Source organism: Callorhinchus milii, unplaced genomic scaffold, assembly GCF_018977255.1.
Source record: "Callorhinchus milii isolate IMCB2004 unplaced genomic scaffold, IMCB_Cmil_1.0 Scaffold7, whole genome shotgun sequence".
In the NCBI taxonomy this organism is placed as follows: Eukaryota; Metazoa; Chordata; class Chondrichthyes; order Chimaeriformes; family Callorhinchidae; genus Callorhinchus; species Callorhinchus milii.
Genome location: NW_024704748.1, coordinates 15,684,329 through 15,828,507, shown reverse-complemented (window position 1 = coordinate 15,828,507; position 144,179 = coordinate 15,684,329). Strand labels below are relative to the sequence as shown.

The following is a 144,179-nucleotide window of genomic DNA, read 5'->3' as shown; positions in this document are numbered from 1 at the left end:
CTATCATTATAGAAAAGGCTTCCACTTTATATTTCATAATTGCATTTATCTTTTGTTGGCCAAATGAGATCGCACTTCTCAGTTTGGTGCAATTTACATTAGTATTTCAGGGTCTGCAGTTATCCATCCCTGACGCTTAGTGAAAAGGCTGTGGACAGCATTAGTATTGTTCTCAGAAATATCTCTGAATTCTTCAACATAAAAGGATGTTATGTTCAAAGCACTTATCCACCCAAGATAGATTTGAAGCGAATTTTAGAAACCTCCTCAAAGTAGCTCATTACTATTCCAGAGCCTTCTCACTGTTCAAATGGCTATTTGGGAAAGTGGAGTTCACATTGATAGTATTACTAAAAACCTAAATTGTTTTATCCAATATAAACTGTACAGTACTGTTTCATATTAAGGACAGTGACTTCAAGAATTCTGGAGTCATGAGCTTTTTTATTTGATTCAACTGAGTTGCATCTTTTTGGAAATCTTGTTATTCCAGATGCCATTGCAATGCCTGCTAAGATTTCATTAACTGGCTCATATTTCTCTTAACCCACTTTCAGGACTGCCTGTCTGGACCACAATTTTATGAACGTTGTTTTGAATATTTGTTGATTCAGTGTTTTGCCTGGTTTTAAAAGCCAGGGGGACATTATATTAGAGTGACACCACTTACAATAGAATACAAATTTACTCAAAAGCTTTTCTTAAGTGAAATTAAATTATTTTCAAGAAGAGTAGAATGCTATAAATTCAAGTAATATGATTTAATTGGTGTTAAATTTAAGCCCCCTTGTTTGGGAAGGAAAAAGTAGCTACTAACATCTTAATCTGGCAAAAATAAAATTTCCTTTTCCTCCTCTAACAAAACCAACTTGTCCTGAACAGTATCACATGTTGCGTGAAGATGTCATCCTGAAGATGAGGTGTCATCTCGCAGTATTGCTCATTAGTGTCCTGTTCCTGGGCTTTAATTCAAGAATGGTGGAGTGTTGCTGTCTGGAAGATTTGTATTGATTTTGTTATGAATGATTCCAGCAAAAGGAAATCCATTCCTCTGCTTGTCTTTTAGTTCACAGTGACACAAGTCTTGCACATATGCAATGTTACTGTCTAGCAATGGTGATTGGTCTGTTTTAACTCTTAGTTAGCTCGTGAATTTCAGCTGTAGAACAAACATGATAAGATATAATAAGATATTTGATAAAGCGCCTTTCATGTCAGGAGGACATCTAAAACTCCTTCACGGAATATGCTCTAAGTCTTGTGACTGTGTATTTAGTTGGTGAATTTTGTACATGTATTACTTGCTCTAACCTCAGAGAACAAGTAAGTTCCTGGATGGTCTTGTGCATCTCCTAGCGGTTACATTTCAAACCAGCATTGGTGGAAATCAGGGATAGCCTTGGGTGAGGGTAATGCATAGGGATAAACTATCAGATCATGTATTTTTATGTCTGGAAGAAGGATTGGGAAAAGAGGCAATGTATATCATTATATTTGAAGACATCGACCTTTTATTGGAACAATTGACTAGATGGGTCGGACGCAGGTTAAATAAAAAACAATTTTGTTAAACAGGCACACAAAGAGATTAGCAGTGTTGTAGGATCTCCTCTTAACTCAGAGGGGGGCTGCTTCCCCTCACAGAACTGGTAGGTGCTCAGCCTATGAGACAGATTTTCAAAAGCATTGCCTCTGGCTGTTCTAAGCTGACAGACACCAACATGAAAAATGCATTTCTGCAGAGAATTTCAGAGGAAACAAATTCTTGTCACGATGCACATAACATGAAACACAACGGATCCCTTTCAGCATAGCGGGGAATTTCCAGAGGGCAATGAACAGAACCCCTTCTGAAGCTGCTTCAGTTAAAGAGCTGATTGCAGTCCTCACATTTAAATTACAAGTGCTTCTGCAAATCACTTTCATATCATGATTCATACGTGATGTATCATCTCAATCTAAAATCTGGCTGTGCAACAACTTAATCTGGTTCTTATTGGAATTCTGAGCAGAGCAGTAGTGAAAATTAATCTAATGAAACCATCCCATCATTATACTGTGTGTCAACAGTGAACAGTCAGTTAATCAAATAAGTTGAAGTGATGAGGTGTTTTTCAGTGAATTGAAATAAGAAGGTTGACCCAATTTAGAGAGGATCCTTGGTTATTTTATCGAATTATCTCACATGCCACTCAAAAACCTACATTGCAGCTCCTATTATAGTATGATTGCCGCTGAGATAAATTCAAGTTCTTGAGGAATCAAAGCAATATTCAACTTACTTAGTGACCAGGCATGATGGGCTGAATAGCCTCCATCTGTGCTGAATTTTTTTAATGTTTCCATATTTTAGATCAGACTAAAATAAAGCAATGGAGACCGTAAAATACTGAGGCCCTAAATACTCCCTATTCTTAGTAAAATTTACGATTATCGAAAATTCACAAGATTACTACCTCAGTAAAGATGAAGAAGATCCTTCAGCCCATCCAATCTCATCCTTCCAGAACACCCCTCTAACCCTCCCGATCACAGCATCAAGTTGCTTCTTAAATGTATCCTGGCAACCTGCTCATATCATGAATTATCCTCTGAGTAAAGAACCACTTGCTGGTATCTGTCCGGAAATACCTTTTACAACTCTAAACCTATATCCTCTTGTTCTACTGTCTTGGTTCATCATAAAGTATTCATCTGGGTTTACTTTTTCAATCCTACTGAAAATAGTACACCTCGATGAGGGCCCCTCCGAGTTGTCTTCTCTGTAGACTGAAGAGTCAAAGCTTTACTAAAATTCTTAAATTCAGTCTTCATTTGGAAGCTGGTTTCATTTAAAAACAAGCAGCTTCCAAATTAAGAATGAATTTAAGAATTTTCCACAATTTTAAGCGATTTTAAATTTTAAAACAAAATGGTCTGACAGGATAAGGCAATCTGTTGTTAGGAATGTACTTCTAAAGATGGGCATCTGATTCAGCTTTAGTTGGTATTCACTTGTACGGCTAAATTCCAATCTGGGCCTTGGCGTTTTGTGCACATGATGCTGAGAAACCAGGTCTCAGTTCATTAGAAACTCAGTCCTAAAGGAAGCTCAGTTTCACTCTCGTAGATTTGATTTTATCCACTTGCTGCCATGCCCTGAGGACATTATAACCAAACTATAACCATTCACATTAAGTACAGATCTGCTCAAGTGTTGAATATCAAAAGCTCAAGTGTCATTATCAGATTCTTTTAAGCATCCAATTCTGTTCCTAACTTATTGATGGTACACATTAATCCATTATACTGTAGTCACTTTCAAGTGCTGTGCTATCACAATGTACATTGCAAACTCGATTTTGCAAACTATACACCTGTCTGTCAGAAATTATGAAACACTAATTTAAGAAGTGCAAAGAATTATAACACATTTTCATCTCCTTTATTACATTTTGGATATTATATTTCCCAAGGCATCGTCTAATGATACTGTTAGAATTCATTACTTGAACACTTGTAAATTAAACTAAAGTTTAATCAGCAAGTGCTAATGAAATAATTGTGATACTGACACTGAACTTGATTTATCTGCGAGCTGTGTCTTTGCAAGTTTGCAAAACTAAAGAGTGGATAAACTTCTGCTAATCATTCCACCTTGAGAAATATGTTTTTTCCAGAAACAACAAGAAGATTACATTTGTATAGCGCCTTTCACGTCGGGAGGACATCCCAAGGCGCTGGACAGAATACAGCATTTCAGACCCGAGCTGGGGTCATGGGGAGAGAAGGGAGGGGAGGGGAAGGGAAGTGGCCGATGGCATGATCAAAAAGGAGGGTCTTGAGGCAGGACTTGAAGGAGGCTAAAGAGGGTGCGAGGCGGAGTGACTGGGGGATGGAATTCCAGAGGTTGCGGGCAGTGTGGCTGAAGGCTCTCACGCCAATGGTGGGACAAGTGGGTTGGGGACATGGAGCAGGCCAGAGTCGGCTGAGCAGAGGGAACGGGTGGGTTGGTAGGGAATTAGGAGGTCGTAGAGGTAGGGTGGGGCGAGGCCATGGAGAGCTTTGTATGTGAGGACTAGGATCTTGAACTGGATCCTCTGAAGGATAGGGAGCCAATGGAGTCGGGCGAGAGCGGGGGAGATGGGGTCACGGAGTTTAGTGCGGGAGAGGACACGGGCTGCAGAGTTCTGGATTATCTGCAGCCTGTGGAGGGAGGAGTTGGGAAGGCGAACAAGCTGGGCATTTGCATAATTGAGCCTGGAGATGATGAAGGCATGAACAAGTGTTTCAGTGGCCTGAGGGGTGAGGTAGTGGCAGAGACGGGCGATTTTACGGAGATGAGGGAAGGCAGAGAAACATTTAGGCATCTGAATTCCTGATATGTTGCATTCATACCGTACTTCATACATTCATGTTTTATACAAGCCTGACGTTGCTGGATTGGCACACTGCAAAATATGCTGGTAGTGTGTTCCATTCAGCTCTGGGACCATAGCTTTCTGTGCTGTTTTTTGTTCAGATTTGACCTGTTCTCATTCATCACTCTATCTCTCTGTTGTCACTACTTTTCCCCTTTTTGTCCATCTCTCTGAACTCAGGCTTGGTGGCCCTCCTTGACTTTCTCTCTGTAACTCTGGGGATAGCTTCTCCTCTTTGTCCCTCTTTCTGTCTCACTCAGGCTCTTCCATTCTACTCTTCACTGCTTCCTCTTTTTATCTCTGTGGTTTTCCCTTTTGACCGTCTCAGCCACTCTTGATTGAGTTTTAGGATGCTTCACATAGCAATACTATTTGCCGCATCACTGCCCCTGCTCTCATTAAAGAGCCTCATTGGTAACTATTCCTCAATTCAATGAATAAAGCTGCATAAAGATACATTTTAACATGAAGAAGTAGAAATTAAATGAATTGTTACAGTAGATAAACCACCGTTACGCATATGACTTGTGGTTTAATTTGTCCCCATTATCTGTAGTCTCTCATTGTTATAATTTTGCAGTTCATTACTGCTGCCAGTGCAGACAAACAGGGAATTTGGATAGAACACTATGTATTTGCTGCCACCTAATGGAAGAAATAAATATGATATAAAGTTTAAAAAAGGCACAAATTATATTTCATGCACGAATTGGGTCACAGCCTAAACTGCCTGGGTAGAAATGAGGACATTGATACAATTGAAATAAGCAGAAGAGGAAGGAATTCCACCAAAATTTAAGAATTGTGGAAAAATCTTATCCTCAGCCTTAATTTGGAACCTTTTTTCTCAAAATCTACAGGGAAGCGGCTTCTAAATTAAGTCTGATTTTAAGTATTTTCCATAATTTTGCACTCTTAAATTTTAAAGCAAAATTGTTACTCAAGCAAAAGCTCAATGAATTTCAGACCACAGTTCAGTTATTAGTTACCTTCTTTGAACTAACTAGATGGAATGCCATCACAAACCCACACGTTATATTGGGCCTGGAGACAGCGGCATCTTAGTTTCTTTCTCTTTCCTCCCCCCACCCCCCAGAATTTCAAGGCCTGCTTCCTATTAGGTATATCCTTGCCATATCATCGCCAGAGGTGCCTTGCAACCTTAACCTGGCTCCTTCCTCGTTTGATTTCTTTGAGTCTTTTCCAGATCTTTTATGAAGGGACCCTGGTTGGAACATCACAGCGTGAACTTGCGTCTGAAGCATTGGCACCAGTTCCGCACTAATTATTATTCTGTTTCAACAGTCTGGAACCTGGACAGAACTCTTCATAGAAGTGCACACAATCTTTCCAAGGCTTGCTTTTCAATTCATTTTGAAGTTTATGCTGAGAAGGCAGTGATTTTGTGCAGAATTATAACAAACTACCCCCATATTAACTGATATTCTTTTTGAAAACTAGCACAAAGCCAACATAACTCAGGACATTGGAATAGGACTGTCTTGTGTTTGGAGAGCCTATAGGTCTGTACCCATGCCATTTCTATTGTGGAATGCCCAATAGTGTTTTAAGTTTTTATTAATCCCAAGGAGGTTGAAACTAAATACTCCAGCTGATCCAAAATGTTTCAGGTACGGTCATCGATCTGTACTGAATTAGCTGATCTCAGCTAAGGTGCAGTAATGACTCTACGTTCGACCTCAGTGATCCTATACAAAAGAAAGCCCCATATTTGTAGGTGCATTGCTGTGTGCTGGCATAACATCCAACATTCCACCCATTTATCATTATTGCTAAATTTAGCTTGATAAAGAATATTTCACCCTAATATCACCCTACCGCTTCCATCAATGCTATGACATTATGAAATAACCAGCTTTAATTACCTTTATGATACAATTGGCACAATGAATTATGAAGAGCACTCGTATAGCTAGACCCATTAACATCTCCCAAAAGTTCTGTACTACTAAGTACAACATAAATATTTCTAGATCTGTTCCATCAGGTACTGTCATTTAAGCATTACATTTATGGGACCATTTGTTTACATGCTAAGTTTTCGCTATTAACTTGATGAATCTGAAATCTAATATTTCAAAGAGAATGTTCTCAAATGTTTACTGGCAATGTAAAAATAACACTGTTCATAACTTCCACCATTTTCATATTATTTTGTTTCCTCCATTCTCTCACAGAACGGATTTAACAGCTATAATTTTCACTTTCCATGTCATACCAGCTGCATACATATCCTGAACGCATTGTATTTTTCCCAAACATACTTGCAAATTACGAGGTATTTTTCCACTTTTTTCTGTTGGTGCTGAATTATCATTTTAGTAACATTTGTTCTCCTGTGCTGCCTTAAAATCTTTTAAAATGTTTCTGTCTTACCTTCTGTATTTAATCATTTGGTTCTGGATTTGTACAGGAGTAAAATATATTTGCCCTCTCCACTTTTTCCTTGAAAAGCATTCCATTATTATCTGGCGTTCTATTATATTCCTGTCAGAGTTACCCCCTTCACAGATTTAAAATCCAATTTAATTCACACTAGCATATTGGTTATGTGATATTACCATGGTGCAGATGTGAATCTAACCTCTTTTACTGTGCTCTTTATCTCACTTTTTATCCTTGGGAAGTGGCATTTTCCCTGCTTTTACTTTAATATAAGATAAGCTGACCATTGTTACCATGCATGAGCTAAAATAAACTTTGTGCTTTTAAGCTTTGCTGTTAGTCCTTGAACCCGAGGGTCAAGTCATTACACTTATCCCAGCCTTTGCAATGAATCCTTGACATGATGCTTGACTTAGTGTGAACTGGAGTCTGCCATCTTTCATTGTGCTGTGTGATGAAGCATGTAATGAAAATCACTGTACAGTCCAGGTATAGTTATCAACGATGGATCCTCCAGAGTGGCCTGCCCCATGAAGTTGAGTCCATTTTAATAAAACCAGCTATGGCTAATGTCAGTTTATGTTGATAGAAATGCATGCAGACAATCTCACAACCTTAAACATGTCTATGTGCTGATATCTGTTTCTTACTCCACACGCCTCTGTTTACCTATCAGTATGTAGGAACAGTGTTGTTAGTCAATTGTTGGATCACTTTCTGGGGTAATAAACCCTCCAAAAAAATTATATATAGAATAATAATAATTTGGTCACAATTTTTTGTGCGATACTGCTGTGTGAAATTGGCTGCCTCGTTTAGCCCACAAAATATAGTCAATCCACTTTACAATACATTCTATGAAGTGCTTTGAGATGTCTCAATGAAATGGTAAGGCGCTATATTGAATACAAGGATTATTATTATAACCTACATTTGGATTAAAACACCAGGAATTATTGTACATCAATTGAAATGTAATTCAGTTATTTGAGAGTTATGTTTATGCAGTAAGTATTTTTTTTAATTTTATGCTGGATGAGAGTCCCAGGTCTTAGATGAGACTCAGGACTCTGTTGTGACTGATTTCATGTATCCAGATTTGGAAAAACATTAATTGGAAATTGCCTCTGTTTTCCCATGGAGTCTGCACTGCACTCCAGTCATGGAGTGTGACATTTACCGAACGTTTATCCCAATCTGGAGAAGCAATAACCTGCCCCCAGCTGGACACCAAATATAATCACTCAGCTGCTCTCGGAGCAACATGCAGAACAAACCCACTTTAAGCAGCCTTTTCAGAACCTCCAACATATTGCCTGTTTTGTAGTTTTGTTAAGCCACTACAATTGTTTTTTTACACTCATTTTTATTTTATATTTGTTGTGTCTTTCAGCTAACTGCCATTCTGATCGTGGATCAGTGGAACACAAGCAGCTGACCAAATTGGCGCTGTGCCACGCAGTGGGATATTGTTGTCTCCTGGTTCATATTTAAAACACCTTATGCACTGCTACTGATTTTCATTTTCCCTACCAAGAGCAATTATATGTCCAGCCACATTTTCAACACATGAGTTAAAGTTTCTATTTTTTCTGCATGGATGTGATAATCACATCACTTGGACTACGGTATATATTGAGGTGCAGCATATTAATGAACAATGAATAGATGTGTGTAGGTAATTTCAACTATGCAGAACTTTGTATGTGTGTGTGTATAGATACACACAGACACGATGAGTTGGCAGCACAGACACGATGGGCCGAATGGCCTCCTTCTGTGCTGTATAATTCTATGATATATATACATGTAAATGCAGTAAAACCTAACACAAAGCTCAGCATGGGACAAGCAAGTAAATGGCAATAGAAAATGGAAAGTGGGGTTCTCCAACAGCTCAGTGGTAAGAACACTGGAACTCAGCCATAGAGAACTATAAGGTTTCAGTCACAAAATCATGTTGAAACTGTGGGTTTAGTGGTGTATCAAAACAAAAAATTATTTGAAAGGAAATTGGATACTTGTTTGATAAACAACTCCAGCTTAAAGGAAATAGGGAGTGATCAGAGAAATGGATGGGTCGCATAGAGAAAATCACCAGCAGACAATTAAGGGGTTGAATGGTATATTTCTGCACTAAACATTTTATGATTTTCTATATATTTCTTTACACAGAGAATACCAGTTGGAATTGCCTTATTTTCTGACTACTCTATTGACTTCATACATAATCGGTGTTGAGGAGCTCTGAAAGGTGTGCTGGGTGTAAGTTGTTTCAAGATGCTGGCTCTCTAGTCAACAACAACAAGATTACACTTGTGTAGTGCCTTTCACATCGGGAGGACATCCCAAGGCGTCATCGAGCATAGTTCAAGCATAATGTTGTTATATTGGCTGTGCAATTCCATCATCTGATCAGATGACAAAAGAATCGCATTCAATCAGCACTGGTGTCTTTCCGCAACACTAGATGGTGCAACAGGACGAAACATTGCAACGCTAAAGAATGGCAGGAGGGAAAAGTGGGATTTACTTATCTGTGTGAGAAAAGGAGTTCAAGGGAAATTTAAAGAAAGAAAATCAAGCACAATATATAAAAATATGTTTTAACTGGGTTCAGTGGTGTATTGCAAACTGGCTGATCATGGATAAATGTAATTCTTTACTCATACTGTTAAACCCAAACTGTATTCTTCACCTGCATTAGAAGGCAAAATTACACGTCTTAAGGAGTGGTTAATACTGTTTATGCCCTGTGAGCCCTCTCTCCCTCATTGAAAAGATAATGCACACATAGTTACTGACAATTCCTCTATGTTTGATAATCGTGTTTTGTAAAGGGATACACATTTGGCTAGTAAGAGGGCTATACAAGTGTAATTCTGCACAGTGGCTGTGCTCTCCACTGTATTGGATGCCAACTAAGAGTCCACTGATATTTTACATTCAGGATTCATCTGTTTCCATTCTAGAGAGGAAGTGAACGACTCAGAGGGTGAGGCACGTGGGCTGCTTCCGGTCACCTTGTTTTGGTCAGTTCAAGAATATCACTGGTAAAGACCAAGAAACAGGTTGTTCGTTTTCAGGTGGGTGGCATCTTGTCCCAAAATGGAGAGAAAATAAATCTACAAAGTACAATGGAAGAATACAAATACCTTATACAAATTCCTTAGATTAACTGAAGCGTTGTAAATCCAGGCAAATGTCTCTATTTGCTGACATTGCTAGCATCTGTTTTTTTCTCCATTCTGTCTCTTTGTTCAGATATGCTGAGGCAGCAGGACATGAGGGCACAGAATCAGGGCTCTGACAGGCAGTTTTAGGACAGACAGAAAAAAGAGAATTTTAGTTTTACCACAAGGGTAAACAGCAGCTGGAATCGGTTTCTAGGAGGGTGGTAGTTGCCAAGATGCTGGACTCATTTAAGAAATGCTTGATGGTGTCATGGGAAAACAGTAGGATTATTAGTCTGGAAGGATGAGATCAAATACTACTAGTAATGATACTTGCATTTCATATAGTGCACTTCATATCCAGAAGATGTCTCAGAGTGCTCAGAGGATTCACTGTAAAGTATGTCCTGAGCTTAGTGATTAGAACACTCTCCTCATAATCGAGAGGACCTGGGTTAGATTCCTGGCAGGGCGAAACGTTAGGCAAGTTTCCTTACTCCACATGCCTCTGTTTACCTAGCATTAACTGGGAACCTGGATGTCAGTCGATTGGCAGATCACTTTTCCGGGGGTAATAATCCCTTCAAAAATAATAATAATAATAATAATTTGGTCACTCAATCCATGCTTGTTTATGGGACACTGCTGTGTGCAATTGGCTGCTGCACTTCGCCCACAAAATATAGTCAATTCACTTTACAGCGTATTCTGTGAAGTGCTTTGAGACGTCTCGAAGACGTGATAAGACATTATGTCAAATGCAAGGATTATTATTATCAGAACTGTGTATTTGGTAAGCCAAAGCGGCAACAAATTTGTGCACAGCAATGCCCCACAAAAAGAGTTATAAAGACTTCCTTTATCCAAATGTTGCCTATGATTTTGTCTATCTGTTACATTAGTGGGTTCATTTCAATTCATATCAGAGAGGGGGGAAGACTTCTGATGTATTTGTGTATTCAGGAAGCTGCAGATTAAGACCAATGCTCAGGCTGATCGATAAACACAGATCACGGATGAATCTTCCCGCCACCAACCCCCCACCACCACAATTAAGTGCCAGAGATAAGGTTTGTAATGGACATTATCACCTCCCTCCATTTCACCCCTTAGAAACTAATACAAGGACCTTTGTTGGCAAATCCTAATTACAATGTATTTGTTCACTTTCAAATTAATACTCTGGCATGGACCATTCTTCTGTGAGTTTTAGCTCTGTGTTTAGTTACTCAAGATAATTTCTGACTGAGCAACTCCCATCTCTTGTTCCAAATCAACTTGATGCCACATTGGCTAATTATCTCTCTATCTATCTATGTGCTGCCTTCCCCGGATTCAGACACGTAGGGATATTTTAATTGGACTCTAGTTCCAAAATTCACTGAAAGTAAATCGTTTTTAAGTATCAGTGGCAGAATCACAATATTGCTATTTCTACCGTAAACAGAAATGTAATCCTATCTTCTCCCTCCCCCCATAAGTAGTTGTTTACTCAAAATATTGTTCACAATTTACTGTTCTTTCTCTGCATTCTCTGCATTTTAGAATAAGTAAACAATCCTGAACCCATCAAGAGAATCGGAGAAGGTGAAAGTATAGTTGTACAAAAATTCTGTTTCCAAGGGAACATGTAGGTTTCCAAAGTTAGTATTGCCCTCTTATGATTTACACACAGAACCATAGCACATCCATGCAGTTCGTTTTGGATACTCTTAAGCATGGTGATGGATGGGTATCCGCATATTTCAGACCCTTGGCTGACCAAAAAAAAACATTAAACTCCATGGAAATGTGCCGAAAAAGTAGGAACTAACTATGATGTAATCCTTTTCAAATTGTATAGAAGAAAATAAGTGGCATTTCAGTGTGATGGATGTGCAATGACCTGAACACTTTCTTCATACATCGATCCAAAATTCAGCATTTTGTTCAGGATTAAACTGTGAGAATTTTTGTGAATTTGAAAAGGATGCAGTTTCCATTAAATGTTGTTTTCCAGTCTTTCCAAAATTCTTCCTTTCACACAGCCTACAGACTCCGTACAAAGTTGGTTTGTCATGTGTGACAAAGTAGGACAAAGTTCCTACTTTGTGATTTAATTGGAGGAAAGAGTAGATGTGGGGTTAGTCTGTGAAAAAAAATAATTGGTGTATTAATCCCTTTCATTTAGTTTGCCCTGGCCACAAAACATAACCCAGCTGAGAAACATGGGCAGACAGCCTGCTCCCAGGACTCTGGAAATGACTCTTCTGCAACCTCTGGGAGGCAGTGAGAGTTACCTTGGTTAAATTGCCCAAATCTGCATACTCTTGGTAAATGACCTAATCTTATTTCTGGCTGGAACCCATTTCCAACCCTTCATGGTGCACAAATGACAAGGATTTGTACTGGTTAACAGCAGTATTGCACGAAATCGCTGTCTATATATTTGGTGGGGATGGAGGGGGGCTCAAAATTGGTTCAGGGATCCTTATGGCAGAGAGACTGGGCTAAATGAAACTTGTAGGACTGTCAATGCTTATTATGACAATGTAAAACATGAGATTCATTGGGTCTGATGTTGCAAAGCTGATAATCTTGGAGCCTTACATTATGTGGCTAGTCTGCACCAATTGTTTTATGTAGCAAACTCCTGACTTACATTCCTTTGCTGACACTGGAAAGTTGCACTTACAGTAAGTGCTGACACCTTGTGTATGTGGTGATCAGTAACAATTTTATTCATCTTATTGCCAATAATCTGGAAGAATTGTGTTTAACTCTTACTGGCCCGAAGATCTGATCTATGGGACAAAGCGATCCTTCGATCAAATTGAAAGTGATCAATGTAAAGGGAAATTCCAGCAAGTGGTACATGCGATTGGCTGACTATTGTATCTGTCTCTGGAAATGGCTGTAATCCTGTGTTCTACATGAGGCACCAGGTTCCTCTTTCTACAGATTCAGACACAGACTAAAGTGGAGCACAGCATTCCTAATTCTGCAATGTCAACCCCCCAAATGGTGCTACTTCAAATCATCTGTCAGCTTCTATTGCCAGCACTATGGTAATTGAAGCATTGACGTTAGCAGAAGCAATAAACACACATATAGACTTTGTTTGAGAGGCTCTTACCCACTCCAATCTGCTTTTAGTAAAATATAAGTCCTGTTTATACTTTTCCGTCTGTCAGTCTGCCTGTCTATATATGGCTTAATTTCAGTCACCACTTGAGAAATTCTCCTTTAATCCTGAGGTTAGCTTGCTTGGTGTCTTCTTATAACTTCCTCGGTAATTAGCAGGAGTGCCAGATGTCAGGGGAGGGAGAAATGGAATAATTATAGGACTCATCTACTAATGTTCTCAGAACCATATGTGTCTAAATAGATGCTATTTATACACGTGCTGGTGGAGGGTATCATTAATTAGATAAATTATTGAGGTTTTATTCAATTTATTGCTTCTGTCACTGTGTGATCATAAAACAGTAATACGTTTCCACAAGACATTAGAAAATGTTTTTCTGTCGTTCCTGTCACATAGTTTCCCACAATGGGTAATAAAATAAGAGCCAGGGCTGCGCAAGTGAGATTCTAGGGTGTGATGATGACTGAGAATGGCAGTGATGGGTTAGCCAGCAGGGGGGTTTAAAGAGTAGAAATTCTGTGCTTTCAAATTCCAGGGAAAATTCAAACCACGTGCAAAGAGCCAGAAAATACAAGGGGCAGCAAATGAGCAAAACAAAAAAAAAAGACATTGGACCAAGAGAAAGCAAAAACAATAAAATATGTGTTAAAAGGGTGACGAGGAAATCAGTGCTGGAAACGAATGCTTTGAAAACATAATCAAGTGAATGAACTATGGTTACACGTGCGAGTGAGAATTGTGTTTGATTATGTTTTGTTCAAGACAAGCTGGAGGCAGCGAAAAAAGATCAGGACACAGGATGGTTACATGTGCGAGTGAGAATTGTGTTTGATTATGTTTTGTTCAAGACAAGCTGGAGGCAGTGACAGAATGTCACTCAAAAGCAACAACAATTCTTCAATTTGGTACAAAAGAAATCCCCTGTTTCCATATTCTCTTGAAATTAATTGAATTAGTATTCTGTCCCCCTTATCAATCCCGATGTTGACAGCTCTGCAAAACTGCCATGGTTTATGATACTGATAAGGAACCCTTACGAGACCTGGATCTGTTGGCATTTCACATTTTGTTTTGAAACACTGTATTTCATCTTGATGCTTTAAGGATTTTTTTTAGTGAACGTGTATAGTAGTATCTTTATACACTGTTTTGGTGCATAAAACATCGGTTAAAAGAAGATGTTCATGCTTCTACATTAGAGAGCACACAGTATCCTCAGCAAGCATTCGTAAATCTGAGCACTATTGACTAAACCATGACACTATGTATGCAGTTATCGGGTGAGATAAATATCAGGCTCAGCTGTCATGTTTCCTGTGGTCAAGCGCCCTCCTGACACTCGCAACCACTGTTTTCAGGTGTTTTATCTAAAGGGTGAAAATCTCTCTTTTTAAAAGGTAATTTTCTTATCACCATTTCTTGGTCCCACAATATTATGTGTATCTCTGTTCTGTAGTGGCCAACAGTTCCCGCAGATGAAACTGGTAACCGTTGTTTGTGAGATATTTCAGTGAGCAAATAGTGACTGCTGTATTGGCCTGCAAAATACACATTATCTACTATTTACTGTGAATCCTGTGAAACACTTCGAGGTGTCATCTTGCATATTACTATCTTAATAGCTATTTCGGAACATTAATGGTTAAATGGTCACTTGTGAATTTCTTGCAAGATACATCCAGCAGCAACCGCAAGAAATTCACAAGTGCAACACCTCTCTGCTGCCATCACGATCTGTCAGGCAGGCAATTTGTTGGTCTCCCAACACACAGAGCACTTGTTCTTATTCATCTGCTGTTATTCAGGTTTCGATTGTGTGTCTATTTCTTTACTGGGGCTCACAAAGGGAGTCCCGCTGGACTGTGACCAGAACATTTAACACTGACCAATAATGCTGTGAGCATGACTGGTCTGATAGACAAGGGAACACATTTCCAGCTCTGCTGCATGCCCACTCCATTGTACTTAAGACTGTTGGGGGGAAGGGGAGTGTATTATGCAGGATATCTTTGCATATTTTCTCTGACAGACCCAGTGAATATCGTTGTTGGGCCCAAAGCTTATTTTTTCTCTCTCCCCTGTGAACAGTCAATTTCCACAGCGATTTGAACCCACTATCTTGAGAGCTGCAGCCTCTAATTTTCAGCTCTCTTGGGTTGATGCAGGATCGCTCCAGCTTTGTGGTCGATTCCTGTGGTGCCTTGTTGTTTGGCTGCATATTTTCTGACGCTGCTAAATTAATTGTGCATTTAATCAGAAGGCTGGCAGGCTTCAGCATAATTGAAATCAGAAGAGGGGATCACGTGCAGTGGAGCTGCACTCTGAGATCCCCTATGGACCATCTGTAATCTACACGACTGTCAGAGGATATCTACTGTAAAGGGCACTGAGCGTGCTCAGTGCACATCCTGCATCAATGTACAGTAGATGTAGGATTTCTCTATAGCCCTGGACCTCTTTAGCACTAAAGCTGGAGTAACCAAGGCCTGAGGTAGTCCAAGACCATTCAGCAGTGCATTGTAAGCTCTCTCCAGGCTGTGGAGAGCTGACACCAGGCGCACTCAGTACATTAGTGTGGTGGAGGGGGTGATCTGTGTGATCCAAAGCTGCTGTCTCTGCACTTGGCCTTGGAAGCTGCTATTGTTCCTCTCACACAGGTAATGTGCAGCGTTGTTTGTTCTATTCTGGAACATATTTTTTAAAAAAACAGAATACATCTTTTTATTTTATTTGCGGTGAACATCAAACAGCAGTCATTGTTTTTAACCTTATTTAGAATTTGGGTGCATTTTTTAAAAAAATGTTCTCCCCGCCAGCCTGTGTTCAAAATCATGGTTTAAATTGAGTTGTTTAATTCTGTTACATATGATGTACACGTGGCCAGAAAATAATTTTGCATTGCTTGTCTGTGTGGAGAAGGAGGAAGGAAGTCTTGCTGGCACTGGGTTCCTGTTCTGTACTGCAACGGTGTGTAATAAATCATCTCCAGCTGATTTTTCCGATTTTTCTGAGTTTTTTTGTGTATAAGGATCAGTCTGTGCTTCATTATCCTCCCATGGTGGCATCCTTATTATCTGGACAGTTTGGCAGGTAAGGAGCTTTAGATCTAGTTTTGACAACAAGGTAAATTTTCAGAATGTATTGTGATGAGGTTTTCCTTTGGGTGTCGACACAGCAGAATATGTAATGCAGTTGGGGATATGAATAACTCCAAAATTATTGGTGACCAGTATATTTTTTATACATAACAATTTTCTCCTTCCCTTCTCTTGCCTGAAGGCATTTAATTTATTTTCGTTTGCCCTGGGCTGTGGTTCTCTGGGTGCTGGGATCTCTCTGGTACCCATGTGATTGTTTTTCCCTTGCGAACCTCCACAGTGAGTCTCAATAGAATATTCACAATAATAATTATAAACCTTGGATTTGAAACAGCGCTTTTCACGTCTTCTAGACATCTTAAAGCGCTTCACAGAATATATTGTAAAGTGAATTGAATTGAAGTGAAACTGTATATTTGTGGGAGACATGCGGCAGCCAATTGCACGCAGCAGTGTCCCACAAACAGCCGTGGATTGAAGTGACCAATTTATTATTGTTTTTTTCTCTTAAGGGATTATTATCAGGCGTGTGGAGTAAGGAAACTCGCCCAAGGTTTAAGCACAGAATTGGTCAGGGCAGGCCCAAAATTCTGTTGTTATTTGTAACTGGCTTCCAACTTAGGTCAGACTTGAGACATCTAGAAAACGTGAAAAGCGCTTCATCAAATGCAAGGATTATTGTTATTATAGACTTTAAGACTTTTTTCCAAGATTGTGCGCAATCTAAGTTTTATGACTAGGCTCTCAAGACTAAGACCATGCAAAATTACAGACCCCTGGTGTCCCCACATATGTATTTCCTCCAGCGAGGATCAATGGATAGTAATCAGGAATGGGACTCTTGGCACATTTTGCACTTTCTACTCCAGGACTCCAAAGTAATTGTAGTGATCCAAATGTTACCCCAGCTGAGATCAGCCAACTCAGCACTTTAATACCGGAACATCTATTATCCGTACATCTCACCACCTCAGCATGTGGTGCATTTATCCACTGAGTCATTGAGAGAGGCTGCTTGTGACTTTTGTATTCAATCCTTTCAGTCAGTTGTAATTGGAGTGTTTGGACAAGATTACAAGTTACTGAAGGCCACCAAATGCTATTCACAGTCTAAAGGAACAAAAACAGGTCAATGATAACTTTGTAATAAAAATGAGCATTTCAGAAAACGTAAAATGCATAAAAAATTCAGAATGTGTAAAGGAACATTCAACATTCTAGAGATTGTCCTGAGTTTGATTGGTAGCTTTCAACGCTTCAGATTTTGGTTGGTAGCATTCTAACTGTGTTGCATCTCATTCTTTTATTCCTTCCTGATTCCCTTATCAATGCATCTGGAGCCACCAAAACTAAGATTGATGGAGGAAGGGGTATGAATGTCTCAACTATGGACCTAGACCAAAACCAGCAGTACAGTGAGTCCATGGGGGAGAAAGAGAGCTGTGCCTCATTTAGTGTAACAAAGTTGGGTTGGGTGATTTGCATTGGTAGTGGAGCCAATTGCTTTATAATTACAGAGAGTTTACCTGAATCAGGGCTTGACAGGTTTATGTTACCTGGGAGATTAATGTGTGCGTGATAGAAGTAATTGTAATGTATTGCTAGTTAGCATGTTAAACTGGCTTTGCTAACAATGTTATTTCTCAGGTATTGTCGTTTTCTGATTTATTTATCTGAATTTATCTGGATATTATAGATACCTTGGGGGCAGGGAGTCGACCCACTTAGCTCCTGTTAGCCCTGCAAGCTAAAGCCCTAACAGATAGGGTGGTCCTCGCTGGACAAGCAGCGGGAAAACTTGCCATACAGGAATATCAATGGCAAGTATGTTGTTTTAGCTGGTTAGACCCGAGCAGTACCTCAACGCACACTCTGTGATCCCCAAGCCTTGGCTCTTGCCAACCTGTGCCTAATAATTTCTGGAATTAGGTAAGCAGGGTGCATCCCTCCAGGGAGAGAGTGTCTCCAATCCAACAATCTATCTCTGGAAATTCCATGCGTAGGTGGGATGCATTGGAAATCTCAGCTTAGTTTGGATACTCTTAAGCATGATGATGGGTTTCCGCATGTGTCAGGCTGCCAACTGAGCAAAATAAAAATTCTGGATACCTTCTAATTGTGTTGTTAACTTTTTCCTACTATGACCATTATGCCTACTTGAGATTTGACATGAGGCCTTGTATTGTGTTTCTGAGAGAGTGTGTTTGTGAAAATAATACTGACTCAGGGCTATAATTGTGCTACATGGCAGAGTGTTTCACTGAAAGAAATCCTACTGTGTAACAGGCCTGTTTGTGGGGTTGTAAATTTATTTAATGAAATTCAGAATAACTCTATAAAACAGAGCCAGCAGCAAGGAGAAGAATCATGCTTGCTGATTTCATTTAGGTATTTCCCCTTAAACGCACTTCAAACCATTCACACGATTTGCTAGTTGTTATGCATCAGTCATTCTTGCCCTAATTCTAATTGTGTTCATTATTGTTCCCATTTACTCTTGTCATCACTCCCTCAACCAACCTTCCTTCGGCTTCTCTGACGGCCCAATTCCATTTCTCAGATTTGTCTTCTTCCTCCTTTCTTTGAGCTATGCTATTTGCTTGACTCAGCACTCAACATCAATCAGCTTTCTAGGAGGACGTTTCTGGTTGGGCCAAAGGATTTTTGTTCTAAATTACATAAAAACAGCTAATTTGGGAACTGTTCTCCATGCAGTGCTCATAACAACCATCCCACATTACAGTTCACACAAGATTCACCTGCTCCACCCATATAATATACGGTGAAACAGATGACCATGTGCAAAGGAGAAAGAATGGAATAACTAGTATCAAACATTTGAACAAAAACGCAGCAAAGATCATTTGCCCCACCGGTTGAGCTCTCAGTACTTTGGTTGGATCAGTGCTAGTTTTGTCTTAATTGAAAAGTACAACAATAGTGCACTAATGAAATACCTCCTCCCGGGGCCTGGTTGCATTGCTTATATCATTGAGAGCGTGTAAATATTAGTGATATGATTTTTATAATGCATCGCTACACACATTCCATTAATTAACAAGTGTATGTGAGGAGACCTTAATATTGTTTATAACAGGTCCCTATGCACAGTCTCATCAAATTACAATAACCTGGGGTGAGAAGACACAAATATGATTTTTCAGCAATTCATCTGTAAAAGTATAATCTATATTTTGGTACAAACTATACATCGGCTTTTCTGACAGTTTAATGCTTTTGGCCGATGGTAGAATAGAAAATGTGTTATTTTTATGATAAAAAAACGACAATTAACAAACTGATTTTAGAACCAATTGTAGGGTGCAGGCAGAGGTATTAGAGGTATGTTATAGGTACTTTCCCATCTTTCTCTTTGCATCATTTCACAACCTGCCTTTGATGGACAACCCAACAACAACAATTTGTATTATATAGCACCTTTCATACGGGGTGGCGTCTCGGAGGTCTTAACAGTAACCTGACTCTGAGAGGCAGGAGGGAGTAGGTGATAGTAAGCACGGTCAAAGAGGAAAGTCTTTTGGGGTAATGGCACCAAATCAAGGCAACAGATGTCTGCAGTAATTCCTTGCACACGTTTCAAGTGGCTTTGCTTTGTGAGGCTCACTGACTGTTTCCATTCAGTCAATGGAGACCTGCCATAAATTTCTGCCAATTTGGAAAAAAAATTCCTTAGATTTAATATGGTACCATTTACGTTGGGAGAACATCTCAAAGCAAGTCACAGAATTTACTGTATATTGACTGTATATTTTGTCGGCAAACGTGGAAATCAATTTTTCACACAGCAGATTTGAAATACTATAAAAGATTTAATTTGCAATGCTGTGAGTTTTTGCATAGGCTTTAATGAGGCACTCAACAAAAAAAAATTGGTTGAATTTTTTTGCTCTTCTGGTAAAAATGTATTGCATATGAAATTATTTTGAGTCTATTCGGATCTCAATGTTCGCTAGCATTTGCATAAAATGTACATATCTGTCACTGGAACACTGGAAGCATCAGCTGAACCGTTGGGTGACATGATTTTCCTTTTAGTTTTAATGATGATTATTATCTTGTTACTAAAAGTGCTGGGAAATAGTTCTGGGTACAAGGAGCATGCCAATGGATACATATTCTCTAGATCAGACAGCATAAGTGGGTGGAAAAATGAGGATTATTTCCATATTGTTTACGCCAAAGGGTTATTCTTTCAAGGAAGTTTTCATGTACTTTAGGAACACCAACATCTCTATTTTAATCGATATTATTTTGGTTCAGAAAATCTCAGTAGCTTAATTGAAAAAAATATTTTTTAAAAGATAAGGAGCCTTAGGCCATTGGGATACTGGAGGATGGAGGATGTGGATCGGAACGGAATGCTTTCTTTTAGTATATTACGAATATGTATCTTGTATATAGATTCACCCTGTCGCTTTGAGATCTTACAAGCCTAAGTTTTAGGAAATGCAAAAGATAGATTGATGCATATTCCATCTGCATATTGCACTTACTGCTTTTAGTCACCAAATACTTTTGGTGAACTGGAGTTATTTGCCATCACAAGATGAGTGGCTAGTGCCAGGACTGCAAACGGAAGAGACTTAGGTTTAAATTCAAATTCCAATGTCTTGTGGGTGCATTGGGAATCTAATAATGTCAGGGTTGTGTCCTTTTGCCATGTTGTAATTTGTGGAATGATCACATGTGAGGAGGAGGCCAAGTCTGATTCCTGTCAGTGCAGAAGTAAGTAGTGTGTGTATTCCTGCGATTTACTTTACTATTTGCCTGCTCAAACCCTTTCATATTTTTTAATACTTCTATCAGAATGTATTCTTAGCTCTGGTAGATACATCCCCATCTTATTAAAGCCTTTCATCACAACCCCATCCTCTCCTTGCTGATACCACAGTGAATGGCTCTGATTTCTTTTCCATTATAGAGCATTGAAAGCCATACATTACTCTTTTTTTTGTACAAGATTCAAAATGATCTTACTTTGTGCTCAATCTACAAGCCTTCTATCCCATTTGGGTCTAGATGTTATTTATGAACATCTGCCAGTTTAAATCTTTAGCTTCCTCTGTAATGTCTAGCATATACACCGTATCTCTTATAATATATAATAGTAAAGAGTATAATTCTTGTGTTCTGCTTTAAAAACCTTTTGTTGGTTCAACATTTATATTATATACTAAACATCCGTATCACTATCTTCTCTTTTACTGCACTCGTGAATTTTCAAATAGTCTTTAACTGTGTGTTTGGAATAGTGGACTGATGCATCCCTTCATGATAAAGCATTAGATCCTAACAACATGCTCTCCCAAAGTCTTGACTATGTTTAAGAACTCATTCTGTGAAGAGTTGGGAGTGCAAACCCATGCTCTTCACATTTCAATACAAACCAAACTATATTATAAAGGTTAATACATTATCTAGCAATTAGGTTAAAGCAGTAATTTAATCTTGGGCTGGTAGGGCATGATTCTGTTGTTACAGTTTTCTTCATGTGTTTTTTATGATATAATTGGAAGCTGTCAATTCAAATTTCCGCTCTTGTAACTCCATCAGATGTTGTACCCCTTTGTTAATATCCTTTAATAATCACTTGGATTCAACAACCTCTCGTTTGGTTCATTTCTACCAAAACAAACACTGAAGTCTGCTTCTTGGGAACACATCATGTGGTGTGAAGGTTGGTGCTGCCTCCCTCTGCCACTGTCAATTACAATGTGGGTCACAGTGATGAATGCCAGCCCCTTTCATCCAAGCAGCACATTTCGTAAAGGTCACACACTATCGTTAATTTATGTCAGCTCTTCGAAGATCATTGTCTTTCCTAAATCTGGTAGGTTTCCCGGGATTCAATATTGTACAGATCTTTTCCACCTGATTGTAATTGTCACAAGTTTGTGTTTTTAAAAAACTCCCAAAGATGCGTCTCAGGTGTTTACTACTCCAGAGGCTATAAGTAAAGGATATATCTTTGCTGTTTATGTAAGGCATTGCATGGTTTTCTCAGTTTCAGTTCACATACCATGTGTTATGTGTGTCATACTTGTATTGTGTTACTCTGTATGTTTAACTCCCCACCTCCCCCCATCACCCATGTGAATGTGATGACCACATTAAAGTTAGAAAGGAACTCTAGTCCTTCACCCTGAATTAATTCTGGCACCGGGCCTTTGAGCTCTAACGTCCTGTTCCAAAAAATGATGATGAAATGGTAACTGTTCACACAGTCCAGTTGACATCTTTGATCCTCTGTGTGCTGAGTGTCTTATCTCAGTTGCATTGAGTTTCTTCTGACCTGAAAGGTGCTATATAAATTTGCCTTCTATTGTATTGTTGTGATGAACTTGTGTTACTTTTAAAAATGACTGTAAAATCCAGACATTATTCTATTTGATTGAAACTCTGGCAGTATTAACTTCATGTTGAAGCACATAAAGTATTTGCTTAACACTGTTACTGGGTTTCATTAGATGAAATTCACAAAGTTGACGATTAGAATAATGAACAAAAAAGGGAAGTTTATTAAGGTGATGAACTACAAATCCCTGTCTTAAATGTAACATGTGCACTTGGGTTTGGTCTAGGAAATGACCTTTAATCATCTTCACCGGGTTATCTGAGAGAGTGAGGAGAAACTAAGCTAAGGAATTCACTGTTTAAATTGTGCCGGCTATATTTGTTGATTTTTGCTTATGATTTCTGCAGCTTTACAATTGTAAGTGGATGTCACTTCTCAGATTGCTAGGGAATTGACTGCTTGATTATTTATCGGATATATTTGACTCTACAAATTACTCCGCCACTGTGAAGTACTCCAAGACATTATCGTACGTGAAGGACACTCTATAAATGCAAGCTGTTGTTGTGTTCTTTGTTTGTCTTGACACAGTTAGAACTTGCAATACCATCCAACATTGTAGTAGATATCAGAGTTTTAGGAACTGAGCCTTCCTCAAATGGCCCATTGAGCTGAACAATAGCTCTTTTCCAGCTGTAATTACCTCTACACAGAACCTTCAAGTTTAAAGAAAGAGGATCCACTCTTATAAGCCTAAGTAAGTATCTCCTGAATTGCAATTGCCCAGTATGATGTTAGACAATCCCTTGGGGGAATTGCAGATATGGCTTTACTGTAATTCTATGTGCAACAGTGAATTTCAGCAGCCTGCGACTGCTTGCTTGGAAGCATCATTGATTTATGGTAATGTTTTACATATTAAGTGCAATGAAATATTGATGTCACTGGAGACAAATGATCTATATCTCTTGCATGCGCAAAGCCCGTGAGCTTAGGAGAAACCTATATTTGTATTGTACTCCTCTCTGCAAATCATGTACTCTTTCCTGTTTCGTAGCAATCTCAGCCCACCTAGTCCAATTTTGGAATTTTATGTAAACTCAATGCAGGTGAGATGTGAAGAGAAAGCAATTTAAGCTATTTCAAAATGACAAGCTTCAGAGATGAACTGTTATTAACTTTATCAATTGAATGTGGCATTTTAATTGAATACTAAGGTTTGAATCTGCTTAATATTTCACTACAAGGATTTTTAGGTAGACATCGATTTTCAATGAAATGTGCAATTAAACATTTCCAATTAAAATTTAAATAAAAAGTGATCCAAATCTCACCAGATATACTAATCTTTAAGGAAATGGTTTATATTGCATAAAACAATATCTCTTATTCAAACTCATTTAGTGATCACACCAGTAATCATTTGTGATCCATATGCATCTGTTAGAGTAATAATAAATTTACAGCGTATTCCTATTTTACATTTTTATATCGACAGAAAAGTATTCATCAAGGCAGTAGCTTCTTGTTCATTTTTGTTAAAATCAATGTCTCTCTCTAGCAAACAGTTTCAGTTCTGCCCTCAAAAGAGCAGGACACCGTTTTTTTTGGACTTTATTTTAAAATATGACTGGAACCTTCCTGCCAGCAAGTATTCCACTCTTTCCTTCTGCACTGACAACTTTCACATTTCAGGCATTCAAATCCCATTGAAACTATTGTTCTCATCGGCAATTGTGGTTTTGACTATGATTATATTCCTGCCAGAGATAAACCCAAATTTTAAGAATTTGAGGATCCATTGATGTTTTTTACCATTCTAGGTTTTAAGGCACACACCCATTTTAGCCTCTTATCCAAATCACAATGCTCTTGTAAGAAAATGCAGTCAAGAAAGACCTGAATCCACTAACTCTTCAGCATCTCCCTAGGGAGGTGGCTGTTGTTTATCATTGAGACTTACCCAGTCATTGAGCTTTGACCAAAATAGATCCTTTTAGCAGATCTCTCGTGCAGAAGAAAAAACAATAATCAATTAATGATCAAGAAAAACATCACAAGAGAGGTACAGATGATAAAAGCCCATCAGCCATTTGATCTTTTCCCTGCAGAATTCCCACAGTTTCAATAACTTGTAAATATCACATCTCCAATATCAAGTTCCTACCACCAAAGCTTTGAACTCTGACCTTTTGTTATCACTCTGGGTAAGTCTGACAATGGTATAATGTGCATAGTAATTGGGAGGTGCAGTGGCTGAAATACAAAATGTTTTAATTATGGTGTGGCAAATGTAGAAACTAAAGTTTCAGAAGGTCATGAAAATGTGTAAATATGAGAAGTTGCTTTCAAAGGTAACTGAGCTGAACTGTTAAAAATACATGTATTTTTGCCAGGGGATAGGGTTGGATGCCTTACAGCTGGCCAACTGAAATAATGGTAATAATCCATGCATTTGATATAGTGCCTTTCATGCCAGACTTTGCAAAGTACTTTGCAGATTTTATTGTAAAGTGCAGTAGCTGTATTTTGTAGCCGAACGAGGCAGCCAATTTACACACAGCAACATCCCACAGCCATGAAGTGAATGACCAATTTTATTTGAGGGATATTTGGCCAGGAGGTCAGCCTAGTTTGTGAGCCTAAAACTAATATTTTCTTTCGTCACAAACAAAAAATTAATTTGTCTATAAATCCATTTTCAATATTTCTAAATGTATCATTTTGCAAACAGTGAACATTTCCAAATCATTGTAAAATGGTTAGCCTGGACTTTCCTCAACGATTAATGTTCCTGAATTGTTTTTGTAATGTATTGCATTTATTTGAATTCTACCGTCGAAAATAAATTTTCATCATCTGATCCACTCAATGAAATTGCTTTGTGCTCTGGGTTTGACTCATTATAATCATAACAATCCTTGCATGTGATGTTACAATAACAATCCTTGCATTTGACATAGTGCCTTTCACATTGAGCGGAAATCTCAAAGTGTTTCACAGGATTTACTGTAACAAAACAAAAAGACTGTGTATTTTGTAAGCGAATCTCTACAATGTGATGACAAGTGGAACAATATGGTTCTTACCAATGTTGAACTCATGTAAAGTTGTTGCTGATTATCCCTGCATGCCTTGGAAAATTTGACCCCAATTTATCTTATTGTAATACTCATTTACAGCTGCAGGCAATCCAGGTCAATACAAGCCCAAGATTCTGAAATACTTTGAAATGTAACACTGAGTTAGAAAATGGGCATATTTTGCTGCAAGAATAGATTACACTTTTTTTTAAAAGTCTCTCAAGTTCCAGTAAGAATGAAGGCCAAAAGATTTGCCTTAAACCTTGCTATTGCAGATGCTACAGAGTGCCTAGAAAAGCATACTCACATAGTTGCAAGAAAAGATAGCCAGGTGTTTATTTCCATATTAGTAGCTGTTGGAACCAAACCACCCACCCTCTGACTCCGCCTCAGGCTGACAAGATCACCAAGGATCTGATACGCCCATTAGAAATGTAAATATTACAATTAAAACACCTAACTTTTGGTGGGAGGTGCCGGCCCCAGCTCAGTGCTAATGGGAAGAGAGGATATGATGTGGGAATTGTTGCCTATCATATGCTTAGGAGTATTGTTTTCAAACACACATATCTGAAGTCAAAGTCATTTGAATAGAATTAAATTTGGCATTTGATCGTCATTTGAGTGCTATGGAATTAGGAATTCAGTTCATTCGTTAGTTTTCGATGATGATGGAAAATGAACAGAACATTAAGAAAAGACCTCAACATTTTTATAGTGTGCCTTGTTTCATTGTGTATTTGATTGTACTTGTGTGTGAGAGAAAGGAGGAAAACAGTGTTGAAAAACTATTATCCAACATGAAGTGCCAGCACTGAGATCCTGCAGGACACAAAGAGCATAATAATAATAATATTCCTTGCATTTGATATAGTGCTTTTCACATCTTCTAGACATCTCAAAGTGCTTCACAGAATATATTGTAAAGTGAATTGACTGTATATTTGTGGGCGAAACGCGGCAGTCAATTAGAGCCCTGATGTGACAGTGTGACAGGCCATTGACTTGTCACCCATATTCTCTTGAATGAATGCCATTTTTGCTGGGTTCAGCTTTGGATCTTCAGTGTTTTCCCTGCTGGTTTTATTTGCGAGACTGGATTCAGGGTTTATGCATTTGTGTGGTCCATGATATCCAGCTGAGTGGAACGATGCAGTAATTTGTACACCTGCCCCTTTTGTCCTCAAGCAAAGCCCATCAATTGAGCCGCTGATCTTGCTCACACAACCTATTTCGATGACCGCCTCCTCCAGCAACACTGATACCCTGACCATCTGTTAAACTTAATGTAACCTGGGAGGATGGACCTAAAATGTAGCCACAGTCCAGTGATTGGTTGTGATGAGGGAATGATTTGATTGACAGGGATAAGATTTGTCTGGTCTCTGAGGTTTTTCTCTCTGTAGAGAATGATGCTGTAGAAACAAGTGAATGGAAATCCTTGAAGAATGTGACTGGCTAGTTCTTAGCAGTGAACGCTGTAGGGTTTTGCCTTGAAGATAGTAATATAGGAGACAATAATTTAGCAGCAGTTCTCGTCAGCTTAAATTGTCAGACAGTTTCTCCTGCAGGTACTCTCGAAAGGACGCTCAGTAAACTGTCCTGTTTTAAACAGAATGCCTGGAGACAAGGTAAGAAATGGGCACCGAGTGTTAACTGCTTGATGCTGGGATCAAAGGGTAGTCCTCATTAGTCCCTGAGGAATAATGCTATAACTGATATTAATTTGGAGATTTCTCAGCAGGAATTTGCTAAGCCTTAAAAGTTCTTGCCAAGTAATTTGCAACAGAGAGAGCTAGTTACGATTAGAAAGCAGCATAAATCTGAGGAGAATCCCTCATTAGGCAGAATTGAGGAGCATAAGTGCACGAAGGGTGAAGTTTAAAACAAGTGCTAATTTGAAGTGTTCAATGAGATAGATTGTACATAGGTCCTCTGCTGCTTTAATTGATAGAGTTTCCAGTGAAACTCAGTACAAGAAGTCAAGGATTATAGTGGACCCTATAAAAAGATGGGAATATTTTTCTATGTTTATAATTGGAATGAAGTTTAGATTCAGAACCTTTTCTGCTTCCAAGGGCATGACATCATATTTTAGATTGTATCAGTGTATCTCCATCACTTCCTAATTAAAGCAAAGTAAGTATATGTTGTTAACTCCTTCGCTCCCCCCTCCTACAAAAGTGAATTGCGGGATTATTTTTCTGAAGACAGTAAGTAACCTATAATATGGTAATTCTTGCTTTTGATATAGTCTTATGTTGTTGAGACATCTCAAGTTGCTTCACAAGATATACTGTAATAAGGTTTTGACTGTTTATTTTGTGGACGAAACATGGGAACCAGTTTGTGCATGACAGTGTCCCACAAATAACCATGGGGCGAGTGATCAATTATATTTGTGGGATTGTTGGCCAGCACACCAGGAGAGAAACTCCCTTCTCTTTTCGAATAGGGATATTTAATATCCACCTGAACAGGCAGACAGGAACTCAGTTTAAAATGTCATCCAAAGGATGACACATTTGACAATGCAACACACCGCATCAATGCACCGAGTGTCATCCTTGACAGTGTGATAAAAAATCCCAACATGATCCCCTGTGTTGGAGGAATGAGCTATGATGAGCATTGATTAAACAAGATAGGGCTCTTTAGTCTTGATAGGGGACCTTATAAAGGTGTATGAAAATTGGATTGAAAGAGTAAACCCAAAACAATACTTTAGGATGCACCAAGATATGGGACATAGTTTAGAGTTGCAAAGAGCACTTTCAGAACAAACTCCAAGAAGTTTTACTTTACAGAGAAGGTGGTGAAGTTGCCAGGAAGACTGGTTGAGGCCAGGACACTGGACTCATTTAACAATTAGCTTGATGCAAAGGGGTTTGTTCTGGAAGGATGAGATCAAATGGGCAAAGGGTCTTCATCCAATCTGATTTTGTTATCCCATCTTACTGTAGATTGAAATGTTTCAACTCCAGCAGTTGCCCAATTGAAATGGGCAACTAATTACAGTTAAAACTAAATCTATAGGATGTAGGTTGGAAATAACAAGATTATATCATGAGATTTTTAATAATTTAAAATGAGAATAATTTTAATATAATGCTTGTGACTGTCAACTTGTCGGTATATGTGTGGTGCTGAGTCATTACCCTTAGATGCTAAAAGCTGGAGGAAGATTTCTGGGGGAAATTCTGTGTAAAGATCAGAACATGAAGACGTTTTGGGTCAGTTAGTTGTGGCAATTAATGTATTCTGAGAATTTAATATTGGTATAAAAAAATGTATTTGAAATGAGGGAAAAACCTATTTTGTTTCTGCAGTATTGTTACTTTGCTATTACCGATGAACTTAACTTCGTAGGATATATATTACACAGTAGAAGTTCATTCCATGATTGACTGTTATACCCCAGTCTGTGTCTCATTATATTTGTTGTATAAGGGCGACTGGCTACTGTATAAAGTAACCTTCCTCCTACTGATGCACACAAACTCCCTTCATTATCTGTGTGAAATTTGATAAAGTGAAATTGACTTGTTTGCTTATGTTACACAGCTGTAAATTCCTGTCTGTGTTGTGCTTTTATGCTTGGCCACACTGATGCCAGTTTTCCCATGTACAACTTGGCCACTGCCCAAAATATAGTCCCAGGACTCAAACACATTAACAATAGAGGGATGACCTGATAGAAGGGAGTTATTTATTCATATTGCTAAATATTTACTTGCTACTGTATTAGTTTTGGCTTTGGCTTACTATTTTCAAAGGTTCTGATTTATAATGAATGTTTTTGGCAAAGTCTGTCAGTACAGTGGAGTCGTGGGATTAGAATTGGCACTTAGTCTGTGTGAAGAGTATGTGAACAGAAGGCACATGTGGGTGAGTACAGTATTAGGTAGGTGGTGTAAATTAAAGCATTTGCATTTGAATGTAATATTAACTATCAGAATCATGTTCAGACTTTAGGCTCTGCTAGGCATTTCCCAATATTACAAGGGTGGGTCTGGCTTAAATGCTAGCATTCTTGCCTCTGGTCAGAAGATTCTAGGTTTGAGACCACTTTAGAACAGGAGCTTGTAGACTAGGCTGACAATCTTGTGAAATATTGAGGAGAGCTTCATTGGGAAAGGCGCTACTCTTTTGATGAGATGTTAAACCGAGGTCCCATCTACTATTAGATGGATGTTAATGATCTCATGACACTGTTGGAAAAGACAAGGGACTTTCTCCAGTGTCCTTGGCAAAAATCTTCCAGATGAATTGATCATTCACCTCATCACATGTGGCACTTTCGTGAGTGCAAAATAGCTGTTGTAGTTGCTGATGAAAACAGTAACTGTAAAATGCTTTCACATGATTTATGTTTCAGATATACCAACTGACTCCTAAAGACAATAGGAGTGAATCCAAGCATATATACCCATTCCCAGAACAGGACTATATTAATTCTAGTGGGTTGAATTTCATAATTGACTTTTATTTTGGTTTCAGCAACACAACAATGTGTTCTGTAAAATGTTTAATTATTTATTATTATATTATAATTATATTTAATTATTTATAACCATATTTGCTCTTTAATTATCAATCTGATTCTTAACCAGATAATTATTCAGTCCTATCTTATAAGACTTGATTGGTGCAACATGCAGTATCAGTCGGCATGTTTCACTGGGTCTGACTCTTACCTCTGGTTTATGGGGTTATAGTTTGAAACCTCAAAGCAAATTTGAGCTTGTAGTCCATAATCTATTGATGCATTGTCAAATGTGCTGTCCTTACAATGAGACATTAAAACTGAGGTTCTGTTTCATTGTGCAGGTGAACGTCATATTTGAAAAGAAAAGAGTTTCTCCAGATTAATTGGTCATTCACCACTCTTTGTGGATGGATACTTGTTGGCACAAATAGTTGTTGCATTTGCCTACAAAAATAGTCACTACACCTGATGATAATAACCTGTTTTATATGTTTCAATATAAAGCATTATAATAGTGCAAGTTCTTTCTTATGAATTGCTTTTGCTGGTGCTCTGTTCCATTTCCCTGGGTGTGGGTGTGTGAGGGTTCTCTCTAACCTTTACTCACATTATCAGCATTCCTCACAGGAATTGGCAGCATTTATTGAAATAAGTGCTGCTCAGTGAAATCAGCAGTATATTATTACAGTGATCAGCAGCCCTCACTGAAATGGAAAAGGTTTCCTGAGATAAGCTGCCGTAGCCAAAATTACAATTTCAATTTATTTTGAATTTGAGCTATAGAAATAGAAAGGAAAAACTGAAGAGCAAATTAATTTATGCCAGTCACATTTGTCTCCTATCCCACTGGTTATCAACCAATATAGGACCCAACAAGTCACCCTTTTTGGTGAAACATTTTTGAAGCCTTGGTGCATCTGACCAGATCTCCCACTTGGCAGGGGGAATGATGTTAGAATCTGGGGAGATAGGTATTTACAAAAAAAGTGAAGAAAGCTGAAGATGGGATGGAGAAATACTTTAATAACAAATAATATGAAATCACTACCACTACCTCTTTGACCTCCTGTAACCCTACTGCCTGGATGCTTCCTCTGCTCAGCTAACACCGGCCTGTTCCATATCCCCCGCCTCATCCACCCCACAATCAGTGGGTGAGCTTTCAGCCATTCAGCCTCCACTCTGTTCTGTTACTAACTTCATCCTGGAGTCCCTAAACCTTGCAAACCTCTCTCCCCACCTTTTAAAGCCCAATTTGATACCTACCTTTTTCACCACATTTTTTAGTACCTTTTGCGCCCCTCCCCAACTCAGGTTCACAGTCAATTGATTGAGTGCTTTGAGACATCCTCCCAACATGAAAGGTGTTATATAAATGTAAATTGCTGTAGTTGTAAATACTTTAAGGAGAAGGGTTTCGATTTGGCTAGCTTCGCCTCTTCCTATTAAAATTAACACAAAACTAGGTAAGCATGTCATACATTTCCATGCAGTGAATGAACCACTAATTGTTTTGCACAGACTCCGTGTAACAGAAGCTGCAGCTTTGTGTATGGCCATGAAGGAGTTACTGTAAGTTATGTAACGGCACTGAGTGTGAACACATTGTCCATTCAGGGGAGCAGCCATTTCCCGGTGCTGCATTCACATAGGTATGTGTGCTTTTCGTAAATCTATTCACTCATATATTGGCATAAAATGCCTTGGTTGCCTCATCTGCCTTCATTTGGCTTGCTGCATTTCACTATGGCAACAGTGGGGGGAAAAATAACCTATTTGTATTCTGACACTTCCAGTACTTGCAGTGCATTTATCAGTAGGAAGCAACTAAGCAAATGCCAGTGTATGAATCCATCAGGTCTGCGCCTTGGTAATGAGTGTAAATATTCATTTCTCCATTTTATTTTCTTCTCCTCACATGCAGGCCTGGAGCAGTGAGCACTCTGAAGCAAGGTAAGAGATCTTTTCTCTTCGTTAGTCCCCATCTGTCTCCTTAATAAATCCATCAGCCTATTCAAGGGTTATTAGATGTTTTCAGAAAAATAAAATGCATTTACAGTTCCTTTCTGGATTTTGCTGCACCACAATCTTTTATAATGCACATTGTTTATGGCTCTGACTTTGAAATTCATGTTAACTCTTTCTCCCCCCGTCCCCCCCTCTCTAAGTTCCTTGCATAAATGCTTAGTAAAGGCATTGTGATGAGGTACTGAACTGCATGTACTCATAAGTTTCTGTGTTGATTCCTTTACTGAGTTGGCTGATCTTGACCAAGACAGTGTTACAAGTGATGTATTTGGCCTTCATGTTCTGGAACTGGTGAGAGGGGACATAATTGGTCTGGGTTCATTTTGCTACTTTGAGTCGAGTGATTAACTGTTGAAAGTTCCTAAATGTTGATGTCAATTGAGGACAGAATAGGAGATTGATGGCAATGAATCCACATGTTCCTCCGTTTCCATCCCCACCCCCTACAAAAGTGGGCATTGGTGCTTTCTTTCAAATATCATGTGAAAAATAGCTGTTTCTATGATGTACTGAGAATCACCAGCACCTGTGAAGTTATACCTCAATAATGATGTGTACCTTCAGGATAGGAGGGATATAAGGAGTTTTGTTACATCTCCAGTCTACACTGTCTCATTGTACCTTTGTTCGACGTGCATTAAACTGTGAATGTATTTGTGGCTCCCTGTATCACAAAGAATCCCTGTAATAAATGGCTTATTTTAAATGCAATATAGCAGACGGTGAGATGTAGAATGTGCCAATTTTGAGTGGGTTTCCTCAATAACGGAATCCATTGGTGACTCCTTGCAATTATTATCAGCATGTCACTCTGACCTGAAGCACTGAAAACAGATCATGTGAAGCAGAGTTGTTGCGCAATCAGCTTAATGTACATCCTGTTTCTTTGTTGAGGAATTTCATTAGTAGTCATCTGTATGTTATACTCCCCACCAATTTTTTGTTATGATACTCTCCACAATGTAGAATTCACCATGCTTGTAATGCTTCTTGACATTTCCTGAACTCTTTAGTACATTAACCGTAATGCACGGCTCCCTTTCTAACAAGTGATTTGACCCCACCGATTGTTTGTTATGTGGCTTCCTACTGATAATCCAGTAGATAAAGACACCACCCAGTATAGCACCTGCCAACCAGAGGATAATAGGTTTGATTCCTTTTCCTTGATGGATTCCTGAGTTAGCTGGACAGCAGTTGTGGTTCTACAATTGCTCTAACGCCTTGGTCTGTGCGGGAGAAATATGAGCCAGGGTTCCCGTTTCCAATCTGTCCAGTGACTCTTATGTCTAAATGTATATATATAGATGTCAGGTGAGGATAGAATTGTACTTGGCTGTAAGCCCTCCTGGGCCATTGTCAAACAGCTTGTTGCTGCTCAACAAGGTCGAAGTAGTACTCACTGGGTTGGAATATGTGTATTAGGAGGAGAAGTAACAAGAGATCACGATTTTTCACAACCAGCAAAAAATCGACCACACTGACTGGTTCACACCTAAAGAACGCTCAAGGTACCATTCAGCTGCTGTTACTCATGGAACTCACAACAAAAATGCACAACTTCAAAAGAGGAGTAAAGCAAATGCCAAAAACAATTTGACATTCTATAGGCACTTTTGCTTTATTTTCCTTGATCACTTCCCTCTGTGTGGCTTGATGTAAGAATGTGGCATCTTGGAATAATCTTCTTGGATTGTGTAGGTTTCGAATCATTAATTTTTCTTTGTTGATTGTACACAGTATGTGTGCGCTAATGTAATCATAGTTTGACTGGGCTGTGGCCCCTCATTTGAATTTATTTGCAGCAGTTGATCTTTCTATTTACATATCTTTTACATTGTTCTTTCTTGGTCATATTGATGCTTTCAGGGTTCTGAATACAGTCGCCTTTCAGAAGAGGATTGCGAGGGTTCATCCCAGTGCAATCATATACCCTTCAACAAGAATCTGTCCGCCATTCCATCTCTGCCCTTGTCAAGTGGTGCAACTCAGGGATATTTATACAGTTTCATGCTACACTTCCAAGTTCTCTTTGAATAGGCGCTATACAAATGTAATGTTGTTGTTGTTGAATACTATTAAATAAAGTTACTAACTTCAGTTATAGAAAATCTAGTAAAATACAAAGAGAACAATGCTGTTTCACAGAATATATCGAATAAGTGTTATTGTCACTATCAGATAATTTAATCTTTCCTCAACTGTTTTGCTCTTAGTTTGAAAGTGTCTGTGCCAGGAACAAATTTAAGAAGTTTCAACTTTATTTCACTCAGGACCACACAATACGGTATATTTACTCAATGATCTGCTGCTGCTGGAAATTGAGAGGGTGTTTTAACTGAGAACCGTGTAGTCAGATGGTGTGAATAACTTGGTTTTACACTGAGCGTCGTAAATGCAGTAGGCGGAGAGTTTGTAAATTGGTTTATTTTTCTTGTGATCTGCATTTTACAAAGCAAAACCATCAAAATCGGTGAATAAAACCAGCCCAAAGTCTTAAGGATGACCATACTCTTAGTTCTCAGAGGATGTGAAAGGCGCTATACAAATGTAATCTTGTTGTTGTTGTTTGTTTATTTTGATTAGCTTTGAGAAACTTCTACCTGCTGTTTATTCACTTGTGTCTGTCTTCTCTGACGAGCTAATCCTTGCCGTGGCTCCTTGTGTTCCCAGGCTTTACAACCCTTCAGACAGTCTGTTGGAACAAATCAGGATTAGGTCAACTTCAATTTCAATTTATCCTCACAGACATAGTATAAACAGTCACGGGAGGGTGGAAGGAGGAGCAGACAATAATTTTAATTGGCCTTTCTCTAAATTTACATAGGATCCACATCCTGCGTATGACTTATGGAAACTGGTCACTGACCACAATGTGATGCATGGTACAGTTCCAGTTTCTATCAAACGTGTGTGAGTACATGTTCTGTTATTAACTTATACTTGCAGATTAGCTCAGATATTGTATTTAAATCCGTTTTAGTCTGTGCCAAATACCAGTGACCAGCTGCCAAGACCTCCATTAACCTTTGAGTTGTCAGTTCATTATTGCAATGCATTTACTACACTTTATGAAAAAAGCTGCTATCTCAAAACTTAGTTATTACAAGCAAGACCAAAAAAATTTAATCTTAAAGGGAAGATATCTCCACAGATGAATATGTGAATTCCACATGGTGATGACTCACAGGGACAGTACATCACCAGCATGTCTTTATTTATTAATTATTCTCTACATTCTTTACAGACGAAGCTCAATAAATAAAAATTATTTTGTTTGATACTTTGTGCGAGTTGAAACATAAGACTCATACTCCCCTAAAATGAAAAATAAGGATATTGTGATTTGGTTGTTTTGGTTTTGAAATGTGTACACCTCGAGTGAGAGACTTGATGTTGGTGAGAGGAACACTTTCACACTTTCGGCACTTCAGTATTAGCATTAAGCAGTCCCTGTGGGCATTTTGTGAGGGAAAACTGGAAGTCCTTGTTTTCTTTGAATATCAGAATTAAACAAAGGTCAGATGCTGTTGTATACATACTGTACTGTCACAGTGATTACAAAATACAGCAGCAGTTCATTTACTACAAACCTAAATCATCTGTACAGTAATTCTGTGCTTATCAGTTCATCACAGGAAGGAGATTCATGTGGAGAGGTAATTGCAAGCACCACAGGTTTTCTATGTAAGAATTACTAGTTTTAGAGCACGAGATGATGGCCACAGTTGTCTTTTTTCCTGAAGTAATTTCATAAATGCATCGGTCTTGGCTTTCTGTTTCAGCACGCACCATTCCTGGCTGAGAGAGCAAGCTTTGACCTGCTCCTAAACCTCTGCACTGTACAACAGGGCATGAGAAAGTATGTGTGATGTCTGGCTCTCCAGTTTTTGTATTGATCTCTCCAGCAAAATCTTTTACTCCTATCAGCCCTGCTGAGATCAATTACTCGACACGTGACCAAAGTATTACCAACCATCAAAACATGATTTAAATCAAAGTATTGATTTAAATGTATAAATAAAGCCATATTGTTTCTATTTCGCAAATTAACATTTACCCACAAATTACAGTCACTGCTATTTCAGTATACCCCATGAAGGAGTATTCATGTTATTACTCCAACTTCTTCCCTATCTTTCCTTGCTCTCCATTCAGTGTTCAACTTCATTGGGTTTCATCTCTAGGTCCTGACCAAGCACACTGCTTCAATGGTTAATCCAGTTCTCAGACTTTTGTTGGTAATTCCTCGCCCTGATACTGACATTCAGTTACCCTGTTGCATATATTACCAAGTACTTAACTGGTCAAGAACAGTTGTGTATTTCCAGTATTGGGAATTCCAAACCCTCTGCTTCCATTGTTGGAAATATTTCACTAAAGGTATGAACCTTGATCCTTCAACTGCAGCTTTGATCTGAACATTTAAGTTGTGTTTATTAATGATGTATTTATGTGATGTTGTGATTTCTCAGGTTGGAGACTGGATGTGCCTCAACATGGGAAGATGGTCCTATTCTCCCTGCTTCTGTTGGTTCCTGCTAGCTTGTGATTGGCTTGGCAATTTGAGGCTGTGTGCAGAATTGCACAAAATACAAGAGTCATGTCTCTCCATGTGGAGCTGAGAACAGGTTCTTCCAGTAGCTCTGCCAGCAGATCTCCAGAACGCCAGCATGTTGCAAGCCCCAATAAACTAAATCCTACACGATCTGATGTCACCATTAAATCACAGTGCCGACTTTCTCCCAACCCAATTGTTCGAAGATCCCACGTACAGAGACGCAGTTTGCCTTCAAATACAAAGATGGATTTCTTGGGTTTTCCTGACAGCAAAAAATCCACAGTTTCACTCATCCGCACACGCTCAGAGACCAACCCCCTTTGTGAAAAATTTCCTACCAGCCCAGGTAGGTCAACTGCCCCAACCTCGCCAGTGTGCATTAGGACAAAACCATTTTGCCCCCTCAATGTGAACAATACAAAAGCAGTGTCCGGATTTGGTCCTGAAGGAAAGAGCTCTGTTGTTACATTCAGTTACATTGAAAAAGCCAGAGTGAAAACTGTCAATCCATTCAGTGTGTCCGTCCTTCCTCAGCAAGCAAAGATTACTGCCTCAGGTCAGCATTCCTGCATTGGAAGAAAAAGCCCCCAAACTGGACCCAAAGTACAGCAGGGGGTTGCTACAAAGATAGTTCATACAAGGAGTTTGGACACAGAAACAAATTCAATGACTGCAACCACCTTGCATAGACCATCCAGTGACAATGGCTTAGCTTCCACACAAGGCTCCAATCCATCAGAAGGGAGGGAAATCTCAAAGAGCTTGTGCGATAAACAGGTAAAGTACTGACAAGGCATCATGTGCAGATTTCATGCAAGATTTCAAAGTTTGTAAATCGTTTCTCATCAATCTTCAAATTAAATAAATCAGTAGCGTTACAAGTAAAACACTGCGGTTGTGTGAGTGAGATAATCGATGAAAGAAACCAACCTGACTGATTACCATTTATGGTCCTCTCTGTCACCTGATGAGATTTATGGCTTTATGTGTCAGGTGTAGCTTTGTGTGTAGTTTCCCAACTTCGCAAGCACTAGAGGAAGAATCAATGGAAAATCTTCATTAAGTGCATTTGAGGTGCAAACACTGTTTGTGGGACACTGCTGTGTGTAATTGGCTGCCGCATTTCGCCCCAAAATATAGTCAATTGACTTTACAGTATATACTGTGAAGTGCTTTGAGATGTCTCGAAGACATGATAGGGCACTATATTAAATGCAAGGATTATTATTAATGGGATTGAATCCAGTCACCATGAGAGTCCAGTGTCCTATTGGAGTTTCTGGGTTGCTATCTAATTCTTTAACTGCTGGCAGCTCATTCCATGTATTACTCAAATTGCATTGTCCCAGTATTTTGATTATTAAAGCATTTTCCTTATATAATAATGAGAAGATGTGTGGGTGTGTGTTTGGCATATGGAAGCAGGTAGGATAATGCTGATGCCTGGCAGTTGTGTCCTGATCAGAAAGTAGATACAACCTTCAAGATAGTATCAAAGAAACTTTTTGTAGTAATAGGGACCACTGGAATTTTACATTTTTCAAGCCCCACACTCATCTTCAAATCCCATCCTGGCTCCTCCCTACCTCTCTGAAACTTCTTACTCCCCAACCTACTATCCGCTGCCACCACACGACTGGCTCCGGCTTCCAGCTTGTCCCTCATGCCCTCCATTCCACTATTGGTGGTCACACTTTCAGCCACAATGCCCTGAAACTCTTGAACACTCTTCCTCCACTGGCTCGGAGTTGTGCTCCACTACTGTTGAGCGCTTTGGGATGCTATCCTGCCTGAGGGCCGCTATATAAATGTTTTTGTTCATTAGGAATTATACTTGTTGCAAATTGAGGGAAGCTTTATTCCGTGATCCTTTTTACTATAAGTGAAGGTGCCATTTTATCTCCAGCCAGGATCCAGCATCCTGTATAAAACGTCTTCTCTGTACTTCTGACACAGGTTCTGCAATGAAATCATTTATACTTTGCATTCCTCCTTTATTCTGACCCTACCAGCTGTCTAGCCTCTTTGTCCCTGTCACGTCCCTTGCCATTTGTCTTCATTCCTGCACCCCTCCCCTTTGACAGTCTTCAGGTCTTTAAATGCTGCCATGTTTATGAAGCAGTTGTGAGTCGATGCGGAGGCACTGGAGCAACAACTTAGACTAAATTCTGCCCTAGAGACTTAAGACTCCTGTGAAATCCTGGAGAATTTGGCAGGTACATGTTATCACGCAGGGTCAAAAGGGAGGGGAATTGAATGCTGAGGTAATTGAAAAAGCTGTGCTGTGAAAGTCATGCTCTCTCTCTGCTTTTTGATTAGAAAGGTCTGATGTGAATAGTTGAACTTGAATTTCTTTGAGTAACGGAACTGACCTATAGTACTCTCACTGTGGAAAGGGTTGGTCTATGGCACTTGAAACTCTGACAGAACAAACCCATCTTTTACTTTGAATGTCGAGTATTGATTGACAACCACCAAAATGCTGCTCAAAGGTAGGACTATGCTTGGACTGGGGCTAAATGGGTGCTGTTCTTCAACTGCAAATAGTGGTTATTATAAACCTGTTGTAATCATGGCGGATTAAAAGTGTGAATAGTCCGAGGTTTTGTGATTACAGTTAAATATTACATTAGGATGAAATTCAATGTCCTGCACTTTACCTGTCAGGAATTCTGGAAGAGAGTGGCACTAAAGTCAGGTCTCTGATTGATCTCAGCAGACGTGAGTTAATGGCAGGAATGTAAAGGGTGTAATTTAGTCCAGGGCTTTCAATGTTCACGCATTCCATAAATGACACCAAACCCCCCCACCCCTTCCACGGATGGAATGGCACCAGTCTTTTACTTGCTGTCAGATTTTCAGTATCATTGACTTTGTGTTTGATTGCTCAGGCAGAATATAGCCTGCATTTACCTCTAGCCCAATGTTTTACTGTTTCGTTCTGGTTTGAAACTTCTGACACCATGTATTGATTGTTTTTTTTCTCCACGGCTGATGTAGAGATGGGAGAGAGGATATTCCAGTGGATTGTGACCTTTCACCTAAGAGTTGACTCTAGCATGTCACTCTGCTCTTGTTACAAGGCTGTACTTTTCACAGCTGGAGATAGGATTACATACAGTATAGAGAAAGCTGTTATATTCACTACGTCAATTCATCAACAATGCTTCATATGACTGTTTTCAAATTAAGTAGTGAAATTGTGACTGGTCATTGAAAGAGTTTATTCTATGAGCATCATTTATTGGGTTTGATTTGCTGGGTGAATATTTTAATTTGTTCCTTTTAGTCATTTTTTTGCTCTCTGCTGAGTTTGTATTAAAAAAAAAGTGAGATTTAGAGGTTTCATTGCAGGTAATTGCAAATCCAAACAGCCAAGTTAAGAGCATCCATGAACTGGGTGGAATTCTCCACTGTTACAATCTGAGGAGGAAATAACACCTGGTCCAGTCACATTCCCAGTCACACACGTTGGATGCTGATACCCTTACTCCCCAACCAGATAACAATCAAAATGCTTCCACCAACAGCATGTGCCTTGGTGCACAATATTTCATTGTGCGTTCAGCACTAAGCCTTCAGACAACACAGAAGAAAACTGTTGGTCTTTCTCTTTTTAGTTTTCTCATCTTTTAACTCTCCTAAGTCCTAAGATGTGTGAATGTTGTGCAGTTATTTTAGCATGAGGGACATGGTGCTCAAGCTCCACCTTGTTACATACAATTAATTTTCTGGATAACTATCAGAAGCCCTTGTTTGTCTCTGCAAATCAGAGTGTTGGTTTGAAATGCTGCTTTGTGTTCTCTTGTGCTGCCTCTCTCCCTTACAGACCTGCGATTCCATAACTTGGTTTGCAGCCAGTAACACTACGTTTGTGCTTTGAATTTTCACAAACCATTCAAAGATGGTATCCCTTTATTCATTGAACTTCAAGTTTAAGAACTTCAAAAAACTATTCAATTTGCAGAGAGAACGGCACTATAAATAATAATAATCCTTGCATTTGATATAGCGCTTTTCAAGTCTTCTACTCGTCCCAAAGCGCTTCACAGAATATACTGTAAAGTGAATTGACTATTTGTGGGCAAACAAATACACCAGTCTCATTCACACCTTGTTGTAAAAGAAACACTATTCCAAGTCAGTGATACAGCAGAGCTGGGCCTGACTACAGGCTGGCACTCGTCTAGTTTATTTGAAGAGTTATCAGGTCCTACAGAGATTGTATTAAATGTGGGAAATTAATGGGGATCTGCAAAGAGAGGCCACAATCTGAACCTGTGGATATTTATGGAATGAAAGAGAGGGATTTTAACTGTGGCCTGCACAGATGGTTCTCACCAATGAGAACTATAAACTAGTTTAGTTTATAGTATTTAGAATAGTGCAGGTTGAGTATGATTTGCAGAGAATGGGCCTCACTATGGAGAAGTCCTGATTCCAGTTTTTTTTTTATGCCAGATACCCAGCAAGTGGCAAAATGGCTGGAACATTTGACTGACATGCTGGGTGTTGGCAGGCAGCAGACCAAAGCAGTTCTTCATAATTGGTCTGGGAATTGTTCTGAGAAACTGATGAGGAATGCAAAGTACTGGTTTCTCAGAATGTGGTTGCCAGTTAAAATTGGTTTATTCCTTTTTGCTCCAGTGAACACCTCTACTGGATTATTATTTTTGTCTGTCTGTCATGGGATTCTTGCTTCTTCCAATTTAAACCAAGACAAGTCTAGAATGTACTGCATACCATAACTATGCTTTGCAATGTGTGAATATTGGATACTATTCTGAAGTTTAAAATAAAAACCGTGCTATTTGGTGGTACTCAAAGGGGTCCCACAGATACTTTACCACACAACGTTAAATACCTTTAAAGCTTATTGAATATTAATAACTGCTTTGTCACTACAGTGCAAATTCAAAGAGGGTATGAAACAAAAATAGATGTAAAGTACTATTTGCATGTATCTATCATTCTTTCTTCCCTCGCTCTCACAGTATGTGAGTTGTGTGTGAGCAGAGGGAGATATTGACTATCTTTATGACACTTACTCTCGGTTTGGTCATTTGTCTTAGTTTCTGAAGCGAGATTCTATACAGCTGGTAAAATTATTCATAAGTGATGAGCGAAAGGAACCAGGAAGTTGAGGTGTACAACTTGTAAATAGGATCAGGAGTTCTGATTATCCATTTCAGGAGCCTTATTCAATTGGTAATTCTATTTGAACAGCTCATCATTTGTTGACCCTTGAAGTTCGGGGCATGTCAACAGAAGATTTTTTTTACCCCAAGCAAAAATCTGAACACAGATCAGACTCAACCCTTAGTATAAAAAGGACAGTTCTCTAACTAACCTCAATGACCAAGCTCCAACAAAATTACTTACTAAGTTCAGTAATATTCAATATGAAGGACTTCATGGAAATTTCAGGATATCAATCCAAATATTCTGGATGTAAGGAAAGTAACATCTAAGTTGGTCAATGACCAACAGTCTCAGGTGGACTGTGAGGTTTTTAGGATTTAAGGTTATGTTTATGCCCAATTTTTTTCTGTATAACGTGAAAAGGAGATGGGAAGGTACATGAAGAGAGATTGCTATAATGTGGAAGGATATGGTTGACTTTTAGAGAGACTCCGTATATACAGCTTGCACTATTTTGCACAGCATTTAATTAACTTATTTGTAGTTCACTTTGCATTTTGAATTGTTCTTGACACGTTATGCCTCCAAATGACAATACCTGAACATTACCAAGGTCAATTGATTGCTTAAGGTAAACTCTGATACACTGAAAGATATTGGTGTTTCAGCTTGTTTTCGAATGACATGAATGGATAACCATCATTGTAATGGAATTACAAACCACTTATTGAGTGTTGTACCTTTTGTTTAGCTCATACATTATTGTGCTTCTTTTAGATCAATGAAAATTGGATTCTTCCAGTTAGAAATTGCTTAATTTGTGTAAACCTTGACTGATTCATAAAATTGATTGTTACTGTAGAACTGAATGAACACTCAGCAAGATAAAGTCTAGTCAGTCTCATTGGTGTTATGTGTGAAGCATCCAGTCAATTTCAAGTCAAGCTGTTATCAAACGGCTAGTGTTATGTGTGAAGCATTCAGTCTGTTTCAGGTCAGGCAGTTATTATAAAAAGGCTAATAATGCAGTCAATTACAGGCCTTTATAACAACAACAAGAAATCAGCCTGCAGCCTAACTTAAGTTCAGAGCAAGAATTCAGATATTTATGAATTCATAATTAAAAGAATGGCCTTAAGATCAAAAGGGGCATTCTCACCACTGTAAAAATGCTGCTTTAAGCCTAAATGGACAGTTCTTTAAACGAAACCGCACACTAATGTGAATTTATGAGCATGTTTTGGAGGACTTGCAATATATTAAATTAATTCCAACATGAAATGTGCTATGTCAAATGCAAGGATCATCATTATTGTTATTATATGCAATTACTTTCACCACTCATTTTTATATCATATAACAGGTTTACTTTCATTATTGATCTGTTATACAAAAAAATGGAAATAAAATGTTTTAAAGATAATTGTTAGAAACAGCATCTTGTATTCTGACTGAAGCGAATCTGAGAGAATGCTGGAACACTTGAAATATTATTAAATAGTTATTATACAGCTGTTTCCCATTTGCTCACAGGGCAGGAGGGAAGATCTGAGGAATACTGTGAATCATCCCCAGGCTACCCTTGGTACATGCCTCCATGTCAGTTCAGAACAACACTGAACATGCAGGTCATCTGAGGGACATGTGAATATTTCATGTCAACTTTGTTTGCCTTGTATTATGATTGTATTTTGTAATTTTTATTGGTTACAACAGTAGAATGGGAGAACATCAGCTTTGCAACACTACATTGGGCTAGACTGAGATTTTAAGCAAACGGCAACATCCCTAAAGTTGTGTTGTGAGGCATGGTGTTTTTTCAAAAAAAAACAGCTTTGATTTCAATGGAGAGATAGTGATCTATCTATCTATCATAGTTGGAAATGTCATTTTGCTTGAAAAGATTAAATAGTCTGCAGAGTCCCGGATAGGGATGTTTTTCAACTGATTTTTATTTGTTAATACATGGGATTTGTGTGCTTTTATTTTTAGGCTGACCCTTGTGTGTGGCTTGGAGAACACTCTGAGCTTGCTCAGCGCATTGCAAAAGCTAGACGGGAATTCTTTTATGGAATATTAGAACCACAATTCAAAGGTAAGAGTCCAAAGCAGGTAGCATTACCGACAAGAAATACATGTTTATGAACATGAACGTTGTAGGACACTTCTGCCAGCTGAAGTTCTACTGTAGGGCAACATGGCAATAGGGATGGAGGCAAATGGCAGATGCCACACATTGAACTCACGTTCTAGGCTGACACTCCAATGCAGCACTGCGTTGTTGGAGGTGCTGTCCTTTGGATGAGACATTAACCCGACATTCTATCTGCCTGTTCAGGTGAATATTAAAGATCACACAGCACTACTCAAAAAGAGAAAGGAGTTTCTCCTGGTATCTTGGCCAACAATCCCACAGATAAAATTGATTATTCACTTCATGCTGTTTGTTGGACCTCGCTTTGCGCAAACTGACTGCTGCATTTGCCTACAAAATACACAGTCATCACACTTTACAGTAAATCCACTGAAGCGCTTTGAGGCATGCTTCTGACATGAAATGTACTACATCAATGCAGGGATCATTATTATTATTATGTACGTTCATTTTCAACACTCATGTGTTATACCATATAACCTCAATTTAGCTTGATGTTTCACTTCCGAATATTCTTGCAGCTAATGCTAAAAATGAGCATTCACCAACTGATGTTGCAACCAATGAAACACGAGAGAACAATTTGAAGGTACATTCTACTGATGGACCTTCTGGGGAGCAGCAGCACAGTGTCAAAGAGAGCTCAACTGAGATTAGTGTTGTGAAAGCCACATCTTCTTCAAATGGGACTTCAAGAGAAAGTGAACCAAGAACCACAAGAGCGAATAAGTACTCGGAGACTGATCTGGATGCTGCACCAATCAGGTGTTATCAGGAAACCAACCTGGACGAAGTCATGGCAGAAGATAATGTAACGAGTCCAGAACTACCAGGACAAAGTAGCAGCATTCATCATTCAACAAATCCTGATGATAGTGCTCAGATTGATCGTGATGTTGATTTCGTCAGCCGCTTGCCAGCCGGAACTACCGGTAATCTGCATGAGTATGGAGACAAGCTGAATTCTGATGCTGCAGGAGATGAGGTGTTTTCACAACCTGAGTCTGCAACTGACAACAGGTAATCTAGCCTTTCAAGGTTTGGTCATGTTATTTGTGCTTGATGTTATGATTTATAAACAAAAGCACTGGGTTTATTTTGTTAAAATGTAAACTGTAGCATTGCCCTTTAAGCGTAAGTTTTTATTTCAGTGGATAAGCCAGAGGTAAAGCTTCTTACCTATGAGGAAAAAAATCATGTTGCAATTTTTAAGAGGTTCTGAAGGTTTGTGCTTTATGACGAAGCAGATTAGAATGTTTTGAGGTCTCAGTCCTGCTCCCCCCTCGCTCACCCTCCCTTCCTACCCCTGACTGCCTAGAATCAGAGGTGAGGAGTTACTGAGCTGCAAGAATATAAACCAGCATTCCCTGTTCAGGATCTCAGCTACTAAAATGTGATTATCGTCAAATTTAATCCTTTTATAAATGTGATCTATTGTCCCACAACTAAGCAGATTTTCCAATGCCCTTAAGTACAGAGAAAAGTGTTGCACTTCAATTTAATATGAAAACTTAAAGGTGTTCTACTAAATTGCCATCTGGTGTTGTCTGTGCACCTACAGGAATCTCACATTTTAACTGTTCCTGTATCTTATATTCTGAAACTGCTGGTCATCCTGAGAGCAGCCTGTTAGAATCAGCTACCCACTGATATCATTGAAGTTTCTGCATAATAATTTAGTAAATAGCGTGGATGGGCTGTCATGTCATAGCATGCACAGTTCATGACATTGCTCTCAGTCACTGAATTTCTGACATGGTATTTAGTCCTTTTATGCCCAAAATAAGAGCTTAACAAAGTTTCTGTTACGTGCAGTCACTGTATATTTGTAGGTGAATTTCTTTAACGTTAGCTTGCAAAATTCCCTGCAAGATGGGTTGGGAGGGATGGGGTTTAAGCAATATACAGTTTTATCCTTTGAAAACGTTTGACACAGAAAAATATTTGGATCTAGAACAGGCAATTCTGAATCAAGAAACATTCTCTACACTCTTGCCATTTGTATGCAGAATTTTTAATTTTTTTTAAGTTGTCCAATTTTTTCGCCTGCCTCTATTGAAGAGACTCTATCTTGCTGGACTTTACTTTCCACAGGCACTGGCTGCCTGAGACATCACTGATGCTTTCTTCATGTGTGATCCTAGACAAGCTGTTTGGCCATGATTACATGTCCACTTTCCAGCAGGGCTCTGCCTGTATAGTGATCAGGAATGGTATCTCTGGGATTTGTTTTCCTCTCCCTCTTCCTGGACGATGAGACCAATTATAGTGGTTCACCGCTGCTCTGGCAGAGATCAGTTAAACCCAGCATTCAAATGTCAGACTGTAAGGCTTTGTGCTACATCTTTAGCCACTGGGCATCATGGAGCATTAATTTCATACTGGGTTTTAGAATTTTGCAGTCTATACTAGTGGATAGAAGACTCTGAAATATTAAAGAAAGAAAGTAATTGCTTGCTGATTGGTCCTCTGCAAAATTGTCCTTGGAAGCATTGCAGCATTATTAAGAGCTACCTCTTGTTACTTTATTAGAAAATCCTGAAAAATGTAGCAGATAAGATCTATTTCATCTCTTTACCTTCGTCCCTCCCCCTCCAGATCACCAGACAGAGATGTCAAAAACATGCTTCCCTCTATTGCCTCAATTTATATTGTCCGTCGCTTGTCTGAGGATGGTACTGATACTTTCAGCAAACAGTTTGAACGCATCTTGGAGTCTCATCGTGCCAAAGGCACATCTTATACCAGCCTGGACTCAGTGGATGTTCTGTCATCTCCAGCTCGGAACCATGAGAATTATTTCACCTTTGACTTGCCAACTCTGACTCCAGCAATCCAGGAACAGATTAAAGAGAGTGCCCGACTAATTGAACAGAATTTTTTGCCGTGCGCTCATGCTCATGATGAATCATGTGCAACTTCTACCCATGGTTCTGACTGGCCAGGTAGCCCCAGGCGCAAAGAGATAAGAGCGCAGAGAAATCAAAATGTCAGTCCGATGGTGGTTTACAGTAAATCTGAGAACTTACTGACCAGGTGCCAGCTGTACAGAGAGGACAACTTTATCAAAGTGGAAATAGAAGATAACGATGAGCGAAAATCTGATTTCTCTTCCAGGTAGGTCAAATCATTCTGAATTGGACATCAATGTGAGTTATTAGGTGATAATGTTTGCAGAAGCAGCGGGGAGTGGGTTCATCTTACTGTTTCCTTTCATAATAGCAGATCTTGGGTTTCAAATCTCTTCCATGCCATGTTCTCCGGTGTAAATAAGATTGGGGACACTACACATGGTCAAAGAGAAAAAAAAGTTTGTTTTAAAATTTTCTACATCAATAAATATAATTGTATGCCATATTGTTCCAAAATCTTCTGATACATTTCACCAATAACTATGATGTTAGGTACATACACATTTCTCCATACTATATGGGTTCTTGTTTTGGGTTGAGAATGTTCCTCATGACTTCAGTAATGAAGTGAGTTCTTAGCTTTCACTGCATCATAAATATATGCTTCGCTGTCTACTGAGTATCTTGCTGCAGATATTTTGATCTATGGGCATTAGTTTGCATCGGTATGCTTCTTCAACACCACAGTTTAAATAAAAATGTACAGATGTCTGGAATCAGTACCTTCTTTTTTTACTTCATGTGAAATCGATTTTGAGGTGTGAGCTACTTCACTGTACGAAAAATACAAGAATGTTTTCCTCTCCTATATTGGATGTGTGCCTCACTCTCATCTGTTTGATGTGCTTTTCTGCCCCTAAAAGAAGAGCAATATCTTCCTAAGCACTATTGGTTTGGAGAAGAACCAGGTGTGCATGATTCCTTTCATCATAACCTCAGCCACAAGTGCTGTCACTGATGCTTAGACATGACTTACATCAATGTAGTGTGTGCTTAGCAACAAAGTATGCAAAAATACTGTGTAACATAGGTGGTTCCCTTTTATACTTTCATACCAGTTGCTTGACATTTCTGATCAGTCCATTTGTAGAAACAGTTTTGAACTTTAGCTGAAGCTTTATCTGAATTTTTCACAGGAAATTTAGAATAAAGAATGAATATTTCCCAGTGTGCCTTTCCAACATTCCAGAAGATTTGCCCCAATTATATTGCAAATATTTCAACAATGATCTGTTTCCAAGGAAGAATACTACAGAGGAACACATTCTACAAAACTCACCTGGAGTCACCATTTATTAGCATTTTATAATGGCATGCATGAATTTATGATCAGCTTTGAAACAACGTTGCATGCATAAGCCATAAGACAAAAATAATTAGTCGGGCCCTCACCCAACCCCAAGTGCCTTCCTCCGTAAAGACCACCCTCCGTAAAGAAACACCTTGATGTCTGCCCTAAATTTCTCTTCAGCCCCTTTTGCCCTCTTGTCCTGCTGCCTTAGCAAATCTTCTGGAGTGTTGGAGAGGGATGCTGGTAAATATTCATCGTTTTCAAAATTTCGTCATGAAAAATTCCAGCAATGCATAGATTTGAGATTTGAATGTTTTACTTTACGTCGAGCGCTCTTTTCTATCCCTTAAATTGGATTCTTGCCATAGTTATGCCATTATCTGATATTGGATAGCGATCTCTTCTGAAAGTACCATGTAGACTGCAAACTTCAACCAGTGATCAATCTATCTTCTCCATCACTATTCTAATCATTAATTAAGTATAAAATTCTAGGCATAGTTTAGGCCACTGAGTATAGTAACAGGATATTGACTGCCAAGAAATAACTAAATACAGTTAGAAATCTGGGGAGTGTGTTGTGTGCAGTGGGGTGGGGTGGGGGTGGGGGGTAGGTTTTTGCTGACTAAGACGCGATAGGTGGAAAGGGTCACTGGAATGAAAGACCAAAAACCAGAGCATGGAAATGATGGAAATTAATTATTGAACAAGTGAATTATTGAACAAGTGAATTATTGAACTCGTGAACCATTGAACTAGTGTACATTTGCATATCAGCTATTCATAGCATCTATCACAAAATAAAATGACATTAGACAGTTCAGCTCTGACCCACTTCACTGTACTGCTAAGGTATAAGATTTTGATTTATATCTTAATAATTCGTATGACTGATTATCACACTATTAACCACAGTGCTCCCATCAACAATTGGTTAATTTACCAGCAGGAGTGAAATGTCTCTGGAATTCCTATTTGCTTGTTCAAGCAACAAAGTCTGACACTTAGCATTGCTGTTCACAGCTTCTGGCTCCTGAGATGAAAGCATTTAGGTTGGAATGTAGTAAGAAGCACAGCAGTAATGGCCATATTAAGCCAACAGACATTTCCTTTCAGTTCATGAAAACCCTTGCCAATCTGTGAAATTAGAGCCAGTGAGTTCCTCAATCACCTGCTGTCTCAGGCATACAGTGTCATCTCCATTTGCTCTCTCCTCTACCTCCATAGTGCAGGTGTCCTAGAAACCGTTCTGTCTGAAAGGCTCATTTTGAGTTCTGTAGGGCTGCATTGTGCGAGGAAGATTACATTTTCACTTTCAACAACAATAACAACTTGCAGTTATATTGCGCCCTTCTTGCAGGGTAGTGTCCCAGAGTGCTTACTTTCAGTTATTTCAGTATGATGGAAGCAGTATTGATTGTGTTTCTGACAAATTAGAATATGGCAAATTTCTGATTGTTTTTGTGTGGAATGTCTGGAAATGGCACGCGATACCCATTTATACAGTGCAGATTTATACTGTTAACAGAGGACATTATATACGCTGGCAGAAAAGTGGGTAAGATAGAGAGAGTGAGGTGGATTGCTGCAGGCATTACAGAAACTGCCAGATATTCCCAAAATGTATCCGCATCGTCATATGTAACAAATGGGTGAAGGAAGACGATAGAAAGATACTGTCAATGTCAAGAGCTTGTTCAAAATGATCGTAACAAACAAGAGGAAGGTTCAGAATGGAACAGAAAGAAGACAGTGGAGCCTTTCAGCCTGGAAGCTGCAATAAGCCAGAACTCAGGTGGAACACAGCAGTACATCAGGCTCAGAGGAGGAGGCACTTGGGGTTGGGTAAGGGACCGACTACTTCTTTTTGCCTGATGGCTTATGCATGCAACGTTGTTTCAAAGCTGATCATAAATTCATGCATGCCATTATAAAATGCTAATAAATGGTGACTCCAGGTGAGTTTTGTAGAATGTGTTCCTCTATAGTATTCTTCCTTGGAAACAGATCATTGTTGAAATATTTGCAATACAAATTCTAGTTGCATGTTGCGTAGTCTATGATTTGGATGGAGATGGCCTGTTGCACACACTTACCCAGACCTTTCTCTCACTTTCAGCTGCTGCTGGGCTATCACCAGAGAGGGAAGAGGAAGTGACGATGGTGATTCCAGGTGAGAAATGATCTTCAGCTCACTGACCTGAGAACAACCACTGTCTCCCATTACCAGGCAGCAGGTTGTTGACCAGCGAGGTCAGGACATGTAATAAGAGCAACAGAAATAGGAAGAGCTAAGTGTTGGTGTGAAGAGTGGACCTGCAGACAACCATTCACACTGCAGTGATGTTGGCACTTTTCCTCCACAGTGACAAAGGCCTGATCTGTAAGATGATCCATAATAAGTGTTTATCAAAGATTTATTTCATCTCACTCGTCAAAAATAAATGCACAGTTCAGCTTGTGTGACCTCTCCCAGGATGTTGTTTCCCCAGTCAATTGGTTAAACCAGTCTATGAGGCCTTCATTACCCTTCCCAGTTCCTTCTGAATGGAAATGGCATGTCAGCCTTCACTCAATGAGGACAATCAACCAATCCACTCTAGCCACAAATCCAGAAGTCACTGGGAACACTCAGCAGGTCAAGCAGCATCTATGGAGAAAGGACAGTGAGTCAACATTTCGAGTCCACGATCCTTCGTCTAGCCACTATGTAACTATACACCAGTAAGAGTAAATGGACAGTAAACGTACGCATGTATCAGAGAATTAGAGATTTCCACACCAACATAATGTACTTATGCATTCACAGCCTGGTTCAAAACTGTTGAAAGTCATAATGTGAGATAAGAATGAGAGTGAGTGTAATGATGCGCAAACTGTGACAAAAAAATCTGACCAGGGGATACACACATACACCACAGTTAATCAAAGAATGAGATGTAATTGGAGAGAGAAGATAAATTGAGGCTCAGGCTGGGTAAAGAGGGACTAAATGAAATTAATTGTCTATTTGTAAAATTAATTACATAGAACCTTAAATCTAAATGAATCAGATCTGCCCTCAAATAATGAATTGGACCAGAGCTTTTGATCCATTGTTCTATGAATATCGTTCTGTTTCCTGGGAACTTTGTTTGGTGATAATATCGTGTTTCTAATTCTGAGGACCAGAATGAAAGGAGAGGCTATTATACAGAGAAAGTCCAGAGAAGAGTTACCTGGATAATTTTAGGATTTGAAATTCTGAGGATACACTAATAGAACTGGACTTATTCTTGTTGAAGATGCGAATACTATAGTGAGAAACCAGCCAAACCAGGAGGTTATCAATATGTTAGATTATTGGACAAAACCCGGTTATCCCCCAGTGCCTTCGCCTTGCTTCCTCCCTTTCCTCCTTCAAGGCCGGTCTCAAGACCTTTCTCTCTGACCGTGCCTTCAGCTCCCCTCTCGACTCCCTACCCCCTCCTCGCTCCCTCCCTTCCCTCCCCTCACCCTGACCATTTCCCCCTTGCTCGGGTCCTGACCCAACTGTCCAGCGCCTTGGGACGTCCTCCCAACATGAAAGGCGCTCTATAAATGGAATCTTGTTGATCTCATTTGAAGGCAAGAGGACATTTAAAACTAGCTTGAGAAATCAGCCATCAGAATGTTTTTTTTCAACATGATGTTGGATAATCTCATCAAAAGCAATAATGCTACGATAAATCGTTTAAAAGGGCAAATAACTGGTGAAAGTTCTTGGGTTAAGTATATTAACGCCTACCTTTATTGGAATTAAATTATAAAGAGTAAGTCCCAGATATCAGATCCACAAAGGTCCTTTAATTAGGTGATTGATGCTCCGATCTATATAGGAAGACAGAACAAAATGAAGAAAAGATCTTTGGTTTTAGTCTGCGGGAATCCTGGCTCCTTAATAGCATTAAATATTTCACCAGTCTTTTATGTGTACAGACAGGTTTGGAAATTCTCATTGATATTCTGCTGCTTAGAATGCTTATTTGCTTTTAGAAGCTGATATAAATGGCAGCTGTGAGTGGGTTTGAGTCGTTCATTAAATGTGTTCGGAAATTTATAAACACCCTGTATTAAAGGGAGGGGGAAAACCCATGACTTCAGTTCCTGGCATTCAGAACAAAACTCCTTAGAAACTAACAACTCTGACCTTGGAGGATGGGTACTGGAACATTGTGGCAGACTGGATGAAAGCAATAGTGGTGAGTTTGAGGCAGATTCAAATGAGTTTTTTTTAAAAATATTCAATTAGTAGCAATTTTCTTTCTATCATGAAAATTGCAGGTTTGGGATAAGTTAAAATTGTATCCTTCTGCGGGTTTTGTGAGGAAAATAGATGTAACCAAGGATATATTTGCAATTAAATAAATGTTGGTTCTGATTGGAATTGTAACATTTTAAATAATAAACCTCAAACATTGATAATGGGAGAAATAATTTGGGGGAAGGTTACGGTGTTGATGGGATGATGATCATTTCGCCTTTTGATCATATCGCGTTTATCATGGAGCTCCACAATTTTGTGTTTGATGTTGTGTAGTTTGAATTCTGGCTGAGGTTTAGGCTAGTGATGGAGGTGAAGGCCACAGAATTTCTGGTCTGCTGAGTTCTGCTGAGATAATCTGATGAAATTGGAATAAGTACTGGCTGGACAGAGTTTTTTTAAACTTATCCAACTCTGATTGAGTTCTGTTCCAATGAATTAATGAATGCAGGTTCTGGACTCAGTACTTGCCAAACTCCAGAAGGATCAAGGCATGAGGTGAGCTTATTATTTGGGAAAAGAAATTGAAAATAAGATTGGGTTACTTAAGAGGAGAATGGAAGCTTGGATAGGGCTTTAATGAGGAATGATTCTGAAGTATGTTTAACGGCAAATGAACAGCAGTGTTATTTCACAGTAATCCAGCGCAGAAACATCTTTGTGCTAGTGAAGCTGAAAGACATTTCAAGGTGACCCTATTAGAACACACCCTGGTTGGTTTACTTATAGTATGGATCCACTGTGGGCTTGCTCTACACTGCAAGCATGGTGCAGGAAGCACACTGACGTCATTTGAGAAAGAAATATGTCAGCACGGCCTCTTGTGTTTAGTTTGTAATGAGCAGTGAGAGACATCAGCGGCAACATGACCAACTGGAAGGAGGACTGGCAGCCATTTTTTTTAAGATTCCGTAATAATGTTTTGATCTGAGGCACTGCATTGATAATTGTATTGGTGTCTGCCATGAATTGTTAGGGTTAGTCTAGTGGCAGGTTAGACTGAGATAGTTAGCACTGTAGCGAGTTGGACTATGGGGTTGACTTAATGATGGGTTAGACTGTGGGAATTAGTTTAGTGGTGCTTTAGACTATGAGGAATTATTCAGTAGTGGGTTAGTCTATAAGAATACATTAGTGGTGAGTTAGTGTATGGGGGTTTAGTTGGGATTTTAGACTAAGGGGTTTAGTTAGTGATGCGAGAGGCTATGGAAATTGGTGTTAGGGTTTGTAGTACTAACATTACATCTTAAAGAGACATCTCAGAGGAGACTTTATAAGATTATAAATAGATTTGAGGAAACTAAATCCAGAACAATACTTTCTGGTGTTCCAAGAGAGCAGAACAAAAGGACATAGTTTTAGTGTTGAAAAAGGCAATTTCAGGACAACAACAACAACAAGATTCCATTTATAAAGCGCCCTTCACGTCAGGAGGACGTCCCAAGGCGCTGCACAGTTGGGTCATGACCCGAGCAGGGGGGAAATGGTCAGGGTGAGGGGAGGGAAGGGAGGGAGCGAGGAGGGGGGAAATGGTCAGGGTGAGGGGAGGGAAGGGAGGGAGCGAGGAGGGGGAAGAGAGTCGAGAGGGGAGCTGAAGGCTCGGTCAAAGAGAAAGGTTTTGAGACCGGCCTTGAAGGAGGAAAGGGAGGAAGCAAGGCGAAGGCACTGGGGGATAGAGTTCCAGAGCCTAGGGGCTGAGAGGCTGAAAGCCCGACCACCGATGCTAGGGCAATTGGGGCGGGGGACGTGGAGCAGACCGGAGCCAGAGGAACAGAGGGTACGGGCGGGTAGGTAGGGGGATAGTAGGTTGGAGAGGTAGGAGGGAGCAAGGCCGTGAATGGCCTTGTAGGTGAGGATGAGGATCTTGAAATCAATCCTCTGGGGGATGGGGAGCCAGTGGAGGCGAGCGAGGGTGGGAGTGATGTGGTCCCGAAGCCTGGTGCGGGACAGTACACGAGCTGCAGAGTTCTGAATGACCTGCAGCTTGTGGAGGGAGGTGGCGGGAAGGCCGGCGAGGAGAGAGTTCCCATAGTCCAGCCTTGAGGTGACAAAGGCGTGGACCAGGGTTTCAGCAGCGTGAGGGGTGAGGTAATGCCGTAGTCTGGCGATGTTCCGGAGGTGATGGAAGGCGGTGCCAGTTGTGGCGCGGATGTGAGGGAGAAAGGACAGCTCAGGGTCGAACAAAACGCCGAGGTTCCTGACTGGCTTTGAGAGGTGGAGAGTGCAGCCTTGGATGCTGATGGTGTCGGCGCCTGAGGTGCGGAGGCGCTGACGTGAGCCAATCAGGAGGGCCTCGGTTTTTGCACGTTGAGCTGAAGAAAGTTGTCTCTCGTCCAGGACTCGATGTCGGACAGGCAGGCTGTCAGGACATCGGTGGTCGTGGAGTTGAGAGTAGAGGAGGAAAGGTAGAGTTGGGTGTCATCCGCATACATGTGGAAGTTAACTCCATGTCTGCGGATGATGTCACCAAGGGGGAGCATATAGAGGGTGAAGAGGAGGGGACCGAGGACAGAGCCCTGAGGGACACCACATGAGACAGTACGGGGGGTGGAGGAGAAGCCATTCGTCGAGACAAAGTGAAGACGGTGAGAAAGGTACGACCTAAACCACTCAAGGACAGTGCCTTGAAGGTTGAGGTGGGAGGACAAGCGGTGGAGTAGGATAGCGTGGTCGACCGTATCGAATGCTGCCGATAGGTCGAGGAGGACGAGGAGGCAGAGGGAGCCCTGGTCACAGATGGTCAGGATATCATTGGTGACCTTGACCAGGGCAGTTTCTGTGCTATGGGCAGCACGGAAACCTGACTGAAGGGGTTCGAAAAGTGAATGGGTGGAAAGGAAAGAGCACAGTTGGGAGGCAACAACTCTTTCCAGGACCTTGGAGAGAAAGGGGAGGTTGGAGATGGGTCGGTAGCTTGATAGCTGCGACGCATCAAGGGAGGGTTTTTTCAGGGTGGGCGTGATGGTGGCAGTTTCTAAGGGACAGACACCAGGAAGTCTTTCTTTACCCAGAGGGTAATCAATGACTGGAATAAGTTACCAGGAAGGATGGCTATAATACTAGTGATATCACCAGTGGGTAATCAATGACTGGAATAAGTTACCAGGAAGGATGGCTATAATACTAGTGATATCACCAGTGGGTCAGATCAAATGAGCCAAAGGGTTTTCTTTAACCGAATCGATTTTGTAATTACACTAGGAGATTAAAAACCTATCTCATAGATTGTAATGTATCCATTGATTTATTTGCATATACAGTATACAGGTCTGAAGTATCAGGCCATGTGCTACCACCTTTTCCTTTGTTCTCCTCCATGTACTCAGGTGTGGTTCACACTGTTACAGAAAACCAGCTCCAGGCATATTTGCATTGAATGACTCATTGTTACTTGGATTGTTCAAGTAAACTCTATCCTAGTTGTGGTTAAACACTCTTTACTATCGCCAAGGCAGTTTTATATACAAGACATTTTTCCACTTTCAAGGCATTTTGTTTTTAATTCTTACTGACCTTCATCCGCATAAACCACATACATCTGTGTTTTTAGAATTATTCCTCATTTATTTTTAAGTGTCCTAACACCCTACAATTCACAGACAATTGAAGGAGTTAAGAAAAGACAGGGCTGCGAGCATGTCCTGTTACTTGTCAGTTTAGAAATCTTTATACTGTAATTAAATGCGCCACCATCTGTGCTAAAGTTTATTTCACAGGCCTATCACCCTGTTACTAAAACAAATCTGCACTTCCTATTCACTTTGGTTGCCCTTATTTTGAAGCTGTGATGTTTTGTGAAGTGAGAATGAAAGATAAATAGGGAACAATGTTACAATAGAGATATTTAGAGTAACCTGTGACAATTGGCTGCCACATTTCACCCACAAATTACATAGTCAATCTACTTTGCAGTATATCCTGTGAAACGCTTTGAATCGTCTCAATGATGTGATAAAGTCCTATCGCAAATGCAAGGATTATTATAACTCTTTTTAAAGGAACCTAGTTAACATCAAAGCCAAATGTTGACTGAATTCTGAAGGTTTCTGAATTCAAAGAAACAGCTGGGCCTTCAAGACATCTTTGAAAGATTAAGCACCCCTATGGGACTTATTTTAAACAGAAAAGTTATACTATAAGCATCCTATATAAACGAGAAGTATTTTCGTGTGAGTGCCTATCTTTAGGGAACCTCAGTCCAAACTCATGTGAAAGAGGGAATTTTGGAGCTAGGACCCTTTATAAAATAAAATAGTCATAAAAGAATTATCATTAACTTTGACATCTTAGGTTTTACTGCTATTTTTAAACCAAATTGAATTGTTTAGCATCATTGTGAGTTATTTAGATTTGAGGAGTAGGAGTATTACAGTGGTCTTGTGTTACAATAATCACTGTGCCCCTGTAATTCAATGGGCTGACACTGATAGGCTCAGGACATGCCAGTCTGTTCTGATCAACTCAACTTTCAAACAAAATTATTTCCCCAAATATCACATAAGATGTTTAGGAAAACACTGGAACTATTTCATTTTAGCATTTAGCATTTATTATTATTATTATTATTTAGCAGGAGTCCTGATGGTTGGACTTTTCCAATATGTGACAATGCCTCATTGATCTTGGTGTTGCATTCATTTGTTTACAACCAATCTTTGAAACCAAGGAACCCTCTAATGAACTGAAAAGTGTCAGGTCCCCTCATTGAGGTCATTTGAATGGAATGTTGAGTGCACTGCACACAGTTGATATTGATAACATCACTATAATGCTTTAAATTAAGAGAAAATTATACGTAGTAATATAGTGACGTCTAGTGGTAGAAAAAGGTAAACGAGTCATTCAAGCTGATTTTCCTTTTCACTACACAGCATCGCATGAGAGGTTTAAATGATAAAGACCTTTCAGCCCACTTTCTCTTATCCTTCCAGAATTCCTGTTCTATCATCATATTAAGGTGATGGTTCACATTGTTGTCTTTGTGAAACGCTTTTACTTTCATGAGTGTTAAGTGATGGACAGACAATATGATTTGTGATTCTTGTGTTGGGCCTGATGTATTCAACTTGGTTTTTGTGGGGGGGTGTGGGGGGAGGGGGTTAGACTACTATTGTTAGAAAAATCGATTTAGCAGCATATTTTAGCCACTGAAATGCATTCGTAGGCCATGTGGAGCTGATCATGTGATATTCATTGATGTCAGTATTAGCATAATAATTTGGAAGCTATTTATTTCTGCTTCTCATGTAGTCCAGCTGAGATAATGGATAATGATCTGATCCCAGGCTCTACCACACTTTAGTTGGTGGCTTGTGAGAGTTGCCGGAGTGATTTGCAGTTTGTACTCCCACCCTATGGGTGAACAAAAGAAGGAACTGTAATGTACATCTAGCCATGTGTGAAGACATTTACGGTAAAGTGTGTATCTTTGATAAATAACAAGAATAATCCTTGCATATGATATAGCACCTTTCACCTCAGGAGAACATACCAAAGCATTTTACAGGATAGAGTATAACGTGTAGTGACTGTGTAAATGTGTATTTTGTAAACTTTTGACGATAGTTCCTGCATCTTTCTTCAAGTGGTCTGCTGAGCTTGTGCTGGGGCCTCAACAAACAGCATACTGAGCCAACAGGGGAATCCTTCTGCTCCATTGATTTAAAAACTTTGTTTAGGATATGGATAACATTGCTTAGTTAAAGAGGTAAAATGTATCTACAGGCTATTAGGTTCATGGTATTGCTCACAAATTGTAGCAGCTTGTCAACTTGAAATTGGGGAATATCTGCTGTATGCATTACTTTATTTGTCTCAGCTATGCCAGTAAGAAACTGGCCAGACAGCCGGCACATGAGGATGAAAGTACATGTTATGCAACACAAGTATTCTTCGATATTATCCTCATTTTTTATTACTCTTTAACCTTGTCACCCATTTGCTCCAGTACAGGAATCAGAAGGTGGAAAATCAGTGTTGCAAAACCTCTTGGTTAATCTGTTAGGAATATTAACGTGTCTGGCAGTGAATTTCAGACAGAAACTTAACCTTCAACTTCTGGTGTTCACAAACTGTCTGAGTTTAACAATCGTGTTGTCAGAGGTTGTTGGTACTATTGCACTGAATTATTGCTTTACACTACATTGGCAATCAAACTTTATCATTTCTGTGACAACAATATGGATCCAATTACAGGAAGCTGAAATACAAACGGGTCCCTTTAGTTTCCTCCACTGAGCTGTCAGTCAGTTCAGAATGAACGTCTCCATGTAGTAATGGATCAATCCTGACAGCTCATCCCCATCTTATCTGTCCTTAAACCCCATTGAAGACTTAGCTCTTTAACTGCACCTGTAGTCACCTTTCTCTTCTCCCTTGCTCAGCATCTAACCCTGCCCCTGTACAGCTCTCCGAGATGCTGTTCTATGTGAAGGGCATTGTATAAATGCAAGCAGCTGTTGTTTTAGTTACTGTATATTTCTCAATCAGAACTGTATGAGAATGCAATACATGCACTATGATAGGCAATTGTGGCCAGCAAAATAATCATAGAAATAACACAATGTGTAGATTTATGCCATAAATCAAGAAATATTCAATCAAGAAACATTTATTTTGTTCAGCACATAACATTAGAGTAACTGCACACCATTTGCATAGAGGTCTTGCTCAGTATCTATACAAGATTGACGTGGAGTCCTGTAGCTCAGTGGTTAGAGCACTTGCTTTGTAAGCGAGAGACCTGTGTTCAATTCCAGGCAGGGCAAAACCTTGGGCAAGTTTCCTTACTCCACACGCCTAATAATAATCCCTCCAAAACTAAAAACAATATTAAATTGGTCATTTTCAATCTACGACTGTTTGTGGGACACTGCTGTGCGCAATTGGTTGCTGCGTTCGCCCACAAATATACAGTCAATTCACTTTACAGTGTGTTCTGTGAAGCGCTTTGGGACGTCCTCCTGACGTGAAAAGCGCTATATCAAATGCAAGGATTATTATTATTATTATTGTTAGCTTGCTACAGGATTTCCACCAGAAATCCTAAAGAAATCTCAGATCAGCAGTATTCTCAAATGCTAACTTTGACAGATAGTCTCACCCAGTTTATACTCTTACAGGTACAGGAGTTAGTGTTGAAATACACAGATAAGAATAATGACAAAGCATACCTAGTGCACAGCGTATGGTTATAACTAATGTTACCTTTCACCCAGTGTGTCCTGTACATGTACGGCAGCTGGTCATCAGTCAAGTAGCACAAACAGGAATAAATATTATTATTATTATTATAATTAATATGATAGCTACCTTATCTTTTTGAATAGTGCCATGAACGCTTTAACGTCTGTCTAAACAGGCAGAAAGGATCTTGGTTTAACGTCTCATCCAAAGGATAGCCCCTCCCATACTGCAGTGCTCAACCAGTACTGTATTAGAGTGTCAGCCTAGACTGTGCGTTCAAAGTTCTAGCATGGGGTTTGAACCCACAGTCTTCTAACTCAGAGGTAAGAGCGTTATCAACTAAGCCAGGCTGGCACCTCTTTTGTTTGAGGTGTATGTTGTTCCTGTCTGTTCTAGCAACTGAATTTGCTCAAAAGTGTGATTTTGCCCACTGTGTTAAATGGCTTTAAAAGGATAGACAGTATTTGATTCCACTAACCAGGGCTCACCTCCACTAGACTAATACTTCACACTATTGCCAAATTCTCCAATATTACTGTGAATGAGTCATTTGGAGTCATTTTCAATATGTTATGCCTCAAATAGCAACTTGCATTTATATAGCGCCCCTCTCGCAGGGTAGTGACACTGGCGGAGCCTCTGACGCTGAGCCACAGGGAGGGGGAGATGACCGTAGGCACAGTCGAAGAGGAAAGTCTTCTGGCGCGACCTGAAGATGGGGAAGGAAGTGATAAGACGGAGTGATAGAGGAAGAGTGTTCCAGAGTTTCGGGGCATAGCAGCTTTCCTCTTTTCCCTGGGACTCTCATTATGCCCTAAAACTTTGAAGAGTAAACTGTGATGAGCAGTAAATGACTTGTACTGTCAGTGTTTTACTGCCCTGCAACATTCTCTATGTTATGTCTATTGTAATACATTATTATTTTCATATTGTACCTTATTATCCCAATCCTCCCAATTCATGACAGTAGTTCAAGCTGTTCCATCAAAAAGTGCCTACACTATTGCATACTAATTTCTTCATGCTTGTTATAGTTCTGGCTTCCTAGCCATTATTATAAAATCCACGGCTTTTATCGCACAGTGCCTCTGATTATAGTCCCTCAACCCGAACCATATTGTACCATTGGCTGTCATTCTACTGGATAGAGCTTCCATAGGTGATGCGATTGGTATGTTAATTAATTTAAAAATTTAATTGAATCTGTGAACAAGACCACGGATAGAATTAGCTGCCAAGAAATGATTCTGTTGGCTTGACCATGATGCGTGGGAGGACTGATGGGTATTGCACTATCCTTTCTGACAGAGATGTTCAGAACATTGAGACCAAATACAACGAGAAACTGTTTCTTCAGCTTTGCCAAATCCCACCCACAATCCTTTCCGGAGGCAAACACAGCTTTAATTGATTCATGATCAGAACATCTGGAAATAGGTTATTTTTCATATTGTTATTTCTCTGTATTTTACTTTTCTTGCCTCTTGTTCCTTTATTAGGCATACACTCGTGCAATGCTAGTTAATCTGCCATGTTTAGTGCAGCCCAGCTAGAAGGGGCTGATTGAAAATGATTCCATTACATTTTAAACTAGTGTCTGTGTGGAACAGAAAGTGGAGTTTGAAATGAGTTATGAATATCAAAAATTGAACCTAAGAGAAAGAGAACTGCTCCAAACATAGAGATGTCAATTTAAGGAATAGATTATCTCCCAGTACAGGGTATGTAGATTTGGTTGAAATGTACTGAGATTCCTGATTCACCAGATGATATAAACTGAGTATCACAGCAAGGGAGGGCCCAGACATTCTTGAATCACAATGTAACATTAATTTGATACTATGCTTTCTAAAGCATCTTATAATTTTGCCCGAAGGCATCCAAAACTGAACTGATGTTTGAATTTGACTGGGCGTTTCCAGACAATTTTGTTCAATTGAAGTCAATGAGGTGCATTTGTGCTGGTAAGTCTTGTTAAGTCTGTTTAATGAAGAAGCATTCTTTATGTTCAGAAACGACATTTCTGATGTGCAGTGATGCAGTCTGACCTGATTGTATTGTTACTTCAACACAGAAAGGTCGGCTGAATACAAACCAGCAATACAGCTTCAAAATTAAAGTACTGAAACTATTTCTCAGTGTTAATATAAACAAAAGAAAGCATTGGCTTCACTGGATATAGCAATGACCAGACCAAATATGCAGCAGCCCTCCAACCTGCCAAGGATATAGCTTTAGGGTCAAATCCTTTTGGCTGAATCCAGTCTTGTGATTTGTATGTGCTTAAACTAAACATAATAAAGAACTTTAATTCAAGGGCTCGTGTAGTAGGTCATTATTACTGAATTTATTTGAAATAGTTTGAGGTTTTCCAGATATCAACTACAACTCCTAGCATACTTTTCTTTAGGCTACCAGTGGTCTGTGTGAACATCATATTATTATTATCATGGATGCAGTGTGAGTTGCTTCAATGGAAATACTGTGTTGCTAATCGTCTTACTTCAAAGTATTTGCAAATGTAGGAAAGTTAATGTTGAAGTTTCGGTGTAAGGGCAGGTATTCATTGAGGTTCTGTTAAGATAACTCGTGCTAATTTATTCACAATAATTTAATTGGTCCCCACCATGACCATCTTTCCATCACAGCAATTCAGTGTCCAGTGTCCAGGCCTCAACCACCCTTTCTGGAAAACTGTTCCCCTCGTTGATTACCCATTGGGTACAGAAATGCTTTCTGGTTGGTATTAATCCAACCATGTTATGACGCATTAAACACCAAGCATTGCACATAAAACAATTCTCAGTGACAAGAAAGTAAGAATTGCAATGGTTGTGTTGACCAATGATTGAACTTTGATAATAATAATAAGCCTTGCACATGATAGAGGGCCTTATCATGTCTTCTAGACGTCTCAAAATGCTTCACAGAATACACTGTAAAGTGAATTTACTATATTTGGGTGAAACGGCAAACAAAAACTTTATGACTCACTAAATGAAGATCCTTGGATAAGGCCTTTAGGGTATTATTTTCTATATTGTACTGCTTTTATTATACTAGTGGTTTTATATTTGTGAGTTCTGTGTTCATGTGACAATATACACTGCTTTATCTTCATATACTCATTTGAAAGACATGAATGTAATCGATGAATTGTTATGCTTTGTAATACGATACTTTGGTGCCTAGCCTCATCTGTGCCCTTGTAACACATTATAAATCGTTGCCAAGTTCCATGAACAGTACTCCAGTACACTTACAGCTGTCAGTTCATTTTTTGTTTCTAATTTAAAAAAGCTTTTGCACGTAATGGTGGATGTTCAACTCGTTGTTCAGGAGTAATTGCAGATATAAACATACCTGAGAACATGCAACATGTTCTCTTCACTTCCTTTACAAATGTTATCTGTGTGTTGCAATAGAGCACATTTAGATGCAAGAGAAACAATTATTAAAATCACTTGACAGCATCAAAGCCATTTCTTGTTCAAATGTGCTGCCATTCGCAGTGGTGTGGTGCACTGCTCACATTTGGTGGTGTTTAAATAACCCACCAAACATCTTGTGTTAAATATAAGTACTTGGATGTAAAAGTGCATCACGCAGTAGGAAGACAGTATTGTACAGGCCATGTTCACCACAGACATCAGTTATCATTAGTGCTGCCAGGACTTTCCCAGCAATTTAATACTAAACAAATTATCTGTGCTTACACATGTATGATATTCGTTGGCACTGGATATAATTACTTTTTGGGGGCTCCCAAAAATTTTGCCTTTTGCACAGCAGTCAGTGCCTTCTGAGTAGAGGAGATAACTGTAGTGCCTTAATTATTAATAGAAACTACGATTGAAATACTCCATATACAATACTGGAATGGAACAAGCTACACTCCACGTACAAGACTGGAATGAAACTGGATTCAGCGTGCTATGAAAATATTATCAAAATAATGTTCTCAGGATGTGGTTGTTCTGGGAAGTGAAAGAAACAGAAGTCCTTTATTCGCAGCTGACTTTATTCTGAAAGATAAGGTCAGATTGTAAGCACTTCTTTCATTGCCCTGGTCCATGGCATGCTACTGGGAGGAGCACAGTCATCTGCGTGCTGTTTTTGACAGCTGACCTACTGCCATGAATGAGTTGGAGGCTTATCAGGAGCGGTGAGGAACTAAGCAAACAGGTTTGTAAGGTATGAGGCCGACTGTACCCTGCACTTTGTGTTTACCACAGTGGTTTCGGTCACTGAGTGGAACCTAGGAATAATGTAGCAGAGAATGACTTTGTAATTTCAGCGAATTGGAAGTACTGTACTGTAGAACCTTGGGGCTATTTTAAAGCTTGCTTCCGGATAAAAATAGAACAATGCAGCCGGATCTCTGCCATTTAACCCAGGTTATACCTATATTCGTGTTCAAAGTTTTAAAGAGGTATTCACCAACATATGAACTCCAGAAATGCAGACCTGGGTAAGAGGCTGAGCAGGGGAAGCAAAAAGAGGGAGGAGATTAGACTGGGATCGATGAAGGAGCAGGAGAAGATTGGGCAACACTTTTATTTGAAGTAAAAGGACGAGAAACGTGATATAAACTAGATATCGAAACTTGTAAATTTTTATTATTATTATTATTGTAAATAGTTTCATAACGCAAATTAAATGGATTCAGAATTGTTAGAGGACGAGGTAATCTTGCAAGAATTGTTTTGGGAAGTTGGGTTGGGTTGGCTAGATTGACCAATGTCCGACTCTTGTTTAAAACTATCACTTTGGGGTGGACATTGTGTCATAATGTGATGTATTAATCAATCAGTTATCTCAACATTGAAAATTCCACCCTATTGATAACTAAAAACATTGGCAGGTGTGAGCTACCTCCTCTGTACTCCCCCTCCCTTCCTCTGCACTTGTGATACCCCTTCCATTGGGCTTGTTACAGCATCTCTTGTGCTGTCTGTTGTTTAATAATCAGATTGATTATAATTGTAATATTGATTATAATCAGTGCCTTGCGATGCCTTCCCAGCGTGAAAGGCGCTATACAAATGTAGTTTGATGTTGTTGTAAGACCAGTCATTTAATTACAAGAGTCTTCGATCACTTTGCCAGGTAGCTCCTTTAAAATGTATTACCTTTTGGAATAATGTTTTGAAGGTATCATTGTACAGCATAGTAGAGAATTGAGGATTGTCTAATAGATTGGCCCAGACAAAGGCCTTGTTAACAGGTGGACTTCTGTCTGTTCCCCACTACGCTATGTGTTACTTTATGTTTGGGATTTTTTAGCTGAGAAAGGAAAGCGTATTGTAGCTTAAATCTACATCAAGCAAATTTGATTCTTTTGACTGATTTGTGTCTTTTTCAGTGATGGTAATCTGAACCACCTGACCACGGACACAGAGTCTGAGATGGACAGCACAGAGCAACTGGCACTGGGAAGCACTGACACGCTGGCCAATGGCAACAAGAGCGATCTGGACGCTGCCAAACGGTTGGCAAGGCGACTCTATAACTTGGATGGATTTAAGAAATCAGATGTGGCTCGTCACCTGGGAAAGAAGTGAGTGAATGCTACAGGAAGCTCCACATTCTGTATCAAGTCAGAATGGGATTGTTTAGTCTGGCATGTTTGGTCTGGTTGTTGCTTTATTTGAGAAAGATGGGAACTGTTTCCCCATTCTCTACAAAAAAATCCCTTTAATAATAATCCTTATGTTTGAAATAGTGCCTTTCATGTCAGGAGGAATTCTCAAAATACATTACGTGACGTAATACAAAGTGTGATGACTGTGTGTAGGCAAATACAGCAGCCAAACAAACCATGACTCCAATGTCCAACTTTATCTGTGGCATTATTGGTCAGGACACGGAGAAACTCCCTTCGCGTTTCAAATAGTCCCACCTTGAGATGCGTTGAGATGTCTTAATGATGTGGTAAGGCACTGTACCAAATGCTTACCAAGAATACCAAGGATTACTATTATTACTATTGATGATGAACAAGAACTGAACGGTTCAGAAAACTATTCCTTACACTCCTGAACCATCAGAGGGTGCTGGTGTATACATGTTCGAAATAAATGTGAAATTCTTTTCATTCTTCTTCCCTTTGTTTCTCGCTAGCCTTTCTAATTTCTCATTCCTCTGTTGTGCGTTTTGTAAGGATTGATGTTGTTTTCATTATTCCGTTTTTGTTTTATTGTCTATTCTACTCTTTTCTAAAAATGTCTTCATTATCTTAGGTATCTTCCTCTGAATAGTTACCCTTTGATCAGAATCTGCACCTTACTGTCTTATTCTCTATACAGATTTCATTTCTCTCACATGTTGTCCTTGCTCTAATTTATTTTATGTTTCTTTCACTCCTTCGTATTGGTATTTCTCTTTCCATCTGTTTCCTTTTATTTCTCATTTTCCTCCATTTGTCTCATCCCTCAAACATTTCAATAATCTTGCCATTCCTTCCGCTTAACTCTGTTAGTCTGTTACTCATTCTCATTTTTTTTCACTGTGCCTTATTTCCTCTCATGGATTTTCTGTCCCTCATACTTTTTTCTGTCTACTGTCTCTGTATCTTACTCTGTTGTGTTGTCTCTTGTATTACTCTGTATTACTCTCTGTCCTTGCAGTAATGACTTCAGTAAGATGGTGGCAGAGGAATACCTGAGATTTTTCGACTTCACAGGAATGAGCTTGGATCAAGCCCTCCGGTAAGTAAGTAAAGTCACTGAGTTAACATTTCTGCTTTTTGACCTGACAGGTTCAATATGTAGTACGATTTTAGATATACTTATTAAAGTGCTATTGGTGCACTTAATGGAGAGCATGATTGTCACAAAAAATAAGTGTATCTAAAAATAGCAAGTGTATCAAATAAAATGTCTCCTTAAATCAAATAGAAGGGAAATGTCATTGGCAACTTCTTGAAGGAATACTGCGCCTTGGGACGTCCTCCTGACGTGAAAGCTGCTATTCAAATGTAATTTGTGTATTCTATAACTGAAAGCAATTATTATAATAATATAACAATAGTAAAAATAATAATAATCCTTGCATTTGATAAAGTGCCTTATCACATTGCTGAAGTAAATTGTGAGGAATGGAAGAAAATGGGACATTTAGAATCTTGACTCTAACTTGAATATTCATTTGTCAGTATTGGATACAAAAGGATGTGTGCATTATCAATACAGGTTTACTGTTGCTATTATGACAGCTTCTATTTGATTTATATGATTGTAAAGATAATCTATGACAATAGTAACAGTTTGATGTGATGGTGCTGATGTGATGGTGCATCAGCTGTGCCGTATTCTTTGCTGCACCTATTGTTTCAATGGTGACAATATATGCTCCTGTTTTTAAACCATATAGGAATATATAGTCCCAAGTAGCCAAGGTCAAGACCAGATCTTAAATAAGAGTAAGATATGGAATTTTTCTAATGTACTTTGGCCTAAGTGACAGTTGTTGTTGTTGTATCGTTGCAGGGCATTCCTAAAGGAGTTTGCACTTATGGGAGAAACACAGGAGAGGGAACGTGTGCTGATCCATTTTTCACATAGATATCACCAGTGCAATCCTGGTAAAATCTCTGCTGAGGGTAAGAACAACGCACATTCAGTCTGCAAGCAAAAGGTCTCCTCAGCAAACCAAACTCTTCAAATATTCAGTTTTAAAGTTTTTAAACTGTGTCCCCAAGGCAGCTCGGTTGAGGACCTAAAGTTTTCAAGAATTGAAAGTAGAAAAAGACCAAACCAGAGAAAAAAATAGTGGGTTTTAGTCAAGATAGAAATAGTTTATCAATCTTTAACAACAAATGTGATTTATAATTGATCTTAAGTATGACCTTAGTGGATTGCAGTATTTAATTTCAACATGTTTCCAAAGCGAGAGCTAATTTCCAAACAGGCTTTCATTGGGTTTATTTCCACAACACTCTTTTCTTTCTGCAGATGGTATACACACATTGACTTGTGCACTGATGCTACTGAACACAGACCTGCATGGACATGTAAGTATGAGCTCAGTCACAATAAAACATGCTGGCAATATAACAGCACAGTAGACAAATGCAGGTTTATTTTATGTTATCCTGACACAGCAGTGTGTTATTCTAAATGGAACCACTCTCTGAAATGTCCTAATTTATCAACTCGTTCATGAGTTTACCAAGTTAATAGAATTTAGGAGATTTGGGGCAGAAGCCTCCCTCCCCAGTGTGGGGGGAGTAATACTGCGGATGCCTATTAAATAAAATGTTTAATGCAACAGAGTGACCATTCCTTGAAAAGGTTATTACATCCTAAGATTAATCCTCCTCATAGGCACTGCCTAATGGTGCATGTACTGTGGGATGGATTTGAAGATAGTTATGGTTGACTGTAAAAAATGGTTTGGAACTCCCTGGAACATTCTGGAACTCCATCCCACGGTCCCTTTGCATCGCTTCCTCCCTTGCCTCCTTCAAGGTCGGTCTCAAGACCCTTCTCTTCGACTGTGCCTTTGGTCTCCCTCCCACCTCTCCGCCTTCCCTCACCCTTACACCTACCCTCCCCCTTGATCGGGCCCCAACACCTGACTGTTCAGCGCTTTGGGACGTCCTCCCGACTTGAAAGGCACTCTATAAATGTAACTTTGTTGTTGTTGTTTGTGGTTGAAAATTGCAAGGAAACTGCACTCAAATGAAATTGTAATAAAAAACACAACAATTACAGTTATTTATAACGTTTCTGCAAAGAAAGAGAATGCTGTGTCTCTTTAATTCTACTTTCTGATGATATGTACAATTAATAAAAATCATTCCCTCCCTGAATTGGAAAGTAGATGATAACAGCAGGTGCATTGAAACAGAAAGTGTGTACACTTTATATGAGAGCCAGACTATTATCAAGTCTTTCCTGGTACAATCCTGTACTGTTGGCACAGTGACTTTGCTGTATTGACTAAGTTGGGAGCAATTTTACTTCTGGGTCAGATGACTGTAGTTTCACATCCAAGGTCAGGATTTGAGCCCATTGTCTGGGTTAGGACCCTTCTGCAGTGCTGAGAGAGAGCATTGCATTGTTGGAGGTTCTGTTCTTCAGACGAGACGTTAAACTGAGGTTCAGTCTACCTTTCAGGTGATGTTAAAGATCTTACGGCACTATTTAAAATAAATATTATAATACTTACATTTGATATATCACCTTTCACTTCGGGAAGACATCTCAAAGTGCTTCAAAAGAAATACTGTAAAGTGTAATGACTATGTATATTGTAAGTAAATGTTGTATTTGTAAAGAGAAGAGTTTGATCCAGGTTGACAATCCTCCAGATTAGTTAGTTACATTATGCTGTTTATGGGGCTTTTGATGTGAGACATCTGGCTACTTGCAATTAGCTACAAAAACTAAACTTTTACAGTAATTGTCTGTTCAAAGCTTGAGACTTTCAATGTCTTAGGCACTATATCAAATACAAGAATTATTATATTGATTCTAAATAGAAGCATTCAGTTAAAGTCTGTGTATTGCTGTTTTGGGGACAACAGTCATAGTGTTTGTGTTACTGCAGATTGCAGTGATTCTGCACACAGCATTTTTGCACTGGTCCACACATATGATGAATGACTTAAAATTTGAATCTACATTTTTAAGTATCAAAAAACTTCCAAAAGTTTCTGTGCTTTTAATCACTGATATTGTCCACTTTCATTACAGAATATTGGAAAGCGAATGTCCTGTTCTGAATTCATTGGGAATCTGGAAGGATTGAATGATGGCAAAGATTTCCCAAAGGACCTACTGAAGGTAAAGTGTTCTGTGAAGTAATCTGTGCCGAGAGTTATCTGTGCCAAGTGTCTGTGGAGCAGGACCTTGTTGTAACTTTTCTCTTTTGTTAATTCTCCCATGAGTGTTTTTTAAAAAAACTCCAATTACCAACATACAGTAATGAAATCAGAAACCAAAAGCAAACTGAGTTGAGAGATTTGAACAGTGTTGTTGTTACCAATTGTAATGTCCGCCTCCAGCTCTTAGAGTATGTTATTAGACTGCTGATTTACCAGGTATTCCAGTCTGCTTTCCTGAATGCGTTGGTTCGAAATGGAAAGCTACAATTAGATCTTCTAAGCACTAGAAGCAAGCATAACATCAGCAGAGCCCTAGGAAAAGCTTATTATTAAGCGCTCTGAGACATCATCCAGCGTGAAGGGCACTATATAAATTCAAGTTGTTGCTGCTGTTGTTGTTATGCTCAGCCTGGCACCATATCCTGCCAACATCTTACCTTATAAGTATAATGTTCTAATGTCTTTTGTTACTTCTAACAATGTTTTGCGAGTTGCATTAAAGAAGTTGTTTTGTGGCAAAGCATTGTTAAATTGAAGCGCCCTTTCTGTTCTTGAGGACATATGTTGTAGGGAAGGTGGAGGGGGTGAATCATGTTGTTGCCAACCACATGTCATAGGTTTGTGTAATAGATAATTTGGACTACATCATGGCTGAGCTAATTATGATAATACAAAGAATTGCTGTCCGTTTAATTACCTTTTAGCAAACAAACGTTGGCCAAAAATAAATGAACAAATCCCATTTGTGCTCCCAGATGTATTACGTGCCCTCTAAACAAGATTGCTGTTTACAAGATGTGCCAGGTTCCCAGAGTACTTCCAGAGGACTGTTAGCGTGATGAAGAACAATATCATTAATCCATGTGTGTGTGTGTGTGTGTGACTTCTATATCATGGCATTGGTAGACTTCGGAGTTTAACATCTAAAATCTATTATGATTATATTATATAGAATTATGTTATGTAACAACAGGAAAATTCCATATCACCTCAGTAAGCAGTTGTGCAAATCAGTTGTCAGCAGAGAAGCACAAACCTTGATGGATGAGCTCCTAATAAGTCAGATAATTTTCCCCATTCCCGTGAGTTTGTAACAATGAGGTTTGACTTTGATTCAAGCATAACTAGTAGGATGGCGAACAGGATGGTCTCTCTAACTCTAATCCTATTTCTGAATACAGGCTATTTGTTTAGATAGACAGGCTTAGTCCTAATTCTACCACAAATAATCAATCTGAATTTGCCCTATATTCTGTTCAGTAAATTGTATGGGATTTCCTTTCCTTGAGGATTGCACTAGTTCTTATAATGATCTCTAAAGTCTTCAGACCCAAGAATCGTCTTTACATACAAAGACCAGTTAAGATGAAAATAATTATTTAATATTTTATTTTACATCATTCATTAAGTTCCAATAAATTATTGTGTAGACATTATTGTGCACCTGTAATAGGGAGAGTATCCAAGTGCTTCCAAACGTTATTCATTGTCCATCTTATTGGGGGAAGGGGAAGAAATCTAGTTGTGTAATGGCATCAGATAAAATGAACTAAAGCAATGTTGGAGGGAAGAGTTTATAATGATTGATTTTTGGGGCCACTGCTCATGGGAGGGATACCTCGTGATTGAACCATTCAACTCTTGTTCTCAAAATCCTTTCCACTAATGTAGACACTGACGTAACGTAAGCACGAATGCCTCTTACAGCAAGGGAACAGTGGCAGTAATCAAAGGGAGAACTCTGTCTGCTGTGCTGCGGGCTATCCCTTAAGGCTATGAGCTTGTTTATGTGCCATTGTGTAGTGAAGAAAACCAATAATAACACGTCCCTCTCGTCTTCTCCCATAGCTCTGCCCAGAGGTGGCCTTCTGCATGGGTACAGAGATGATTCATGCACTAATGGACAATAATCTAATCCCTGATGGGACTCATCTTTTCTTGTTTTGTAGACGTAGTATTTTACTTAAGATAAGAGCACACTCATGGGGTTGATGGTATAATCTGAGCAAAATAATAATAATAATAATCCTTGCATTTGATATAGCACTTTTCACGTCGGGAGGACGTCCCAAAGCGCTTCACAGAACACACTGTAAAGTGAATTGACTGTATATTTGTGGGCGAACGCGGCAGCCAATTGCGCACAGCAATGTCCCACAAACAGTCGTAGATTGAAAATGACCAATTTATTATTGTTTTTGGTTTTGGAGGGATTATTATTAGGCGTGTGGAGTAAGGAAACTTGCCTAAGGTTTTGCCCTCTGCCTGGAATTGAACTCAGGTCTCTCGCTTGCAAAGCGAGTGCTCTAACCACTGAGTTACAGGACTCCACAAAGTCAATAAATGAGCTTGAAAACTTCCTGTGTTATAAGTAGGAACAGGAGATATGTTTTTGTGACACATTTGAGTTTTATTCAGGACAACCAGAAATAGGGCAAATGATTATGCTGTTAGGCATGTTCCAGAGACCACTGTATATTGATGCTCACTCTCTGAGATGTCATGAAATAAGGTATGATTTTTCCAGAGCTAGTTTCTCACTCTATAGCTGGTCATAGTTTTATTGTGTCAACGATTAAGCCACATGCTATGGAAAACTACACTGTGCACAACAATGTTTCCATTGGGCGCACCCCTCTCCCCACCAGTTCCCTGAGATCATTTGCAATATCAACGCCTGTGAAGCTGTCTTGAATTTTGAATTAGTTTTGGGTCTGCTAAAACTGTTGGTCAACAAAATTCTCGGAGTAAAGCTGAAATCCCACTAAACAGCTGGAAGTCGAGTGCATGAGTTGACTTCACAGACATTGGCATTGTGATATTCATGTGATGCTTTTTGTAATAATAACTTTTACATATAACTTGATATAGCACCTTATCATACTCCTGAGGCACCTCAAAGAGCTTCACAGGATTTACTGAAAAAGATTTTTACTGTGTATTTTGTAGAAGGTCCTTTTCATCTTCCTTTCCAAACACTGCTGGCCTTCTGAGACAGATTGAGGCCCACAGGCCCACCTCAGGAATGCAGTGTTAAGGCCACAGCATCGCCTTATTTCTATTTCAGCACTGTCATTGAAGTCAAGGCTGGCTTTGGTGCAGTGGTTTGGTGAAAGCATGGCATATGGGTCTCTGTGCGGCACAAGTAACAACAACTTGTACAGTGCCCTTCACATGGGGTTACCGCCCCGGAGCGCTACCCAGAGTGAATAACAGAACTATATGGGGTTAATTGAGGTTTAGTGGTATATATCCCTATGCTTGTCTATGGCACACAGTGCTTTTGAGATCCTGGCAGTGTGTGAAGCACTGAAGCACAATTGACATTCATTTAATGTGACACCGCAACTTTAAAACCACAGCCACAAGTATCAGTGAGTAAAACCTAGCCGAGATTCAGCGCAGCCCAATGCAGCACTCACTGCTCTTCCCTGTTCAGAAGCAACAAGCTGCTCTGATGATTTGCTGAACTGGGAGAGCATGCTAATTGCATTCCTGTCGACATCACTGCAGCAGGTTGCTATTGGTTGTCACAAAGAATAAAGATGTTCGAGGCAGTGCCCCTCAGAGGGTGACTGGAGCGGAAGTGCTAGTATTGGTTTGTAGGGAGGGGGAGTCCGCAGAGAGCCAGTATTACGGAGGTGCAAACTGACCCATTCCTTGGTACCAGTGCAACACTGTTGGGCATTTTTTATCCTGTTAGCTCAGGAACTAGATTTGTCTTTTTAAGAGTCAGAAATTATTTTTTTCAAAAAAAACAAAGATGATTGGAGTGAACAGTGTGCACACCACTGGGCATTTGCGCTCACACTCCCGTTCAGTGTCGAGTGTCCGATACAGTGTGGATTCCATTCGATACGGCCTGCCACAACGACCAAGGACTCTGAGGCCAGTTGTAAAACTCCAGAATAAACGGAAGGTAAGATCTGGGGCAGAATAATAATTCTTGCATTTGATATAGCGCCATATCACGTCTTCGAGATGTCTCAAAGCGCTTCACAGAATATATTCTAAAGTGAACTGATTGTATATTTTGTGGGCAAAATATGCAAACCTCACGTACAGCTCTTCTGTTTCTTTATTTTCTTCATTTATGACCTGTCCAGTTCTCTTTGATTCTAAATCTATATTTGACAATCAAAACAGTCTCTTATTTCCTTTTCTTACCATGACTAGAATTTGAAAATGTAAACTGTATCATGCTGTGATCTTGATTTGAATTTGGTGCATTGCAGTATGAAGTTTGAATTATATTTTGTTTTTCTTTTTTCAATTGTAATAACTGCTAGAGAAATACCACCAAAGCAATAAAGGATGTGTTGAATGCAGGATTATGCCTGTCAGTTACAATGCTGTAATTTCATCATTGGTATTTAATCAATGGGTTCAGCTGATCTTGTGTGAAGGACTAGAGCAAAGCCCAGCAGTTTGGATGTTGTCTGAACTCTGGATTCAGTGCTGGTGACCAGTTCACTCCCAGCTCTATGTTGTTTACATCGGAGATTTGATCGGAAGTAAAACATCTTCCTCGGTACAGCATGCTCTAGTGTTCCTTCAGGAGCTGCAAAGTTAGGTTAGAATAACGTGAGTTAGTTAATGTGGATCAGATAACGTGAATCAGTACTGGTGATTGTAGCTGAGCATCTGAAGCTCACAAGGATCTAATGACTTTTTTTGCATGTGTATATGTCTGTATGTATATTCTATTTATATGTTAAAATATATAAAGGAAAGCTATACCCAGGATTGCGTTATGAGAGTGTAATTAAAAATGGAGATTCGCCCTGTGAAGTTCAGTAGGTTTATTATCATATGCGCCTTGCTGAAGTTTTCATTCTCCCCCTATCTCTACTGAACTGCTGACACACACTGAGGTATTGTCCTTCATAACCTGAGACAAAGTTTTATTTTCTTCAAAAAAAGGATTTGAAAATCTGTTAAAGATAAAACATCAAACAACACATTGTATTCACTGCTAATCAGATTCACAGCACAGTTGTTCTATGTGCCTTTGTGTAACAGTTGGGCAAGTCAGTCTGATCAATGAGTTGAGTGTGGGTGCAGAGGTCTGCACTTTCAGTCTGTGTGCCAGTGTTGCATCAATGGGCAGGGAATGTCATGCCGTCAGGGAACCTTCACATGCCCATCATTTCTGATGCCTGAAATCTGAAGCCAACCCCTGTCTAAATTCAGTATTCGCTGAGTACACGTGCAAAAAGGTGACATTCCCTATTTGGCAGAAGATAACAGTAACCAAACGATATTATGTACAAAATCCTGTTTTTTATTATCCACTTGCTGAATGATAATTTCTCTCTGTCTGTCTCTATGTAGGTTTTATACAGCTCCATTAAGAATGAAAAGTTGCAGTGGACAATGTAAGTATATGATTATATGCTGTTATGTATATAAAATGGTAAACCTTCCTATAATTAATTGATTTCTTAAGTCTTGTCACAATTCCCGTACATGTTCTAATTCTTATGTCAATGCCAGGAACCTTTCACAACATCTTGAAGCTCCTTCACTTGATGGAAAGTCAAGTATTGTTAACATTAAAATGTCAATAGGAGCACATTGATCAGACAGTGTAGCCTGGTCTCTGGTGGATACGCAGACACGGTGGTGTTCTAGTGTTCTACAATGAGACTCTTGAGTAGGTGGTAAGTAAAGGCCAGGTGGGATCTTCAATGCATCAATTTATTCCCTGATTCAAAAGCAGCATTGGCAGGTCCCTGGAGAAAATCTTGGTCAGGGAGCGGTGAAAGTGTGGGAAGACCCAAGGAGGAAAAGTGGATGTGATCGGACATTTATTACAATAGAACACTAACAATAATTATGTTGAAATATGATTTTTACTACATAAACCAGTTCTCCTAGTAAAGTGATGGCTAAGTGCTGACAGTTTATAAATAATAATAATGCTTGCATTTGATATGGCCCCTTTCACATCAAGAGGATGTTCACAGAATATATTGCTCCATGGATTGACTCTGTATTTTGTAAACAAAATTTTGCACGCAGCAATGTCCCACAAACAGCCATGAAGTGTGTGACCAATTTTTTTTTATATTTGGGGGTTTGTTGGCCAGGATACTGGGAGAAACTCTCTTCTCTTTTAGAATATTGCCATGGGATCTTTAACATCCACCTGCAAAGGCAGATTAGTTTAATATATAATCCGACGGACGGCACCTCCAAAAATACAACACCCACTACCCCCCCACCCAAAACACTGCATCAGAGTGTCATCTTAGACTATGTGATTCCAAATCCTGACATGGGGCTTGAACTCCTAACTTTCTAACTCAGAGATGAGAGTGCTCCCACTACACCAGGTTTACACAGCTTTATTATATAAAACTGAGTGATAATAGCTGAAAATATATATCAAGTAGACCAGAACTATACATAGTCATCCAAGGGACTAGTCATCCAGACAAGAGCACTGGACAGCTAAATTCATAACCTGCAAAGCTCCTTGTTAAGGATTTTAACTGCCTTTTTTAACTTCACAGCCTCGTCCCCCTCTCTTCTCCCTTGACCTGAAAGAGTTCCCTTAAGACACCTTAGTGCCTATCTCCTCCTTTCCATTTTGACCTAACTGCTCTTAGACTACCCACTGCTTTCTTCTCTTTAGCCAATTACTAATCCACATTTGTGCTCGTTAATTCATTTTATATCCATTATTTTTTGGAGTGTGCATATCTGATTAAAGCAAGCAAAAAGTGCCAGATCTTACTAATTGTCCTGGGCCTCCCTCCCTATCTTGGAATTGTTAACAGATTTAATAGCTTCAAATAATAGGGTTAATTTAGTAACGCCATACCAATTAAACGGATTAATGTTATTGCAAAATGGGACAAGAGCTTCGCTTCTTAAGGGCGAAACCTTGGGCAAGTTTCCTTACTCCGCACGTCTGATAATAATCCCTCAAAAAAAAATTGGTCACTTCAATCCATGACTGTTTGTGGGACACTGCTGTGTGCAATTGGCTACCGCATTTCGCCCACAAATATGCAGTCAATTCACAATACAGTCTATTCTGTGAAGCGCTTTAAGATGCCTAGAAGAGGTGAAAAGCGCTATGTCAATTACAAGGATTATTATTATATTATTATAAGTAATGTCTGAAAACAAATTTAAACTTACACAGATGTATTCTACATCATTTTTTTTTCTCTTGCATAAACATCAATGAAAATACTACATCAACAAAACAACAAATTACATTTGTATAGCGCATTTCATATCAGCAGGATGTCCCAGGTCAACGATTGCTCTTGAACAGATATTTGAAAAAAATGCAGTAAATGACAAAGTTCACTCTATTCGCCTTTTAAGCATGACATTGAGTTACAGCCCTTTTATCAAGTGTCGAGTCCAGATATTATTTTGTTTGGTGCTGGTTCCTTCCGCATTGGCTGGGGATGGGTTGTGCAGATTGTCTGTAAGGAAGCAGGTACCAGCACTTCAGCTACTTGGGCCTCGATCAAGAATCAGAAATGATTCTCGCATTATTTGAATCAGATTCACAGGATTCGGGAAGTATTGGATTTAGTTTGAAAATAAGCAATATTTGACAAATGCGCTGGCACTGCATGTAAAGTTTGTTCCATCAGAAGAGACTACCCAGCAGGGAACATACTCTGGGAAAAGTGATTTGTATACTTTCTACAAACATTGCAATGAAAAAATAGACCTCAATCATATAGGCACATGATTAACTAAACCTGTTTAAAGCTGGCTATCAGTGACATTCTGATACGAACAAGCACTATAAAAATGTACGTTCTTTGTATATCTTCCCATAGTCTTTCTCATTTTACATAATCCCATGAGGGATTTTTGTGTACAAATGATTCTGATTCTCCAAAGGTCAATGAGAAAACCTCCAGATATTCATTCATCTTTGCCTCTCCACTACTTGACTCTATTCTGTTCGTCACAGACAGCATTTGTGCATCGCAGCAATGTAGGATCAGCATGATCAGAGGATTACACCTACTGCAAGCAGTCTAATCATGTTCACAACCAGTTATTTGTGAAGGAACACTTTAATTTTGACCATATGAGGGGGAGGGAATCATTTTGATTGCTGCTGCTGGGCTTCACTTGAAGTTTGGTTGAATCAAGTTGTTTGTTGCTGGTGAGTAGAAGTTGTTGCATTCACAAGCTGTGAGCTCAGAATTTTAGTTGTAAATAAGGCTGAGTGCTTATGCTGCTCAATTTTAATTAGTGAATGAGGTCCCGTCCATTTTAATGGGCAGATGATCCGTTGATGCGTAGCTGATCTGATCTTCCTTCATTGTGCAGGTGAATAGGTAGGCATCACGCATGGTGTTCAGTCACTCTGCTTTATCATTCTTATAGGGAAATGAACATGTTAAACAAATTGTTTAACAAATCATCTGTTAGATAAAAAAACGAAGGTGGGTTTCCAGTTTTGATTCTTGACATTGTAAACCAGAAACTTTGGAGCTTGAATTTTAGTTTTTATTTTACCATCTGGTAAGTCATATTTCACCATGAAATCAGCAAACTCCCATGTGTCTGATGTGGTAACATGTGGAGACCATTCTGATTCCTGACTCCATTATCATTGTCAAGGCCCTGTAAATCTTACCTTCAAAATTACCCTTTACAATATCAATTGTTTCATTAACCTTCATTGCCTTCTTATGACAAATGTCCATTGGTCTCTGTGGCTGTTAATGCCTAATTATCTGGCAGCATTTTCAAGGTTGTCCTGGTGAAAGTTATATTTTCCAGGAGAACAAAAATTGCAGTGATGTAAATTGGAAACCAACCAAAATAAACCAAAGCAGTTATGTTACAAAGGGAGTCAGAAAGGCTACATTCACCAATTTACAACAAAAACAAAAGATATAGAAATGGGAATGTTTTCCATATCTTGGAGAGTGTTCCATTTCACAAACTTAACAACCTTCGGTAGGAGAGCACCAATAAAATCTCCTCGAGCAACCTAAGATTCACACAGTACTTGAGATGGGCATGTTTCATCCTTGTATAACACACTGGTGAATGTGCTGTATCCAAGAAACATAATGCCTGATGCCTATTATTGTGTACATAAATGAAAACTCTGATTCTCATTTTTGGTCATGAAGTATAGCAGCATCACACCCAGATATCTGGTTTCTTTCTCCAGCTCAGTTTTTGCAGTTCATACAGCATTTACACTTGCATGTCTTTTATGCTGAAGGAATTGTAATGATGCAGCAGTATTCAGGACCCAGCAGGAGCTTGTGCTGTCAAGGTGACTCTGAGCTGAATGCTGCAGACTTATTAACAGCTGCTGAGACAAGTGCATTAATGTGGAAAACTAGTGCCAGGAATGGCCTTATCGAGGCACTGCCATCATTAACAGCATGGCTGCTTATTATTCTGATGATTATATTAACAGTAGTTCTTCGCTCCTGGAACAATAGCTGATAGCATTCCAGCCACGGTCTGTTCTCTTTTGGCTGAATAACACTTCATGGTGCAATTAGACATCTTCTCCTGTGCACAATTACAAAAGCAGATGTGTCGCGAAACACTCAGTGGAATGTGTACTGGGTATTAAGTGAACACTCACAACCTGCGGGAGATGGAGGGTGTAGATTGTTTTTATTTTAAAGTGGAAATTATAATTACCAGTGCACGTAACTGGGAATAAGATGGAATCTCTAAAGTAGTGTGGGTGAGCCAAGTGCACACCTAAGGCAGCTTGTTTGCTAGATAATATTTGTTTTCTTTATTGTATCTCAGATCAACTTTGATTCCTGTTCTAGCCCCTGTCCCTTCCGCCCCAAACTTCCCAAAAATTAGCAAATATTGAATTTTTCACTGAGAGCTGATTAGCCCCAAGAGGGCTTTTAGCCAGATAACTACTTTAATCTCATGTCCTGGTAGATTCTAAGTATCAAACGCTGGCATGATTTAAGGTAATAGTTTAATCTGGTCCCTTTAGTACTGTGACCAACTCAAAACTATAAACATCATTCTCCTAATTGGCCTCAAGCCTGATATTGGAACCTTTGGAAACTCATCGGGAACTGGTTCAAATAGCCGTGATTCTGAGCTAGATCTAGATTGAGAGGATGGAAGCAGAATGAAAATAAACTAAATGAAAGCAAAAACTGTGTAAAATGAAATTTAGAATATTTGCAAAAGGAAGAATAGACACAAGGGAACGAAAAAGCAGAGAGAGGCAATGTGGAACTCAATTTTTATAAGCTTTTATTTGTATCTAAAATTGCCAGAAATATATTTTCTTAGCAAAAGTTAATGTTTCTTAGAGCTATGTCTGACATCTGAGTAGCTTTATTATGTAATTAAAAAGTGATTGTTTCAGCACCTTGGTGTGAGAGCTAGAAATTTAAAGCCAAGATCTGCTATATTTTGTAACAAATGAAGCATAGGAATAACTAAATACTATATCTAGCAGAGCATCAAAACTGTAAATTCTGCTCTGGAATAGACAGAAAGCTGATTAAAGCATGAAGTAATAGGAAAGGTGGTAAATAAGTATACACCACACTATTTGTGTGGGAACAGAAAGAACTATTTGTGCTGTTAAGGTAGCATCTATACCGTGTAAAAATATCAATACTGTATATCAATACTGTGTAATACGTTTCTGGAAGGTACTGACTCTTGACTCAGTAGATGGATAGCTGGCTGGCTGAAAGGAGATTAATCTGGTTGGGATTTGGTTCAGAATAGTCAACGAGGAGATTTGCCAAGATTTCTGTCTGGGCAAATCCATACAGATAAATATAGTATTCTATCATTGTAGAACAGTTCATTTGCTTGCATGTTCAAATAAAGATTATTTTAATGAGTAGTATAGTGGACTGTTTGCAGAATTAAGCCCTAGCAACCTGTACTGTCTCCTAATTGTGATGAAGCGGTCTTTTTCTGGCTGTTCACCACAAAATACACAGTCACTGCACTTTACAGTATATCCTGTGAGGAGCTTGGAGACTTCCTCATGATGTGAAAGGTGCCCTACGAACTGAAAGATTATTCTTATTACGTGGCAATGGATGGTATGAATCAGGAATCTTGGTTTGAAATGTGCTTATCTGAGGCTAGGCCCATACAAATACAGTCACTACACTTCACAGCAAATCTTGTGAAGCGCATTGAGATTTACTCCTGATGTGAAAAGTACTATATAAAATGCAAGGGTTATTACTCTGAATACAACATCCTCATGAAGTTTTTAATTGTAGACTCCTAAAAGTTATGAAATTATATAATGTCAAACACAATCTAAATGTCAGAAAATATTCTTTTATATAACAGATAATTGGAAAGTTAATCAGCCATTCAGTGGATTTTCTGATAAAAACTTCAGCTGGTGCTGAAATAGAAATATGTATCTTGAAAGGTTCAAAAAGCACATCTTTTAAATTAGATTTAAATTAGATACTGTTAATTGCATTGATCTCACAGCTAGTTCCCATGTGATAACTCTTTTCACATGTCTATGATTACCTGCTGGGAGGCTTCTTACAGCTGTGAATGCTGTGCAGGGCACTCTCTCTGAGTAAAACTTCTCTCGCCCGAGTAAGAATGAGCAATGTGACAGCCCAGCCTGGTGCCACATGTCCAGTAAGTGTGAGTGCCAATCTCAAGCCAAAATATGAAAGTTCCCTTAAACCTTGTTGTCGAATATACTATCCCGATACTTAGCAGAGTCAATAGCAGAGTACAGTGCAGATCATCGACTATGTGACTTGGTGGTAGCTTTGTGATACTGGACCACAGTACACTCACTCATTTAAAGGAAGCGTAGGAAGAGTAGTGATACTGTGTTTTACTGGTGAATAACAAACACTACTATACGTTACGTTATAATAAGCTTGTGCTACTTTGTATGCTCAGTGCATTATCAATAGATGAAACCATGTGATATTGCAGTAAGGATTCCCTGGTGAAATATCAAACGAAACCCATTAAAATAGATGTTCAAAACATAATTTTCAACAAAAATAGATAAAAACTTTGCTTCGCACTTTGCCTCCATATGCCCTCACTTGCTTTAAATTTTTTTAAAAATATTTTCTTGATTGTTTTCTCCCTCTGGATTAACCATTCTTTTGGAGTTTAGAAGAAATTTAAATAATAGATGGTTTCATTGACCTAAAACTGATTCCAAAGGCAGTTTCTTGAGTCAATCAATAGGTCAAACACAGAAGATGATCTGACCGCCTGATACGTACAGCGTTTTTACTTAGAATGATAGTGTAAAGGCTCCCCAAACTGGTCATGTTCAAATGAATACATTTGTCTGCTCCACATAAAGAATTGCATGTTGGGAAGATAGGATTGCCCCCAGTACAGTAGTTCTTTTGCACTACTTTGTAGCCAGTTCAAGATCAGCATTAACAAAGGTCTGATTATCATGTTGAACTCTGGCAAGAAATACATAGTAACACTGTCTTGCGCAGAAGAGATCACACTTTGCACCACCTTTCCCTATTTTAAATGGTTCTTATGACTATTGAACAACTGATGATCTTGTTGACAAAATATTTTTCTTCTCCTGCAGTAATGAAGAAGAATTGCGGAAATCCTTGTCTGAGCTGGCAGATGACAGGACAGATCCCAGCTTAAAAGCAATGAAAAGGATTAGCAGTGGCAGCAATCCCTTCCTGGATATCATGCAGGATCCTAATGCTGCCACGTACAAACATGGCTTTCTGGTGCGCAAGGTGCATGCAGATTCCGATGGGAAGAAGAGTGAGTGCTTGATTCATTAACTGTCTTGTTGAGTATTTTCAGGATTGAATGAAAATGAACAATGCACCTTCTGATTATAATGTTAAAGTAGAAAATATGCATGGTGAGAAGCACTGTGGTCTACGTTTCCATTTTTAACCCAACACTTTAGAGCATCCAGAATTGTAAAAATTCTTAAATACGTCCTTAATTTTGAAGCCAATTTTTGGTAAGTTCTGTTAAGAAATTCAGAAAAATGGCTTCAAAGTAAAGACTCAATTCAATAATTAACCAAATTCTGAGTTCTCTAAATTGCTATGTTAATTGAGTAAATCTAGTAATTGTATAGAATAATATAAATTTCAGCACAGAAAGAGGCCATTCAGCCTATTGAGTCTATGTTTGTGCCAGCTATTTCACTTAAGCTAATGACTCAAATCCCAATTCCCCTTGTCCCTTCTTATACCCTTCAATATTAAAATGTTTCAATTATGTATTAAATTGTTTTGTTTTCCTTCAGATTTGAATGTACTTCTAAAGTATTTTTAATTATATGCTTTGGCCAATGACTCTCTGAAGTCAACACTTGATTCAGGTTTTGCACAATTGGTGACTATTTTGGTCACAGTATATCCAAGAATTAAAGGTTGATGTCTTAACAAATCACACATTTGAAGCAGTAATTCAGACCAGTAGCTTGAATCTTGTTTTTTCCGCAGCTCCTCGAGGAAAGAGGGGCTGGAAAACCTTCTATGCCGTGCTGAAGGGAATGATCCTCTATTTACAAAAGGTGTGTTCCCTTAAAGCGCTCCGAGACGCCATCCATCGTGAAGGGTGCTATATAAATGCTTGTTGTTGTTATTGCTTCTCTGTCAGTGTGGTCAAACAGAGTAATTCTTAAGGCAGCAGATTAATGAGATCCTGTTTCTGGGCATCAATTTGTTCTACATACCCAGCTCTAGGTGAAAAGTGAGAAAGATGATCGAGTTTTGCCCACAGAATATACAAAATATACACTTTGCAGTATATTATATGAAGCACGGTAAGATGCCTCGAAGATGGGATAAGGTGCTATGTCCAGATGTGTGCCAATATTATTGTCTCACTATTCACAAGAGGTGTAAGCTTAGTTTGAAGTGTTATTTTTTTTTCTTACTCATTCCTTCATTTCCCATTGGGGATCCCCATGGCCTTTGCAAAACATGTTGCCCTAAAACAAGACCAAGATTGGGAACTCAATGCATATGGATTCATGGATGCAAAGCTAGCTTTGAAAAATGTTAAAATCTTCTGATAAATGATGGATCAGTGCACAGTATTTTACTGAGCAGGCATCTAATTGCTCACTTGCATCATATTTCCTCCCAAACCTTGATCTCTTACACCATTCCAGCCAAGTAGGTGGAACTACAAGCTGGGGTTAAGTAGTTATTGATTCTTTACTTCTCATCCTGTGGTTGTATCTGAACTCCACTGGGAATTTCTCTCTAACAATGCTGCTGAGATGGAAATTCATTTGGTGGAGACTTTAAAGGTACAAACCAATATATTATCGCTCTGCAATCATATAGAATAACAGAAACTTCTGCCTTCTTAACATTTCAGTGTTAAATCTTCAAGAGGTTCATTAATATCCTTGTTTGTTTTGTATCAGGATGAATATAAATCAGACAAACAATTGTCAGATGAAGATTTGAAGAATGCTATTAGTATTCATCATTCACTGGCAGAGCGAGCATCTGACTACAAGAAATCCAATGTCTTCTACTTAAAGACAGCTGACTGGCGAATATTCCTTTTCCAAGCTCCGTGAGTGTTTGTTCCTGGAAGTCTCCAAATTATTAATGACATAGTTTCTCAGAACATCTTTTAGCGGCTAAAGTACGAATAAATTGCATAAATTGTTGGCTTGAAAAATGCTGCATTTAAATCCTGGAATCTGGTCTTGTATTTGCTGTCGCAGTGAAACTAATGAAACATTTTTATAATCTGGCTAAATATAACAAACCTGCAAAAATCCATAAGAAATCACAGCATTACATTGGAGCATACTCGTTAGTATCATGAACTAGTAGGCATTCAGGAGCGCACAATCCAGAGCCTTAAATGTTTTAGGTTACACTGCAACCAGATTTCCATTAAACAGGAAACAAAAATATTTCCTTTGTTTGTCTGTTGCCAAGTTTGGAAAGCATGACTCCTGTTTCACCTAAATTCAGAACTGCCCCAATGTAACCTGTAGTTATAATATGAAATCAGAAACTGGTTTTGGGAATCAAGTACTGGATTTAAGGAGTTGAATGATTAAAATCTAAACAGATGTCTACTCAGCTTAGAATCACTTTTTTTTGACAAATGAAAAGTTGTACATGCACAGTGACTCTTGCAGTGGTGCCTTTTTGACACTTCACCAAGATTCTAAGCATATTTTTCTACATATTCTGATCCTTACATAGGCCCAAGGAAATAAAATCTAGAACAATAGCACCTTCCCTTTTTAAGACCATTGACGATTATTGGGAGACTTTATTGCTGCCACTATTTTGGGGTGGGGGCAGACTGTATTATCTTAGAATTCAATCAATGGGACACTACTTCCTGAGTCAATGCTTTGTTTTATTTTGACAGTGTGTTTGTCATTCAGAAATGCTCCTTTTTACTGTTAGGAGTCCTGAGATGATGCAGTCCTGGATCACGCGGATAAACCTAGTGACGGGCATGTTTTCTGCGCCGCCTTTTCCAGCAGCCATTGGTTCCCAGAAGAAGTTCAGTCGACCTCTTCTTCCAACAACAACAACCAGGCTTTCTCTGGTAGGCAGAAATATTTCTTAATAATTTCTATTTATCAATACATTTATCAACACAACAGTACCAGAAAGGTTAGTTGAGGCTAGGACGGACCCTGAATCCATTTAACAAATATTTAATCCATCATTGGGATGATGGTAGGGAGGGTTTTCTGGAAACATGGGATCAAATAGACTTGATGGGCCTCCTTCTCTTGTGATCTTGAGGTCGTGTTTTCCTATGATCCTATGCAGCATTTGATCTTATTGAATTATTTTTGAATCCTTTTGCAAATATAGCAATTTAGATTCTGCTTTCCCGCTATCCCATGCTTCACACTGTTATCGCTACTGCTCAGCTGTATACTCATATTTGCCATTGGATAATGTCTGTTTTTTTTAACCTGTATTCATTACTCATGTAACATCTACTCAAGTTCCTCTAAAACTATTTGCTGATGTAATAATCACTCGCCCTCTCTATATTAAATGCTGAATATCTGCTGGGCCTAATTGGCTGCCACGATTCGCCCACAAAAACATGCAGTCACTACACTTTACAGCATATCCTGTGACATGCTATGTCTCAACGGCGTGATAAGGCGCTATATCAAATGCAAGTATTATTAATATATGCTCTTTGGAATTTAACAATGCAACAGCATCTTCTGCTGGCCAAAACATTGCACCACAGGGGTGACTATCTTCATCCCTGTGAACCAAAGGGAAGCCTGACTTGTTGTTTTTCTTAAGAGTGCTGTAACTAAGGGCCTACAAAAATGTACCTTATTTTCATGTTTGTATTTTTTCAGGAAGAACAGGTGAAGGCTCACGAAGCCAGATTGAAATCGATGACTGTGGACCTGGCTGAGCATCACTCGTATCCTCCTGACAAGAAGGTGAAGGGCAAAGAGTTGGAGGAATATAGGCAGAAAGAGGACTACTTGGAGTTTGAGGTGAATTGACTAATCGGACACTTTTTGTCAGAAAGAACTTCTGATAATTGGAGTCTCCATTTAAAAGTAACATTCAGCAAGTGCTAATGCACCAGTTCATTTTAGTGCAATATTTATTTAATGCTATGGTACTGGGTAAAGTAATATTTTTTGATAGCATAGCTTGTTCTCCTGCTACAAGTTCTGATGATTTTGCTCAAGCAAGCTAGTTAATGCTGTCACCAATATAACAACAGAATTAGTTTACTTTGCATTCATACTAATAACTAAATGCATTGGCTAGAATCTGTTGGGTCCTGTGTAGACAGTCCAGACATAGTTTTCTGTATAAAGATCTTTCTCTGCTTGTGAACAAAGGTTACACACTGGGGCTGCAGAGACTGTAGTGAGGCTCTGAGATCTGTGCAGGGGTTGCATAATGAGTCTGATGGGATGCCTCTTACATTAGGTATCAATTAATCTTGCTTAATCTGCACACTGGTTAAACTGAGATATTCAACGTGATAAAATCCCAAATGTTGAGGGTTTTACTGCATTTTAAACTGATTTTTGTTCCTCTTCAATAGAAAGTAAGATTCAGTACGTATGTCCTGCTTCTCTGTGCGAAGCTGAAAGCAGGAACAGACGACCTGGACAAGTTTGAATCTACCCTGTTTGACACTGTGGAGAGTGAAGGGAACGGCTTGAAGAAGTCTCGCTCGAGCCCATCTCTGAACCCGGAGCAGCCGATCATCACCATCAGGGTCAAAAGAAACACCTCGGAGCGCAGAAGCTATCGACAGGCCATCAGCACGAAGCACAAGTTATAACAAACTGTTAGTTGAGCTTTGCATCGAGACTCGCTAGCTAGCTTGTGACATTCATTTAAAACTTATGAATTTAGAATAGTGCCAATGGTAGCTGCTCGTGTCAGTTGGAGCTTGTCTGGTTCAAGGCCTGCTCAGTGAATGGCAGGTGAGGTTTTCTCTTGAGAAGGATGTGCATGGTCTGCGTGACAGATACCAAGACCAGGACACTGTGATGGAAGGGAAGCCCTGGTTCAAAAGGTTCAATGATAGGCCTCTGGAATACCATCAGCTGCTGTGGATTTGAAGACTGCTGATGCTTATGCCCAGGTCTAGGAGAAGACTTGTCAAGGCTTCAACCAATTAAAATTTTATTTCTGATCCTTTATCAAAACTTTTTGGAAAGGTTCAGCTATTCTGGTTACAGCTCTTTGAGTGCTAGCGCCTTGAGAAGCTGCTGTATTTCTGTTGGCTCAATGATAGACCCTGTCTCTAACATGCCACTGAGACAGACTCAGATGTTCACTGATAAGCTTTGGTGGGGCGGCTACAATTTTAATGTGGGTGGGACTTGCTATGCCTTTGCAGCGCTTCTTGGATATTGCAGCAGACGTGACAGATTGAGCTTCGACTGCCTGTACTCCCATGTACTAACTACTGACAATCGCACTCACATCAGTGAAGATTCAATAGTCTTGTGGTGGAAAGTAATGATCTATTTATGTGTGCTTTGCTTTTGTTTTCCTCCCTCTTTCTCTTGCTACTAGAACCTGCAATTTTTTTCCCCTAAATGTTAAATTATTATGAATTAAAGGCACAGAGTCAACCTAAGCGCGTCTTTTCTAAAAACAAGATGAAAAAAGAATAGCGACACTATTTAAACAGCAGTTATAGAATGATTTTGATTTACATGAGACTTCTGTTCTGTTTAGTTAGGTTCATGGACTGTATACTAGATGATGCCAGTTCAGTCCTTGTCTTTTTATGTAATAAAGAGGTGCATTTTTAGATAATCTCGGTATAACACAGTGGTACAATTCTGTAGAGAGGGGCCAGTACTACATTGAAATGCCAACCAGTGTAGTGTTGCCAGTTCCCATTGCTTCTGGTAGTCTTTTTGGTAGAGCGGAAAATCTTTTGGATCTCGTGTATCTTCACTAAAATGTATGATGATTTCTAAAACATGTCCCAGCAGTTTAGTTGACTATTGTAATAACTCCTTCAGTTCCTTTGTCATAAATTTGAGGTGATCCCCAAGAATGCAATGGTGCTCATTCCATCACTCTGTTCTGCTACAATGGGCACAGTGTAACATTAACTGGTCCGTTTACAGTTTTATACTGGTACAAAAAAATAAATGTTTATTACTGCTAACAGCCCTACAAAAGCCTTCATAGAAAATCTCACTCTGTGAGATCTGTAGTGTGTTGAAGTTGGCCAGGGTGACATTTATTTGCTCACAGAAGGGCATTAAACTTTGTAATCTTAATGGCAAGATAGGATTACCTGCCTCTTTTTACCAGAATTTTAGGCCCCTTATAAAGGGCATACAAAGTAACAAAATAAAGTGAGCAAATTGAAAACACACTTTAAACCCAGGGCATAAACGGAATACTATCTTTCACAAGTAGGTAGACCTACACTTTTGTTATTTAGTGGTTCACATTACTTCCCCCTCACATTGAATTAATCTTTTATTTCTCTCTAGTTCAGCCACAAAACACAGTCAATTTGCAGAATACGTTGTGAAGCACTTAGAGATATCCTCCTGAAGTGAAAAGTGCGTTATCAAATGTAAAGTTTCTTATTACCATTAACATTTTATCTGTACCCTGGGTTTACGGCAGTTCTTTGTTGGAACAGATCAGATATAGAGGTCAGCCTGGAGAAAATACAATAAATTCAACAAAATAAAAACTCACCACCAGACGATTGATCAATTTTTACTTTAAATGTAACATTTGTTGATTGAGCAATATTTTGAGTTTTACAATAGCAGTCATCTTTAAATAACTATTGACACTTAAGGGTTTCCTCCTTTTTTTTGCTTAAAAACATCAGAAGATCCTATTACCCCTTAGTAATAGGATAATAGTTCGGGGTTGCTGGGGCTGGTTCTCGGAGTTGCTGGGGCTGGTTTGGGGTCGCAGAGGTAAGGTGGGGCGAGGCCATGGAGGGCTATGTAGGTGAGGATGAGTTACAGAACAGCACCGGCTCCTGGAAAACGTTTCCACAGCAACAGGGACCTCGAAAACTCTTCCCACATTGGGAACATTTATACAGTCTCTCTCCTGTGTGTATTCGTTGGTGATGGTCCTTGAACATGTGAAACTGGCTGGGTGGCTAAGCGTCTGGCTGGTGGGGGCTAAGCGTCCAGCTGGGGGGGGGCTAAGCTGATAAGTTAAATATCAACAACAAATTAAATGTCAGCAAACCTTTTCTGATTTATTGGTTGAAAAGTTGAGATCAAATACAGTAAAACATTCGAACAGCTCAAACTTGGACAGTTTGGGGAGAGAACACATTTCTGACAGATTAACCAGAGTCTTATTATTATAATTAGTATAAGATTTCCCAGAAGCCGACGTTAAGAGTTGACATGAGCCAAAATTAGTGAAAAATTAAAACACAAAGCGAGACAGAACCAAATTAAAATACTGAGGTAAAGTGGTTGTTGACAAGATAATAATCAGGAATGAAATGTCAGGTGAGATAAGGGAGGAGTCAGTCAGGTGAGATATGGGAAGGAGATATTGTAATACAAGGAACAATATAATCACAGGAAATGTGAGTAGCAGACAGGTCTATAAAATTGGAAGTAAAATGTCACCATCAGATTGTTCTCCAGCTCAACTGCATATAAAAAGTTGTATAAAGAGAATCCTTGCATTTGCAGCCAGCTTTCCTACACAGACAACAATAGCCTCTTGTGTGATGAGAAGCCAGTGGAGTCAGGCAAGGGTGATAGAGTCACAGAGGCTGGTGGGGGAGAGGACATAGGAGGCAGATGGTCTATATAAACCCATCTGAATTATCTAAACCAGCCAATAGCAAACAACACATGTGCTGATACTGATTGGTTCGAGCTGTGCAGAGAGGACCTTCAACTGGACCTTGTGAGGAATGGGATTCCCTCATTGGCCACATGACAGAACTGAACTTGTGGATATTTAACCCAGAGGTTGAGGTCAGTTATGGTTCAATCATCCAAGGAAGGAGTTGCCCCATTGGCCCACAGGGAGCAGGATGGTTGCTGCAGGCTTGTGGTTCAGAGCAGTGCAATGGTCAGTTTGCTTGTGGTGGGGCTTGGACTTGTCTATCAATGGACTGTATCAGGTAAGTCTGTATTTGTGAGAACCTTCAGGTGGACTGTGAATTGTCTGTAATGTTGATTCTCTTTTGTGATGTGGTGCAGGGAAAGTGTCCAAACCTTGGTTGTCTGTCCTGTGAGCTTCAAAGACATTATCACTGTCCACCTACCCTTGATGTAAATTGTGAACAATTCTTGGCCAGTTTAGCTTCTCCTTTTATTGTGTAACTTGTCTCAAAAAACATTGCTATTTCATTCTTATCTGGTGGTCTGTAGACAACTCCCACCAAAGTCGTGTTTCCTTTACTGTTTGTTAATTCTACCCATAGTGTTTCTGTGGCCTGATCACCTTTACTGAAGTCCTTTCTATCTACCACTGTACTTGAATGTTATCCATATTGCTCTTCCTCCTTTCCCAATTTACCTCCTTTCTAAAGATCTTACAGCCAGGAATATTTAGCTCTCAGTAATGCCCAGGTTGTTGCCAGGTCTCTGTAATGGCTACTACATAAGACTGTTTAAGCTGAATTTGTGTTTCTAATTTGTTTTATTCTTTTGTTATGTGTATTTGTGGACAGACACTTATTAGGCTAACTGTCATCACTTGCCTGTATGCACAAGTGTTTTTTTGTTTATTTTCAAAAATCATTTCTCTTTTTGGAGAAACTCAGTTATTTATCACTTTTTGTTTTCTAACCTTTGCTCTTCTCTGATTCTTTTGTTTCCTGTTGTTTCCACTTGAGTGCGAGGTTGTCCTGGAGTCGGTGCAGGTTTGTGTTACTCTTGAATGCTGGGCTAATGCTTGTTCATATCAGATGATCACTGGATCATCATACATCAATGAACTTCAGAGACCTTGTCCCTCTATTTGATGTAGTTTGTGACCAACTATTGACTAGTGTGGCTTTTCCTTTTATCGTGTAACCCATCTCTAGGATAGCGATGACAGAATAACTGTGTGGAATCTGTTTTGGAGTTGCATCTTAGCGTTAAATAGGGTTAATCTCAGTGTTAATTAACTAACCTGAACCATCATCTAAATTTTGGTTGAAGACGTCCAACTGGGAATCATTTGGAGACGAGGTACAGCTGAAACCCATGGGAGATGTACTGAGCTCAGTTATCACCTGAAGGTGAGACTGTATTAATGCGGACCCAAGCAGTGGAAACTGAAGTTCATGCCCTGTTTCTCACTCTAGCACCTTGAGACTTGTGGAGGATAAGGCAAGTCTGTACTAGTGGTAACCCTGTGATGATGGCAAAGGTGGTATCTCTTTCTCTCTTGCACCTTTCCACACTCCAGAAGTTTAGCAACACCATGTGAACTTCATGCAGGATGTCTGACATCGGAACACATATGAGCCAAACTCTGGTTCACACTGGAGGTTGAGATTAGAAGTCGTTAGTAACAAAGACTAGGGTTTGAGAAGGACAGGATGGGGAGATGTTGCTGGATTAATGTATTGAGTTGATAGTTTGGATTGAGGGTTTAATTCATCAACACAGATTGTAGGAATTGCAGAGACTGAGGTCAGACACTGTAGTTAAATGGTGTAAATCAGATTTGTTTGTAGATTTGATGGTATCTGTTATAATCTTCTAATTAGATAGTGAATTTGCCAGTTTGCTGGTGACTGGTGTTGTGTCGCTGCCGAGAGTCAGTTTCTGTCAGTGTTTGAGGATTGTGTTTCAGGGTCAAGCGGGAGTTTGTCAGGGTTGGTTTGGAGTTGTTCACAAGCCCAGTTTGACCAGTCCGGTTTTCCTTTTATCGTGTAATTCGTCTCACAGATGGTGATGATAGAATAACTGTGGAATTTTTTTTATATTGCAGTTAGTCTTTAAATCAGCTTGATCTAGATTTTGGTATCAAGATGTCCAACTAGGGAATTGTTTTGGAGACGAGGTGAAGCTGGAAACCGATGGAGATGTAAGTGCTTAATGCACTGAGCTCAGTTATCACCTGAAGGTCAGTCTGATAGTGGGGACCAGACAGTGACAACTGAAGCTCACGCCCTATTTTTTTCTCTAGCTCTTTGGGACTTGTGGATGATCAGCTAAGTCTGTATTTGTGGAAACCTTTAGGTGGGCTGCACCTAATTGCACCTAACCTAATTGCACCTCATTTTGATTCTGCTTTGTGAAGGGACAGAGTCCAGACCTTGGGTTTCAGGTGCCCTGAGGGATCGATCGGTGTTAGATTTACTGGTCTTTGTGAGATGATAACATTTATGGTTAAAGTTCTCACTCTCTGTCTACACTGTTATCATTCCAGGTTTTACGAGGCTCCTGTAAGTGTGTTGCTTTGCTGGGATTTCTTCAGCTATTTTGAGGTTGTCCTGGAGCCAATGCAGGTCTGTGACCAACATCATCTCAGTTGTCACCTGAACTAAAAGGAACGAAACGCTGACAACTGAACCTCACGCTGTGTTTCTCTCTAGCTCCTTGGGACTCGTGGAGGATAGCTAAGACTTTACCTGTGGGAACCCTGCAATGACGGCAAAGGTGGTATCTTTCTCTCCTGCACCTTTTGACTCTCCAGAGGTTTGGCAACATGACGTGGATATCATGCTGGATGTCTGACACCTGAACACATATGAGCCATATGGTTCACACTGGAGGTTGAGATTATAACAACAACAAGATTCCATTTATAAAGCGCCTTTCACGTCAGGAGGACGACCCAAGGCGCTGCACAGTTGGGTCATGACCCGAGCAGGGGGGAAATGGTCAGGGTGAGGGGAGGGAGCGAGGAGGGGGGAAATGGTCAGGGTGAGGGGAGGGATGGGAGGGAGTGAGAAGCGGGAAGAGAGTCGAGAGGGGAGCTGAAGGCTCGAGATTATAAGTCATTAGTAATAGAGGCTGAGGTTTGAGAGGGACAGGATGGGGAGATGTTGATGGATTAATACATTGAGTTCACAATTTGGGTTGAGGTATTAATTCATCGACACATTTTTGGAATTGTAATTACAGAGATTGAGGTTAGACATTGCAGTTGGTGTAAAATCAGATTTGATGGTATCTGATATCTTCTGAAGAGATAGTGATTTGCTTGGTTTTAGGTAACATAGAGTAGCTGTGTGAAGGTTGGTTCAGTTTGTTTACCCAGACCCAGTGTCTGTCCAGGTTGGTTCAGTTGAATGGCTGAGAGTCAGTTTATGCTGAGGATGGTTTGGAGCAGTTGTCGATCATTAGTTTGTATCCGAGTTGGTTCAGTGCTGATTGTGAGGTAGTAAAGGGCTAATAAAATAGGGTGAGTATTTGGGATCACTGAGAGGTGTCCCAGGTGTTCAAGATTAATTGGGTTAAAAAAATGTCGTGGGCACATTTGAGGTATAAAAGGGTGAGATGAACCAGAGTTGCTGAGGTTTGGAGTTTTTACTGACACTTGACTCTAACATTACTAATTATACAAACTCTGAATTTCAGGAACTGGCAAGAGGTTTGAGTTTGGGGTAAGGTTACTCTGTTGGTTACTGCCTCACAACCTGCAAAATTGAGAAGAGAAGGATCGCTCCTTCCAGAGTGCACTTAGCCACCATGTAATTCTCACCCAGAGTTAAGATACCGTGCGTGACAAGGTATAGAGTCGGTGTTTGTTGAGGTTGTTTCAGGGCAGTTGTGAAGAGTTAGTGTATGTCAGAGAATCCTGTGTTATTGATGCATTTTATCCTGAGATTGGTTCAGAATAGAGTTGGTTTGTGTCAGGCCTGGTTCAATATAGGTAAAGAGCCTGATAGTTTACAGCAATGTCTGACTTGGATATGTTGCACTACTTTGGACTATATGGTAAGTGAACGTTCCTGGAAACTTTAGGGTGATGGCTGAAGCTCACGCCCTGTTTCTATCTCTAGCACCTTGGGACTCGTGGAGGATAAGGTAATTCTGTACTAGTGGAAAAATTGTGATGACGGCAAAGGTTCTATCCTTTCTCGTGCCTTTGAACACAAGAGGTTTGGCAACATCATGCAGGATGTCTGACATCTGACCACATATGAGCCAAACTCTGGTTCACACTGGGGGTTCAGATTAGAAGAAGTCGTTAGTAACAGAGGCTGAGGTTTGAGAGGGACAGGATGGGGGAGATGCTGTTGGATTAATGTGGTGAGGTGACAGTTTGGGTCGAGGATACAATTAATTTGTACAGATGTAGGAATCGCAGAGATTGAAGTCAGACACTGTAGTTAGATTAGATTTGATAACATCTAATACAAGAGTTTGATCTGAGATCAGAATTAAGTTTATTGTTGGGTAATATAGAGTAGCTGTGTGAAGGTTAGTTTATTTGCCCAGAACCAGTGTCTGTCAAGGTTGGGTTTAGTGGCTCAGAGTCGGTTTGTGTGGGGGCTGGTTGTGGAGCATCAGTTTGTGTGAGAGTTGTTTCAGGGCAGGTGTAGAGTCAGTGACAGTTGAATACAGTTGTTGAGAGTCTTTCAGGCCTGGCTTAGGGTGACAACTAGAGTTCACGCCCTGTTTCTCTCTAGCTCCTTGGGACTTGTGGAGGGTAAGGTAAGTCTATACTAGTGGAAACTCTGTGATGACAACAAAGGTTGTATCTCCTTCTTTCTTGCACCTTTCCACACTCTGGAGGATTGGCAACACTATGTGGACTTCATGCAGGATGTCTGACATCCAAACACCTATGAGCCTTCACTCTGGTTTACATTGTAGGTTCAAATGAGAAGTTGTCAGTCAGATGGTGTAAGATTAGATGTATATTCAGATTTGATATTATCTATCTTCTGATTAGAGAGAATATTTTTGCTAGTTGGTGATACAGTGAAGTTAAGAGCTGACGTTTGAAGATTGTTCAAGAGTAGTTTCGAGAGTTGGTTTCTGTCAGTGTTTGAGTGTTTAGTTTATTTTGAGGAGAGTTAGCTTAATTCATGACTGAGTGTTGGGTTGATTCAGGGCAGCGAGTTGACATAGGGAGTTGGGTTGATTCAGGGTCGAAAGTAGGTTTCTTTCAGCGTTGTTTAAGGTTTCAGTTTATGTTGAATTGATTCAAGGTTGAGAGTTGGTTTCTGTCAGGGCTGCTTTGAAGCAGGGTCTCAAAGTCTGTTTTAGTGACTGGCTTTTTTGTATCTGCCGAGATCCAGTTTCTGTCAGTGTTTGAAGATTCAGTTTATTTTGAGTAGAGTACATTCAGAGCCAAGAGGTGGTTTCTGTCATGGCTGCTTTGAAGCAGGGTCTCAAAGTTGGGTCAAGTGGGTTGGGGTCATTTCCAAGTTATCAGCAGCACTCAAATCTTAAGGAGAACAGATTACACAGTTCTCAAAGTACAAATGCAGATCAAAAACTGGATAAAAGATGCAAATTGGTAATACTTTTTCACAAGAGCCTCCAACACACTGATTAATAATAATAATCCTTGCATTTGATGTAGCACCTTATCATGTCTTTGAGCCTTCTCAAAGCATTTCATAGAATATACTGTAAAGTGATTTGACAACATTTTGTGGGCGAAACACAGCAGCTGATTGCGCACAGCAAACAGTTGTGAAGTGACCAATTTTTTGAAGGATTTATTACCCCCTGGAAAGCGATCTGCCAATCAACTAACTGGGTTCCTACTTACTGCTGGATAAACAGAGGTGTGAAAAAACGCCCCAACATTTTGCCGTGCCTGGGATCAAACCCAGGTCTCTCGCTTGCTAGGCTAGCGCTATAACCACTGAGCTACAGGACTCCAAAACAGTAACTAATGAACAGTAAATAAGCCATCCTGTATCTTAAATTTATATTTAAAAAACGTGACTTTCATTTTGTCCTAGACACAAGATAGAGTTCACTGAAAGCATGCCAAACCAATCACTAAATGTACCAACATTTCTATATGGAAGATAAAGGAGGCTTTTGATAGGCAACTTGAAAAACAGAGACTAAACAGAACTCTATACTCATGCATATTTGGGAAAACTTCACACAGAAAGATTTGCAATTGCATACAGTAACACACAAGGCCAAAACAATAATCCACAAGTAGCTTCAGCACAAATCTTCAAGGTCTTCTACAGAGCTCAAAACAGTAATATCAACGAAGAAGAGAAAAGTCTCTGAATGCAATAGGTTTCTGAATTCTACTACAAAAGAGTTCACTCAGGAACACACAGCTACTGTTCCAAGGGAAAACTACAAGCTATCAAATCGAATGGTTTCAGAACATTAATAATGTGAATGTTAATAACAAGTTGTTCAGAATGGGTTTTACACTTAAAAAGCATAATTTCAATAAAATGACAATGTAACAAATTTATCCTAAATGTTTTTATTTTGCAAAACTATAGTTGAAGGAGGCTACTTTTGGGAAAAAAAAGAGCCCTGCACTTTGATTAAACACCTCATGGCCAGCCCTTAGTATTTTATTGCACAAGTTTTTTCTTTTGTTTACTCCAAAAGGAAGCAAGTGCTTCAATATCCAATTATTATGCATTATTAGCAGCAGTGAGATATGATTTATTATCAGCAATTGGGCTACCTGATAACCAATGAGTGAGTTTTATGATCACTGTCAAGTATGGAATTTAAATTGAATCCTGTAGGTATTAATGGAGTTTACTGTTTATTCCTTTAAAAAATAATTGGGTTCAAAAACAGGGAAATTTGATTGTGGTAACAGTTTAAAAGTAAAACTGTGTTTACAGGGCTTTGTTATTTAATTTGAGTGCACCTCAGAGTCACGTATGAATGTTTACATTCTGTCTTCAAAGGAAAAGTATACTCCTTTTTAATGGTAGTCACTTTCATCATGTGTGGTACAACAATATATTTTTGGAAGCAACTTGATGGTTTTATTAAAAGGTATGAACCACAAAGTAATGCTGAGCCTTTACTGGGGACCCTGTAGAGTGAGCAAGCTATAGAGGTGAGCTTCCTGGAATTATTTTGAAGGCATCAACACATGAATTTCCTTTTCATCAAAATGAGGTGCGACCAATTAATTTTTCTCCCCACTTGGTATATGCCTCTCTTGCCCCAGGTCTGGCTTACTCTAACTGTAGTAGAATTCCATGAGTCCTGGTTGCCTTCCAGGTGGCCATTGTACATATATGAGGCTTGGCAGTGCATGTCAGCAGCCACTCAACAGAGGTATGTCACAGCCAAGGCTAGCATCTGCCTGCCTGACTGCCACATACAGGCAGTAGAGGATGCTGTTGAGATATCAAAAGCAGTAACTCTGGATGTGTTTCCAACCCAATCCCTACCCCCCTGCTCAGGTCCAGATCCCTGACTGTCCAGAGCCTTGGGATGTCCTCCTGATGTGAAAGGCGCTATACAAATATAATTTTGTATTGTATTATAAGTTGTACAATGGGCCATTGTATAATTTCCCCCAACAGTGACAAACTCCGTATTGGGGGAAATTATAATTGTTAAATGCTTCTGGAAACTACCCTGCATAAATGACACAATATAAATCCTAGTTATTGCATCCATCAAGTGATTATGTACTGAAACTACAGCAAAAAAGCAGTTTAAGAAGTAAATGGACTCCAATTTGTTACTGTTGTGATGATGCAGTACATCTACTTCTCAGTGGGATAATACTTTCAGCTGCATCTTGATGATTACTGAATTTAAGAACTTGAAAACAGCATGCTGAATTATCACTCCAGGTGCAGTGTACAATGATGAAGGAAATGGGTGGATAACTACTTACAAAGATTAGGGTTTATAGCTTTGAATTATGTTCAATTGAACATTACTTTTTTGCTTGCATTTCAAAAAATAATAGTTTGCATGTTTTCCTGTAATCCTTTATAGGTGTACTATTAACTTCAGTAAAAATTCCTGGGATGTTACAACTTGGCTGATGGTGGCAGTGCTAGACTGTTCTCAAGACTACTATTTAGAGGCAATTAATGGTACTGCAACCTTATCACCCACAACTGTTTTATTTACTGTATTTATTTTGCAGGCTTTTCTTTAATGAATATCACAGGAATATGGTTGTGCAGTTCTCTCCTTCCAACCACCACCAATTATTCATTATTGCTATGTTGGGGTTCCAGAGGCTCTTCTGGTCTTGCAGTTCCTTGCTCAAGTGACTAATTTTCATGTGAATGTCAGCTGTCAACCATAGTTAGTAAGAGTGACTTCAACTACAATGCTGTCACCTGCTGCTTAATTATTTCATTAATTATTTCATTAATACTAGTTCAGTATATAAACAGCTTAATTAATGACTGGCCAGGTCCATATAAACCAATCATATGATCTAGTGTCAATGCCTGTAACTGTTGCGGTCTAATGATGTAACTTCGGGTAAAATAATTAGTCTTGCATGTTGAGTGTTGTACAGCCAGTTGATGTCTACGGTGTGTGTGTATATATATAATATATCTACATTACAGATCAGTTGATGCAAGAGGTAAATTAGTCAGTGTTGCTATCTGAAAAAGGGATTCCAAGGATTTGAAAAATGAGTTCATTCCCAAGAAAATAATACTTATACTCATAGTTCATCATTGACCACCCCTCTAAATAACTATTAAAGCTTTGCCATTAACTTTGAACGCACTGCTGTTTAGTTCTGANTTTTTTTAAAAATGGCAATCAGTTAAAAATCAAACTACTAAGAATTTGATAAGCTTGGTGTTTTTCATTCTTTGTTCTTTAAATCATGTTTTCATTTAAATGGGAAAGTAGCTATGATAATTCTTGCATTTGATGTAGTGCTTTATCACTTAATCAAAATGTCTTAAAGTGCTTCACAGGATTTATTGTAAAGTGTACGTACCAACTGTGCAATTGTAGGCTGACAGCATTGCCCCATGAAGTGAATGACCATTGTTGGCCAGAAAAATTCTCTCATGGTTGGAGGGAGTTGCTGAGCCTAGGAGTGTGAGGGAATAGCATACTGTACAAGTGACTGAAACATTCTGGTTTAGTGATGTTATCACCCAAAAGCAGATCTTGCTTAATCAATAAAATCAATGCATACCCAGTCAGCTCAACAGAAAAACAGATCTGAGATGATTATTAGGGTTAAAGAAAATGCCTTATAACCAATTGAGTTAAATAGGTGATGGTAACCATAGTTTTTTTAAGTTTAGAGAGGTAAGATTAACATTTCATGTTAATGAGAAACCTGATGGTTTGGGGATCCAGAAAGAGTTTCCAATTCTATGTCGAGAGTGGGTTCATTGGATTCAATAGCCCCCTATTAATCATGTGAAAAAAGTGTTGTATATCAGATGATATTGCCATTCAAAGTCAATAGTATTCACATCTGTCAACATGAAGTCAATAAATCTCCTTGACATTCTCATCAAATAGTTCTTAAAGAGTAAATCGAATTTCTCTGCAAAGGACTATCTTGTACAAAGGTGAAAATCGCAATCCCAGTTGACTTTTTTTGATGTACTGTTTTCTTGGTTATCTCACTAGATAGCCTTACTGATCAAAGTAGCTTTCCACCTTGCATTACCTTTCACTTTTCTGTCATCAAATTGAAGGAAAATGCCCTGCTTAGTCATGCTATTGAGCAAACCCATGAATAACATGTAGGTACAGTACTTTTGAAAAGAATGGCCATATTTTTATTGATTGTTTGGCCATCAGCAAGTATCCTGTGCTCCACAGAATATAACTAAAAAACTATCCTACCCAGACCTCTTGATAAAGTGCATGAAAGAAGTTGTTTTCTTGAGTTGCCATTATAATTAATTCCAGGGATCGATTGTCATGTAAATATGTTAGACTGTTTTGTGGGGATTGTCGATGTAATACTAGTTTTGATGTTTTAATCAGGCATAAGTCTGATTCCCTACTGGTCAGTAAATTTTTCAAATCTGTCAATGTGAGCTTCTAATGGGAAAAATCAAACTACTTCACATTCTCTCCAATATATAGAATTCCAATTTTCCAAACCACTTCTCTGACTTCATTGTCTGGAATCCCAACGGATCAAACCACTTCCCACTCTCTCCTAAAGTACAGAATTTCATTTGACCATAACAATTTCCAGGGTAGTCCATCCTGAAGCGTCAAAACTAAAGACAACATAGTCGTTTAGCTGCATACCTATAATCATCATGTGAAATTTAGCAATTTAGGGACATAGGAACAAGATTAGCCACTTTGTACTTTGCATACTGGAGAGTGTTGCCATTGATCTGTGTGCAATGAACCATAAAGCAACATTTTACCTGAGTGGATTACAAGCAAATCTGGCAAGTAGAACTGGATTAATAGATGATTTCTCTAAGATACCTTATCCATGTGTAATGAGTGCAGAAGCTTAGTGTCTGTAGTTTTGTGATCAATTTGTTGCAAATATTGAATTCATTTACATGTTGTCATTACTACTGTTTAGAATTTACAGGGACAGGGTTGGAAGGCATAATCAGGACACAGGAAGTGTAAATGGAGGTATTTATTGGTGAAACACAAATGAAACTGCAGTTATGATTTATTCAAAGATTAATATAGGATACTAAACATGTGAATATGTCTCTCGTGGATGTGGATATTCTCTCTGAAGATGTCAATTGGGACAGGTAGAGAAGCATAAATTCAAAAACTGAATAACTGCAGGAAAAAATCCATACTTGTGAATAAATGTGCTTTTACTTGACTTTTTTTACACATAATAGGAGTTGTTTTGGCTCATAACTGAGTTTGACCATTTGAATCTTGGTCAGCTTGTTGATACTTTGATACTGAACTGGAGCATGTATCCTTTCAGACGTCAGTTAAAATCTACACAAAAGTAAAACCTTTGATATTTTGATTGCTATTCATTCACGTGAAGTTTCTGTATTTGCTCCAGGCTTTCTTGCAATCGATTCAGTAACACAATGCTCCAGTTTGTCAAAATAAATTATATTCAGTTTCTGAATTTAGTCCTTTTTGTAACTGGAAGGCAATTCCATTGCACTGAATCAATGTAATGTCATGGATTTGACAGCAAATTACTCTGACTAACATCAAAGCTGCCAGGACAATCTATTGAAAATTGCCACTCATTGAATTTTATGCAGCTGATATGGATTGTAAGTCTCCAGCACCTCCAAACAACATAGAGAACTTGTCAATCATTCCCTCTATATCCCACAACACCCTCACATCACACTCACACAACACATGCTTGTACACACACATCAAGAAACAAAAATGACAAAAGCACACAGCCACTTGCGCCAGGCAGGTGCGAAAGCCAAGGTTTTGCCCAAGCACTGAACCGAGACCTTGCAAATCCACCACAAGTGTCACATCAGGAAGAAATATCCTGCTCTATCAAGTGTTGAAAGCACGAGAAGCTGTATGATCAATAAGTCACTGCCCTATTTCTGTCTGTTGAAATTCTGCCTGAGTGCCAAATATATAGAATTGTGGCTTTCTGGTGAAAGTTTGAAAAGAGGAATTTGTTGTTTCACATTCACTTCTTCCCAACTCTTGTAAAAATAGTCAGTCACATTGTCATTTTCTGTAAGTTTTTAAGATTATGGCCTGACAGCTTGCATTATGAGTCCCCTTGATTTCAATCATTTTAAAACTACCACTGTTTTCATATTTATGCTTTACCCAGGTCTATTATTATTTGATTCTCACTCTCCTGTGGCAGTGCTTGTGGAAGATGCATGTGTCGGTTGTGCTGCTCCTTTGTAACATATCATGGGACTGTGAATGAGATGAGACGGGGGACTTTCGGTTTGAGGGCAACTGATACTTATTAATTCTAATTTTTGATCCTATCAGCGCCAGTCGACTGGTTGGTTTGTTAAATTTAAGATTGAAAGACTAATATTCTATTTTGTTGCCATCAATATTGTTGTGTGCAAAATTGACTGATGCATTCTCCTATAAAATGTACAGTCAGCACACTTTACAGTAAATCTTGTGAAGCGCATTGAGCTGTCGTCCTGACATGAAACCATATGAAGTGCAAGTATTATTGTAAGGCAATACCTAGTTGCAGGCCAATTATGCAGATATATGATTTTGAATGGGGAGGATGGGTTCTATCATGAGAAAAGTAAGTACATTATTGAGTTATTCAGTGCTCCAAGATGCTATTTGGTGTGAAGGGAGCTATAAAGAGAAGTTGTTGTATTAAACCATGGTAATATGAAACATGAATTTTGTTTGTACTTTGCTTTATCAAGTTATTAATAAAACACAAATGTTTGTTTGTTGAAGTGTGTTACTTTTAAGTAATTTTTTTTGTAGTATTTCATAGTATTTGGTGTTTAAATCCCAAAAGTCATGTCAGGCACAGATGGCTTATTGGTTAAGGAACAAAATAATAATTACCTTAGTTCTTATTTCTCAAATGAAGAATCTTTAGTTTCAGAAATCATTTGTTTAGATGACATTATTGTAGTTTAAAGGGATGCTTGATTTAATGTTTTATTCCAAAGTAGAAATTAAAATGAAAAGAGAAAGGCAAGAAAGTATGTGCAACTATCTTGTAAAGTAACTGGATTATATTGGTTTTCAATAAAGTAAAAGTTCCTGTTCCTTTTAATTTCTAATTTAACAATTGACAGTGAATACAGCCTTTGTAACTGACTGGTCACACTTATAATTATTTAACTAGATCAGATGAGCGTGGATGGCAATGCAACATGTACAGTCACCTGACCACTTAGAAAATGCACTACAACAACCCAAAAAGGCTAGACTTGGCTTAGATGGTTCTAGCCTTATAGCTAAACACACTTAATAGATATCCAGTTACTAAAGCAACCTGATAGTCATTTATAAACAAATGGAAGTAAACTGACTGACAACAGTGATCGTGGATTTATTAAAATAAAAATTCTTGCATTCATAACAGAATTCCTGCTTATTCTTTCCCTTACACCAAGTGGAATAATTCCTTTATCTGAAGGATACTCCACACAACTAATTTTATAATGGCTGCCCTTCCCAACTTCCCAGATATCACTGATGATCATTTGCTCTTTACTGGCTGCATTTACTGTTCTACTGAAAGTTCTTGGAGATTTCTAGGTTGTTACGGGTCATTTTCCCAGTTTTCATGTTGTAATGACATTTTCTAATGTTCTTGTTGGGAGTAAGCAAGTCACTGAGCAATGTCCTAGTAAGGTCTTCAGTGTCTGAACCAGCGAATTCTCACATAGGAGGATCCGGGACTGAGCATAATGCAGATGGTACTGTGATGGTGATTTCATGAAATTTTAGCATGATGGCAACCCAGGCTGGTTCTATTACAGATGAAACATGCTCACCAATTCATATCTCTGAAGTGTGTGTAATGATGTTTGGTTAAGAAAAACAAGGATTATACTATATACTGCAGTGTAGTTATATCAGTAATACGTTGGAGAAAATTCAGGTGTGGCTCAATATCTTAACCAAAACCACCAAACTGTTGAGCATTTAAGAAGCTGCAGTTAGTCAATAGATGAAAGTGATTACAATGCAATGTTGTCTTCCTCATGTTAAGAGTGCTCAATGCTATCATTAAAATTGCTAAAAGATAAGTGATGTTAGTTGAAATCATCATATGAGCATGTTATGGTGAAATCTTGCATATGTTGATTATATGTACTTAAGCATCAGTGAGACATTTTCTGAACATAAAATCTGTTTTTATACGTTCTTACTACTAAATCACATTTAGTGCAAGAATTAATCACCAGAAAAAAAACATTACTGTCCAAATGGAAAATCAGCATTTAAAGCAATAATTAGGGAAGGAATGCACTAAATTAAGACTCATAATGATTTTGCATTCCATTTCTGCCACTCAACTTGTGCTATTAAGGCCCCTTTTAAAAATGTTTCATATCTACACTCTGAAAGAGAAGTGTTCAGTCATAAATGTGACAGTACTGTGATTTATAGAACTCTTGTAACTCATTGACTGTGACTATATAGCGCTGAGTGGTTTTAGGATTGCTAAACAATTCATTGATCGCCACAAAAAAGATAAAACAGTTTATGTACGGAAGGAATTATAACATTATTAAAATGAATTGACAGTTTGATAAGCAGAGTGGTTCTCAAACTGGGGAGTCACTAGTCTCCTGAAATTTCCATACAAGTTAAGTCTTGATTTTAAGGAACGCAAGTAAGTGATTGATGAAGGTCACATATCTAGCTTTAGCATCCAGTCTCATAAATGCCAGAAGGTAAGTATTTTAAGACCATGTTTCTCATTTCGTATAATGGAAGAAAAATGTATTATTGATGGATAGAGTGATAGCTGAATTCTTGTGTGATCAGTGAATAGAACAGTAGTCACTATTTCCCCCTTGATTGTTATAGGCTTATATTATGAGCTACTTCCTGCTATTTCAGAACCCATGGATATTTTATGCTGTCTCTGGATCTCTCTTAATGATTGAAATTGTATTAATTTTAGTTGCTCAGTTGCTGTAGACAAACAATTTCTTGACTCTGCTGTCTTTCATTTCAATAAATTGTTTCACCAAAATATCCACCTCTAAATCATGACATATTAATTACTCTCCATTTTTCTCTTGTAGGAATATCAACTCTCACTCTTTACCGAATGTTGGTCAATCCATCTGTCAGTAAGCCAACAAAATTGTGTTATTGGTCTTTTTTTCATTGGATGTCTTAAATTATTACAAATATATATCAAGATATGAAGTAAAATTGCCTGAAATGATTGCTAAGGTTGGATTGATCTCTTGTCCAAAACATTAGTTACATTTAGCAGAACAACAATAACATTTGTAAGGCACCTTTCATGTCGGGAGGATGTCCCAGGGCGCTGAATAAGGTGCAGAAAGCTAAATAAGTACCCACATAAAGCAGGAAAGAAGGCCATACAGCATAATGGAATATTGTAGAGAAATTATTGGGCTAGGCTGGTATGTCCTGCTGAAAATATCCTATGACTCCCTCTGTCTAGATATCACTTACCTCTGCTCTGTAACCAAAAGAAAATGCACACCTGATTTGCCAACATAGCTGCAAATATCTTACCAAGTGAAATAAACAGCATTTTATAATGTAGTTTGATTACCTGTTTTATTAAGTGTGTTTTGAAAAATACTCTGGATGTTTATAAGGCCAAATCATTTTAAGAGGGACAGTCAGTCATTCCAATGGCATTGACTACCAGTCACCTACAAAATACACAATTACTGCACTTCACAGTAAATCCTATGATATTTCCTTCCTTAAACATTAGATACACAGCTGCCAGGATCAACCATTTACAGAATTGGTTTGGATGACAAAAGCCCTTCGGCCATCTGATCTCATGATTTCAGAACACCCACCCGATCCCCCACCATCACAACACTAAGCTGCTTTCTAAATGAGTCAAGTGTCCTGGCCTCAACCACATTCCTGCTTCTATTGCCTCCATGTTGGGATCATAATATAACATTCTTTATCTCCTTACACAACCTGCCACACTGGCACCCGGTGTTCCATGGGAGCCCTGCTTCAGTGAGTTACCAAAAATTAATGCAAGTGTCTGACTATTAATGTGACAGAAGACCTATGCAAAGAGGGATATGACACCAGATTTCCACAGCCTCTTCCTTCAATGCGTAAGTCAGTGAACTTTGGATTAATTAATTGCAAGTTTGTTAATAATAAAACCAATTAACTGCTGGAGCCTGCATTTTTGGTTCTATTCACACAGGACCACCTCTATTCAATTCTAATATTAGCAATCACCGTTTGTTTTCCATTAAGCTAAAAGTCTTCATTTAGTTATAATGCAAGACGAGAACGCAATGGAAAATAATACAGACTAATGGAATGAAACATGAATAATTTATATAACCAACTGAACCATAATAATCGTATTAGACCCTTTAGCAAACTATCAGAAGTCTGTTGGTTAGACACTAGATGAAACTATACGATTTAAATTTGGGGAGTGTTTGCGATAATATTTAGGTGCAGTGAAGTAGCCAGTGCACTTTGCTGCTGTGCACATTCCTCCTAATGTGGCTTCTGTTGCGATTCTGATTTGGAGCTAAGCTTCGACAATTGCCTGGGTATATTTTACTATATGGCACAATGGGACAGTGAAACTACTTCCAGATTTGTTTATAATGGTAGTAACAAGGCAGTACCACCCCTAAGGTCTCTGGATAAAATGATTAAACCAAAGAGCAAAACTAAAATTGATTCTGACCCAAGAGTTTAATTTGGTTAAATAACACAATTCTGCTTTGATTTCTTTTGAAAAGTATATATTTTCTGTAGCTGCTCTTGCTCCCAGGCCTGGCTATAGGTTGCATCCTCCATTATCAAACTCCTCCCGCCCATGTTAATCACTGTTTACAGACAATTATATAGGGTTTACTGAACAGACTTTATTGGATAGATAGGTTCTTGACAGTTACTCCTCTTCATATAACAATTGTTCTGTAAGTGTTTTCTTTAAAAAGTATTTTTCGATAAATTCTCAGTGTATATTTCACATAGACCTGCTTAGCAAGATTTTTTTTTAAAACTCTACCACTATCAATGTTGCACACTAAGTAAAGAAAGTTAAAAACTTTATAGGCCTTTTTATCACTTGTGCAACTGAAGTTTTAAACTTCTATAATGTGTAAACGGATACACTGTTCTGGTGGGATGTAACAAGTCTCCTTCTGCCTTAGAAAAGATGAAATGGTAGCAGCACGTACACCTGCCAGATTGGTCTAGAAGAGATAACAATTGATGGATTTGCATTATAAAAAATTATACACTTGAAGGAACAGGCTCCTCATTGTAAGTACTTTCCAAATCAACTGTCTTTCTAACTTGAAGTTAATGCCAAATGTAACGGCCGTAAAAGAATACTTAGCTTAATGCAAACAAAAGGGAAAATTGTAGCAGAAAGATCTAAAATGAGAAGTTAAAAAGCATTAGGGCATGAAGGAGTTAATATGGGAAACTAAGATTGGCAAGTCCTATGGTTCAGCTTCTGCTTGATATTTATACAGTAACACGCCCCACTGAGAGTCCTGTGGTGTGGTACAGCGTGAAAAGGATATCCTAGGTTTTCAAGGATCTTCCGGAAAGGAAAAGGCTTAAGGGAGTTGCAACAGCCATTCATTGGAGTAACGGTCAAAAGGAGCTTCTGTTTGTGTGTGGGAAGAGAGTCATTAGTTAGTTTCTCAATCATTTTTGTTCTGTCACACACAGGGAGAGACCCCTGTTTCTCAGGGTCAGTGCCACACCTATCCCGCCCTGCTGCAGTGATGCAGGCAGTGATCACACAATGTTTAATCTCTGAAGAAGAATGGTAATCCTTTTAACCCTTTTTACAGGGAGATCTCATGCCCACCTTATAACGTAAACCACCGGTATAACTCAATATCTGAATTTTATACAAATCACTGGGTAAAATTGTTCTAGATTTACTCTATTTACATACATTAGAGTGTTCAGAATTGTCAAATTGTTGAATTCAGTCCTAAAGCCAGTTTTCTAAAGTTCTTAAAAGATCTGTATTTAAAATGTCAAATTCTGGATGCTCTTAAATGCCACATTAATAGAGTAAATTTGGACATTTGCTATGTTACCACTCACATTGTTAAATTCTCTGTATCAAACTTTCTCCCTCTCTCGATCTCTGGTAACTGAGATAAGACTAATACAATGTTCAGTCAATAGGCGATCCAGGCGTAGTGAGGAGAAACTTGCAATGAAAATAAAATGCAAATCCAGAATTCATATATTTTTGGTGGTCCAGTATATAATAAAATAAGATTTAAGTGGTCCCATAATTTCATTGCAATTCTAATAATTTTATTTGGGATCTTGTAGCTAGTGATCAGAGCACTCGCCTCACAAGCGAGAGACCTGGGTTCGATTCCTGGCTGGGCGAAATCTTGGGCAAGTTTCCTTATTCCACACCCCTGATAATAATCTCAAGAAAAACAACAATAATTTGGTCACTTCAATCCACGACTGTTTATGGGACACTGCTGTGCACAATTGGTTGCCACGTTTCACCCACAAAAATGCAGTCAATTCACTTTACAGTATATTCTGTGAAGTACTTTGAGACATCTAGAAGATGTGAAAAGGCTATATCAAATTCAAGGATCATTATTATTAATTCAAATCCATATCCATTTTTACATGGGGGAGAATGTCAACTCTTTCCAGCTCATAATATTCCTGCCGTAAAGTGTACTGTATGGATATTTATTGAAGGCCAGTTTGTTCTGCTGTTACCACTTTCCCAAGGAGTGAAGCAACCACTTGTGTTTAGTGACAAGTGAAGAATAGCCGCTTGGATAAGTTACATGAGGATTACCAATGTCCAATGAACTTTGTATCCTGTTGTGAGTCACCATCTTCAGGCAAGGAGTTAAGGAAATTGATGAGGTGGAGAAAGGGAAGATATTTTGATGTACGCCACTCTTAAGTTCAAATGTGTCCACGTGTTTAAATGGGCTTGTGATCTGTCTCATTATTTTTGTTCATAAATCTCAATTTGGACATCTCCTCAACGTTGCCATCAAATAGATCACAACAGTGGAAGGATCTAAAGCACCATTGCCATTACCAGTTTGTGAAAGAGATGAGTTTGGATCATAAATCTGTTTTTATGTTGTCCCAATACACTTTCTCTGTGACCCTGGTATAGCTCGTCTCCGCTGTGTAATTACTGTTCCTGCCACATCCCATCAGGTCCTGCAGAGCACAATGGCTAGCTTTGATGTGAAAAGTCTTCCCTGGGCTTTTGTGAGTTGGGGGTGGGGGGAAGGTTTAGAAGGAGGATCATGGTTATAAAAGAAGGAAAACCAATAGGTTGTGAGAAAGTTCAGTTGGGGGTCAGTGGTAGCCATTGTCTTTCTGTCGAGGAGCGAGGTAGTTCCCATCAATCATCCCTTGACAGCTTGCACAGTATATCACTGGCTCTATAGGCAATACATCACAAGTCTGTCTTGGAGTATTACTGTAGCATTTCAATGAGCAAGGCTGCCCTCATCCATGCACACAAGCTGGCTAGAAATAGTTTGATACAGTGTACTTACCCTTATCTGTTTTCACTAATAGTTTTTCATACTTATCCAAGATATGAGAAGAAAATATGTGTGGAATGAGGAGAGTTCAAAACCAAAACTGATTGGAAGTCTGCTAATTATTTTGTCTGAGTTTGAATAAGTGTTGATTATTGAGTTAATCTCATCTATTGAATTGAAGAAGTCAAATGATTAGCATTTGAAAAGGAATGCTTGTGACTGTCACTATCCAATACTGTACTTGCTATGTGTATGGACTGAGGAGCGATTCAGGGAAAGGAGTAGCATCATAATTGGGGGAGTTTTGGGGCAGGCTCAGGACCTGGGAGGAACATCCTTACTGCTGTTACTTTACAGCACTGCTCTGCCAAGAGCTCCAGCAGTGACAGCAGGGCTATCACGCTGCTGCCAACAGTGGGCTGAGCTTTCAGCCCTACACCCCGAAGCTTTGGAACTCTTTCCCCAATCCCCCTACCTTAGTCCCTCCTTCCCTTCTTTTAGATCACGACTTATGGTTACCTCCTCCCTCCCCCTGGCTTGGCCTCAGGCTCCACCACTGTTGAGCGCTCCAAGACGCTTCCCCAACAAAGGCTATATTAAATGTATGTTGTTGTTACTACCTCTAAAAGAGCCAAGAACGACCTGAAGAAATATTTTTCTTGGTGTCTTTGGAGAGTTTTTTTTCCTGGCTGAGGTTTTCCATTGGCTCGAACATGATATGCACATTGCAAGATTTGTGTATTTCTATCAATGCCATAGAATCTACCTCTGTGTAAATGGGAGGGATGTCACAACCCTGGGAACTCGGGAAGTTATAGACCTGCTTCAACAATGCTCTGTGATAATACTGGAGAACTTTACCAGCATTTATAGCCAAAGTGACAGGCTTTTATTAAAGATACAGGACTACAGACTCAATCGTGCTGTCCAATCTTGCTAGGAATATCAGAGAACGCAAGAAAGAAAATGGAAAAAAAACATTTCTGACAAAGTCCATCAGATCAGATTTGTGAGCTCGGTGGATACAATCTCTAACAGTCTGTGTAATCCTAGCATTTGTTACACAGTAAGGATGATGCGATAGATGCTAGGATTACATGGGAGCTCTAGGAAGGGTGAGGGGAGGGGAACAAGGGGAATTGGCTTCTAGCAATATCTGCTGGAAAATGAATGTGGAGGTTGGGTGAAGGTTTACCTGTAATTTTTCCACAGTTGAATACTTTGCCAGTGCTCATTGTTTAGACTTGCATGTGAATAGTGGCCACGTGGGCAAAGAGGCCAATGGAGAGAGGTGCTGGAGAGAGGCCAATGTCCATGAAAACACTTCCCAGAATGATTCTGTGGGTCCCAGGAGAAGAAGGAAAAAGGAAAAAGAGCTGTGATGTTCAGAAGAACACTTGGCACTAAAAGACTATTGTGACACTTTGGCCTGGAGTAAACCTAGTGATTGTTTTTTACTGAAAGACAGAAAAAATGACTGATTTCATAGGGAATACTCTCTTTGATGGTGGCCATTCCTTAATAAGCTGTTAAAAAGATTGAGGGATATATTTGTTTGTAAAGCAATGATGTCCCCAAATCATTTTTGCATTATTGCAGCAATTCTCCAGTGAGAATTCATGTATATTAAAACAATTTGTCTGGATTTTCATTACTGTTTGAAACGATTTCCCCACCCCCTCCAATCTGTTCTGGAGCTATTAACTGATTGGGAGCTTGCCTCTAGGCTCAACAGTGGGAATGATGATGTTTGCTTCAATATACAGATTCTGTTGAGGGGAAGGTGGTGGGTTTAGTGCCAGTGATGGCATGGTGTTATGTTTGATGAACAAACAAGGGTTAACTACATGCAGTTTAAAGATGTTAGGACATAATGTGGAACACTTAACATGTGTGATCAAGGCTATAAGTAAGGTAGAATACTTAATTTGCCTTTTGTTTTTCCTATAATTGTCCCTGGCTGCTTAACTATGTTGCTTCATTTTTTTTCTTTCAGAAAAGCAAGCATCTTTCTGATGGAATTATTTTGATATCACTATGACAACCATGTAGGCAATGGAAAGCAATACAATTATTTTATATGCATTATCTGCGTGTGGATAATAAACCAAAGTCTTTCAGGCAGAAGTGAGATAATAATCATAATATAATCTGTAAATTGCCCATCAGAAAATGGTATGAGAATATAGTTATCACATAAATCAGAAAGCATTTATGAAATGTGCTGAAAATCCAAATTGGCTTGAAAGAAATATCAGATGAGAAAAATATTAAAGAATCAAGTTACACATTTGGAGGAAGACAACATTTCTTCTGACTGGATCACTTAATTTATAGATTTTTTTTTTGCGTTCTGGCAACGTTAAGGTTCAAGCCTCATTCTGTAAAAGCTGATAACGTTTTCAATGCAGCGGAACAGTTTGCTTAGAGATCAGCTTGTTTCTCCCTTTCCCATGCTTTATTTTCAATGTTTCTGTTTATCTTCCCCTGAAACAAGCTGTTCGCTGCTGCACAGTCTCCTCCAAGCCTGCCAGGCTAACGGTTGCTCCCACCTTCCAAGCTGGACTGTGAGAGCTGGAAGAAAGTAGAAGAAATGTAATAAATTAAGTGTAGAGGTAGTGAACAAAAACTTGCAATTTGTTCATGGTTTTCATGTCAGGTGGATGTCCTAAAGTGCTTCACAGGATTCACTGTAAAGTGTAGTGACGGTATTTTTTAAAAAGTGGATCACGACTGCCGATATATGCACAACATTGCCTCACAGAATAAATGACCAATATTTGGGGGATTGTTGCATGTGGTTAACCCTTGTTTCTTCACCAGTTGTTTAGGGGGCACCAGAACTCCCTTTCAGAAAAGAAGAGACAATAGAATGAAACCGGGAAACTTGGCAAATACACAGCAAACATTGTTTAAAGAGGTTTTATGCGTACGTTTTAATTTGATTTTGTATTTATGTGAGAGGTTTAATATTACAGTAATGTATCTATTCCCGATGGTTGACTAGCATCATTATTAAGTTATTGTTTTCCTATGTCACACTGCTTGACATGAGATGTGCAGAACTGGGAGGCTCAGTAGTTTTGACAATGCTGTTCTCTAAGGATTGCAACATGTGTCAAATTTGGTGTGATTTTTATTGCATGAGGTGGGCCACTGCACCCCTCTGATGTTTTCACCTCCTCTCCTGAAGTTGCCTGGCTTTGCTCAGTGTGTTAAACTAATATATTTTACATGAAGGCATGATCCCAGCCCCTTCCAAATGTCAGGATGAGCTTCGTGCAAAACTCCCCAGGTCTGTTAACAAACTATCAACATCCATTCCATAGTTAAATCCTCCCCTACCTCCAGAGATCACAACCATTTTGCTGCACTTAATGAGGATACGATTCCTTTGGACTGAGTCCAACAATGTCAGGAGATTTCTGTCAGAACATACTACAGCTATTGAAGTAAAAGCTTTGATCTGAGCTGGTGGTCCACAAGCTAAAGCGCTGTTAAAGATTCACAGTGGAGTTGTCATTTTGACTCCTACAGTTCATATAGCCTTTGTACATTTCAACAGGATTGTTAAGCGCTTTGGGACATCCTCCCGACGTGAAAGCACTATATATATGTAAATTTGTATTGTATTGCATTGAACGCATCCCAAAAAGAGGCTTAAATGTTGCATGCTAAAGCACTAAACACAGCAACAGAGCCGAAGGTCCCTTCATTTAAATAATTTATGTCTACAGATTACAGGAACATTCTTGTACAATGTACTTTCTCACTTAATGAGTGTGTCGTTTTCATTTTGTATTCTTTTCAGCAGGAATCTTATGGAAACTCAAAACGTTTCATCTTCATAGCTACTAGTTACCCACCCAGTGAAAGCCAGAGCTCCTCCTGGTAGTTGTGTCTACCATGGCATACTGTGCACACCGACACAGATCAAAGATTTTCACAAGAGAAAAGAAAATACAAACACATGTTATCAGAGCTTTAATTATGCAGCTTTGGTATTATATTGTGTTTCAACTGAAAGGTTAATTATAACTTCATTCAAGAAAACAACCTAATGCTCTATAAACAATGTAACATTTCCATCTAGTTATATAATATTGGAAATTCCAATTGTTGTGCTATTAATTGAGTTGTGAGATTAAATGACCTCCATTGCCAAGAAATAAGCTTTCTTTCACTTTCATCACTTACTCCACGATCATTCCAGGTAAGATCAGGCAGTAGTACAGATCAATGCCCTTCCAGACACAGATCAATAGCAACTCGGCTCCACTGGCTCACCATCTCCCAGAGGATAGAGTTCAAAATCTTCGTCCTCTCTGCTCCCTACCTTTATGACTTGCTAACTTCATATCAATCTGTCCGGTTACTTTGCTTAGTGGGCTCTGGGCTATTCTATATCCCTGCCCTGCCCACCGCACCATCAGAGGTCGGGCCTTCAGCCTTTCTGCCCCCAGGCTTTAGAACTCCTTCCCACAATCCCTTCACCTTGCCTCCTTCAAGGCCCAATTCAACCTCCCCTCTTTGCTTCCCATCGCAATTTAAAAACAAATCGGTGATTTTTATTGTCAACAAACTTGAAGGAAAACCTACAACGCCCTCAGACTGGCAGACTGACTCTTGTAAGAGGAGTACCACTATCTTTAATCCTCACAGCATTCAGAGCTCAGATAGTAAAACAAAATCTGATACCCTGACAGTTGAGTCCTCTTGTCCTGATTTGCTACAACGTTTTGGCTTGACTTGCACAGCTAAGAGACATTCCTGTTTAGCCCTGTTTGAACTAATTATATTTCATGTCTGTGTTTCCCTTGTTAGCCATATTGAAGATGACACTTCAGTCGAATTAGGAGTGCTGGCCTTTGAATGCTCACCGAGATAGTAATTTGATATCTTAGTAATGATGTGACCTTTGTCACTCCGAGCCGGTGATGTGCCACTTTCCATTTCTGCACAGATATGTTTTAGGCACAAATCCAAATCAATGATCACATGTCGTTTGCATTTGTTTCTGTGTGTGCTGCTAATGTTCCACAACCGTATTGTTCTAGTTATAGTATCTTTCCATACGTAATATTATGTGCTACGAAGCCACCATTAACCATTTTGTCTGTTAATTGCTGACTACAGCTATTCAGACATCTCCGCAGGAAGGCAGTGCCAGATTACAGAGGCTCTGGGGACTGTTTAGCTCGGCAGCTGGAATGCTCTGGTCTTTCTAACCAACTTTACTGCTTTCTGGGAGGAAATATATAAAGAGAAGTGAACAAGGCTATTTTGTGATTCTTGTTCTCTTGGGAACAGATCAGTCCAGAGAAGTAACTGGAGGTAAATGGAATAAGGCAGGTGAAAAAGATTGAATATGTTATCCCGGCATTCACAAATGATCAGGCACCTCTAATGATCGTTTATCATTTAAGAGTAGATGCTCAAACATGCAGCTTTCAAATGCTCACATATTCTGTTTCAAGCCATGCTAAATGGACAGGGTTTTACTGAGATTTGATGAAACATGTTAACTTTGTAGAAGAACATCAGCCTTTAATGCCCCTTTATGCTGTTATTGTAAAGCATTGTGTTTTTCCAATTGGCAACTTCCAATGTAAAGAATGCCTGTGGACGATAGCCGATTCTCACAGTCCTGTGATTATTGATGCTTTACTTAGTTGATTTTGGCACAAAAACATTTAGTTCCAGATCCTCTATGCTGGGAGCCAGGAAAGTAGGGACATGAGATTCAAACTGCCCAAAGGGATCAAATACTTTGACATTGACTGACTGATCAGATGAGTATCCAAATAATGTCCTGTGTTCGTCAAGTGATTGTAGCAAACATTGGAATTAAGTAGTGTTAAAGAAAGACTTGCATTTGATATAGTGCCATTCATATCAGAAAGATGTCTCAAAGCAATTACAAGGATTTACTGTAAAATGTAGTAAATGTATATTTTATAGGCAAATGCAGCAGTCAATTTGCAGAGCAATATCCCACAAGCAGTCCCGTGGTGAATGACCAATTTCATCTTGGGGATTGTTGACCAATTTCATCTTCGGGAGAAACTCCCTTCTCTTTTTGAATAGTGTCATGGGATCTTTATCGTCCATCTGACAGGCAGATGGGACCTCAGCTTAACATCTAATCCGGAGGATGGCATTTCCAATAATGCAGTGCTCCCCCAGCATTGCATTGAATATCAGCCTAGACTGAGTTCAAAGTCCTGACTTTGGGCTTGAACCCACAACGTTCTGACTTAGATCTGAATTTGCTACCAACTGAGATAAATTGACACAATTCTTATGTAATTTTTTAAAAAATTTAAAAACTTATTGAGCAAGTCCTCTTTGAAAGCTGATTCCAGTCACGTCCCTGAGGATTGCCTGAGGGAAGAATGGGGAGCCTTTGACAGTTTTATTTCAGTACTTAAGTTTTTCACTGACTGCTTGACTCTCCCTAAGCAGCTCCTGAAATCTTGTTGGATCACTGAGAAGAGAGAGCACTAGACTCCCTGATGTGAGTTCAAGAGCTGTGTAGGGAAAAATTGAACAGATAATTAAACAACCAATTGTTGTGTGAAAACACTGAAAACATTTCAGTTTTAGTTGGGCATTGTACTCAGGATAAAATGTGCACTATTCCTAGTTGCAACCACACATTGACTTATCAAACTATAGGTTGTTTACTGCGATTTATTCTACTTGAGTGCTGGTAAAACTGATGAACATTGCCTAAAATCTTGTTTCATTAGACGGGTTGGTTATCTTATGCTTGCTCTTCTGCCCCTCCTTTATCAGGCCTCTTCTTTCATGTTAATTTACCATCTCAGAAGGATAGCATGGCTACTGCTGTTCTGGCTCATCTACTAGTTGTGTAAAGATAGCCCAGTGGGACTCATCCTCTGACTCTCTGAAAGGAGACAATTGAGTAGACTGGAAAGAAAATAACAACAACTTGCAATTATATAGCTCTCTTCAAGCGGGGTAGCATCTCGCAATGCTTAACATTGGCAGAATCTGATATCGAGCTGAGGGGAGTGGGGAGAACCATAAGTGTTTGATCAGGAAGGTCTTCAGGTGTGATCTGAAAAAGGGGAAGGAGGGGGCAAGGCGGAGGGAGTGAGGGAGAGTTCCAACATTTTGGGGTGTAGTGGCTGAAAGCAAGGTGCTGATGGTATAACAGAGGGACAAGGAAGGAGGAAAAATAGCCATATATATATACACATATAGAAAGTGGGGGGTTAAGTATTAAGCGTAAAGAATATATATCTGACATTTGGTGCCAGGCAATAATTTTTTTAATTGTCCTAAATCTACATGGAGTCCTGTGGCTCAGTGGTTAGAGCACTCGCTTTGCAAGTGAGAGACCTGAGTTCAATTCCAGACAGGGCGAAACCTTGGGCAAGTTTCCTTACTCCACACACCTAATAATAATCCCTCCAAAACCCAAAAAACAATAATAAATTGGTCATTTTCAATCTACGACTGTTTGTGGGACATTGCTGTGCGCAATTGGCTGCCGCGTTCGCCCACAGATATACAGTCAATTCACTTTACAGTGTGTTCTGTGAAGTGCTTTGGGACGTCCTCCCGACGTGAAAAGCGTTATATCAAATGCAAGGATTATTATTATTATAATATTGTTTCTTCTTACTGAACGAAGTCCAAAAGTGCATCGACCAAAATTTCAATCTGCTCAAACTTGAAACACAAGTGAATGAAGTTCTCTGCAGATAGGAGTAATTCCTACCTATCATGTTAACCTATTCAGCAGTGTGTGCCTTGCTGTTCTACAAACTGTAAAGGCAGTAGTGTACAAGAGAGGTTTCAATCTGGAAACCTTGGTTGAAGCGACAATGTGAGGTAAGAACTTGAGTATGGAAAGGTACACCCCACCCTTACAAAACTTTCAATTATAACCCTATCTTGGGTAACATGCCCTACCATCACTGTAAGGTTCCCAATTATAGATCTATTACACAGCCCATCATTACTATCAGGCTCTCAATTATAAGCCTATCTCTGTTATACACTCCTCCATCATTATAAAGCGCTCAATTATACCCCTATCTCTGTTATATATCCCGCCCTTATTTTAAGGCTCCCATTATATGTTGACCTTTGAAATGAAATAGGCATTTGTCTTTTTTCTGCATTGTAGCTGGTTGAACTATTGAAGAATTGTTGTATTCTGTTTGCTATTTGATTTGCTCTTTAGTAAAGAGGACACAGTTATAATTTAATTTCTAGCACATGTATAAAGAAATGGTAATTAAATTAAGTGTGGGTGAAGGAGAGGAGATTTCTTATTAGCCTCCAAGTTGGAATTAGTAGATTGTGCCTGTCAGAGCCCTTGTGTTCATGTTAATAAGGAACAATGCTCTACTTATTGAATGACTTGCCTTGTTTTCTTGGAGGGGAGGCTCGTGTATTTTATCACTGTCAGGAAACCTCAGCCATAGCCAAATAATTGAGAATAATTCTTCTATCCTTAGGACAACATAGATCAGTCAACTCAGAACACACAGAAAGTGCTTCACAGGATTTACTGTGAAGTGCTTGTGTATTTTTGTGGGTCAAAATGAAAGAATCCTGCAGTGCAATGTTTGCAGATGCCACTCCCACTGAAAACAATGCAGAGAATGAAACGTTATTACTTGCAAATGAAATTATCTAAAAGTGGGCAACACACAGCTTTTCTGGGGTGTCTCCCTCTCTGTTAAGTCGAGTTAGCTAGTTTTGTGATTTCTCTACCAGGGTTTCGCCATTGAGGAGAAGACCAGTGTAACTCGTACCAGCATGAGTTGTTTGGAAACTGTCTATTATCGGATTTAAGGGAAACAGCCGTGAACTGTCAGCAATATTAGACGTCATTCTTTTGATATATTGTCTGGGAAAGTCAAAGAGTCATGGGTTCCTCAGGGGGTTTCCTGTTTAACTCCTGCAGACCTGTTTAACTCCTGCAGACCTACTTGCATTAGAATATTTTGTCCAATACTATAAGGATTGAATCTTTGGATGACAAAAGTAGATTAAAGAGGGAATCTCTAGACCCGAGGTAGTGACTTTACATGTTAAACATGTTTTTATTTTCATTTTGGATGATCCATGTATACACACACACAACACATGTTTACTGTACACAGTAGAGTGAAGTGACTACAGTTATCCTTACCTCTCATCTTCTCCCACCTCACTCCTCTGCTCCCCCACCCCGCTTGGCCAACTCAGATTCGTCACACGTCCACCCTCTCTGTCAGAGGCTGAGCCTTCAGATTCTATGAAAACAACAACAACTTGCATTTATATAGTGCCCTTCAAGCAGGGTAGCATCTCTCAACACTTCCTTCATCTGCCCATCCATCTTGACCCCTCCCTATCTGTTTTTAAATCCTGTGGTAAAGCCAACCCCTTTGACTGTGCTTATGGACACCTCCCCTTCTTTCCCCCTCTCCTGAGCTTGGCATCCAATCTTTTTGTACATCACTCTGAGATATGACTCTACATGAAAGGCACTGTATGAATTCAGGTGGTTGTTGTAATTTCAGGACATCGAGCCTGAACTGATTCCGAACATAATAATAATAATAATAATAATCTTTGCATTTGATATAGCGCTTTTCACGTCAGGAGGACGTCCCAAAGCGCTTCACAGAACACACTGTAAAGTGAATTGACTGTATATTTGTGGGCGAAAGCGGCAGCCAATTGCGCACAGCAATGTCCCACAAACAGTCGTAGATTGAAAATGACCAATTTAATTATTGTTTTTGGTTTTATGGAGGGATTATTATTAGTCGTGTGGAGTAAGGAAACTTGCCCAAGGTTTCGCCCTCTGCCTGGAATTGAACTCAGGTCTCTCACTTGCAAAGCGAGTGCTCTAACCACTGAGCTACAGGACTCCACAATAAGAATAGGGTGTGAGATTGATTCAATTTGAATATTGATTGGAGTTGTTACGATCTGGAATTCAGTGTCTGAAAGGGTGGTGGAAGCAGATTCAATAATAACTTTCAAAGGGAATTGGATATATACTTGAAAAGGAAAAAAGGACAAGGTTATGGGGAAAGATCAGGGGAGTAGGACTAATTGGATAGCTCTCTCAAAGAGCCGTCACAGGCAAGGTGGGCCGAATGGCCTCCTTTTGTGTTGTAAGATTCTATGGTTCAGTGGAAGAGCTATTATGTCCTTGGTGAGTGCAGGAGTTATTTGCTGGTAAACATCTTTTGACAAGTGAACAAGATCAAAGATTGTTGTATTTATGACTACTGGCAACAAATGTGGATAGGATAAATCATTGTTACCATTATCGCTGTCCCTTATTTCGCTATTTCCTTTTTCTCTGTGGAACTACTTTCTCCTGCTCTCACTGCAGGAAAAACTGACTGAAAAACTGAACAGCTGACTATGAAAACTTTCCCATTGTTCTGCGAAGCTGCCAAGCAGCTTTTGCCCAGTTTTCTTTTCCCAGATTTACATCCAGCTTGTGCCAACAGCATGTATTAATACTGAAGCTATTGGCCATGAGCATGTTGCAAAATGACATTTACACCAGAGCACCAATAATCAGAATCTTTTTTTCCTCCTATTGGTTGTTAGTTGATCCAAAGGTTAGTTGAAAATAACTTTACAAGTTGCTGCAGAAGCTTGTTCTACCACACATACCATCAATGTCATTTAAATTCTGGAGGTTCACTGGATAAAATGAAGCTTTCAGCAATTACTCATGTATCTATCATGTGTGCCTCCACATGCATTGATTTGAATGCCTGCTGATAAAAAAATAATTAAGAAAATGGAGAGCTCACACTGCAGAGACTGACACTGAAGGTGTTTCAACTGGCAGTTCAAAGTACTGTGCTGGAAATCTCTGATGTTTCCACTGCGGAGACTGAGGCTGCTTCCTGCAGTTCCAAGGGAGGCTTTGCAGTAGCACAAGATTAAAAGGAATAGTGAAAATGATTTCTGTTTAAAAAATGTTTTTCGTGATTGAACGCTGGCCTCTCCTCACTTTGATACCTGTCTCTAATTATTCTATTGGGTCTTGCACCACATTCAAACAGCTGCCGCAATTCACGCTAGTTGTGAATTGTCTTCATTTGTGCCTCTAAATTGGCAGTGAGTGTAGGAATAATAACAGAAAGCCTAGAAAGATAAGCAGATCATTCAACAATTGAAAAACAAAGATAGGTTCATGTTTCAAGCATGACACTTCATCAGAACTTGCGATGAGGGATTTATTTTCAATAGAGTAAGTGTGAGTAATCCACTTTGTGTTGAGAGAAAGGCATATTTGCCACCAAATTGCATTCACTTCCAGTAATTCTGAATGAAATATTATGTTTGGTACAAAATTTAAAGTGAATTCTGCTGGATCAGCATATGGTCAGGCAATGATCACGGCAAGATTGTCCTCTGGATTTTTCTGGTAGTTTCAGTGCTGTGTTTCTGAGTTTGCTTCCTTTGCCCAGTTTTTTACACTCTGGAGCTAACATCACTATATCATCATTGGTTATAATAATAATAATCCTTGCATTTGATATAGCGCTTTTCACGTCGGGAGGACATCCCAAAGCGCTTCACAGAACACACTGTAAAGTGAATTGACTGTATATTTGTGGGCAAACGCGGCAGCCAATTGCGCACAGCAATGTCCCACAAACAGTCGTAGATTGAAAATGCCCAATTTATTATTTTTGTTTTTTTTGGAGGGATTATTATTAGGCTGTGTGGAGTAAGGAAACTTGACCAAGGTTTCGCCCTGCCTGGAATTGAACTCAGGTCTCTCACTTGCAAAGCGAGTGCTCTAACCACTGAGCTACAGGACTCCATTTTTATTTGACGTAGAAACCGGCAACATCATCGAGAACATTGAAGGGATATTTTACAGAGCACATCAGGCAAAAAAAAAGCACCCCATTCCCCTCACATTTGATAATACATTAACTGATGAACGTTTCTGTATTGATAACCGTACATGTTGCATTACTAGGATCTTATATGGTTGTTTTACAATGTTTTCTATCCCAAGATGTTATTGCTCCACATTTTGGTGATTCAGAAATTGATCCAATTCCCATTGAGCGGTTCAGTTGAGCAGTGCCTGGAAGTATTAGGTGGCAGCCTATTCCACAAGCTATAACCAGCAGCAAGAAATTATTGAGCATAAGCTTTGGTTTACAGAAACCTTTTTTGTAGTGTGTTGGGCTGAATTTTTGTTACAGCAGTCTGACATACATCACCCAGTCTGGGTACCCTCTGTGGTAGACTGAGATTTACTGGCAAATTACGGGCAGGTTGAAGCCAAGGATTGGGAACTGACATCATTATTCGACTCTTAATGCTGCACTCTTTCCTCTCCACCCATTCATTATTTGAACCCCTTCTGTCGGGTTTCCATGCTGCCCATAGCACAGAAACCGCCCTGGTCAAGGTCACTAATGACATCTTGACCATCTGCGACCAGGGCTCCCTCTGCCTCCTCGTCCTCCTCGACCTATCGGCCGCATTCGATACGGTCGACCACGCTATTCTCCTCCACCGCTTGTCCTCCCACCTCAACCTTCAAGGCCCTGTCCTTGAGTGGTTTAGGTCATACCTCTCCCACCGTCTTCATTTTGTTTCCACAAACGGCTTTTCCTCCAGCCCCCACACTGTCTCGTGCGGTGTCCCTCAGGGCTCTGTCCTCGGTCCCCTCCTCTTCACCCTCTACATGCTCCCCCTTGGTGACATCATCTGCAGACATGGGGGGTTAACTTCCACATATATGTGGATGACACCCAACTCTACCTTTCCTCCTCTACCCGCAACTCCACGACCACCCATGTCCTGACAGTCTGCCTGTCTGACATCGAGTCCTGGACGAGAGACAACTTTCTTCAGCTCAACGTGCGCAAAACTGAGGCCCTCCTGATTGGCTCACGTCAGCGCCTCCGCACCTCAGGCGCTGACAGCATCAGCATCCAAGGCTGCACTCTCCACCTCTCAAAGCCAGTCAGGAACCTTGGGGTTCTGTTCGACCCTGAGCTGTCCTTTCTCCCTCATATCCGCGCCACAACTGAAACAAACTTGAAACCAGCCACAACCATCACCTCCGGAATATCGCCAGACTACGGCACTAACTCACCCCTCACGCTACTGAAACTCTGGTCCATGCCTTTATCCACTCAAGGCTGAACTATGGGAACTCTCTCCTCGCCGGCCTTCCCGGCACCTCCCTCCACAACCTGCAGGTCATTCAGAACTCTGCAGCCCATGTACTATCCCGCACCAGGCTTCGCGACCACATCACTCCCACCCTCGCTCACCTCCACTGGCTCCCCATCCCCCAGAGGATCGAATTCAAGATCCTCACCTACAAGGCCATTCACGGCCTTGCTCCCTCCTACCTCTCCGACCTACTTACCTGCCGGTACCCTCCGTTCCTCTGGCTCCAGTCTGCTCCACATCCCCCGCCCCACCATCGGTGGCCGGGCCTTCAGCCTCTCATCCCCTCGGTTCTGGAACTCCATTCCCCAGTGCCTTCGCCTTGCCTCCTCCCTTTCCTCCTTCAAGGCCGGTCTCAAGACCTTTCTCTTTGACCGTGCCTTCAGCTCCCCTCTCGACTCTCTACCCCCTCCTCGCTCCCTCCCTCCCCTCACCCTGACCATTTCCCCCCTGCTCGGGTCCTGACCCAACTGTCCAGCGCCTTGGGACGTCCTCCTGACATGAAAGGCGCTCTATAAATGAAATCTTGTTGTTGTTGTTACAGAAGAGTTCATCAGTTGATCTGGATGGTTATTGAGGTGAAGGGATAGTGTCACAATCCAGGAAGCTTAACCTATATCACTGATGGTATCTCAACAGTCTCAAGTTGTTTGCTGGGGAAAGTAAGTTTACCTTCAAACAGGCAAACCTTTTCTTGCATTTGTGACAATTGTTTTCTTAATAAAAATTCAAGTCTCAGACACATCCCCAATAGTCCCTTTTAAACATTGAACTGAATGCACATTTCTATCGATTGCCTTAAGCTTTGTGTGCCGTAACCATGGCAACACCTAAGGCTTTTGAAGCTTGTCACCACAATGGCACTGTGTCTCTGGTCCCACATTCACTGCAGTGCCAGAGAAACCCACTGAACAAATGGACAGCCTTACTCAAAAAAGACTCAGCAAGATTAGCTGAGAAAGGAAAGTGTGCGTAAAGAGAGCGAGAAGCTGTCATTTCCAAAGTCTAATTGGAGTCTGAACAATTGGAGTGAAAGTTCAGCAGTGAGCACCTGCCACTTTAATTACAATTGCCAGAGAATGGAGGGACGAGAGTTGTGATTTGGTTTGAAAGCGGATGTTAACAGCATGGCCTGTTATCCTGTATTCTGGGCCTTACAAGGGTAGAACTTATGTTTGTTTCAAGTTGAATTGGATCATTATTATAGTGTAATGTTAACCCCGTTGGTGCTGGAAATCGGTGAAGCTTTCAAGAGACGCATTTGGATCCTGTTACATAAAGTCATCCACAGTTGACACTTTTTTTTCATTTCGACAGGAAAGGTTAGCAAAACTCAAAGCCTAAACTCAGGAACGATGTTTTCATATTAAAAGGTATTTGATTGTAATTATGGTTTACTTGTTGGGTCAGGTAGCCGTCTGACACACACTTAAGAATATCCAAATCAGAGTCACATTACGTATGGAAATTGCCCTGTGCCTGGAATAGAAAGACACACTCTTTCCACAGAGGGGTATTCCATGCTCCTCGCTAACTTGTTTCCAGAGAGTATTAGATAATAATAATAATAATCCTTGCATTTGATATAGCACTTTTCACATCGGGATGACGTCCCAAAGCGCTTCACAGAACACACTGTAAAGTGAATTAACTGTATATTTGTGGGCGAACGCGGCAGCCAATTGCGCACAGCAATGTCCCACAAACAGTCGTAGATTGAAAATGACCAATTTAATTATTGTTTTTGGTTTTTGGAGGGATTATTTTTTAGATGCAGGTTGACAAGAGCCAGGGCTCTGGTGCATTATCCATTAAAATTAGCATTGAGGTATTTACTGCTGGAGTTTAACCAGCTAAAACTGCAATGCTTGACATTGAGAGCACTGAATGACTGCCAGGACCACCCACAGAGAGTTGATGAAATGGTTTTAGCAGGATCTGCATGACATTTACAGCTTTCTATCTATAATTTTCAGAATGTTACAGTATTTAGAAATGGCACAGGCCACTCAGGAACTGCATTACTGTGTAAATGACTAAATATTGTGCAAAACAATACCTCACTACCACCCCTCCCGCATTCGCTCCTGGTCTGTCTCCAAATTACCAGTAAAATCTGCTCAGAAGACTTCTCTAAAACTCACCAACCCAATTCTCCAGGGGAAACTAAACTCCAGATTTACTCTAGATTTATCAATTCTTTGTTCTTTGTCATGCAGGCTTTCCCTATGAATGGACAGCAAATTTCTACCACGTGGTTCAGAAAGCTGCTGTGGTGAAACGAAACACTGAGCAGGTTTTTCACTTGATTTATTTGGTGAACCTGCTACCGACTGCTGTAAGTCACAAGAGATCAAATGAGAAACTCCAAGCTCTGAAATCTCCAGATTATGAGCTGACTGCTCCTTATTCATGGTCCAGCAACGTCTTGTATCTACCTGTTCGTCAGTACATACAGGGTGGAGCCCAACCAGGAAGTGAAGTAGACAACCAGAGTAGTATAAATCATTGGTGAGACCATACTTAGAGTACTATGTACCATTCAGGTCGCCACAGTACAAAACGGATATTGGAGAAATCAAGAAGATACAAAGGAGAGAAACCAAAATGATTGAGAGAATGGAAGGACTGAACTGAATGAGGAGCGACTACGTAAGTTGGCATGTTCAAACTGGAAAAGAGAAGATTAAGAGGCGACATGATTGCTGTCTTTAAGAATCTAAAGGGTCAAAACAATATAGATCATGGCAGGCTGTTTCAACTTGTCCAGAATAGTAAAACCAGAGGACACGGCCTGCGATTGAAAGGGGATAAAGTCAGAACGAATCTACGCAAACACTATTTCAGTGAGCGAATAGTGAACCTGTGGAACAGGCTCTCTAGGGAGATGGTTGAAGCAAGAAGTGTTGATTCTTTCAAACACAGATTAGATAGTTTTCTTTTAGGAAATAACATTATGGGATATAGTACATAGGTCGTTTGGAACAAATGTGCATACGACCGCCATGAAGGTGGAAAGCAAACTAGATGGACCTTGGTCTTTTTTTGTCTAGCATTTCTTACATTCCTATGACTGGTAGTCTTGCATCAATGACAGAAAAGGCCACTTGTTCTCATGTGTTACAGTGTCATTATAATAATAATAATAATCCTTGCATTTGATATAGCGCTTTTCACGTCGGGAGGACGTCCCAAAGCGCTTCACAGAACACACTGTAAAGTGAATTGACTGTATATTTGTGGGCGAACGCGGCAGCCAATTGCGCACAGCAATGTCCCACAAACAGTCGTGGATTGAAAATGACCAATTTATTATTGTTTTTGGTTTTGGAGGGATTATTATTAGGCTCTGTGTGGAGTAAGGAAACTTGCCCAAGGTTTCGCCCTGCCTGGAATTGAACTCAGGTCTCTCACTTGCAAAGCGAGTGCTCAACCACTGAGCTACAGGACATGATAAAGAATAAGGTAGTTCTCTCTTTTATAATACAGTACTGTGTGCTGGGCAAACATCCCATTGGATCTCATTTGAACTAATCATTAGATTACACTCCATTATCTTCTGTGTTAACTATCTGAGCCCCTTGATTGGATGAGTGCTCTGTACTTTATGTATTTATTAAACTACCCAAGCTGCCTGAATGTGCTAGTGCTGTGTAATCAGCCCCAGGTTTTCAGCATCCTATATACGTGAAGTGATGGTATACAGTGAACCAGTGCTTTTAAGTGATTGCCAAATATAGAAAGTGGGTGAGGGAGGTTCAAGCAATAAGTGAAAAACTGTACGATACAATGCAAACTTTGGCTTTTAGAAATTGATGATATAATGAACAGCAGTTATTTCTACTCAAAGCACCCAGAATTACACCTGGTCATTACTACGTGGTTGTTTGTTGACTATTCTTATAAAAGGGGAAATAGAAGCTATTTGTTCATGTCAAAATTTTCAAGTAAGTTGCCATTACCCTCCCAAATCCTAATTAGTGACCCCCCAGCAAGGTGAGTGAAAGCAGGAACACAGCAAATCGCAGCATTTTCCCAGCATCTCTCTAGTGCTGCACACTATGCTGTGCTTCTGTATCTCACAAAAATAATGACTTACTATCAATAGTTTGAGAGAGAATTGTGTGCAGGCAGGTGGGAGGAGGGGGAGAGAGGGAGGCGCTAACTATTGCTAGGGGCTAACAATAAACATGCACACTATATCGTATTGACAGCATTTGCTTATTTTTTTTAGATTGGCAGTCAGGGAGCTAATCACCTGAACCAGGAACATGACCAGTTCATAAAAACTCTTACAGTTCCTTTCATATTGGGTAGATGTCTCAAAGCACTTCATAGGATATACTGTAAAGTGTATGTTGTAGGCAGTTACTTGCTGCAGAATAGTATTTGGACAAGCAAACCAGAGCAGCAAGAAATGACTATTGATGACCACATAAGGGAGAGGGGAATTGAAGGGTATGGGAAGGAGTAAGGAATAGGTGAAGACTTGTGTGGAGTATAAGCACATTGGTTGGATCAAGTGGCCTGTTTCCATGCTGCACATTCTTTCTTTGACCTTGAGCCTTAAACTGGAGGGGTATCTACCTGTTTGATAAACTCTCACTGGACAGGCAGAGTGTCTGGTTTGAAAACTCTCACAGGGCCTGGTTTAATGGTGAGTTGAGGCTGTACCTGTTCTCATTTTAATCCCTGCTAACAGGATTTTCAAGATAATGCTCAAATCTCTTCTTGAGAGGGGTGAAAGCCACTTCACACAAAGGCACGGGCAGCATTAAGGAGTCTTTCATATTTTTAATAGCTCAGACTAAAATATAATTTAGATCGTAATAGCATTTAATTTCATTTTTTGCATTCTGTTTTGTACCGAGCTCAATGGAATGCTCAATGTTAAGCTGTTGACTACAGAATTGATGACAGGCCTGCTTGCAGTCCACATGAATTGTTCATTCCTGCTCATTTACAGGATGGATTCTGTATTCAGCATTTTACATTGTATTCATTATATATGAATGATATTCCCCGGTAACATTCAATTAAATAGATCCCAAGGGAGCCATCCTTTCATCAGCTTGTGTTAAGGCAATTTAGCAATAAATGAACAGTGATCCTGTCCACTACTGACAAACTGAAAAAGTCTCTTTTCTGACCTGAAAACAAAATCTGTGGGAAAATCATTTCATTATAACTGGATAACAGCATTTCTGGTGTCAATCAGAAACCATGTGACCCCACGAAGAAGCTTGTGTTTTTTCTGCATCATTTACAGCACTAACACAGTGTGTGTGTGTGCCGTGTAGTTAATCATCACCATTGATAATGCTAATGTGAACCATTTATAGCATAATCCCTGCTCTTCTAATCTGAGTCACCCAGCTAATCTTGCAACAGTGATTTAAAGTTAAACTCATTGAAGTGGCTGGAGAAAGGATTTTGCTCTTTCATCAGCTGGCAGCAGATTTTTTAAAAGGTTATCTGTAAAGGTTACCAAAAGCCTAGATATATACTGTTCAAGACAGGTTTTGAGTAAGCCATTTGTGTGTAAATCTGTCTTCCACTGGGATAGAGCTGAAAAGCAATGCCAAGAGAGAACAGAGAGCTGTTATTTTATTAAAAGGTCTTAAAATGAGAGATGCTGTGTGACTTGGAAGATATGAAATGAACGGATTGAAGAGAATCCATCCTCCAGCACTGACCGCTATTGAGGCTGCAGGACAATATGATATTATGGTAAATACAATTCCCCAGTTCCAGGTGATAATTAATAATACAATAATAATCCTTGCATTTGAGATTGCGCCTTTTCACATGGTTGAGACGTCTCAAGGCGCTTCACAGAATATATTGTAAAGTGGATCTACAGTGTAATTTGTGGGCAAAATCCAAGAGCCAACTGCACACAGCAGTGTCCCACAAACAGTTGTGGATTGAGTGACCCAATATTTTTTGAGGGATTATCAGCCCTGGAAAAAGATCCGTCAATCGACTAACAACTGGGTTCCTACTTACTGCTAGGTAAACAGAGGTGTGTGGAGCTAAGAAACTTGCCTAAGATTTCACCCTGCCCGGCAATTGAACCCGGGTACTCCGTATGCGAGGCGAATGCACTAACCTCTATGCTATGGGACTCCTCTTAAGCATTTTGAGTCACTCAAGCCATTAATTTTTTTGAGAAGTTCTGTGATGTTTTAAAAACTTTTGTTTGACAAAATCCCATCTGACAACTTTTGAAAACTTGTTTTTAACAAAAGCTTTGTTAAATGTGACAGCAAAAAATGTTCTTTTTATTCTTAAAATCCCAGAGGGTAAAAGATTAACTGTATTCAAAAATATATCATCAAATAGAAATATCTCATTCTATGGGCCAAGATAACACTCATCTGAATGATTCATAGAACATAAAACATGTCCTTTATGGCCCAGCAAAACTTTGCTGGTGTGTTTGTCTCCACATGAATCGCCTAATCTAATTATATTCCCTTGCTCCCTCTCCATACACTTTAATATTTCTTTTTTAGAGTATCTATTCTATTTCCTTTAGAAGTTATTTTTTATGGATCCTGCTTCAACACTGGTTTTGAAGTATTTCAACTGTTGCTCTATTTTTGTTTCACTACATAACTCCAAGTGACACACGGAATAATATACAAGTCAATAGCTTCATTAACTGGAGTATTGTGATTGTTTGGGCAAAATGGTGTTTAAAAACTTCTGGGGTAAATTTATTAGCATGAGGAAGTGCAGCAAAACAACTCCAGACATATAGATTGCTGGTGTATTGATCATGAAAGATGTAAGAGAAGCTTCCAAGAGCCATTAGCTCCAGTCTTTTTCCGGTTTACTTTTGGTTTGGGATGTAAATCTCCTACTGGTTTGACTGATAACACAAGGAATTAACTGCACATTGCAACACTGGTAATGATGGCCATTAAGGGATCATAACTTATTGTTTAGAGTGCTTGAATGGTATTTATGACATGTCTTCATTGACAACAGTGTTCTGCTTTTGTTACTTCCTTCAGAAATGAACAACAATGGATTGACTGCTATCATACCAAATTACTGGCAGGTTAGATGACTAATTGATCAATTAATCAGTCAAACTTTCAGCTCACCTTAACTTAAGCAAGGTAATGTACATCTAAGCATCTAAATCATCATCTGAAATTAGACCCAAATTCAAATTAATTTGTTGCTATCCTTGCAGTCCACTCTCCCTGATCCCAACCCCTTGCTCGGGTCCAAATCCCTGATGGTTCAGCGCCGTGGGACGTCCTACCAATGTGAGGGGCACTAAACAATGTAATTTTGTATTGTATTTGTGGGGCACTGCTGGTAGCAGCAGAACTGCAATATAAAGTAGAGCTGGGATATAAATTCAATATAAAAATAGTAGCCAGAGCAGCCCAGGTATTAGTCCAGGCTGATGCCCTGAACTGGAAACAGTGTGAGCATTAAACATAATTGGACCTGTTTAATAGGTGATTTGAGGCAATTTGAGTTCAATTCTTTTGGTTCATGCAAATCCATCTTGTGCTTCATTTGTTTTGCTTGTTTGGCAGCCATTTGATGGGATTTGGGAAAAATATCAATAATCAGGCACAGAAGAGAAAAAGGTGCAGCTCTTGCCAGCATTAGCATCATGATGGAGTAAAGGAGCCAACATTAGGAAGCAAAGGGCTCACTAATCCCAGATATTTCACCACTGTACTGACAATAGACACACTGGCCTTGCAAAAACAAACTTCTAAATGAGCTATTAAAATGCATTAGCAAATACTTTGGGAAAGCAGATTTAGAAAATGTTGGAACCTTGTATCATCTGAAATATTCTTTTTCTTCACCTTTTCAAATTAGTTTTATTCCCAAACCAGAATGCAATCCTCTTCGGCACAGATATGGCCTTATGCAAGATTACTGATCTGTTTGTCACCCATGCAATCTATGTGAGTCTATTGTATACTATTGTTCATCACTATATTGGTGTGTATTAGCTTGGCTCTGTTACAGGCATTCTCTGAAGGTATAGGTTCAAGGTTAGAAGTTTATAATCTTAAGATGACATTCTAGTGCAGTACTGGGAGGTGTTAGTTTTTGGAGCTTCTCCTCTTCTGAAATGGTGTTCTAGGTGAGAAGTTTAAACTGATGTCACATCTGTTGCTCAGGTGGATGTTTCCATTACACTGTTTGAAAAGAGAAGGGAGATTCTCTCCCAAATTACTGGAAAATCACACCATGAAGGGAGATTTAATAGCAGAGTCCTCCTGCTTTATTCATCCCAGTATACACTAGCAAATTGAAGCCAAATTGTTTTTTATTCCAATTAATTTGACTCGCTGTTTGCTAACATTAACTGAGTGAAAGAAACTCTAAACATCAGTTTAAAATTAAATCCAAATGAACTCAGAATCTCACTCCTATTCCCAACAGCCTCTTGCTCCTGTGGTAATAGAGAATTAGAGAACCTGCTTCTGTCAATCAGCCTCCTTGATGGCCACACACATAGGTCAGAGTCATTGCATCTCTAGTCATTAAGGCTATTTGCCCAATATTTGCCTGTAATTTCCACCCATCTGCTAATGGCAGATTTATCACTTCTTTACAGGCATCTGTACATTGAGGTGTTCAGTAGAACATGAAATGTAATCGTTCTAATTAAACAGATTCAGAATAGGAAATGAACCACTTGACCTTTTGTATTGAGTCCATTTGTACTGTTGGCAGCAGAAGGTAAATGGTACACAAATCTCTATTGAGGAATAAAACGCGTTTTACAGCGGTTGAGAAATACGTATTTCTTGATTCCACAATGATGGTAAAGGGAGGGTTCAGTAAGTGAGGCTGTGAAACAGGAACAAGGCAGCAGCTGTACGGCTAAAAAGTGACTTCTGCAGTTGAAAGAAAAGTCGCATCTGAACTCCTGTTTGAACTGCCATGCCAAAGACACCCGTGAATGCCAATGCTGATTTTACATTATGAAATGCCGTGTAATTCAATGTTTAAAAGATAATCACAGGAAATTTAAGCTACTAATATACTGATGTCAACAGCGTGTTATACAGCATATAAAAACATTTGGCAGAGAGCTTCGAAAGCAAACATTGTTTAATAATGCAGACTTTAAAAATTAGAACACATGAATTTAGAACACATCTGCAGCAACAGTTGCTCACAGCCAAAGAAGGTATAGGTTCAGGATCCATGTTGGAATTTAAGTTTCTAATCTAAGATGATACTCTAGTGCAGTACTGAAGTGAATGTCAAATTATATGGAAATAATGCAACCATATCACTATGAGACAGAAAATCCAGGTACTGTATTATGGCTAATTAGAAAATCACAAAGAAACACAGGCCATTAACATGATTATTGGGCTACGGTGAAGAATTTCTACATATTACTCTGCATTGCTTGTGGAAGCACAGCTGTTTGTAAACTTTGGGAATCTCAGCTTCATACTTCTGCTCACTGGACCTTCTCTGATCTTTTAGGACAGCCCATACTGGTCACCAATATAGACACTGAATTGTTAGTCTGTGCAAACAGGCTGAGTGGCCAAAGAGAAATGAGAAGCAATCTTCACTTTGTTGCTGCAGCATAACAGAATAAACCTAGTAAAACTGTGTACGTTTAACCACCAGAACTGAACAGGAATTCCAGTAGCAAAGGAACAAATGAAGGAAGGCATGAAACAGATAGGAATAATTGGTTAATTTTAAGTGGAAATTGCTCTTGCACTGACTAGGTTGCACTAGTAAAGTAGATCATAAACTATACCCAAGAGATTTAAATGAACCAATAATAATGATTTATGTAGAAGCTAATGGCTACCTCTAAGTGAAGTAATCTATTCCAAATAAATAAAATAATCTCTGCATTTGATATAGCGCCTTTCATATTGGAAGGACATCTCAAAGTGCTTCACAGGATTTACTGTAATTCAAGGAGTCAGTTTGTATAGTTAGTCAGTCAAATTCTATAATAAACAAGTCAAATCATTTTTGAGCCCTATAACCTGGTCTATAATTGAACCAGTACCTTAAACTGAGGTAGGTGCATATTCTATTTATAATACATAAAGCATGTATTCTGATTGTAAGTGGGTTTGATGACTCCATAGGAATTGGCTTACAGCTGAGAAATTTTCAACTAGCCCACTCTGAAACCAGATTGTTTGGTCCAAAGTCAGTCCAGAATCCTGACTTGATCATTCAGGGGTTTATGCTATGATGAAAATGGTATTATCCAGTAGCTAACTGAGAATTCTCATAATATATTCACACCTTGTTGTATCATAAATTATTACAACTGTATTTGACATTAATTCCATTCTTTATCCTGCCTCTTTGCTCATAATCCACTTTTTCTTATTTTACCATAATCATTTATTCATGACAATTGCAATCTATGCATTTCATACTTGTGAAATAACCTGCTGCTTATCCTGTCTGTTTCTGCCATAATATAATATCAAATTAATTGATATTGTCACCTGCCTCATCACTTACCTTAGGTGTGTATTGTCTAATAACAATTTTGAATATATATTACCATGGTCTGACTACAGCATTAATCTGTTCACACTAATTTGATAATTAGTGCATGTGCTTCTTTAATTTTATCTTTATTTGGCATGTCTGCTTTATTTCATTTTCCTCTCTTGCCTCTCTTCCATTCAGTTTTTAGAACCTCTCGTTCTTCAATGACCTCTAACATCATGTAAGAAACAGTCTGACAGCTTGTTCTGAGCCTCTCCAGAATGTTTCCCAGCAACTAGGATCTAGGAGAGACATACAAGCTGTCTAGGACGACTCTTCCCTCCTGTGGGGAAACTCCTTGGGTATGAAATTCCACCTCGTTTTAGCCTATGACACAATTTAATCTTAAAAATTAAGACTGTGCAAAAATGAGAATTCTTCCATTCAACCTTAATTTGGAAGTCATTTTCTATAGTCTTTAAAAAGAACCAACTTCCAAGTTACGAATTTTCTTCTATTCTCAGTTTATCTTAAATTGTAAGGCAAAATGTTCTTTCAGGCTAAAACAAGATGGAATTCTGAGCCTGCGTGTTTCCGCACTTCACCTCCCTGGTGGCTGAGATCAGTTCACCTTTTGGGAAATCTCGTGCATAAAGCTTAATCTCCCACAGCACCTCTGTGAACCAGGCTGTTGTAATTCCTTTCTCCTTTTTGTTTCCGTTTTTCAATTTTTCATTCATCTGCTCACTTTTAGAGTGATAAATCTGAAATGAGAATGAGAGTTTGAGGTCAGTCAAATAACCCAGGACGACGCATGGACCTTTTAATGCTGCTGATAGTTACAGAGGATCAAATGAGCACTGTATATTAGCATGCCACGCTTCACCACTCCAAATTGAAAAGCTCTCTTTAAGTTGTGTCTCAGATGAGCAGTGATCCAGCCACACTGGGATAAACAGATTGTAAATGATGAGAGCTAGTAGCTCAGGCCAGATCAGATAGGAAACTTAATTTCCCATCCACTGCTGCCTGCTTCATTTCCATTCCTCTAATCCCAAACTCCCTAACAGTCATGCTCTGTCAGGCCTTGATATATTTAGCTGGCTGCATAAAGTCATGGGGGCAAGCTGATGGATCTTCTCCACTTACACCTTTGACAGATCAGGCAACAGGCCTAAGCAGGAAGAATAGATTTCACAAATATATCATCATGGCATGCAGGGTATCAAGAGTCGTAATGAAATATTACCACTATGTGCTGTGTTATTGCGTTAAATCACTTATCTGCATGATTTGGGTGTCTTGCCCAACAATTATAATGAGCATTTTCTGCTGAAAATTGCAAGATCTTCCTTGCTAAAAAGAGTTATATTGCATTGATTTGTTTGAAATATTGCTCCTGGACTGTTTTGTTTCATTGTCACATTGCTCGTGGCACATCCAAGCAGGTTGTAAATGACCTGCTATCTAACACTATAGATAATCATTTAACACCCTAGGAATGGAACGTCTTATAACCTTAAAAGTTTAGAACAATGACACTGGCATTAATATAGTCAACTTTACTTATGGACTGTTAAAATAGGCTCATTATTGTGAGTGTACAACGGGTGTCTGGCATTCCATGTAACCTGGTTGCAGCTTTGACACTATTGCCTGTCACTTCTCATTCAAATTTCAGGAACCCTGATGACTGGAATCTATATTTTACACCTAAGCAAGAATATACAAATATATATTTTATACTGGACCCTTATAAAACCACAATGAGACCACAAAAGCTGCCAATTTTGAATTCATCCTCAACATTGAAACGAGCAGCACAGGAGAAGCAGTAGCTGCGCCTCCATGTTCTGAATAAATCCAAAACGTCTGCACAGAATAGCTCTAGAAAATGTTCAACATTTTTCTCCTGCCTGACCATTCTGTGCAGGTCTGCCCCTTGACCACAAAAACTGCCAATTTTGAATTCAATTTTGTAAATTGTCTGCAGACGTTGAAATACCACATTAACCATTATGTGTTGAGCATGCATTAGACCATGGGAAAGCTCTACCTTACCAGCCTAAATTCTCTGGATCTCTTTTCCTCTCAGCAAAGAGCAAAGTTATTATCATGAGACATCTGTTCTTGTTACAGTTGGCCATGGCTGTAACTTGTTATGCATCGACTCCACAAAAACAAAACAAAAAACACTGTCAGGGTAAATTAGAAGGAAGTGCACTACTCTGCTTGAAACATGTGCCCTATCTGACCTGAGAGTGCTTGATGCTGTCAGTGGGCACTAAATGGACAAAAATGCTCCTTTCAGCAGCATTGCTTTCCCTTAGCTTGCTGAGAAAAGCACACATAAAATAAATCAAACTGTCACTGGGAGAACTACAAGCATTATGATAACAGTACTTGGAAATTGAGCAATTCACGTCTTTAAAATTTAACCCTGGTATAAATACATTTCTCCCTTTCTCAGTGCTGCTGTTCTCTGTTGCACTTTTCTTTTACTGGGAATGAGAAAGGAGGTTTTGGCTTTCTTCATCTTTTAATACGGATTCAAAGTGTTTGAAGATGCAGTTGCAAAAGGAACGGTCTTCAAAGCACAGTCACAAACCCCAAAACAACAGGATGTTGAAAAAATAGGTTAATGATTAGCACAAACTTTAGAGGATTGGATACTGCCATAACCATCCTCCTCAAGAACTAATCACCTCGCCCCCTTCTTATGTCACAAGATGGGTAAGGTTATTTTAAAAATAATGGCTTTAAAAACCTACTTCTTGAAAATATACTTCTTAGATCATGCTATGGTTAACTCCCTTCTCTACACCCCCCACCCCCCAACCACTGCCTCTATAAAGCATTTTGAAATGCTGCCCTGTTTGACACACTTACAAGTAGTTATTGTAAAAAAAAATTTATTTGATATCCAATTTGGAATCATCCAATATCAGCAAAAATCACAAATCATTACAAAATCAAGCTAAAACTGGCCAAATTCTGTTCAGTGCTATGCCTGGGAGACAGAAGAATTGATAACTGATACCTTTGTAAGGTCAATGAAACAAAATGACATCTCATTTTGACAGCAGCAACTAGACTTACTACAGGATAAATTGAACAGTTTTGCCTATGGCAAGGTGAGCTTTTTCTGGGGATAGGTTCAGGGATTATGAAATGTCAGAATTCAAACCTGTGACTGCAACAGAGGAACCAAGCATCTTAGCATTGGGGTCTAATTTGCAACATTCATAAACTTCATGTGAAACATGACTTCTGTTGTGTAAACATTGGACAAAAATCCCAATCTGACAAACTATGAAAGGGGGTGGGGGCGACAAGCAAAACACACTGATGGGAAAAGGCCGGTGTCCGTGTCTCAAACATCATTCTTGTTAACATGCTACAGCTATTGATTGCTCTGTATAAAGAAATTCTTGTTTTTTCTAAAATTGGTCTCTGCAGTTCTGAGTCTGTCATTTTGTCCTGCTGCCTTGAAATTTCTAAATATATAATTTCTTACTATTTCTTACTATTTCATTTAGCATTTGATATACTTCGGTGAGGTCTCCTCTGAGCCATCTCTTTTGATTGCTGAAGAGCTTTATCTTATCTAATTATTTCTCATAGCTCATCCCTTTAACAGTGGGATTTAACCTGGCTGTGCTCCTCTAGGACCAAAGTAGCTCTCTTGTGTCTTGATGTCAATAACTGTCTAAGCTGTTCTTTTATTTAAAGCAATTGACCCAGAGAGCACAGAATACCTTGGAGCTGCTGGCAAGTTAACAGTTAAAAGACTGATTTAATTCCAAGTCTGTCAATGATTCTTTAATGACTTGGCTTGGAGTAGTATAGCTCAGTGGTTAGAGCACTCGTCTCACAACCAAGAGACCTGGTAGGGCGAAATATTGGGCAAGTGTCCTTACTCCACACACCTCTATTTACCTGGCAGAAAGTAGGAACCCGGCTGTTAGTCGATTAGCGGATTGCTTTTCCAGGGGTAATAATTCCTTCAAATAAAATAATAAATTGGTTACTTCAATCCATGACTGTTTGTGGGACACTGCTGTGTACAATTGGCTGCTGCGTTTCGCCCACAAAATATACAGTCAATTCACTTTGCAGAATATTCTGTGAAGCGCTTTGAGACATCTCGAAGACGTGATAAGACTCTATCAAATGCAATAATTATTATTATTGTTGCCTTTTCTACATTTATACATACCGTAAATAAGTACGACAACAAAAATACATTTACACATTTAATTCCTTCTGGCAGACTTGAAGAAGAGATAGCACAATTCAGCAGGATCTAGATTTGAGAGTAGCCTTGAGGATAATTACTAACCTATACAAGGGATGTCAAGGATGTATCACAAACAAGTCCAGTGACACTCAACGAAAACTCATTTAAATATATAGAGCCAACTATATTAATGAGAAATGCTTGGATTCAGATCTATATACTATTAGATTTGTACTGAATTTTAATTTCCTTTTCAGTGAAGCTTTAAAGAAGTCACTGCAGCCAACTCCAAAGAAGCAAATCCAAGTCTATAATTCCAATGCAGACTTTTCTTTCACTTCTTAGACCTAAGTTTGAATCCAAATCTAATTGCACAAAAGTGTTCTCTCTGAAATGAGTGTGGGCAGTCTCAACCCGCTCCCTCGTGGGCATAAGCTGTCAGCACAAAATGGCCTATAATTTGGCATGAATTGATCATCTCACTCAAAGAAAGAATAAGTATAGCTGGTATGGGAATAGAAATGCCACAGTGGTGCAGAATGAGTGGTAGATTAGAGGAGGCTTTCATACCACTAAACTGTGCCGTATCAGACTTGGAAGTGCTTGGTGCAGACACTGGAAGCAAAAGGTTGAAAATGTTCCATTCCACAGGATTGATGTCCTTTGTCTTAATAAGCACAAAAAATGACCTCTAATCGTGAATCACTTCCTGCTAGTTCCCATTTGCAGAGAATTAATGATGTCAAAATAAGATGGGTCTTAATTTTCTGATTTTAATGCTAATCTAGAAACCCATAACATTCAGAGCGAGTTGATGCAAAATGATTCAGCATTCAGTGTTTTATGTTGAGAGTCGATTTCTGAATCACTAAATGGGCTGTGGTACAAAGCCTTGTGTAGTGGTTATTTTTATCTGGAGTTCAGAGAAACCTTGATTCAAACATGTTCCTTGGCAAAATAATAATGCATTTCTTATAAATTAACTGGACTGTAGTTCACTGTCCCATGTCCATGTTTGAGGCTGATAAGAGTTGCACTACTTGGCATTAAATCTGAGGCCAATCCGATGTCAGCAATTTCTTTCCCTTTTAAACTGTATTATTAAACACATTAGTCACCATTCAGTGAGCTCAGTCTGAGCAGCCAGACTGAATGTTCACAAAACCCCTCGACATTGTCTGTGAACCTTGGCTGTAAGATTAGGCAACACTGTGATGTGACCTTAGTCCAAGCATAACTGGAGTTTGTTTTGAAAGCATTGCATTGAAAGCTCTCCTGAATTCCTGTTTCCAAAATTATTTGTGGCCCTGGATTTGAGGGAGGAGGGGGCAGGTTGGAAATTCGGAAAGGCAAATACCGCTCACTTTCTCAGACTATGTTTTTAAATATTAATTTACCTCACAATTAACTAAAACAGTATACTCCCTGTTATACTGGGAAAACCGTACACTGATATAACATGACACTTCCCATTGTTGAATGCATTTGTTGCTCTGGAGAAGGTTCGCCCAGTCCAAGCTACTGCTGCTCTTCTGGAGAATAGTGCACAGACGCTGGAGCTGCTGCGTGGGAGAGATGAGAATACATGTCCCTCTGTGAAGAATAAACACTAAGGAGTGAAGATGCTGCAGCAACAGTTGTGAAGGAGCAGCCTGCTACCACTGCTGCTCTTTGAAGCTAACTTTTCCCATGCTGATACCCAGCGAGGTGGATTCCTGGGAAGCATTACTACTGTTGCTAAGGAGCTTTTCGTGCATGGTAATACTCAGGTAGGTGGATTGCCTGGGAGTCTGTTACTGCTGCTTGTGAAGCACCGCTGCTTTGGTGGACAGACAACCCAAGATGAATGCTGGAACATTAATGGTTGCTGAGCTTAGAGTTCTGGTGGAAGGAGTGGAGTGCTTGGAGAACTTTCAAGCACCTGTTTGCTGGCAGAGGTGACTGATGTGGACAGGTGCCATGGATTGCCTAAAACACAACTGCTGGTTAATGGTGAAAGCTGATGGTGATGGCACAATTTCAAAGAGCTGGGAGGTCTCTTGGTGACCCAGTCATGTTTTATTCTTCAACCAGAAACTGTTTCAATTTTCTCATTTATCTCATTGCTCTTCGTGGGTTTTAGTAGCACAGATTAGCTAGCACATTTATTCTATAATAGCAGACACTAAAAAGAATGATCAACATAAGATAAAATTCTCCCCTCCCCCATTAAGTGAGGTAGTTCAAGACATTTCAGTGCAATAAGAATAAAACACTATATCAAACAGAATTATAATTTATTATTTATTTTGTGAGTTATTGCAGCTGTGACTCTCTCGCCAAGATAGAGTATTGTTAATCCAGTGCTATGTTTTTTGCTCTGCACATTTTATAATGATTGATCAACTAGGCACAAGTACAGAGTAGGCGAAGGTATCTTCCACCTCCACATAATTAAAACTCAACACTGGAAAATAGAGTGAATCACTATCCACATTATCTAACCCATTTAGGCATTCACCCCACCCCCCTCCACCCCACCCCTTGTCAGCTAAGGGTGTAGCCAGAAGACAGGATAGAATGATTATGCTTTTCCTATGCATTGAATGCACTTTTCCTATGGAAAGATAGTCAATCATTGTTGCTTTCATAATGGCATTGATCATTGTAATAGTTATTGACACCCTAACTGTGATGATCATGAGGTTTAACCCTTCCAAAGTGGCCTTTATCTTTCATGCCAGATGGCTTCCTTTGTCTCTGCCACTTGGTAAATCATCTGCCATATCTCAATCTAGAAAAGACTCAGGATATCGATAAAGGCTCTCTGACCTAGGTTATTTGGAGATGGCAATAGGGTCCAGAAGGATTTCAAGTGACTATTCTAATGTGTGAGCCCACCCAGTGAGCATTGGCAGGTTATGTGACCCTGGGTACTTCACAGCCAAAACTGTTCTTAACCTCATTCAACATCCAGACTTGAAATTGTAGCTAAGGTCACTGGACAAGAATCTCGAATAGGATTACTTTCCTCGCCTCCCCCCAACTCCAGGGCACTGAGGTATATGCAAGATCAGCTAATATAACATTGACCAAGATTCGAGTCTAAGATCTTCCTGGAATCTATGGCTTATTCCACACCAGGAAGTACTGAGCCTCCTTTAGTCACCAAGCCTGAGCACACTCTCTCCAAGAGAGATAAAATGAGATTGGCTTTAGATTATTATCTTCAATACAAATGGCCTGTACACCTCTAATAGATCCCACCCTTGTAACTATTCCCAGATATCAACTCTTTCCCATATAAACATCTGAGCTCCTTACTTATTCAATTATTGCCTCATGACCATTTCCAGATATCATTATTTATTGTTCAACACATGCTTTTATTTATATATCAATTTGCGATTGTTCAGCAATACCTGGTTCTTCTTAGAGGCCATAAAAAATCTTGCTGTGGCAGTTTATTGCTGTGCTCCAGTTTTGCAATGATGCACAATGGAGCTTGCACTTTACAAACCAGTGGACAGAAGAAGCTTTCAACAATAGTTTTCATGAAAGTTCAATTCTCTTCATTTGTTACACTGTGCAAGGTGGCATCAGCCAGTCTTTTAGATGTAGGCATATAGTTTTGTCTTACTGCCTTTCAGATGGTACAGTCCTTTTCCATCTCACCCTAAAATGTCTGTTAAATGAATTCTTCTCAGTCAGAGCCCTGCAGAGAGCTGTCAGGAGCGTAGGTAGCTTGTGTGAGCAAACAGAAAACCACTCTCCAGAATAGCTCAGAGATATCCAATGGTGTGTTTTAGAAGAATTTGCAGTTGAATTAGCTGCTGATACTTGGCTTGCTCAGACAGCCACGGAACTGCACTGGATCCCAGACAGGTAAAAACCTTAGCTGTGAATTAATTGCAAAGCAATGGGTTTGACAGCAGAGTGCTTGGGCATTGTGGTAATGTGTTTTAAGGACAGTAACTGGAAAATAAGTGTGGGCACAGCAAAGGGATTAACTTACTAAGGCTCTGGACTAAAAAGCAAAATCTGCAGCCAGAGTGTTTCAGCTGTTGAACTATTGGCCACACAATTGTACTTGTGAAATCATTTGAATACTTATACAAAGATCTCCACGTTCAGTAATGAGAGTAGAGGGAGAGACCAGTGGTAGTGCCTCTCCCCTTTTGCTTTCATAGTATCTGGGTTTAAATGTTTTTAATGTGGAGCTTTTAAAATTATGACAGTATGTTATATTTAAGACTTCATGTTGTAAGTTTGTTACTGTTGCTGTTTGAATATTCACATGAATGTACATATGGCAAAAGGAGGGCATTATTTCAAGTTCTGTCAGTTTCTAACTCCCACCCATGGAGACAATTGCTACCTTTACAACTCCTTTCTCCATTCTCACTTTTAAATAAAATCCTGATGTTCCAAAACAGTGAGCGGTCTATCATGTTCTAAACTGTAAATATGTAAATAATGTAATACATAGAAACTACCTGTACTATATTTAGCAAGGTTGTACTGCAATAGGTTATGACGTTTCAAAAATATTTAAAGCCACCCTCCAATAAATTGTTTGTTTACCTGCTGTTTCGTATCATGTCTTTCTCTCTCACTATAGTCCAAAATATGCAGTTAGAAAGTGTGCAGCAGCCTCCCCATCATGCCTTACTAAGCCAACCTTTTCATGCCCAAGAGTGGGAGGCATGCAGGGCACTGAAATGAGAGGCTAGTCAGTAGGCATGAGACCATTCTATTACTCTCTATTACTATTAGCTACTCCATTGTGGAGTCCTGTAGCTCAGTGGTTAGAGCACTCGCCTCGCAAGTGAGAGACCTGGGTTCAATTCTCGGCAGGGCGAAACCTTGGGCAAGTTTCCATACTCCACATCCCTGATAATAATCCTTTATGAAAAAAAACAATAATAAATTGGTCATTGAATCCACAACTGTTTGTGGGACACGGCTGTGCACAATTGGCTGCCGCGTTTCACCCACAAGTATACAGTCAATTCACTTTACAATATATTCTATGAAGCGCTTTGAGATGTCTAGAAGACGTGGAAAGCGCTATATCAAATGCAAGGATTATTATTATTATGATGTTAATGATTTTTTATTCAGGAGTTTGCCATTTGGATTGCAAGTGGAATGGTAGCTGACTATGTTTAGACAAAGTAAACCTGACACACAATATCTTCTCTTTGTGTAACATTATCTGCTTGTGGTACAGCCTTGGACAGAAAACTCCCTCCCATCTGTCCACCGCCTATGCAGAATATGCAGAGGGTATGTTATTTCCCTCCATTTTTCGGTCACATACATTAATGTAAATGAGAAATATACATACAGTATTTATCAATGTATTTGTTGTTCACCATAGCCCATCCCTCAAGTATTTTGCAATAATCTATCTTTCTATAAGGAGAGCTGGATGGAGTGCCCCTGTTATCCCTTTCTACACCAACAGAACAAAACAGTGAAAAAGAAAGAAAATGCCCACAACCAACTCCAGTGTACAATACAATTTGTGTAGTGATACCAGAAAAGGAATCTCATTTTACTGTTTTACAGGTGCCTAGAAATGTCTCAAGATTAATTCTTGTTTTGTAGCATCACCCAAACCCCTCAATAATATATGTTTAGTTATAGCTATGTATGCATTTATGTATCTATCTCTAGAAATCAATCTGATTTTCAGAACTATTTCCATCTTAAATGTTGCAGGTTAATTTCCTCAGAATGTTTTGATAAATGGCCTGCTCCTTGACTGTACCAATATTCCAATATCTAGCTTGATGTGGCCATTTTGTTTCTGTATTCCCATGAATGGCTTCCAGGTATTGACTGGTGGATGTATTGACATCTACTAAGGAGCATTCAATGGCCAATAAATCAAAGTTATTGGATAGAGAGTAAGAAACGTGTGTCTATACTGTGACTGTGGCTAATCGGGTAGGATCCTTGCTCTCTGTGTTGGAGTACATGACTGAAATGAACTTATTGACAGATCCTCCTAGTGACCCACCAAAATGAGTAAACAAAGAATATGACAAATGGGTGACCAACATACACTAAGTGATCAAGAATGATCTAACAGATCTGCGCCATCCACTTGCAGAATAGATATTTCCTTAAAGGAACATGTTCCTAAGAACCTGTGTGGCTCAAAAATGTAAATACTGTATTGAAAAACTAATCCAGCTTCAGTAATCCTCCATCCCCTTCTCTCAGATCTAGCTTCCTCTTTAGTCAATTGAACATTTCCTTTCTCCCCACTTGTTTTCGAACAACACTACACAATCTCATTCACAGGGTGAACACGGTTGACTCTCTGATGAGTGATCTACTTCGGTGGCAGTTTGTTCTTAAATATAACCGTTAGCTTGACATTTTCTAGAATATGATTCCTGACAGGCAACCTTCTGGAATTGCTTTGTGGTGATGTCAATGATCTAGCTAGGTGGATAGCATCCTGTGTTTGGCATTCCCTTTATGTAGTGCAACTGCTGAACTATATGTTAGCACCTGGCCAACAGACGTTTAGCTGACTTCGCTTGAAGTGATATTAACACATTTCATGCAAAGCTAGGAATAAGCTGCCATAAATATCATCATGTTGGCTATTGGAGAAGCTATACATTGCAGTATTTCCTGCACCTGCTGTAAGACAAACACATTTGTTTTTAGTTACAGATCCAAATGGGGATACAATAATATTTTTGACTGTGCCTTCAAATGACAAAAATGCCCCTAATTGAATAATTTTAAGTGAAGGTTCCTACAGATCGAATCCATTTTGCTCAGAGTGCACACAGTCATCATCTGTGTAATGTTTTACATGACTTCTATATGAATCCCATATGAATTATAATAAGTTTGAAGTATATTAATGACAGTAATTTTAGAATATCTTCCTAGTGATTGAAAGTGCACACAAAACAATGCAACACAAATCGTTTTTCAGTAGGATTTCACGTTATTTTTCCCCTTCCTCTCTCTGATCTCCCTGTTAGGTGCAGCATCCACATCTAAGAGAGCAGTTCAGCAGTCTGCTCCAGGCATCTGATGATGACACTCTGAGCCAGCCATTCGTAGGTCTGCTAGAATGACCTGAGCATGGCAAGGCTGAGATAGATCAGGGGAATTGCAGATGGAATCTTTCATCTCAGCTGTCTGTAGGACAGTGTATCAGAATTCCAATGCGCCATCACATGCAGTGTCTGCAAAAGAACAATCATGATGTTTCACTGGGAACCGATTATTGCCTGAACAGAAATAGGCCATCATTGAA

The 144,179-nt window shown here is 39.3% G+C and overlaps 1 protein-coding gene across 4 annotated transcripts; it reads left to right on the top strand.

Annotated features, from left to right (window-relative positions):
* Positions 1–29,460: 29,460 nt before the first annotated feature.
* Positions 29,461–87,573, top strand: LOC103181165 (PH and SEC7 domain-containing protein 1). Of its 4 annotated transcripts, none has more exons than XM_007897439.2 (19): positions 29,461–29,491; positions 32,017–32,045; positions 36,596–37,458; positions 43,816–43,918; positions 44,500–44,998; positions 46,577–47,095; positions 50,301–50,354; positions 65,014–65,208; positions 66,278–66,358; positions 67,139–67,251; positions 67,604–67,662; positions 69,350–69,439; positions 74,815–74,858; positions 82,046–82,236; positions 82,935–83,005; positions 83,870–84,024; positions 84,882–85,026; positions 85,814–85,957; positions 86,524–87,573. In XM_007897439.2, exons 3-19 carry the CDS (start codon positions 36,724–36,726, stop codon positions 86,764–86,766), a joined length of 3,441 nt encoding a protein of 1,146 aa, XP_007895630.1. In that variant the 5' UTR covers positions 29,461–29,491; positions 32,017–32,045; positions 36,596–36,723; the 3' UTR covers positions 86,767–87,573. The 4 variants fall into 4 exon arrangements, with proteins under 4 accessions (XP_007895630.1, XP_007895622.1, XP_007895645.1 ...); XM_007897431.2 differs by lacking the exon at positions 29,461–29,491 and adding an exon at positions 31,653–31,744; XM_007897454.2 differs by lacking the exons at positions 29,461–29,491; positions 50,301–50,354 and adding an exon at positions 31,654–31,744.
* Positions 87,574–144,179: the final 56,606 nt, after the last annotated feature.

Excerpts from the sequence above, each read along its gene's own strand:
- LOC103181165 (XM_007897439.2), top strand. The coding sequence starts at position 36,724 with ATGTCTCTCCATGTGGAGCTGAGAACAGGTTCTTCCAGTAGCTCTGCC. Across the intron at positions 66,359-67,138 it reads AGCTTGGATCAAGCCCTCCG|GGCATTCCTAAAGGAGTTTG; the intron begins GTAAGTAAGTAA and ends GTATCGTTGCAG. Across the intron at positions 82,237-82,934 it reads AGATTCCGATGGGAAGAAGA|CTCCTCGAGGAAAGAGGGGC; the intron begins GTGAGTGCTTGA and ends TTTTTTCCGCAG.